This window comes from Puccinia triticina, chromosome 9A (assembly GCF_026914185.1).
Source record: "Puccinia triticina chromosome 9A, complete sequence".
Classification (NCBI taxonomy): domain Eukaryota; kingdom Fungi; phylum Basidiomycota; class Pucciniomycetes; order Pucciniales; family Pucciniaceae; genus Puccinia; species Puccinia triticina.
In genome coordinates, this window is record NC_070566.1 from 3,334,731 (window position 1) to 3,475,904 (window position 141,174).

Here is a 141,174-nt window from a genome sequence, read left to right on the forward strand (position 1 = left end):
TCAAAGATGAGATATATAAGAGGATTGTTGTCGATGTCCAAGGTTGATGGGGTTACTGATGTATGTGATAGGTGACGGTGACTTGATGTCTCGAGTGGGGCTTGAACCTAGGTCCTTTGCCTGAGGGTATATAAGTTCAGAACGTGAGGGGTGATGAGGGTGAGAGGGAGCTAAGCTCAACCAGGGGTGGAACCGGGGACTGGTTACTGGTGAAAGGTGTGTGACTGAGCGGTGATATGAATTTCAAATAAAGTGTGAAAGGTTTGTGAAACTGAGTGGTGATGTGAGCTGATAACTGTGATATGGATAGATAATATGAGTGATAAGTGAGTAGAGAATATAGACCGCCAGATGGCATGAGGATCTGAGGGGGAATGTCCCCTGATGGGATGAGGAGAAAACAACTGGCAGGCAGAGGCTTCCTTATATAGACAATGATGAGGGAATTTAGCTCCAGGGGAGCAGCTTTGAGGGAATTTGGCTGGTGGGAAAGTACAACTGAGGGAATTTAGCTAGACTATTTACAATGCGTCCCTCTGATATGCAAACAGGATCATATATATTCATACAAGGATTTTCCAAGACCATAGATATGCAAATGGGAAACAAACATATGCAAAGAGAAAATAGGAGATGAGGACTGATAAAAGGAAGGAAGAAAAGTAATTCATGTGCCGTATGCATTATGCCAAGTATGGTAGCCAAGAGTTGAGTCTGTGTGTGAACCCACTTGGACTGGTGCATGAAAGGGGTGATTTGCGTATCTTCTGATCCGGTAGAGACATGAGGGTGGTTTCAGCGGGTGACTAGGGGTTATTTTGGTCCTAAATTCCATTTCTGATGTCCATCTGGCCGTATCTTGAGGCGTTTTGTGAGTACACATAAAAGTTTGAATTTTTCCTCCTACAAACACAGGAATAATGACCACACCGTCCGTTGGTAGTGATCCTCTTTTGTGCGTACAACTTATCCAGTGTTTGGGCAAACTGGCTGAATATGGTCGATCGCCAAGGGAGAGGGACCTTGTGTAGAGTGGTGGAGGGGCCATTTTCAGTCTCGGAGGTCGCTTTGACGTTGTCAAAAAGGCTCTTGACAACAGGTAGGACTGGCAGTGTGCAAAGTGTTTCCTGTCGGTGTTGCTGAATCTGTGGTAAACATTGGCAAAGGTAAATCCACAACCCATCTTGAATTGGCACATAAGCGTACCTGCATGCGGATTTTTGACTTCTGCTCCGAGAGTTTCTTCTTCAATTTCTTCTCCGGGGCGAATCTGCCAAGCCTGAAGCTGTCTTGCTTCCCAACGAACCACCGATGGAGTAGGACACGTTGGATAGCCAGGTTACTGGCCTCAACAGGATCAATGAAAAATTGTCTGAAAGCGCCTGCCTTGTAAGCATTCCACCAGTGCTTCAGGACAAACCAAGCAAACAGCTGATTCCAGTGCGCATCCCAAGGATGATCCCAGACAAATTAAAAACCGGGAAAATCAGAGTGAGCCAGGTCTTTAAGGAAAAGTGTTCAAAAGATTGGGTGAACAGTCTGAGTCTTGCGTATAAGAGCCTCTGGTGGAATTGTATCAATCGGGTGGATAAGGACAGAGTCGGGCAAGTTAGAGCCGATGTGAAAGTTGTGGGCGGACGGACGTAGCTGCCAATCGTTTGGGGCCGCTTTTGCAGCAGAAGTCACCATGTTGAGCAAAGTTTGCACAAAAGCTGACATGCTTCGCGCGCAAGGTGAGTTGGATGTTGGGAGGATGATTGAATAAGTGGCATTGAGGCTAGAGACTCCGCGGGCGGGTTTGCCGTTGAGGAAGTTGGGCTTGGACGGGGGCATAGAGCAGGACTGATCACATCAGTTGGGTGGAGAGGGGAGGGAGAGAGGCAGGGAGGTCAAGGTTAAGAGTGTGTCTGGCAGCCCCGCAGACCTCATCGGCACAAGGGGTCGTCAGTGCAGCTCAAACTGAAAGGGGAAGATGCTGCCCTGTTTGGACATTGGGGAGGGTGCATCAATGTTTGGCTTCATGCAGCCACCAGTAAATGTTTGGTTTGCACGGCTGTGGAATGTCCACCCTGACGTTCGGCCGAACGTCAGGGTGGACGTAGGGCTGGCGGGTCACTTTAGCAGTCGTTGTATAGAAGAGCTAATTAGCCTCTAACGCCCAAACGGAGTTTTGGTACGTGCTGCTCAATAACCCAAAACCCATGTCCACCGTGATGTTCGGCCAAACATGGCGGTGGACACACCGCAAATCGATCAAAAGCCCTGGCCTCTGGATGGTGGGTTTCACTGATAGCACACACCCAAGCTCTGAGACGCTAGGATATGTGACAGTTTGGCACACAGAACCTTGCGAAGGCAATCAGAGCTTCTGTCCTGATCACCGCCAACAAGGCTCAGCCAAGCTCACTACTATAGGAAGGGCCCACTTTTGTACACACTTGACCAGCACCTAGATCCAATCAATCCTAGCCCAGGGGTGGATTTCAGTACTACAAGACAAGAGCTGCATCTGTACCGCGGCGTGGGGTTTGATTCCTGCACCCTCAGTCAGCGTGGAGCCGTAAACTTTAACCTGAATAAGCCTAAGGCTTCTGTTTAGTAAATGGTGTGTCAATGCCAGGTGCTTCTGCACCGGGGAGATGGGGCGGTGCAAGGAGGGGCGGCAGGTTGGAGCCTTAACCTCATGACACAGGGCCAGTGAAAACTAGTGATCTAGGGTTGGGGTATTACCCAGTATTGTGCTTCCAGCCTGCTAGTCAGGCCAGCATTTGTAATAAACGATGTACATGATCAGCATGGGTAGGCATGTACAAGGCGCATTGTGCTTCATAGGGGGCAGGCGGAATGGTCAATATTGGAAAAGGGAGAGGATGGTCCTTCCTCAATTGTTCTCATGGTCATCTGTGCACCCACAGGTGCACAGATGACTTTGTCTGCCACTCTGCGCACCGGAACAGCTGCAATAATATTGAAGGTGCACTGCATGGTCCTACTTTGGACATGGGTGCGGTTGTGGATCTATGTTACAAGAAAGTGTTTAGGGGGTATTTAGGAAAGGGCCACAACAAAGATTGAAGCAGAGCATTCTTGGGCAGTCCAGGAATGGCATTGCACAGGTCTGAAACGCAGCTAACTCGAGTCTCCGGGACTCGCTTGATGGTGTTTTCTGATGTACTAAATGCGGAGATAGCAATGGTGATCAAACCAGCTGATTGGCTTGTGACAGGCATATCTCAATACTGATCCTCACCCTAGTTTGCCAGGCGCGCACGGAAACCACTTTTTGCTTCTTGTGCATGAGCTGCATCAACAGGTATGGTCTCCTCAAAGTTGACAGGGCCTGCAGATGGAAGATGGAAGGTCAATGGTCCAGCCGACAAGTGAATTGAGTGTTGAAGCTGGGCATACCTCTTCCCAAACGGATTCTTATTGCGTTCCACGTTGCCTTCACATTGGGGACTGCCCATGCCGGGATCTTCATGTCTTGCGCATCAGCAGACAGCTTGCTCTGAAATTTGTAGGCAAGGTTCCATCTGGCCCAGTTGTTCTCCGGGTTGGCCAATTCGTTTTCTGCCCGCTGCATTTCTGAGTCAACAAGTTCTTGCTTCTGTTGCAGCCACTGGAGTTGAGTGGGAGTGAACTCAAAAGTGTAATGCATCTCTGAGGTGTGGTTTGTAGATGTCTACGATTGAACGATACTGGCACAGGGGTTTGCAAAGACCTTTGAATAATACCGGCACAAAGGGTGGGGGCGACACACTTTTTAAATGTGTCCGACAAGCTGAGAAAACAGAAACCACGTTGTTAGGGTGCACTCCTCTTATCTTGCAGTAGGTTTTTGGTTTATTGGTTTGATAATGCCGGAAAAATAGCAGGAGTTAGAGGGGGGATGACTGTCTTGTGTTGTTTAGCTGAATGAAGCACGAGATGGGGGTGATCTCGGATCTCAGGTGGAACAGCATTGTGATGACCTCACTGCAACCGTTAACAGATTGATCAAGATATGTCTGGCGGCCAGAAGATGCCCGATGTCCACTATAACGCAGGGCAAGGAAGGGTAGCAAGTCAATGCATGGATTGTCTTGGTTATGTGGTGCAGACAATGACATGAGGGATGAACATTGTGGCGGTGGCGAGGCCTAAATCTTGCAGCCAGCATGGGGCTGCCGACTACACAGCAGCACTGAGAATGAACTGGAAAATATCAGAGGATGATGACATGCAAGGATGTTGCACGCAAAATATATTTGTTGTTGGAGCAGAGAAGTAGCCAGCATCTCGGAGGTTATAACTTTTCACACCACCAGTCAAACTATTCTCAAATATACGTCCAGCCGACCCGCCCATGTCTGTCTGTGTGAACTGTTGGGGTGCAACTCCATGCAACACAAAGAGGAAGGAAGAGGAATAGTGCCTGGGAGGGTGGTGTCGAAGAGGGTTTTCGAGAAGCACCAGATGCAAGTGGCTATGGCAATGTCCAAGAGCAGCGGAGCTCAGTCAGTAAATGCATCAGCCGAACCCTTGAACTCCAGTTTGGTTAGTTCAAATGTGTTGTGTGAGGTTTGTTGTGGGGTGTCCGGCTGACTGCCAACCACTGTTTCTCCCCGGGCCCAGGCCTCGACATCTGCCTCAGCGGTAATCCCTCAGGCAACAACAGAGAAGATCTATCTGGAGGAACGCTTCTGTAAGCAGGTGATGGTCCAAATGGCATCATCCTTAATTTCAAACAAGCTGAGTAGATCAGGGGCAGTGGACTTCTTGAATGCTGCACGGGAAAATGTTTTACTGCTTGGGAAGATATGGAGCACAAAGTCGCGCATAATTGACACCTCCAGAATGATTCAACAAATCCCCAAAACCAAAGAAGCAGTATTCCACCGTCTTGGCTTGAACCCAGAATTGACCAGCCAAGTTTGTTGCATGCGATGCTTCAAATTGTACCCAATGAGCACCGTACATGGCCGTGGGAAACGATGTACCGAGCCCTTCCTCTCGCGTAAACAGGGCTATTGCAAGTGGGCTGTGTCACAAAATCTTGCTCCTACGTTGTGGAACTCCGTCCGTGCCAGGCGGCGGCAGTTGTTGGAGGGGAAAAGTTTGGGGGAATGCCCTCCGGGGATGGTCGCAAGAAGAGGTGAGGATCTGAGAGCAATGAGGTATGAGGGGCTTTGATTTATGAAGGCGTTGAGCGCGCGTTGGCGGGGTTGTATTTATTGAAGGGGGAGAGGAAAGAAACTGAGACGGATGAGGAAGATTCGGGAAGAGGAGATCGTCGAGGGGCGCCGGAAGGCGGGATCAGAGTGAGGGGGATCAACAGAGAACGCCACGTGCGTGATAAGAAAGTATCCCAGATCGTCGGGACAGATAAAGCTCAGAATGATTGGGAAAGTGATGAATACCAATGATCAATTGAATTCTGATGGAAAAAAAACTGGTTCAGAGTGTCTCCCCCGTCCCATTGTCTAAGTTCGAACAGAACTTAGACTCCGGGCGCAGCACGCAGCGGGACCTTCATCATACACCCACGCGCGCCACAAACTCAACAGAAAAAAAGAAAGAACAAACAAAAGAACAAGACCAAAACCAAACAAAACTCAGACAAAACCAACCCACCGCTTAACCAAAACCATCCAACACGCGCAGGGAAGAAACAAAACACAAAAAGAACAAGAAGAAAGAAAAGAGAAAGAAGAGGGAGAAAGAATAAGGAAACAGCACTACATAAGAAGAAAAGAGTCCTGCGCACCATAGCGCGCTTGAGAGTTGATCCTCCACGCGCCGCGTCATTTTGAGAACTGACTACGCCTGTACCAAATTGATCACCACATCTCCTCCCCAAATCCAGTCTGTCCCTAGACTGCTGCGCGCCTGTCGCCAAAAATTGAACTGAAATCCGCGTCTAGGAGGTCCAGAAAGCGAGGAAACAAAATAACCAAAGGCCGCCGCAGTGCTCACAAGAGTGGCATAAAGTAGGGTTTTGACAAACAAGAGCATCTAGCCCGGAGGTGCACAACTGGAGAGAACTTACTTTTGTTCTCCAGTGCCTCCACGTGGAAAGTAGCACTTCACCTGATCCGCCAAAAATTGCCGTTTGAGCTCGGTGCCATCTAACTCTGCCAGGACATAGGATCCGCCCTGGACCTGTTTCACAACGCGATAGGGACCGTTCCACCTATGCGCAAAAAGTTGACCCCACTGGACCTTGAGAGATCGATTGTACGCCAAAACTAGCTCGCCCATCTTGAGAGGTTCCCGCTGCTGACCCGCGCGCCTTTCCTCCCAGTACCGGACTGACTCGCCCCTCAATTCCATCATCTTCTGGTACGCCTCGCCACGTGTTTCCTCGCTGCGCTCCAATTGAAGGGAACGCGCCACCAGCAGATCGGTAGTATTCGTCACGGACTCCCAATCAACGCCTAGGAAAGATTCCATCTCTAAATCTAAGGGAAGAGCGGCCCGTTGGCCGAAAACCAGCTCAAATGGGGAATAGCCGGTGGTCCGTTTAGTCGAGATTCTATCCGCAAAGAGCACCAAGGGGAGAAATTTCCGGCAGTTCTTGCCGCTCTCGCCAGCTAGTTTCACAAAAGCGGCTTTGAGTGGCCCATGCCCGCGCTCAACCATACCCTGACCCTCAGGGTAGTAAGGAGTAGTCACACGATGGTGCCCGGGAAGTGCCCGCAACATGTCGGCCAACGCGCCGCCGAATTCCGATCCACCGTCAGTCGAATATGATTGTGCTAGGCCGTAGCGCATTGTCCAATGTTCTTGCAGGAATGTAGCCACGGCCTCTGCAGTCAAATTATTGAGAATTTTGGCTTCTACCCAGCCAGAGAAGTCGTCCCGTGCGACAATGGGATATTTTGCGCCACTAGCTTTCAAATGAACCGCGTCCATCGAGACGCGACCAAAGACCGTGGACTCTCCAGTCGGATAATGAACTTCTTGAGGCCTGCGGAGGTCCCTCTTTTGACATGCGTCGCAACTCTGACACCATTTCGCGACAGCCTGCTTGAGAGAAGGCCACCAAAAGCGCTCTGCCACGCGGCGATAAGTTTCTGTAGTGCCTCGGTGGCCCAGACCTTCATGAAGCTGATTGACGATCTCGTCCTGTTTTGCGGGAATGGTTACGACAATCTTTGGCAGGGGGCTTCCTCTCTTCATGAGGCGTCCAGACTGTAGAAAGAATTCCGACGATCTGCGCTTTAGAGCGCGAAACTCCTTAGCATTTAACCCAGCTGGCTTCATAAGAGTGGCTAAAAAACTTTCCATTACGCGCCAATAGCCCTCCTGAAACCCCTTGTATTCTCGCGAACCAGCCGCGTGGACATATCGTGGTCGGATAAGCGGATCCTCCTCATCGAAATCAGACTCCGGGATGGATTCATTGTCCTCCATAGGGCGCCGCGACAAGCCATCGGGCATGGTGAACGATTTACCAGGCCTATGCAAAATATCAAAAGAAAAGAGCTGGATGAACGCCACCCAACGCGTCATCGGAGCGTTGGGTAAACTTGGGGAATTGATCATCTGAATGAGTGAATGTGCGTTGACTTGAAGCTCGAAGTGCTGCCCCCAGAGGACAGTCTGCAACTTCTTGAGGATCCGCGCCACGCCGCACAACTCGAGCTTGGGCTGGGAATACCGCAACTCAACATCGGAAAAGAGAAGGGATTCGTAAAGAGCTGGCCGGTCAAGCCCATTCGCATCTTCTTGAGTCAGAACCGCGCCCGCCGCGTGAAAACTAGAGTCTACCGCCAATTTGATCTTTCCAGCCTCCGGTCCGTATTGGATTTTAACCAAGACAATATCCTGGCCAACTATGAGCTTGAGCTTCTGAAATGCAGCGTCAAATTCTGCCAACCATACCCATTCAGCATCCTTCCGTGTCAAACGTTGAAGAGGTAAACAAATTTCGGACAGAGAGGGGATGAATATCCGGACGTAGACCACCACCCCTAGAAACCCGCGAATTTCTGTCGCATTAGCTGGAGTGGGCCAAGAAATAATTTTGTTAACCTTTGTTTTCGCCATCCGCCGACCTTCTTTGCACACAACGTGCCCCACAATCTCGAGGGCAGGAACGCAAGCTGCGAGTTTTGACGCCGAAACCGTGAGTCTGCTCTCCTCAATCCGAAAAAGAATCTGTTCCAGTGTAGCCGCGTATTCCCAAACAAAGCGACAAATACCCCCGTGCCACGAAAGAACCTCATTATTGTAGTCAGAGACGGGTCCCTTGATACCGCCGTCATTGATGAAAATACCAGCGTGATCCGGAATCTCCTCCTGGAGAATCCACATCATCTGAGCTTGATACACGGCCACAGAGTTCGTGGCCCCCTGAGGGAGACACGTTAGTTGAAAGCACCCAAGCGGCGTATCGAAGGTGGTCAACGGCCTAGAGATAGGATCTAATGCGCGCTCATTGTAGCCGCCCATGATATCTCCCAAACCATAACAAGCACGCCCGGCGAAAGACTCCACAAAATCCTCTGTCGCTGGCGGCACCCCGGCGTCTTTGATGGTAACCTTGTTCAAAGGTTGGAGATCATGAACCACGCGTAGCTTTCCGTTACTTTTGAGCACGCAGAACACCGGGGACGAGTAGCTGGAAGTGGATTGCTTGTAGAGACCCGTCTTAACGCGCTCGCGAATTAATCTGATGAACTCGTCCAACTTAGCTGCGGGAATGGGAATCCTTTTCTTCTGCCACAGCTCGTGCTCCACCACAGGAATAATGTAGGGGAGGCCGTATGAATCTTTCAATAAGCCACGCTCCTCCTCGGTGAACGCTATCGCCAGGTTACGCTCGGCTAAGACATTCTTGATCAAATTCAACTCATCGGGCCATAACCAGCCTTCAGGACCGAAATTGACAACATTAAGCCTCTCTGCATTGACGCGGCCGCGCGGCTTGAAAGGGCCCGCCAGGCTCCGAGGGAGGGGTCCATAAGGATCGCGGGATAGGGGTGGTCGTCGCAGTGGGGGGTTAAGACCTTGGGGCATTGCCTGATTTACAGGCTTAACCTTCTTCGAGACCGGCTTATACTTCGTCGCAAACGTGAGAAACTTGCCACGCGTCCAAGCGTCCAACAGCGCGACTTGCTCTTGAAACTTCAAGCCGCACTCCATCAGCGTCCAGGTGCGATGTTCGGCGCGATCTTCAAAGGGTGCCTTATCTGCGAACGAAAAATGGGGCAAAAGTCCTTTGCTCACGAGTGTGGCACAAGGTAGGGTACAACAAGTTTGCGTAGCATCACGCTCTGGAGGTGCACTTTGGTTGGAACTTACTTTCAGTCCAAAGTCCCTCCACGGCGCACCGAATTCCACCCTGCCTCCATCACAATCCACCGTCCAAGTCCATAGTTTATCCTCTTTGCGGAGAAAATCCTTGAAACCGTCGTCCAGACCTGATGAGAGGGAAAAAACCGGGTCCAAATCTTTGCTCACGAGTGTGGCACGAGGTAGGGGTTTTGAAAAACTAAGAGCATCTTGCCCGGAGGTGAATAATTGGGAGGAACTTACTTCCTGTCTCCCAAGCCTCCGCGAATGCCCTAAATCCACCAATCCACCCGGCGCCATTAAATTCTTGCCCAAAAAGACCACGCGTGAAACCGGAAACGCGCCAGAAACAAAAGAAGAATTGAGAAGATTGTGAGAGATGAGACTTGAAGACTGAGAGGGAATATTTTCAAGGGTTTGATTGATTTTCATATGTTTTTCGGTTTTAACTTTTGATGAATGAGAGGAAGAAGAAATATAAGGCCATTGGGTCCCTTGATGTTGAGTCAATCCAGCGGCGTGTACGCGAGACCCTAGATTAGAACAGCTGCTATCCGAATTGACTCCATCTACAAAAAATGACGGCCCTCGAGAGGATCGTCGCGCGCCTTAATCGAGCGCGTCAGAACCGCCTTCTTCCCGTTGCCAGGGAATTCACGCTCCCACCGGCCCGAGTCCGTCGCGCAGAGAGAAACCTCGATACGCCTGCCCGTCGAATCCGGGAGCAAAATCCTCTCCCCAATGTCTGCCGAGAAACTGAGAGTCGCATCGAAATCCATGAAGGGTCGACCAAGAATCATGGGACCGGTCATTTGAGTGATCCAAAAGTGGCAGGTGCCCACGATTGTCTTCCCAATCCGAAGGGGAACATCCTCGGCGACACCAACCAACTCACAGGCCTGGTTCCCAATGCCATAAACCGCAGAACTAAAGTTAACACGTGGACTAATGTTGAATTTATTAGCCATAGCGTCTGAGATCAAGTTCAATTGAGAACCAGAGTCGACCAAAGGGGACGCGGTACTCTCCTCATCTCCTACCAAACAAGGAAGATAGCCCAACGGGCAAGAGTAAAGACGCGGCTCGAACCCATTCGCCTTAAAGTCCGCACCCTCTGCAAGAGTCCCTGACGACACCTTGAGCTCCTCGGATCCAACCTCGACGCGTCGACGCGACACCCACTTCTTCATACCCTCCGCGACGGAGGGCGAGATAGCCAACAGCTCTGAAACAGACAAATCCGGGACCATGAGACCTGAAATCTTCTTGAGCACGCCCTCCACGGCGTTAGGATGATCCTTGGCGATTCCACGCTCGAACCAGACCTTTGGTGAAGCGCTGATTGGCTTAGCCGGCTGCTCAGAAGCACCCTGATCAGCAATTGAGGGCTCCACTACAGGAGAGGAAGGAGTCCTCTCGAACAGTTCAGCTTCCATGTCTGAGTCATCCACGTCTGAGTTGGGATTACGCGCCGTAGATTTTTTTACCGGCTTCCGGGCAGCAGAAGGAGAAACTGCAGGCGCCTTGTAAGGCTTCGGTGCTTCATGCTTCTTTCGCGCCGGGTCCGCCTCGTAGGATCCAGAAAAGGATTGAGAAGTGACAGCTGGGGGGTACCAGGGATCGAGAGAACCGCATGTAGCGCGGAATTCTGGCGTGACTACACTCGCAGTCGGAGGAGGTTGAAATGAGGCGACCACGTGACGTATGGGACGCGAGGAATCGAAAGGAATGAGTGCCCCGTTTGGCAGGAAGAAATTGTTGCCTTGCTGTTCCACCAGATTGGCCTCTTTATCCTTCTTGAGCTCAAAACATCGCCCAGTACCGTGACCTTCACGATGACAGTAGTAGCAAACCAGAGGACCTCGCTCGGAAGGCGGGACTTTGCCCGACGGCTGGGAAGACTGCGTTGCAAATTTCTGCTCTAGCCGCTGCTCAAACGATTGCAACATCTTGGAGATTTCGTCGACAGTGGCTGGAGGTTTTCCCGGCAATAGGGATCCGGTAGGCCGGCGATCCTGCTCCATCTTTTGCATAATGTTGTTACCTTCTTTGAAAGATCCTGAAGGGACAGGTGCCGAGGATCGGGGGTCTTCAAAAGTCAGGGCTGTCTGTCCTTTCATGACTTCTTCAACGGCTGCCTTTAAGATTGCGAAGGCAGGAAGCTTAAACCGATTGTCCAGAGTCGTGATCATGGTCTTATCTTTGATTAACTGATCACAAATGCGCTCCTGCACGCCCAAAGAGAAAGACCTATAGTACAAAGTCCGCACTTCCTCGATAGAGTCTATATGCGCCTTTCAAATGAGATAAGCCTGAATCGGTTCCCAGACGCGTCGAAAGTCTTGATAGTTGACCACGGATGATACCCCACCCTTCGAGATCCACGACTGAACCAAAGCCTCCAAATCCGGCAGAGTAAAACGCGCCGTGTCAACCTGACCCCAGTAGGCCAGCATAGACACTTTGAGAGACGACCAGTTTGGTGGTTCGTAGCCGTCAAGTGTCTCCAGCACGTCCTTGACTTCATTCTTACGCACGAAAAATCGGATCTGTTGCGCCATATCATGTTCAGATGCGCCGTCCAGCTTCGCCGCGAGCTGATAGTCCGCCAGGAATTGCTCGACATTGAGCCCGTCAAAGCCCAGGGTCTTATCCTGCCGCTTGATCTTCACCATTCGTGCCGTGGTTGCTCCAGCCTCAGCGTCTGCCATTGAGCGTGTCGAACAGGGGATGCCCTGAAAGGAAAAGAACGTGTCGAAGGTGGATGGCTCACAGACGTGGCTAGAGTAATGCTTTGACGACGCGTAGTGAAACCCTGGAGGTGCACAATTGGGAGGACTTACTTTTAGTCTCCTGTGCCTCCGCCACTGAACCCTAAAAAAAACTAAAAAAAAAAGAGAGAAGAAAAAAAGAAGAAGACCGCCAAGCGTCTCAAAACCGTGAAAATCGGCGAGACTGTAAATCTTGAGGTCGCTGGTTCGATCCCGGCTCGGGGGACCAAATATGGAACTCCGTCCGTGCCAGGCGGCGGCAGTTGTTGGAGGGGAAAGGTTTGGGGGAATGCCCTCCGGGGATGGTCGCAAGAAGAGGTGAGGATCTGAGAGCAATGAGGTATGAGGGGTTTTGATTTATGACGGCGTTGAGCGCGCTTTGGCGGGGTTGTATTTATTGAAGGGGGAGAGGAAAGAAACTGAGACGGATGAGGAAGATTTGGGAAGAGGAGATCGTTGAGGGGCGCCGGAAGGCGGGATCAGAGTGAGGGGGATCAACAGAGAACGCCACGTGCGTGATAAGAAAGTATCCCAGATCGTCGGGACAGATAAAGCTCAGAATGCTTGGGAAAGTGATGAATACCAATGATCAATTGAATTCTGATGGAAAAAAAACTGGTTCAGAGTGTCTCCCCCCGTCCCATCGTCTAAGTTCGAACAGAACTTAGACTCCGGGCGCAGCACGCAGCGGGACCTTCATCATACACCCACGCGCGCCACAAACTCAACAGAACAAAAGAAAGAACAAACAAAAGAACAAGACCAAAACCAAACAAAACTCAGACAAAACCAACCCACCGCTTAACCAAAACCATCCAACACGCGCAGGGAAGAAACAAAACACAAAAAGAACAAGAAGAAAGAAAAGAGAAAGAAGAGGGAGAAAGAATAAGGAAACAGCACTACATAAGAAGAAAAGAGTCCTGCGCACCATAGCGCGCTTGAGAGTTGATCCTCCACGCGCCGCGTCATTTTGAGAACTGACTACGCCTGTACCAAATTGATCACCACAACGTGTGACGAGGCGCTTTACAAAGCCAATCAAAGCGGACAAGACATCCCTGTTTGAACATTCAACTACGTATCTCTCAAATCTTGGTTACGGATACGCCTCATCCGACCAGGTTTTGAGGCCTTGTTGGATTCCAATCTGGCCGCTAATAACTGGCGCGCAGATGAACCCATGGAAGACGTCTGGCATGGTTCTGTCTGGCAGGAGTTCCCGGACTCAGAGGACGGCACAGGAAGATACACGCAAACCTCCGGAAACCTGGTCTTCAGCTTATATCTCGACTGGTTTGGCCCAGAAGGAAGCTCTAATCTTCAAAAACACACCACTGTCGGAGCAATAACTTTAGTCTGCCTGAACCTGCCTGCAACACACCGATATAAGGTGGAAAATATTTTCCTGTTTGGAATTATTCCAGGACCCAAGGAACCGAGACTGGAGGAAATCAACCATGTCTTGCAACCTCTTATCAATGAGCTGAAACAATTCTGGGAAGGGGTTTTCTTCGAATCTACAAGCCTTCATGAAACCGGCAGAAAAATCCGCGCTGTGATCTTCCCCCTGATTGCGGACCTACCCGCGCTGCAAAAGACTGCCGGATTTGACAGTCATGCGGCAAATTTGTTTTGCTCTCTGTGTCTGCTGCCCAAGCAAGAGATAGAAGAGACGGATACAAGCAAGTTTCCCAGTCGGACGGATAATGTTCACCTTCAGTATGCCTTGGAATGGCAGAAGATAGGAAACTTCACGGAACGAAAGAAGTTCTCAAAAGCAAAAGGGGTGCGGTGGAGTATCCTGAACGAGTTGCCATACTGGCGGCCAATTCAACACTGTTCAATCAAGCTCATGCATGCGTTGGTCCTGGGTGATTTGAAGGACCACAGCATGCGCTTTCTCTGTCTTCTGGCTGCGGGCGCCCAACTGAAATCTATGCAAGAGCTAGACGAAGCCTGGCAGAACAATAAGTCTTACACTGAGCCGCCTTTCACTGAAAAGTTTCAATCCTCCAAGAAATCAAGAGGGAAACGGAAACTCAATGAATCAACCACACAATCCCCCATGGCCGACAGACCTAGCAAGAGATCTCGCAGCACTCCATCTCATGTGGGTGCTGGTAGGAATCTTCCTCCGATGAACCCTGAATCCACCCAAAGCATTAGTGCCCAGCCACATCAGTCAACCTCGGAATTGTCGTCTACGCATTCATATGCACTGAGGATCAGGAAGAAGAAGCTGTACCACATGAATCCAGAGGAGGATACGGGTGATTCTGATGATGATGCTGGAAGTGACTACACTGTCACAGGGCAGCGAGGCAGCAGGCACATAACAAACGCTCTGGTTGAAGATAATGATCGCATCAAGCTATTGCCAGAGGAACTCGATGTTGTGCGACGCACCATTCTGCATACCGTCCTGCCATCTTGGATTGAGAGAGTCCCTTACAACTTAGGTTCTCCCAGCCACGGCTCATTGAAGGCTGCCGAGTGGTTACTCCTGTATAAGGTCTACTACACTGTGGCACTGATTCCCCTTTGGGTAAAATCTCTTGCAGAAGCGGCAAAAAAAGAAAGCAAAAACAGAGTCATGGCGCTGTTAGAATCCACCTCCACGATGTCTCAAATTGCCCATTTCCTCACTCTTCCAAGTATAAGAGCCGGAGATTTAGCAGAACTGGACGGTTTGATTTTGAGCTACCGACATTGCCTCCACCGGGGCTGGCCCGCCGAACCGAGCAAGCCAAACTTGCATCTCACTCAGCACTTCTCTCAGGTCATCCGCAGGTTTGGCCCTCCCCGGTCAACAGCAGCGTGGGCTCAAGAACGGGTGAATGGAATGTTGCAGAGACTACCCACAAACCACCACCCTGGTTTGTGCTCCCTTTCATTCACGGCTGTCCAGACTTAGAATTTGCGCTGACTCATACTGGATGCCGTGTTTGGCCACAGACAATATACCCAAGACGCTGATGCGCAAGTGGCATATCAATTCAAATTTTGGATTAGTTCTGAACAAAACAAAGGGGCTGGACTCCTTGGAAGAGACGGGGGTGGACAAAGATGAACAAGATATAGCAACCCTCAATCAGATTCTGTTACAAAAGTGGAGACGGGCAGTCGCTGGGAAAGAAGGGACACGAGCCAGGGTGGAGGAGAATGAAGCCACGTTGAACTTGAATCCCACAGTGGTCGTTGTTTGAAGTATTCAAATCAACCGGAAGACCTTCTGCGCTGTGGAGCATCACGAAGGAAACGGAATGTTGGAATTCCATTTGGGCAAGGATCAATGATTTGGTCAGATTGAGAAATTATTCAAATCTGACCAAACACCTCGTCAATGTTGGGTGGTTGTGAAGCCTTTCAAAGAGATATTGCGGAGCAAAGACCCGTATGGCAAATATCCTGATCTCAATTGCTGGGTTGTACTGGCCAATCACGAGGCTTCTGTTGTCATTAACAGCAACAGGATAATTGGGCATGCGGCTATTACACGGAACCCGGCTGGAACATTTGGTGTTTTGGCCAAATCAATATGTGCGGTTGGATTGGGCACTTCGGTGAGTGATTTTGCATGAATGGTGTCTGTTTGGTTGGTGTACAGCATCTGATTGGGATTAATTCCTATGCTTTGTGCCTGTGTGTGTTCATCAGGGGTGGGAAAGCCTGGTTGAAGATTCTTCCTAGGGAAGCATCAAAGGGAAAAGGCATGTCTGCTTGGAGTCTTTGGACAATTCGGGGAGAGTCTGGCCTAGAGAGTCCCGATTCTCCCGCAAGAAACTTTCGTTCATACTTGTACTATCTGATCTCAAACAAAGAGGAAATTCCATTATTACTGTGTATGATGTCTGCTACAACTAAGTTGTTATCTTGAAATTTGCCAGACATTCCACTTATATGCCTCGGTTGCCACATAGTTCATCCTCTTTTGTGAACTCCGCTTGCCCCTGCGATTTTTTGATTTCATACGCCTGCACCCCCTTTCACCATTCAGTTCATCCTGGGCCGCTCATCAGTGTTCTTCTTCTCCCTTGAACAACAATCAGTTGAATCTTCCAACCTCTGCCCTGAGAAGCTTCATGAGTAACACAAATGATGCTCCACCTGAGGAGGCAGGCAGTGGTGCCGCGCCATCCGCTTGCGACAAACAATGGATTTCGGCTCTAGTGGATCGTCTGGTCCCTCAGTTTCAAGCAGGGGAAGCCAGTGCCGGCGCTCAAGCGGCTATGCAAACCAACGCTGACGGCAAGTGCATTTCGCCCCTGAGCATTAAGCTTGTGTCAGCTGATGGACATCTTCCGCATTTGCAGGTAATGGTCAACCGCAGGCCCAACAAGCCCCATTGGAGCTTGTTGAAAAATCACAATTGGACCCAAGATTCGCAGTCGACAATGCCAGGAACGCCCGGAAGCAGGCGGAAGAGAACAAGGGGCAACGCCGATCGGGTCGTTGGGCAAGGGGAATCGCGGAGAAGGGAGCGCTGAGGGAGCACTGCAACATGTATTCAAGAAGTATTCAGGGTTTTGTCAAGTTCTTCCTTGGATATCCGGACAAGCCTCACAAATATCCCACAACTCCAACCACCCAAGAGCTAGCCGACCAATATTGGGTCAAAAAGAGACGCCAAGTGATCCTTGCCCAACTCAACCGAGTCTGTGAAGCTCTATCCGGCAAGACCTCTGCAGAGATTGACCACTACGTTGGGATCGCCGAAAAAGAAATACGTCAAAACACTGTTTTACCACCTTTTACCTCAGCTGTTGTCAAGAATACTGCAAAAGGATGCAAGCCCATCAGCATTCAAACAAAATCCAAAGTCGAAAGGGCCCTAGTGTTGGCAGGGATATCAAGAATGACCTTCCAGTGGGAGAAGGGTCCAGGTGAGGGCTCTGGGTGGAATTCAGCCGTGATTGACTTGCTCGCAATCAAAGCGGTTGAGTGGATCCGCCGAACGACACCGGTCAGTGATGATCAGGCCTGTGAGGCGCCTGCCATCATCCAACAATGGCTTCAGACGAAATCACAAGAAATTTGAGAATTTGCAGACATGCCTGTGGAGCAATACGACAAGATGAAGAGTGAGAAAGCGGCGAGAGGGCAATACCAACGCTGGCGTCTAAAAGTGAGTAACACATCTCATGCACCAACCTGCTGTCTTGGTGAAACGGTTGTGATTCAGACACTGACTGGTTTCGGAATTTTTCATCAGATCAAGGCCAACAGATGCTCAATGGTTGATAAAATCTTCAAGGACAACATTGCCCTTGCGCACATTGTGGAGCAGAAGGAGTGCGGCTTGGACATTGAGGACGGCGGTCCAACCAACCTGCCCATTACCCTGGTCCCTGATTGGCGGAGCAATCACCTTACGACCATCCTCCACTCGATTGACAATATGGTCCAGGCTCAGGCGCAGCACCGCCAAACTATTGCAGCGCATGCCAAGTTGTATCCTCGCTCCAAACGCGGCTTTAAAAGGACGAAGGGAATTGTGGGAGTGCCGCGGGGTTTGCCGCTAGATTGCTATAGTCGCGCCTACTGGACACAACTCACCAAATACAAGCAGGATGCGCTGTCAAAGGTTGAACCAATAGGCCTTGACGTCATTGCCAAGAATTTGGAATCCCTCTGCTTGCGCCAAGGCGGAACCGCTGGACCAAGCTCATCCGGTCAAACTTCAACCACCAACCCTGTGGCCACTGCCGGACTCGGTGGACACCCATCTGGCGCAGATCTGGGATCGGGGGGGTCAATGCACGTAGACACTTGAAGCTTCGAGGAATTAATAAGGAGGCGACACGGTCTCACTTTATTTTGGATGTGGATGAAACTGTTAAACATTTTTCTGACATGATGAAACTGTTGCCACTGGTCGTGTTACTTTGTGAAATTATGGCGTGTCTGATCTGTATCCTACAACCCATGCACCAAGTCACAGCGCACCAGCCTTACTCGGGCAGATGTTGTGCAGACCCCAAGAACCTTCAGATGGTGCACCCACCAAGTGCTTGAATCAGGTTGATGTTGGCTGTTAGCCCGTGCATTGTCCACCCTGACGTTTGGCCGAACGTCAGGGTGGACAACCCCTGATGCAGGGTGAGCCGCAGCAATATATGTCCACCCTGACGTTCGGCCAAACGTCAGGGTGGACAACCTATGAGCTAGGCCGCATCTTGTGGTGATGACAGTCCACAGCCACATATAGGGCTATCCTCTCAGAGATACCTGAGATTGCTTTTTCAGAAGGGGCAGCCCTTAACCACTGTCAAGTAGAGTGACACTCCATGCCATCGATCCGGAGGCATGTCCACAAGGCAGTCATCCGCTATAGATTACCTGCTGCGCCATGCAGTTCAACAGCGCCTATTCCGGTGGCCCCTGGTTCAGCATCCTGCGCTATGCCAAGTGCAATGTGATTGACCAAGCCCGTTTGGGCCAAATCTCAACCCTCATGTGCAGCTTGTTGTATGGGGGCCGCCTTGAGCTGCACCAACGCAGTCCATGTCCTACATGGATGCGTCCAAAGGATTCATTGGTTTGGGTGACCTTGTACCTTCAAAACAGACGTCCACATCTCAGCTGCTGCAGGCTTTCTCGCTCTTCATACAGGCTGGCGACTGGGGGAAAGAAGGGCCTGATTTGAGTGGTTCTTGCCTCGCACCATGTGACCCGTGAGTGCCTGGCCGTGTCACATGTCCACCCTGACGTTCGGCCGAACGTCAGGGTGGACAGGGGACAGGCTGCGCCCTAGGCCGCGCCACAGTCATGTGGTCGTGCGACTCTAGAAGCCCACAGCCACCAGCCACCTTGCTCCATTGCCCCTCAGTAACCCCAGCTCTGTTAATACATCAGGCGTCATGGGTTCCTGTAACCACCTTACCACTGATTGGTGAGGTTCAGTCCCTGTGCGTTGTAAGACTCAAAAGTGGTAATGAAACCCTTTTGCTGAATGGTGAAGGGTATGATGGAGTTGCAAGCTCTGCCCTTCTGTTATCAGTCAACAAGACCCACCAAGCTCAGCTTGGCAAGTTTTATTAAGTGATAGGTCTGGTCTGTTCCAGATGAAATCTGTTTGAATGGCAACGTGTAAGTGTTTTAATTACTTTGTTATAAGGGTTGAATTGTTGTTATAAGGGATGATTTATGGTTATAAGGGTTTTAGGATTTGAGTGTGGATGAGTGTTGGGTGACTTGTGAGTTCTTGGTGAGAAACTGGGGAGCAGGCCACTGGGGGTGGAGAGAGCTCCTTTTATAGACAAAAGGGGAGCCCCAAAGGGGCTTGTGGGTTACGGTTTCAGCTAATCTAGACAACAGGGTGAGGGATTTTAGCTGGTGGGAGTAGATACAAATGATGTCATAACCCCTCAGGGGCGCATGAATGGTGTCAGAACATACAACAGAACATTCTAACGCATGCATGAGGTGACAGTAGACTGCATGAGCTGTCATACAGGGGGAATTAGTGTATACACAAAGTCTGAGGCTGCAGAAACGGTGTGAATGATGTCATACTATGTATATAGAGGAGTGTATGTAGTTAATATGTAATGAGTGTAGCCTGACAGGGAGATGTATGTTTATATCCTGTGATGTGTATATGTGTACTACTGTGAAACTTGGGTTGAGGCAGGTGACAGCTGGGTTACTGGGGCTGGCCTGGTGACTAGGGGTGAAATTGGCCGTAGAATCCATTTCTGGGGTCCATTTGATGGTATCTTGAGGCCTAGGATGAGTAATTATGTGGCATAGAAAAACTTTTTATTTTTCCACTTTTCCGTCTACCACAGCGTGACGGAATCAATGCCGTGAAGGTCACTCCCAGACTGCATACTGTGGGCACGCTGTCCCTACATATCCTGCCTCACATTTTGCCTACGCAGAATCCACACCTGATCCCTAACCTACGTGCTGTCAAACATCAGGGTTGACAGAACGGGATCATACATGATGCTCACGGGGTGGGATTGTGATGGGGTCACATTCTTCATCCCCCACATTGCTTGTTCTTCCCGGCATCCTCATTATTTTTCCCGATCCCACGCACGTCACGTCCGCAGTTGAATGAAGTCCAAGGGACTGATGGGAGCTCAACCCAATGCCGCTGACTGGTGGCCGTGCTTGATCCTGCTCTCCACTTGCAGCAGCAATAATGCTTCAGCCTCTCAGACGTGGTTCGTCAGCATTCTCAACCGCAGACAAACAATGCACATCATCCCACATAGGCGGCGGGCTGCTCGGTCAGCCACGCGTTCCAGATGGATCAGCATAGATGTTCTCAAAGGGCAAGGTTCAAAATCACCACACAAAGGCGCCCAAGTTTGGACCTTGCAGAACTGTTCTTGGACCCACGCTTGCACTCTCTGCAAGACATAAGTACTCGTCTCTCTCTGCCCTCACAACATTCTTTCCCCCACCACCCTGCTGACATTCCTCAAAAATCAACATTTGCCCACTTCCCGTTCCCAATAGACGGCCTTGCTGCCTCAAGATGACTGATTCCAATCAATCCACCGCTTCAAACCCACATGAGCCTGCTCCCCTTGATGCTGCTAGGAATTGCTTGTCTCAAACACCACCTCCCAGTAAGTAGCCTTTCAGCTGCTCATCATCTGTCCTCACCCAATGAAGCTGACCAGACAGTGGAACAGCCGACCAGGACCTGGAGCAGAATTTTCCACGATTGCCAGTCCCCGTACCTTCTTTCACTGAGTTTGCCCTTCAGGAAGCTTCCGCGGCGCCCCATGCCTGGCTCAACCCCAAAGAATCGGTTCTCGCGACCGAGGTACAAGAAATCACCGCAGACAAGTTCGACCGATCCATCAAAGCTGCACAGCGATCCGCCCAGGCAATCCTTTCCCTCAAGCTACCACGGAGCTGCAAACGCAAGGCTGAAGACCTAGTGGCATCCATCACACGCAGCAGACGCAGTGAGTCCCTCTGTCCCACCTGACTTTGCCCATGCCCAGCTTAGGACTTATGCCTCCAAATCTCACTAACAGGGTGGGAGGCAACCGGCATTGTTCCCAATGATGAAGAAATCAAAATTGCTGCCCCATGCAGCCCCTCGAAGGTCACCACTCCAGCAGCAAAGATCCTAAAGAAAAGGTCCAGGACTAAGCAAGCCACAAAACCCACTTCAGTTAAGCCGGTGGATCTCCTTGACAAGACGATAAGCACCATTCCCACAGTCTCAGTTCAGCCTCCCACTCCGATTCAAGAGGCAAGCCCTGCGATCAATAGGTTTTCTCCTTGGGAAGATGAGCCGCTAGAGCCAAACAGCCACAAAGAATCCTCCACCGCCGCTAGCATGTCGTAGCCCCTCACCGACCAAGCCAGCAATGCAACACCAAATGATCATAACAGTGAAACCAAAGGCCGCACGCTCCCACCTCCATGTGGCACTCCTGACAACGCATACGGGGCTCCTCCCGATTTGAACAAATCAACCAACACAGTATCAACCACTGCAACAGTCGATTTGGCACTCCCCTGTGCTTCGTCCCTCACCCCAGACCCGGCCGGAGCCGGTGTTACGACCTCAAGAGATGCTCACTCGCCCCCGCCAGTCAATCATGAGACTGATTCCTCGGCTCCCGGCATTCAAAACGCCACAACCACTCACACTAACGCGCCTTCAGCTGCAGGATCCGAAGCGCCTGGGAGCTCCCCACATCCGAACCCAACAATCATCAAGTCTGACGAGCTTCGAGCTGAATTAATCAGTATCAGTCAAGAGTTTACCGGATCCAAACCATCATGGTCAAAGTATGTGTCCACGTGGAAAGCCCTCTCTCCCTTGCTTCAGACCTGCGCCGCTGCTCTCCAGAACGCCCCTCCAGCTTCTGCCCTGTTTCACTTGCAACGTACCTCGTGCTCCTACGCTTTGTGGATGCAGATCATCACCTCTCTTTGCAAGTTTTCATGCTTGTTGCCTGAGGCTTCACATCCGCTGAAAATGTGTATCTCCCACAGCCAAAGATTTCCTCTCCCCTTCTCATCAGGAGCAGTGGTATTGCCCCGATCTCATTGACTTCCCACTGCTGACAAAGTTTGGTGACAAATCCAACCCCCTCCCGCCCGGCACTTTCATTCCAACTCTGACCAAAACCCCACATCCTGAGTCCGCTCTTGTCCAATGTCTGTACCGATTGCATCACCCTCCTCCATACGTCACAACGGACTGGGCCAAAATAGTCGCTGCCTCTGTAGAATTGACGGCCGAAAATCTGTTCAAACCACCACCAGTCAGCCCTGATCCCACTGCCGATCACATCACTAAAGGCGTTGCAGCTCTTTGTTATCTCAAAGCCATCAAGAATTTGTCGTCCACCTTTGACCCGCCATCAGATCAGGCGGACGCTTCTTCCCAGACAACCCCGCGTTTCCACTCGGCTGATGTTCTCCACGATTTCCGCAACGTCATTATAGATGTTATGATGGCCTACATAATCCTTCAAACACATTCCTTCAGCAATGCTCCCTTGACACCAGCTCAAAAAAAGGCCAACAACCGCGCCAACCAAGGGCCTACTAACGACTTGGATCGTCCAGCATCTGAAAACCTGCCCAATGCGTCCACTGTAGCGCTTTCCTCCGCAGACGCCGTGAAACATCTGCAAAAGTATCAGAAGAAGCAGAAATTCCAGCCATTGGTCTATTACAGCCTTGGTGGAGTTCGTGGGCTCTTCATTACGTCAAGGGACCATAGGATTGCCAGAGTTTCCACCTGTATGTTGTTTATTCAGGCAATATCAACCATCAAGCAGCACTCCACCACAGCCCACACCTTTGAAGAACCGATATGGAGGAGCGTTTCTTCATGCCTAGTCAAGATGTTCGCCCCTCTCTTCGAATCTCCAGATAGCATTTGCTCTCTTGCCTCTGTCAAAGTCCCCACTCGTTTCCAGCTTGCTGAAGCAATAACCACCAACTTCCTAAATCATTGGAAAACCTTGAAACCGACTTCCCCGTTTCTGCTGCCACACGAGCCCAATACAATTACAGGCGACTAACTGCCACTCCCCTCAAGTTTAAGTCGCACTTCAGAGCAATTACTCGGAGATACAAGTCATTCTCTCATTGTGCATTGAAAACACCATTGCTTGTAGGCGCAAAATCTTATGCCATTCCATTATCATGCCCAGTGCCTGTTATATAACAAAGCACCATGTGATCTCAGATATGTTAAGAAATGATGACTATTGTTGCAAATAACCAGTTTCTTGTCCCTCAGGAGTCTTTGTGGAATTATCCTTTTCTTGGATTCCACACTCCCACCTAGGAGGATCAACTTATAATCCTGCAAGGAGAACTTTGATGGAGCCACGTATCACAGTGTAATTTTCTTAGTGCACAAGGAGCAGTTGCATCCTGGCTGGCTTGATCTGCAAGCATGCCAAACAAGGGCAGTTGTACGCCTTTGGTCCAGTAGCATAGAAGGGCTTATGAGAGATGGATGAAACGTGGTAAATAAGAAGAGGGTTTTGGCAGGTTTAACCTCCAAAATCGCAAGGCTAGGGCTAGAGTTGAAAACGGTGGACCTTCCTCCTCTTTTTGTTCCTTGTTTTCGCTGGACCGCTCCAATCCTTCACTCGGAGGTTAAACCGCTTTTTTGGGTTGGGCCTCAATTGGTAGGTGCTCTTCTCAAATCGGTCCAACTTGGTGGCACACTTGACCTGCAGACATAACATAATGTATAAGACTTCAACTGGAAATAAGAGTCTTGCTGAAACACGTACACCAATTCTAAGTAATCTGTCTCCACTACTTGCCGATCTGGGTGCAATCCCGCCAAATCGTATAGTATCTCCTCGGCGAAGAGTTTGAAAACACTCGTGTGCTCCAGCATGTGTAGCAGCGAACTTCATATGGCCCCGCTTTTCCTGCATTAGTGCAAGTCAGTGTACTCCACTCGCAACTGTATAACCGCACACAAAAAGAGGACAACACCCGGGTGAATAGTTGAGGAGTCATAGGAAATGACTGACTGTTTGCATTTGAGTATGCACAACCTCAACTTGATGCACACAACCTATCGCGCGATGCGGATGCACTTCAACAACATACGCCGTGCCAAAGATGTGGGTATTCTCGAATTCTGCCGCCAGTGGGAAGTGGCCTTGGTGAACCTGCCATTTGAAGCGTTTGACCAGGATAGTCGGGGGCCTTGAATCGGCGTGAATGATAAGTTGGCCATTGAAGAGAATCTGGGTACAAAAGTCATATAGGATGGCAGGCACAGAAGCAGAGGTTGACTTAAGCACCACATGGTACTTTTGATAGGCCGAGATGGATTCATCCAGAGAGAGCTGGTGTGATACTATGCAACTATTTATATGAATTTCATCTCCCACCCCACTGATATCACCCGGACTAGCATTGGCCATATGGATATTTCCGGCAACTTGGATCATTATGGGGAGTCGGATGGATGAGAGCTTGACGAACGGACAAGGTGATGCAGATGAGGGAGACAAAAGAACTATAGGTCTTTTGAGTCATTTGCACATAATCATTCAGATCTATGACTGGACTTTGAGAAATTGTGCCTTTGAACGCTCAACAAGGGGAAAACAACCCCTCTGTTTGCGTATTTACGTCATTAGTAATCTGCAGATGGTTTCCCTTTCTGCCATGCAAGTTGAGTGGCTATTCCCCACCACCCCTTCACGAACTGACTCAAACCCTGCCCCAAATAACATGAGCATGGGTTTGTTGTCTGCTGTTTGCCGGCAAGGCCACAATTGGGCTTGCTGGATGACCGATTTGCCCCGCATCCCTTTCATGATTAAGACTCCGTGGGTGCAGTGACCAAGGAGCTGCGACATTGGGGTGGCAGCTTGCCTCTGTCCACCCTATCGTACAGCCGTTCATTATGGTAGACATCTCTCCGTGGCGGATCTGCCAGACTTCTGTGATCAAGAACTGTGTGATCACCCAGCTCAACTTCAATCCACCAACCCATTGCCACATATTTCCACCACCCCCCCCCCCCCCCCAAAAAACCGTAAAAATGCTTCTTGGTCCTCATTCATGCGGTGGGTGTGGGCTAACTCATTTCTGCCTATACCACAAGCGGCATCTGCTAGTTCACAATGAATCCACCATTCCCTTTGTTGTGAGTTTCACTTCCCTGAGTCAGAGGCCTCCCCACAAAAACCACCCAGACCCATGTCTCCTCTGGCCCTTCGGGGCAGGCAGTAACCTGCAAATCATTATGACTACCTCACATTCTCAGTAGGCTATAGGAGCATCCCTCCACCAGCCACAGATGGATTTCACCCCTTGGGAGGGAACTTCCTCGCATGTGGTGTGATGGGATTCTGCCCCATCTTCAACTGCTTGACAGACCCTCAACAAAAATGCTTCTGCGGCCTACCCCCTAGGCCCTGTGGTGGAAAATTTGTACAGGGGTGGGCATGGTGGTTTAATTGGTTCACTTTCACATCTTTCCCACAGTCAATCATCAAGTCCTGAATGAGTGGCGGGCAATGAGCACACACTTATCCCCTCGTCCAAAGGAGCTTAGCCTGCCTGCATCACCTCCCAAACAACAAACAAGCTCCAGCATACTATGCATGTGTCGCTGCCAGTCCAAATCTGCGATAATGTCAAAGCTCACCATGCTTTCATATTGTGGAGTATAACCTTGAGGACTCCAAATTTGATCTGAGAAATACACAGATACCCCCCCAGTCCACACCTTATTTCAGCTGAGAGAGAGTAGGATGGATTGAGGTGAATGCAGGTCTCATCACACCTCCCAAGATCTTAAGCTCCATCATACCATCCTCTCAAACCCAATCTCCCAGGAGCATAATCATTAATACATGGAATGATGTCTGAGACGCTATACATCAATGCGGCCAGGCTCAACACCAACCCTCATAAATTCCACAGCAGTTGGATTCTGGTCGCTGGGCGGCCTGACATCCCTTGATTCCCAGGTGAGAAGAGTGGTGGGTCTATTGCCCTTTCATATGGGATACGTGATAACAACAGATCACACAAACCCCAGAAATAAAAAGAAAACTTCTCCTGTGAACGCCGAGTGAGCTAGCCCCATCCAGAAGTCACACACAAGGAGGGTCTGAAGTAGGTTTTCAATGCAGTCCCCAGCAGATCAAACCCCATGTTATGTACTTGCCCAACAGATACAGCTGTAAGCTTGATCCCTTTGCATTCACCTCAACAGGCATGGCCTAAAGTGGCCATGTTTGGACAGATCTAGATGTATTCTGTGTTATAGAACGACGGTGAGATCATGCCTAAATCCTGTTCCATGTTACAATCCGACCTCACGCAGCTAAATTTATATGTAGCTGGTATGATCAGAGAATGTTGCCGCTCCCAAATTAGTTTTATGAATAGGCCCTAATTGATTTCAGATTGGCACATCAGGCAGAAGAACATCCACTGGTGGACAAAACACCACCCTTAGTTGTGCCAGCTGGAAAGTTTGCTTTGTCAACCCCTAATTTCTTTCCCCAGACAAACTGACTGAATATATTGGACATCTTTCAAGCCTCCCCTGCCAAATTCATCAAGATCATTGATGAAAGTGATGCCATTGTGACATCTCAATTTAAAATTGAAAAACAAATGTTCCTCATTGTGCCCTCATCTCCATCTACGTGAATTTGCATGCCATACATTAGGAGGGATAAGGACTCTCAGAAGATGAGCATGAAACAAAAGTAACCTTTCTCATCATTGTGCCTGTGAGGAGATCAGTGCCTTAATTATCCTATCCACAAGGGAAGAGGTGCCAGAAAGTGAGTGCTGGACAACTTGTGTGGTCTTTGATGAGGATCATGACTTCGGACATCAGATTCTGCATGATTTATTCCATCAACAGAAACAGCAATGATAAAGCCTCAAGTTCAAAAGGCAGCACAATATCTGGAATGGCAGCATTTATGTCTGTGATACAGCGTTTCAAGCCTGTGAGATTTGCTGGTTGAATCTGGTTGACCGGGTGCGTGTACAGAAAGCAAACAACCAGCTCAAAGATTTCATCCATGTGAATCTTGTTGATGCCCAGGGTCATGGGGATTTCAAACACCTGAGAAAAGTGTAGCCTGAACATCTTTTGGTGTTACCCAGTTCTTGAGGGGGACAAGTATCTTCTGGAGATGAACAACCATGGGAGTTGATTCCAAAATCTGTTTCAGCAACATATGACAACTTGGACTCTGCATATGAGTAGATGCCCAAGCAACTTCACCAAATGGGCTAATATATACTTCAAAAGGCCGCATCAAAGCATCTGTTGAAAGATGCCTTCCTATTGCTGCCCCAGTGCTGATGTAATGTGGAAGCCAATTGGTGGCCATCACTTTCCTCACAATGCCGAATGTGCAGAGGGAACAGCAAATGATATTCTGAAATATTGTTGAATCATAAGTCAGAAATGTTCATCCCATGGAGTCCCATCAACACAGTTCAATAAGCATTCAACAGGAGATACAGAGCCAATAGGTAGTAGTTGTACCAGCCATACAGACAATTCAAAACTGAGTTACACCTCATCAATGGATAAGATCTGACACAGTTACAAGAAAAAGCTATGAGCTGGCACTCTCCAGAGAGTGCCACAGATTCCCCCCTGGTGAGTATTGCGCAAATTTCAAAGGACAACCCTTGATTGCCCACTTGAATACCGTTTACTCAAATGAAAACAATTTTGAAGATGTCTTACAATGGTGACCTGTCTGTAACCCCCTCAGAAGTTCCGGAGTCCGACAATGGCATACCAATACCATCTATATCAATCACACCGGCCAATGAAGCAGGCGCCATTCAAGGTAAGCCAATGAGGCGCTCCAATACCCTTTAGTTTCCCACCAATTGACCCACATCCTCCTGTAATTTCAGATGAGGTGGCTATGGCCAAACCCGCCAGTAATGCTCAGGTTCCGTTACAATCCTTGAAGATTTGGATTCAACGTCCAGCAAATATGGCGACTGAAGTAGCCTGCACTCCCTCCCCGAATCCGGAGGTTGAGATTTCCCCATCGGCAAAGGTAAAGCATAGCCGTCCCAGTCAGACAAAAACAGAATTGGCGCCCGCCCCAGCTTCAACGCTAGATATTGCGCCAGCAAAGCGTTTCCGCCCAAACAAAGTTGTGCTAGTATCTGATCATTCCCAGTCTCCATTGGATAGTCGTTCTCTACCAAAGAGTGGCTGCTCCGGAGGCTCCAAAGAATCTGAGCTCTCATCTTCTCATTCCCAATCTCCAGCGGTTCCGGCAACTCGTGGCCGTCCCAAGAAGGTCCCAGAGCCCGATACCTCACTCAATTTCAAGAAAAAACCCCTGGCTGATGGCAATGGGGAGCGTATCCAGGCCCGAGCTGAGGCCTATTGGCAGTAAAATAGATGGAAATCATCCCAAGTTGGCGAGAAAGGTGAAGGTGGAACTCCTCTTTGCACTTGAAGAGCAGGACCTGACTATTGTTTGCTTATTTTTCTGTTCTTTTTGGCGCAACTCTAGGCCATGCTGAGCCGGCCACTTTCTTGGCAGTTCCTCTCCCCGCAGTGACTACTGCCACCGCAAGCAAGCGAGCGCGAGCGGCTAAGAAGGCGACTTCAAACCGGGCCCGGCAAAAGAAACCACCCGCAACCGCCGACATGGGGCGTCCTTCATCATCAGCAAGTAAGATTGTGGCGTTTTGGAATGAGAATGAGTCAAGAGGTGTTATTTCCGCGTCAGAGGTGATCAAACCATCGACAGGGAGCAGGAGAGACCGGAAGGCCCGGGGTGCTTCAGGGGTTTAGCCAGTTTTTTTCCTTCTTTGTTTTGTTACACAGTTAGTTTGGATTTATGGCGAGTTTGATCAAGAGGTTGAAGGAACTGAGAAGTCAATTTCTAATATTGGTTGTTTTGTTTTGTATTTTTTTCACCAATTTCTGCCTTTCTTCTGACATTTTGTTAAGCGAGTAGCCTGTAAAATTGCACTGCAAGGCATAATATGTTAATTTTACAATGTATAAATTTTACGTTGGGGGTGCCTTGTGAGGCCAAGGGTCTAATTTTGATTGATTTGCCTCAATTCTCAAATTTTACATTGTGGGACTTTACAATGTCCGGAAGTTGTAAAGCGGAGCTTGTAATTTCTGTCTTGACGTGCCCAAGCGTACAATTTTACACATCATGCTTTACATTGCACATTTAACATGGTACCTCATTTGGCCGGATAAATGTAAAATTAGTTGATTTGCTCAAAATGTGTAATTTTATGGTAGCTTACCGGGAGTGAAGCAGGAGGTGGGCCGAGTCCAAGACACGGCAGTAGAGTAGACGACGGACTGCGCTTGGGCGCGCCGGGACAAAACCCTGCGCGCCTCGCAGCCCGGGTGCGCAGCCGGAAGATGCAAACCTAGTTAGGCAGAGGCCAACCGGTATCGGCTAGAAACGGAAGCCATACCGATACCCTCAGCCTAGACGCCGTCACTCGATCCGCCGACTCTCGCAGGGATAAATTTCGCCACCCCCCACCCACCCAGTTAGGGGTCCCGCTTTGGGCTCAGACCTCAGGGCTCAAGACTCATAAAGAGAGAGAGGGTTCTACTTCCCAAGAAGGAAGAGAACATCTCCCTCCAGTCATCCTCCCACTTCCCACCCTGCTCACAGCCATCGCCGCAACAGGCGGAAAGGGTTAGGTTTAGGAGAAGAGGGAGGAAATGCCACCCTTATCCCATACTTGGATGACTTGAGGAAGCTACGGGGTAGCTCCTGGGTCACCCTAGGCGAATAGGACCTAAGTTAGAAGTCCAGAAGCTGAATAAGTAAACCAAAAGTAGGCTGGGGACAAAAGAGTCACCAGCCCGCCTCAGAGGCGGAACACGAGAGTAGATTGGACATATTTGGGGTTTTACATTGCACATGCAATGTAAAAGAAAGGATGTAAAGATCTACATCCCCTTAAAGTACGGGCCGTCTGAGATCTTAAATCGTTTAAGGTCAATGCGGCCCGGTGCGAGTTGCGGGGAAGGAGTGGATTCAATATTTGGGCCAATGTTCTCACTCCAGGCGTCCAGTGTGGCTTTCACATCGGCTCAAGCTTGGGCTTGGACCACTTTCAGTTCAGCTCGGGCCTGCGCCGCCTCCTGGGCCGCGAGAAGTTGTTTGGCGGTGTTCCGTTGGAGAACCAGGATGGCCTGGATAAGGTCGTTGTTTGACATTTCCACCGGTTCTGTTTGATCGCCGACGGAGCATTGCGGGTTGGGCGGTGGGTTCTGCATTGAGTTGGTGTTGGGAATGTTGGGTGAAGGGACGCTGATGGGAGTGGGTGCGGCTAGGGCGGCTTCTATGCGGGCACAACGTCTGATCTCCTGGGAAAGTTGTTCCGGGTCTTGGAGTGGGAGAAGTGGGTCAGTGTTTGACTGACGGGTGCTCATGCAGTCGAGTGCTTGTCGGGATGTTGGCGAGTGGTAGTGGCAGTGGTGATTCAGTGGAGGCAGTGGGAAGCTCAGTGGAGGTAGTGGGCAGTCGTAGTTTGTGGGCAGTAGCAGTCAGTGGCAGTGGGCAGTGAAAAAGCAGTCGTAAAAAATTTTTTGTCTCTTGCCAAATCGAGGAGTCGGCAAAAAGGGGTGGAACCAGAAAAAAAAAAGTGTAAGGACTCGACTATCGAGTCCTTCTGGGGCGCAGGAGGGAGGAGACGGGGTCTTGTGGGCGAGTCTGGTTCACGGGGCTAATATTGCAAAGGGGGAGAATAGCTAGCCGGGAGAGATACTAGCTTAACTAAGCCTCTTGAACGGAGGGTCTGGGGAACCCCGCCCGGAGGGCTCTCCGCAGGAGAGGCTTATGAGTTATGTCTTGATTTAAGCAGGAGCAGAAAGGATCTGCTACACTAAAAATCCCAACCAATATAGAAAAACTGAATACACAGAGCTGTAGGTTCTGTTCTTGCAAGGAATTTGAGCCACTTATCTATCTTGTAGCCAGAAAAACAACTCCTGGAGTCCCAAACAAGTGGAGCCTCATTTGGAAGACTTGTGCATTTTTGATCTTTTGAAAAGGTCAACAGATTGAGATAGAAAAAATCTGAGTAGACCAAAATGTAGAGAAAGAAAAGTAGCATAGGGTACAGATAGGGCATATTGGTGGAGAGGCTGGGGGAGGAGCTATAAAATTTTTAAAAACCTCTCAGCCAAATGAACTTTCTGCTCCCGCGTAAAATTTGGGATAATGCACAAGTCCCTCCCTGCGGGAGGGGCGGCTTCGCCGCCAGCCACAGCGCTCCCACCAGGGGGGACTTGTGTTAAGTTAGGGAGAGATACGAGTGCGGGATCTCTGCCGGCTAGGAAGTGTGGGAGGACCATAATATGTATTCAAGTGAAAGGGAGACTTGTGATATCTCTTGTGAAACCTTACGGTGCGCGGAGGCTTCACACCACCACCCTTGAAAACCCAGACCATTCAACCGTGTAGTAATAGAGGAAACCACACCAGGAGCAACACGATCTGGCAAAAACTGAATTATCTGGGCGAAGACATCAAGGAGGTAGCCCATGCCGTTGGCTCCTTGATGATCTCATCTGCCTCCTCCTCCTGCCGCCTCGCTCTCCATCTCTACTCCTAAAAAAACATTCTCCGCGCCCTCTTTGCCATCCAAACTCTCAATGACCGCCTCCCTCCGCAAGACACCTAACAGAATCAAGCCCAAGACTGCCAAAAGGAATGGTTCTCAGCTCCAGGTCCAGCTCAAAGCTCAGCTCGCCGAACTCGAGTCCCAGATCTTGCCCAAAATTGACCTCCGGAAGCTCAAAGACAAGGTCCTACTCTGGACTTGCAGTGCTCTAAAACTGCAGATCTTCGAGGTGAGTCCACCGTAAATTATGTGGCCTCGGGAACTGTATGCTCTCTCTCTCTTCTCTCTCTCCTGCCATTTGCTGAAGTACTCGTCTTCCTGCTTCCAGGGTGAGCTGATCAACCCTAGCACACCTTAAGAATTTTGTTTGATATGAGTCATAAGCAGCTTGCAGATGGCCCACAATTTCACACAGAAACCCCTATCATGTTTCAACATGTCAGCGCCAACATCTGACTGGAGGTGAAGAGATTTTTATTGCACAAACAATAAGAATCATGCACATTGTGAAACTGCAAATAAGTAAATACTCATGGGGACAGGTTAAATGCTCTTGGTTTTTAGAGTGTGTAGACTGTGTATGCTCCAAAGATTGCATGGAACCAAATTTTTTGGAGTGTGAGGTGGTTGCCTCAAAGAACCATTGGAGTGAATTGGGGGGTACGCCAACCCCAAGCACATTTTACCAGAGTGTGTGGTTGAAATGATAGATGGAGACAGCTTGACAGCACTTGAAAACTTCTCCTCTCATGGGTTTTTTGAGGTGAAAATATTTGAGATGAGGAAAGGTTTTTCCTGAATACTTTTTTATTGTTTTATTCACTCTCCTTTCCCATCAGATTTCTTGAGAAATTTTCAATGGAAAAGCAGAAGATAGTATTGAAAAAAATGCTTGGTGAAGAACAGATAATCTTTGTGCTTTCTGCACTTCATTAATTTTCAAATATCTGCTATTGAGAGCCACAATTATAAAGATTTTGTCTTTGAAAAGTGAAATTGTTTTTCTCACCATGGAATTTATCAAATGCACTATGTTTCAAGTAATATTTACTGGGAAGAATATGGAGAATACAAAATAAGAAATATTTGTGGAAAAATTGAAATGAAAAAGACTGGCAGTGGAAGCAGAGAACTGAATTTGATGGCTCTCATTTATCTAGCAGCAATCCTTAACCAGAGCATACATTACCATGACTTATGATCTGGCAAGTCATAAAATCTTTCTGCATCAGTTGAATGAGTAATAAACAGTATTAGGAGACTTTACTAACATCCAATTCAATTATACCATTGTCTGAACCCCTCTGGGCAAGATATCCAAAAAATTCAACCATGTTGCCAGGGACAAAACTGTCACCCTAATCATCCAGTAAGTGGATATGTAGTCATAGCAGTAGCTTTAACAATGATACCCTGGTAATCCAAAGTAAAATTATTGTGGGCTGAGTTTCAACCTAACTGTTTATTTCCACATGAGATGAGGATAAATGTGGAAAGTGGATTCTGCAGCGGCGCAGCCACATTGGCCTCTAGTGAAACATAAACAACAGTAACTGAAAATTCAAGTGTTCAAGCACTGTTCCGCATGATCAGAGAAGAAGGCTTTGGCAGTCTGACAAGAGGATTGGGCCATTTCACAATTAATCTTGATGAACGCAAGTCAGTTAGCAACGTGAGCCAACACCTGATATTTATAATTTGACTTATCTTTTTCTGACTCACCCAATTCCTTCTACAGATACAATAGCATCAAGGAGGGCTTACTCCATACCAAGTTCTTTCAAAAAGGTCTTTGGCTATATTTCCGTGCAAGCTTGATGGCTGTGAGTCTTCATTTATAAAATTCACAAGCCTTTCCTTTTTTCCTGACTCTCCCTTGATATTTTCTACAGTCCAGATCTCAGGTTCTACAAATCAAAGGTTGATTTCTTGTGTGCATTTTAGTCACAGCTCCAGGGTGCTGTAGCTACAAAGATATGTTCTCCAATTGATGTTGTCAAATCACAAGTCTGTTGTCCCGTGTTTTATCTCCACACCCATTGTCAGCTCTGTTTTGCAAACTCAAATACTTTGCGCTCTGCTAGCTTTGCCATTTTTATGTGTTGTCAGATCATGAATACCGTACCCGGCAGTGCCTACCACAGGTGATTTGACAGTTGTTCTGGACCAAAGGTGTGGGCTCAATATTCCGCGGGTGGGCGCTGGCTTTCATACGTTTTGGGCCCAATACAGTTGGTATTCAAAATTGATTTTCAAACTACTTTGTACATCCATTCATACCTGGACGCCGAGGAGGTCGCCGGGCTCTGTTCCAGGGTGATGGTCCAGGGGGGTTCCTTTTAGGGACCCCTTACCCTGCCATACCCAGGCAAGCACTGCGGCGGGTCAACCCGATAACTTTATGTCTAGTAGCGCTGGCACTACTTCACTGCTTACATGGTGAGAGCCCCGGAAGTCAGGAACTGACTTCCCAAGGCTCTCGTGTGTGGGACGGGGGAAGGATGGTCCCCGATCCTTTGTGCTGCGTTCTCGCGGCGCTTCTCCAGGTCTCAAGTCTCCCGGGAGGGGGGACCGGACAGGGAGAATTCCTTAAGGGAGGATAAGGCAACGGACCGGATACTTCCGGAGCAGAAAGCCCCCGGAGGGTGTGTGGGCGAAGGCGCTAGACCCCACGTGTGTACTAAGAGTGTCGACAGCCAATATTCTAGATCGGCCCGAGCGTCTTTTGGGAGGGTGCGGTCCGTTCTCCGGTGGACCCATTCATTCATCCACCAATATAAGCTGTTGAGGTAGCATCGTAACTGAGGAAGAATATAAAAGATGTGGTTTAAGCGACCGGCTAGTTGTTTGACTTGAGCATATGTGAATTCAGTGCCAGGAACGAGGAACGCCTTCACTTGTTGTACCCTCTGGTACTTTTTGTCGTCTGGGAGGCGGACAGTTTTCTTCGTAGCGTTCCAGACGAAGCCAATGTACTTCTGTTCCTCTTTAAACGGGGAGAATTTGGTTGCGTTTGTTTTGACGCCCAACTGTTCCGACCGAGCTACGATGTGGTCCATTTCGACCGTTGAATGGGTTGTCTTGACAAATAAGTTATCATTGACCCAACGGAAGATGTTGACTAGATCAAATTTGTTTTGCATTAGCTCTTTCCAAGCGTCAGCCGGTCTGCCGAACGACCCGCATCCCGCTACTCCGCCGAAGGCAATTCGTGTGTCAATAAGAATTCCCCCATTGAAATCCTTGACCATTAGGTAGCGCCATTGGTCTTCGGACGTGGGGATTTGGTGGTACGCCTTCTCCCAGTCAAAGATCGCTAGGAGTAGTGGTTGGTTCTGGCTGCGGAAGAACCTTGACGTTGCTTCAAAATCATCCCATGTGGTCATGTAGTCTAGCTTGTCCACGAACGAGTTTACCGACGGGATTTTAGGGTTGTCCTTGGGAAATGATAGGTTGTTGATCGGTCTGATTGAACCGTCGCCGTTTACCGCGGCTCCCAAGGGGTTAGTCCTAAAGAACTCATACCTCTCCATCAACTGCTTGTGGGAGAAAGGTCCGAACATTCTTCCGGCTGCAATCTCCTTTGCAATTGTTGCTTTGATTTTTTCTTGTGCCAGCAAAGCTCCTTGATGATTTGGAGGGGTATAATAGGGGATTCCGGGTCCCAGGTCGTGCTCTGGGATTCCTTGGTGGAAGCCTTCCTTGAAGCCTTTTATCACGTCCTCGTATTTCTGCGCTAGGCCCGCTCGGAGTAGAGCTTCTTCCCATTCCTGTATATTCATCTCACATGTTACCCTCATCGGCCATCTTGGGTGGGTTGAGAGGCTCTCTGCCGACTTAGGTGTATTCTCTGGCTCTTGGTTGACCGGGTACTCAGGCAATCTGTCCCTGTTGAGGTACCCAGTGGTTGATTCATGTCAGGGAAATTCTCTTGTGTAATTGCTTGGACGAGTCTGCAGTACAAGAGGTTACAAACAAAAGAAAGGAAGGGGGGGGATAGCGGGTAGGGTAGGACAAGGCGGGATTGGACTGTTGGAGATGGGACTTTGGGGTGGTAAAATTGTAGGAATGAGGGGTTTTGGAAGGTTGTTGGCGGGTTCGAGGGAGCTAAAATGGAGCCGTTCTGATCGGGGACACAGGGGCATTAGGGAGGGGTTGAGATGTGCAAGGAAACAGATGAGGGTTCACTTACTGGTTGCGGTTGCGGTTTTGCACGCTTCCTCCAGTTTGGTTGGGGTTGAAGTGATTCCCTTTGTATCCGCTTCCCGGAGGGCCTCGGCCTTGATTGGGTTTGGCGGGGAGGGCTGCGTGGCTTGGGGGAGCGGAGGAGGGATCTTCGCCGTTTGTCTTTTGCCTTTGGCGGGTTAGGCTGGTTCGGTGGGTTGGTGCGGTTAGATTTGGAAGGTCAAATCCCTTTCATTGGGTCGCCTCCAACCTTGCAGTCTCCAATGGCGTAAGGGTTGTCTTGGAGGCCGATTTCATTGAAATCTCGGCAAGTTGAGATAGCTTCGTCGGCTGTCTCCTGCTTGAATTGGGAGATGTCTGAAAAAGATTCTTCCCCGTTCTCTTCCACTCGGAAAGAAAAAGCGTTGTTGCGGATTCTGATGTCGTATCGTAGGGCAACCATGAATCCTCGTTTGCGGTGGAGCCGGTCACAATGTTCCTTATGAGCTAGAATCCATTCTGCAAGAACGGGATAATGGTACCTATCCCGCATGGTTAAGTGAAAGACTCGGTGATTAAGGGTCCAGTCTGAGAAGTTCTGCGAGAACTCGTCTGAGACTGGGAAGCCGTGGTAGCGGAGTCCCTTCTCAGAGGCCGTCTCTTCAACCTTGGGTCGATTCTTTGAGTGTTTGGCTAGGGCCTTCTCTTGCCATTCTCGGTTGAAAATGGTAAGAGGGAGGGGGCCTTTGCATTCGAGGAGGAGCTTATGGAAATACGGAGGGAACCCGCCGTCGTCGTGGGAGTTAGATCTGCCCAAGATAAACTTGACGTTGCGGACTTGGGTTGTCTCGCCTGGTGGGGTTGGTCTCTTTTGGGGGATCGTCAACAGTTTGAAAATGACTGGGTGGTCATTTCGCATTAGTGTTCTCTGGGAGGCTGACTTCTGGTCCGCTATGACGGACTTGTACATCTTCATGTAACAGTCGATCTTCTTGTCGTCCCCGGTCTTCTCTGCCTTGACTATCTGAGCCATCAGAAACGCTTGTGTCTCTCTGTCTGTCTCTTTGGCTGAGTCTTTGTTGTCCGCGACAGTTACCAGCTCGTCTCTGTTTGCGGTTGGTTCCAGAGGAACCTTGGGTAGTGATTTTGTCAGTACCATTATTTGGCATGTATCCATTGCTGGACGTACCGCTTATCGGGCCAATTATCTCAGCAATCTCTGGGTCTCTAAGCTGGGCCGCTGGGGTTCCTTCTGGGGGGGGATCAGCTCTTGGAGTTGTCGCCGTGCTTTTGGCTGCCGCTCGAGTCGTGGGTTTGGAGACCTTTGCCGACTTCGCCGCTTTGGGTGGTTTGGGGTTCAGACCTGAGGCCTGTGACGACACTGCCGGTTGGCTGGTGTCTGCATCTGGCTCTTGGGTTGTTGGGCCGTTTGGCCTCCCTCACCCGCCTCGGGGGCGGCCTTTACGGAGTTGGTTGCGTCATGGATATTCAACCCTGACATTCTGCAAACTTAAGGTTAAGGGAGGATGGATAGGCTTTAGAGGGGGAATGGAGCGTGAGTCAGCGGTGTCGGGTAGAGTGTGGTTTGGGATTGGGTTGTAGTTTTTAAGTAGATAAGTATGTCTTTCTGTGTGTGTGGATTCTTTTTATAAGGGATTTGCGAAATTTTTTTAACTATGATCCGAGCAAGGGGGGAAGAGTGAGTAGGAAGACGCTGCTGGAGACCGGGATGGGAGAGCGATACTCTTTGGTTGGGGAGGGGGGGAAAGCTCAGAGGTCTTTCTGGCCTTGACTCTTCGGTCTAGGTGCAGGCGACCTCCCTAGTCCCTGTACGCCGTTAACTCCGCCGGTGAGGCGTCGGATAAATAGAGCAGATGTCTAAGCCAAACACTAGCTCCTGCCGACGTACAGGGAGGGGCTGGACGGTCACATGGACTCTACCCACCTCCCGCTGCACTCCTGGTAACACCACATAAAATCATAAGAACTACATGTCCAAAGTTTTGATGGGGTGAAAGTTGAGGGTTCTCATCATTTCAAACACCTCTGGAAACTTTGATAAATCTTATGATTTTATGTAAAATGATATTCAAAAATCAATTTTGAACACCCTATTTATGTATCCCTTGATTCTTTGCTATATTGCAACAAGCCACAAGATTTGATCAAATCCTCAGCTTATCCATTGATGACTCCATCAATGAGTCAAGAAGAAGAAACTAGCCGCAAAAAAATCATATAGAATCTTGACCTCAAAGGGATATCTCAACCTGAGTACATGGACACTAAGACAACAGTAAACTGCAAGGGAGGGGTAGCCCCAAGCTTAACAAAGCCTTTTGAACGGGGGTCCCGAAGGGGCTCTCTGTAGCAGAGGCTTGCACCAAAAGCTGGCCACGCGGCCTGAGCACTTCAAGAAATTGGCCTGATTTTCACATTTTTTAAACTCAACCTCTATTTTTTTAAAAAAAAGCAGAATATCTCAAAGATAATTCTGATTAGACAAAGCTGTAGCCTTGCTTCTCAGGTCTATTCTCTTTTTTTTTTTTTGGAAACAATTGGCCAAAAATAGCAAGTGGCTTGTGATTTGTAGTCCATCATCCCCTGGTTTTTTGGGAATTAGATTTTGAGAGGTGCGGATCCTTTCAGATCAATGGTCCATGGACCCTCTCACAGGTTTTGGACTCAATACAGCCAGTTCACAGCATTAAATCCATAGATTCTGGAATCTATTGATAATATGTATGTACAATTGTGGCTCCTGTGCAATACTTGTTGATGCATTTAGCACTGGATATATCTATTGGGATTAAGGCTGGAACCCAAAAAGTACCACTGGGGTGGAACCACCCGGGTGCGGGTGATCGGGATGAGGCCAAAACCCCACCCAAACCCCCGGGTGGATTCAAAGTACAAAGTGGGTGGGCTTAGAGGTTTATTACAGCAAAAAAGTGGGCCTCAGTGCTCCAATGAGGAGAGCGAGATGTACCTATAAGCAAGGAAGATATATACAAGAGATTTTGGAGTGACAAGCGAGTGTATTGACTGAGTTGAATGAGGACCCTGGAAACCCCCTATAAATGGGTGGCATGTAAATTCCTGAATTTCGCCTAAATTCATACATCGGGGGGCACCGGGGAATGGGTTTTTTTGGCTGATTCATACATTTTCATGCATACGCTTGAGCTTAAATCCAACCAGGGGTCCCAAAAGCCCCGATTTCAAGCGGGGATTTGCGGGTTTTGGCCAACTTACCTGAATTTCATTGAAAATTCATACATTTATTTGGTGTTTCATGCGTACCCTTTTGGGTTTCAAAGCCAATTCATACCATTTTGCAAAAAATTGCAAAATTCATACATTTTCATGCCACTCATTTATTGGGGGTTTCCAGGGTCCTGTTGAATGAGTGTTTGAGAATTGAGATTGAGAGAAAAAAAAAACAAGGAACTAAATTGGGCAATCAACTAGCTGATACCATTCCTTAAGACATAGTAGCTGTTCAACGCTTGCAGGATTGAGTGATGCGCGCTACCTGACAACCTTTAGAGAAGACTTGCTCTGAGGATGTGCTTGTAGCCGGAATGGCCAAGTAGTGGCAAGCCATCTTTGATAAGATTGGAAATCTCAATTGTTGCCTAGCCCACACCAGGAAAAATCAATTTTCACCAGAAATCAGGTGACATCAAGCAACAATGACTTTCACTTTGTTCCAGCTCTGGTGCTACTACAACTAGGCTACAATGGCCCCTTTCTTTCCTAGAGGGGGCTGTCCATGCGGCCAACTGTGCAGCTGGTGGGTAGCTCAGTGGACTTAGGCTGATGTCACCTGTAGTCTAGTGACAGTTTATTTCTCCTGGTGCCAGTACTTCAAGATTGGAGTTCCTTTGGGTTCAAGTTCTTCTGCTAGATAAAAACGGATCTTTGCTTCAATTGTGTCTAGCTTGGTGGCAGTTTGTAAGCTCTTGTGGAAGAGCTTCACTGAGCTGATGAGGGTCTGGGCAAAGTAGGTGTGATGGAGCACAATTTACCAGGCTGAGCCTGGGAGGGAACAATTTCTAGAACCTGACTATGAATTGCAACTAGTCCAGGGGAAGTGTTAGTCCTTCCCTCTATATACAACAATGGAGAATGAGAGAGAGAAGATGGGAAAGGGGATTTGGGGTGCTCACCTAGTCCAGGGGAAGTGTTAGTCCTTCCCTCTATATACAACAATGGAGAATGAGAGAGAGAAGATGGGAAAGGGGATTTGGGGTGCTCACCTAGTCCAGGGGAAGTGTTAGTCCTTCCCTGCTGGACTAGGAGGGCGCGGGCTGGCGGGGCCTAAGGACTCGGTCTGAGGCGGGTCGGTGACACCCTTGTGACTTGTTTGGTGAGGTCGCGGGATGCGGGCTCTGGGCCAAGGGGATGGCTGTGCAGGCGGGTGTCAGGGCGGCAGTTGGGTTAGCTAGTGGTTGAGCGGGGTCAGTGTCGGGCGGCGGGGAGGCTGTGGGGGGGTCGGGTCCGGTTGTGTTGTTCTTGACAAATTTTTCCACCTTGGACACATGAAAGACTGGGTGGCGGCGATCGCCAGTCAGGAGCTCTAATTTGACGCTTTGGCCGTGATTGGAAACGTTGATTATTTGATACGGCCCTTCAAATCTGGGCTTCAGCTTGTCAGTGCCCGTCTGATGACGGTCTCGCCAGTCAGCAGAGTTCAAAATGGCTTTCTCTCCTTTGACAAGCGGAGTTTGATCCTTGTGTTTTTTGTGATGATGTGCTGCTTGTCAAATGCGACTGATCCATAAGGCGTCCCGCGCGTCCGCCCAGCTGCTTTCTTGGAGTTTCAGCCAATTTTCTAGCGCTGGTATTGGATTCTTGCCATCCGGTGCGGATGGGAATACACAAGATTTTTGCCTGAAGACAAGCTCAAACGGGCTGACTCCTGTGGCCCGGTTTGTCGCGGTGTTGATCGCAAATTCTACAGCAGGGATAGCTTCTAGCCATTCGCCGTGTTTCTTGATGTTTGTTGATTGCAAAATTTGTCCTACCGTTTTGTTGGTGCGTTCACTGCGTCCGTCGGCTTGCAGGTGGAAAGCTGACGTCATGTGAAAGTCGATTTTCATCCTGGCCATCAGTGTTTTCCAGAACTTGGATGTCCAAGATTTATTGCGGTCGCTGAGGATTGAGCGCGGTGAGCCAAAGGTTCCAATCCAGCCACCAAAAAACCGGGAGGCTACCTTCTCTGCCGAATCCGTTTGTAAACAGGGGATTATTCTTGTGAATCCTGATAGTTGGCAGGTGACAGTCAGGATCATGTCAAAGTGATTGGATTGTTTAAGAGGTCCCACGAAGTCAATTGCGAGGTCCGAGAGTGGTACTTGTGGTACCGGTAGGGTCAGCATCTTTCCGGTGGGTGCCGTGGTTGGCGCCTTTGTCCTCTGGCAAATTTCACATGAGGCTGTGAATTCCAGCACGTCTGTTGCTAGGCAGGGCCAGAAGAAGTTGTTGCGTAATTTGTCAAGCGTCTTGTGGTAACGTAGATGACCAAGGCAAAGGTGCGCCTCCTTGATCAGGGAATGGTGTATTGTCTCTACTGAAGGGATCACTAACCGGCCCTCAATGAAAAGCAGTCCGTCTATCTCAATGCAGTCGTCCCGGAGTGGTAGAACATCCCGCACCGTTGTACAGAATTTATCTACCTCATAGCCTTTGATGATTTGGCTGCGCAATTCCTCTGACAGTGCCGTTCCCATTTTGGTTACCGCTGCTACGCGTGCAATATTGGCAGTGGAGGGCTGATCACCCTCCTCGTCATGATCTTTTCTTGATAAGGCATCCGCGACAGTGTTGTCTTCACCTTTGATGTATTTGAAGTTCAAGTCGAAATCCGTAAGTAGTTTGGTCCAACGAGCTTGTTGGCGGCTGAGGTTGCGTTGTCGGAGGAGGTGCGTGAGCAAGTGATGATTGGTCATCAAATTGACTTTCATCCCCAGAAGGAGCATCCTCCATTTCTGTAACGCGTGTACCGCCGCCAGTAGCTCCTGTTCATGGACTGGATAATTCTGTTCTGCCAAGGTCATCTGTTGTGATTCATAGGCAATTGGTGAGGTGTGTTTCCACTTGCAGCCTTGGAAGAGTGCCACTCCTAGGCCCGAGCCGCTGGCGTCTGTGAATACCCAAAGAGGGTTGTCCGAGTCAAAGTCGATGTTTTTTAACGCCAGCAGGGTCGTCATGATCCGTTTGATATTTTGGAAAGCTTTTTCCTCCGCTTCTCCCCAGCGGAATGAGTGCTTGTCAACCTTTGAGCTGGTCAGTGGGGTGAGTGTGCCGACGTAATTTTGCAGGCCCCAGATGAACTTCTTCATCCATTGCACTGTCCCAAGGAACCGTTTCACGTCTTTTGTCGATTGCGGGGAGGGCCACTTTTGGATGGCTTGGATTTTTTCATCATCTGTCCGGATGCCGTCTTTCGAGATCCAGTGTCCGAGGAATTTGATTTCTTTGCAGAATAGTTGCGTTTTCTTGGGGCTGCAGTATAAGTGGGCCTGGCAAAGGCGTTTGAGAACCGCTTGTACATGATGCTTGTGTTCGTGGTGCGAATTCGAAAAGACTACAATATCATCCAAGTAAACAACACAGATCGTATTGAGTAGGTCTCCCAGAGCTTCTTCCAGTCTGGCTTGGTGCGTATCGGGTGCGTTTTTCAGTCCCATTGGCATCACTGCCCATTCCATCAGCCCCCAAGGGGTTTTCACGGCAGTCAGTGGAATGTCGTCCTCGCGCATTCGAGTTTGAAAAAAAGTGTTTGTCTGGTTGAGTATTGAGAAAATCTTTCCTCCGGCAACCATACAAACCAACTCATCTACATTGGGTAATGGTGAGCGGTCGCAAACGGTAAAGCTATTGAGTCTCCAATAGTCACAAACCCACCGTGGTAGCGCCGTTGGGTCTTTTTTCGGGATGATCAAGCTTGGTGATGCATATTGACTGGTGGAGCGGCGTATGCGTCCGGCTTTCAGATGCTGACGGATCAAGGTCTGCCATGCTGCAAGGTGCTTCCGGTGTAAGACTCAAAAGGTGTCGTGAGACCCTTTTGCTGAATGGCGAAAGGTATGGATGAGGTGCAAGCTCTGCCTTTCTGTATATCAGAAAACAAGACCACCAAGGTAAGCTTGGCAATTTATTTTGTGATAGGATATGTTTGAAGATGAGATATATAAGAGGATTGTTGTCGATGTCCGAGGTTGATGGGGTTACTGATGTATGTGATAGGTGACGGTGACTTGATGTCTCGAGTGGGGCTTGAACCTAGGTCCTTTGCCTGAGGGTATATAAGTTCAGAACGTGAGGGGTGATGAGGGTGAGAGGGAGCTAAGCTCAACCAGGAGTGGAACCGGGGACTGGTTACTGGTGAAAGGTGTGTGACTGAGCGGTGATATGAATTTCAAATAAAGTGTGAAAGGTATGTGAACTGAGTGGTGGTGTGAGCTGATAACTGTGATATGGATAGATAATATGAGTGATAAGTGAGTAGGGAATATAGACCGCCGGATGGCATGAGGATCTGAGGGGGAATGTCCCCTGATGGGATGAGGAGAAAACAACTGGCAGGCAGAGGCCTCCTTATATAGACAATGATGAGGGAATTTAGCTCCAGGGGAACAGCTTTGAGGGAATTTGGCTGGTGAGAAAGTACAACTGAGGGAATTTAGCTAGACTATTTACAATGCGTCCCTTTGATATGCAAACAGGATCATATATATTCATACAAGGATTTTCCAAGATCAAAGATATGCAAATGGGAAACAAACATATGCAAGGGGAAATAGGAGGTGAGGCCTGATAAAAGGAAGGAAGAAAAGTAATTCATGTGCCGTATGCATTATGCCAAGTATGGTAGCCAAGAGTTGAGTCTGTGTGTGAACCCACTCGGACTGGTGCGTGAAAGGGGTGATTTGCGTATCTTCTGATCCGGTAGAGATATGAGGGTGGTTTCAGTGGGTGACTAGGGGCTATTTTGGTCCTAGATTCCATTTCTGCTTTCCAGTTGGCTGTATCTTGAGGCGTTTTGTGAGTACACATAAAAGTTTGAATTTTCCTCCTACAAACACAGGAATAATGACCACACCGGGGGTACGGGTACTGTTTTTTGTTCACTACCGCATCCCGGTCCGTTAGAATGATTTTATGTCTCGTTCTTGACGCTTCGGATTGGATCTTTTTAGGGAACAAGCTGTTGGTGAATTGGCCGGCTTCTTCTGCTTCGTCCAAAACTTCCGGGATGTTGATCGGAAAGAGATCTTTGAACTCAAGGAGTACCTTGCGTTCTGAAGCTTCTTTGTTAGTTTTCTCTGTCACGGCCGCCGTGGAGGGCGTCAGGGCCGTGAGGGGGGACCTTCCGTGGATTCTGGTGCCTGAGGGTTCGTGGATGATGGATGTCTCTTGGATGGAAACCAAGAGGTCGAATCGGAAGAGGAAGGGCGTCCCCAGGATGGCGTCGTAGGAACCTATCACGGGGCCGATTCGGAGTGAGACTTTTGGGAAATCGAGTGGGCATTCCGTGACGTTGAGATTGCCAACAATGTATTCCCGGAGCATCAAAGGTTTAGTTGATGCCGTTTTCATCGCTAGATGTACCCGAGTCGGCGTCGGGAGCGGTAGGAGAGGGAGATTCAAAGCGTTTGCAGCTGCCGGTGAGATAAGGTTGATTTCTGAGCCTGTGTCAATCAGGACTCAGATGGGGTTGCCCGCCAGTTGCATGTTGAGGATTATGTGAGCTGGTGGTCGGATGCTTCTAGGGGTCGTTTGGGGTTTGAGGGGCAAGGGCGAGCTGGTGTCTGCCAGGCTCTCGAGGTGCAAGGTTGAGGCCATCGTGTGCAAGGTGCCACCAAGGACGGTTCAAGAAAAAAAAAGTGTAAGCTCTTGTGGAAGAGCTTCACTGAGCTGACAAGGGTCTGGGCGAAGTAGGTGCGGTGGAGCACGATTTACCAGGCTGAGCCTGGGAGGGAACAATTTCTAGAACCTGACTATGAATTGCAACTAGTCCAGGGGAAGTGTTAGTCCTTCCCTCTATATACAACAATGGAGAATGAGAGAGGAGAGAGAAGATGGGAAAGGGGATTTGGGGTGCTCACCTAGTCCAGGGGAAGTGTTAGTCCTTCCCTGCTGGACTAGGAGGGTGCGGGCTGGCGGGGCCTAAGGACTCGGTCTGAGGCAGGTCGGTGACACCCTTGTGACTCGTTTGGTGAGGTCGCGGGATGAGGGCTCACACAGTTTCATATAGTTCTGAGGAGAAGAAGTTGGATGTATTCTTTTTTGGAGCGGGGTTTGAATTTGTCAGCTGAGCGGGATCTAGTGTCTCATTGAAAGTCTTTGCAACCTTGTGAAATGTTCTGATGATTACGTCAACAGAAATATGATAGTGCTGTTTGATAAAGGCTTTGTTCTTTTTCCAGACGGCAGTCTTGAAGGTCGGGTCAAGGATCATCACACAAATGTAAATAGGTTTTTTGAGTGCAGAACAAAGCTAGCTTTTGATCTTGTTGACGATTTGGGTTGCAGTTTGAATCAGCTGGGCTTGGTCATATAAACCATGCTGAACTTGCTTCAAGTGCTTCATCAAGACTATGTAGATAGGGAGTGCAGTGTTCAACGTTGTAAGACTCAAAAGTGGTAATGAAACCCTTTTTCTGAATGGTGAAGGGTATGATGGAGTTGCAAGCTCTGCCCTTCTGTTATCAGTCAACAAGACCCACCAAGCTCAGCTTGGCAAGTTTTATTAAGTGATAGGTCTGGTCTGTTCCAGATGAAATCTGTTTGATTGGCAATGTGTAAGTGTTTAATTGCTTTGTTATAAGGGTTGAATTGTTGTTATAAGGGATGATTTATGGTTATAAGGGTTTTAGGATTTGAGTGTGGATGAGTGTTGGGTGACTTGTGAGTTCTGGGTGAGGAACTGGGGAGCAGGCCACTGGGGGTGGAGAGAGCTCCTTTTATAGACAAAAGTGGAGCCCCAAAGGGGCTTGTGGGTTAGGGTTTCAGCTAATCTAGACAACAGGGTGAGGGATTTTAGCTGGTGGGAGTAGATACAAATGATGTCATGACCCCCCCCAAGGGCGCATGAATGGTGTCAGAATATACCACAGAACCTTCTAAACATGCCAGGGGTGCATACATGATGTCAGAATATACAACAGAAAATTCTAAAACATGCATAAGGTGACAGTAGAATGCATGAGCTGTCATACAGGGGTAATTAGTGTATACACAAAGTCTGAGGCTGCAGAAACAGTGTAAATGATGTCATACTATGTATATAAAGGAGTGTATGTAGTTAATATGTAATGGTTGTAGCCTGACAGGGAGATTTATTTTTGTATCCTGTGATGTGTATAAGTGTACTACTGTGAAACTTGGGTTGGGGCAGGTGACAGCTGGGCTACTGGGGCTGACTGTGTGATAGGTGTCCATGAGGTGTAACTTACACACTAGAGGGGGGCCAGGGGTGCTTCCAGTGGGGACTAGGGGTGAAATTGTCTGTAGAAGCCATTTCTGGGGTCCATTTGATGGTATCTTTAGGCCTAGTATGAGTAATTATGTGGCATAGAAAAAACTTTTTATTTTTCCACTTTTCCGTCTACCACAATGTTGGGCACTTGGATTCGCATAGCATGCAAGTTGCTTTGTTGAGAGGTTCTAGAAAGCGCATCATATTTGCTGCTTGATCCCATTCGGCCATGGACAAGATGAACGATTGGGTTTTGGAACTCTCATTACAGAAACGGATGCAAGACCGGCAAAGTTGGATTGCACAATTGAACATTTTAAAGATTGAGTTCCACCAAGTGGTTACATCAATCTTCAGGAAAAAAAGCTTGGAACCTGATTCTTTGAGCCCTGGCTGGGCAAATTTGATGACTTTACGGAATTGTTCATGGCGTTGCGGAGAAAACCTAACATAAGTACACATTCCATGAATTCTCTTGAGGATGGTTTTGAGATTTATTCCAATGCCATCCGGATTGGAAGTCAGATGGGAGATGCGCATGACAGTCTGGGCAGATTGGGATGCATCTGGTTTGTTGGCATCCTGGTCATCAACTTTGTCTCCCATTGATATTTCGTTGTCGTTGTGGTCTTCTTCAATGCCGCCCAGAACCTCAAGACCAGCTTTCGCCCCTAGATTCATTAAGGCCTTCAGCATGATTGATACAAAAAACCAATGCAAAAGATCCTGGAGATTCACCTTTGGGTCCAGAATATTAGTTTTTGTCCATTTTCCAATGTCAGTTTGTGATTTATTGATCTTTTTACTGAGCTTCGGATCAAAGAGTCAATGGAGATTTTGAAGGTGTTTGTGGAAGTTTTTTGTGCTTCCACTTTGATCTTTCTTCAACTTTGCGCCACACATCCTGTTATTCTTACCCACAAATTGGCAGGTTGTGCTGCCTCCATCTTTGGTTTCTTTGAAATGGGTCCACACCCAACTACGCTTCTTTGATTGACTTTGAGGTTGGCTTGAATTCTTGTCTTTGTTTTCAATATAAATCTCAATAGCATTGGAGTGTTTGGAGGTGGAACTGATGGAATTCACAGGGCCAGCGGGGGCAGGGTGAGAGATTTTCTTGCGCTTCATACAGAGGATGCTATAGATTTTTGAGACTGAAAGTGCACGGCCACAACTCCAGCATTCTCCTCTGCTCAACTCCCTGTTCTGCCTGGGTGGTTTTGGATCTGGGGTTTGGGATGAGGCTGACCCCCCACCCAAACACCCGTTGTGGTAGACGGAAAAGTGAAAAATCAAAAGTTTTTTCTCATAAATATATTTACTCACCCTAGGCCTTAAGATACCACCAAATGGAACTCAAGAATTGATTCTACGGCCAATTTTACCCCTAGCCCCCACTGGAAGCATCACTGGAACCCCTCTGGATTGGAAGTTACACCTTTTTGGACCCCTCATGGACACGGCCAGCCCCAGTCATTAACCTGTCACACCCCTCAAGTCCCCTTTCCCAGCTATGCACATACTCAGAACAAGCCAAAAAGATACTTTTTTCTATCCCTCTTATCTCCACTGCATATGCAGGGGACCAACCCCATTTCTTCTGTATTTGACATGTCCCCGCTTCATTTATGCACCCCTTGCAGCTGCATGCAGTCTTCTGACCCCATTTCTGCACTCCTTGCATTAGTCTGACACCATTCATGCACCCCTTGCATGAGGTACCCCTGTATTTGACATTTCCTTGCTTTGTTTATGCACTCCTTGCATTAGTATGACATCATCTTTCATTTCTCATCCCACTTTTTGCCTGTATTTAGTATCTTCTGACAACACTTTTACGCAGCCCACCAGCTAATATCCCTCATCCAGGGTCCCCCTTGTAGCTAAAATCCCTCACATTTGTCTATATAAGGAGCTCTCTCCCCCAGTTGTTTTTCCCTCAGCTCAGTACTCCCCAGTTATTTACATACCACCTTCACACTTACCATCACATCTATACCTCACCACAACCCTCATATTTGCAAATAACTACTGAGCTCACTCTCAACTCTCACATACCTTTCATGAAACAACTTCATCTGGAAATAGACCAAACCTATCACTTGATTAAAACTTGCCAAGCTTAGCTTGGTGGGTCTTGTTATCTGATAGTATAGAAGGGCAGAGTTTGCGCCTCCATCATCCCCTTCTCCATTCAGCAAAATGGTTTCATGACCACTTTTGAGTCTTACACCGTGTGCCAGCCTTAATTCTGATATCCGGGCTTGAAGAGGTGGGATAGCTTACAATGTTATTTTATTTACACAGGGATTATTAGGAGAGGATAGAGATATTTTGGCTTTTCATACAGGAATCAGTTTGCTGGAAATCTTGCGCTTCTAATGATGCCAATGGCCAGAGTTTTATACAAGAGAAACTGGGGAAAAGAGGGGGGTGAGATCACCTCCACACCCTTTGGCTGCTAGCTCTCCCCCTTGTAAGCCAACTTTAGGTGCAAGTCCCTCCCTTCTGGCCCCCCCAAGCGTAGGCGTGAGGGAGTGACTTGTGTTATGTTTGGGGTAGCCCACCAAGTTGACTGGCACCCACGCTAGCACTGATCTGGCGTGTCCTGTGCATCTCACACCGTGCCCCTCCCCTTCAGCAACATCCAAGCCCGGCTCGCCCGGCAGATCTGCTTCAACAGACCAACCAATTGCTCTGAACAAGCGCACTGATCACGTGCAGATGACTGTGGACATCATAGACAACCCAGGGAGTCTGAGTGTCGCGCCAGACAACGCCCCCACCATCACCACTGTCTCTCCTAGTGCTGCTCCCATCACCTCGATGGCCAACAATATCTTTCCACAACCCGTCTCACCTTCTATGTGTCCAGCAGATTCAACTATCAACCTCCTCACCTACAACCTTCCACCACCCAAACCTTCAGACAACCCTCCCTCACCGATCTCAACTTGCCCAACTAGCAATAGCAACAAAGCCAATCTTTTGCCTCCAGTCATCCCACCTACAGTTCCTGAGGAAGCCTTGACCAGCTTGCTTGACCCTTGCCCGGAGCTCACACCTCAAAATCAATTGGCAGCCTCTCATCCCGAAGAGGTAGCAGCCAGTACTGCCTCCATCAATAGTTAGTCCCCACTATCTAATGTACCGTCTGCCCCTTCCCCGCCCCATGCGCTAGATTCTCCAACAAATAAATCTCTCAGCTTCCCCCTCTCCACTGCCCCCCAACCGCAACAACAACCCTCTCCTTTGATACAGGTGTCTACACTTTCAACTATATCATCAATTAGAGGATAATGATGCAAGAAATCGTGCTCATGAGGCATGGACAACAATAATCTAAGTATATTAAATCCACACTTTCATGAAAATTGGGATCAAGGGTTTCCCCTGCAATTTTCTGAAAAGGGGCTTAAAATTTAGCCCCCTGTAAATGGAAAATTGGCACTTGCGTCCAACCTCCAATTTTCTCAGGTATCAGCATATTACACTTAATACCACAAGAAAATTAATTTAAATTCCCCGAACATAAATGCCTTGGATGTCAGGGCGGGTCTCTAAAGTGACACAGCCGTGAATTTAAACCTAGAGATATCTAAGGTTTGAGCTGTTCTCAGCTGTCACAGCTGAAAGCTGGTGCTCGACTTGGCCGCGCAGGCGCAAGGAGAAAAGCCACGCCTTCTTCAGAAGGGGCTGGTTGAGCGAATACAACTGGAGTCCACGGACTTGTTGAGAAGGGTCCTTTCTAGGACTTAGAGAGATAAAAGGAAAAGGGTCGACTTACCGAGACAAAGCGCGGAAAGTTGAGGGATAAGTTGGAAAAAGAGAAAAGGTGGATCAATGGGCCCCAATTGTTGTAAGTCGGCGTTGGTAGTCAAATACAACAATATTGGTGGGCTTGGTAACTGATCTGGGCCCTCCTTCCTGGTAGGAAGGTTCCCCAGTACTTATACCCCAGTTGTGCTGGGCTGACCTGTGGTCCAATGCCTACCGGACCATCTATCCTTCTGGGAATCTCTAAGGAGGTCCCAGGCGGTGTTCACTCGCTCACTTGAGGTCAATACCCGAGTCCTTCAACATCAATGTGCTCACTCGAGGGCTCCAGGCCCTCTCTTACTTGGTTGCGGGCCGCCCGCGCTTGTGGCGGCCCGAGGGTTGTCGTCGTCTGCGCTGTCTGGACTAGTAGGCGGCTGACATTGGACTTGCCCCCCAATTCCTGAACCAGGAATGAAAAGGGGCAGGATTCAACCCCCTCGTGCCAGTTGCAATTGCAAGGGCAGGAGGGGGGCAAAAAAAATTCTCAGCGCACAATTGCGGAAAATGTCCGCCTCAGGTCAAAAACAATTGTAATTGACGGAGGGGGGGTTAAAAACCTGTGCAAATGCAACAGGGCAGTAAAAAAAAATTTGTTCCCCTCGGGCCTATTGCAAGTGCAAAGGTGGAGGAGGACAGGACGGGGTCTGCTCAAACTGCGCAAATGCAACAGTGGAGCTGGAGCCGCCACCGGGGAAAAAGGAAGTCAGGGAGCCTGATATATAAGTTCTTCCCCAGGCGCCTGCACCAAGGGATTGGTTTCAGGCGTGAAGTCAATTTGGAATACAAGTAACCTCGAACTGGTTCCTGTACGCGGTGTCGAGCGGCTTGCGTTTTGGACCTTCAACCAACAGGGTATGCCACCGCGCCCCATTTGATTTGGCAGGAGGATCAATGACCTGCTCAAGTCGTCTACAAAACGCTTTGGAGGCGTGTTTGAGGCTGGACCCTCATTGGGAGCGGTGCCTTCCAAACCGTTGCCCTGCCAGCTCGCCGGGAGGAACTTCCCCCTTGGCGAGCTGGTATACACCATACCAGCTCGCCGGGAGGAGAGTCCCTCTCGGCTAGCTGGTATACACCATACCAGCTCGCCGGGAGGAGAGTCCCTCTCGGCGAGCTGGTATCCACATACCAGCTCGCCGGGAGTAGAGTCTCTCTTGGCGAGCTGGTATAAACATATACCAGCTTGCCCAGAGGAGAGTCCCTCGAGAGGGAAGTTCCTCCCGGCGAGCTGGTATGGGTATACCAGCTCGCCGGGAGGATCTTCCCTCTCGCCGACCTGGTATACACATACCCGCTGTTCGATTGCGAAGAGGTTGGCTTATATAAACAGGTCAGTCTGTTCGCCTGATGCTACATAGATTAACAGCATTTCTGATCTCGTTTTTATTTATTTTTCTCTGCAGCATATGTAGCCAACAGATGACTTCTCTGACAACTCCCGACTCAGCCGAAGGCAGCCCCCGGCCAGCAGCAAGCATTGGCCTACCGCGGACGGTGAGCCGATTGCTGGAGATGATTGTGAATCTGTTTGCACTGCTGGTGGCCGAGCTCAGCCAGCTGAGGCAGAACAATATCCGGGCACTCGTCGGCTCGGACCACCAACAGCTCAACTCAATCGCGAGCTGCTTCCTCCCCTCGCCTCAGCAGGGCAAGCATCTCCGGCCTCTCATCGCCCAGGGGTCCGCACCCTCCGCCGCCGCCAGTCAACTCCAAACGGCCCATTTCGCCCAGCCACATCCTCAACGACACCAGCCCTAGCCAGCCACAACTCATCATCTTCATCCCTGTCCAGAGCCGGCCTTAATCCTACCCACCCAAGGCCGGGTCGCCGAGATTGCTGAGCTCATCCACGTCTCCTCCCTGCTCCACGACGACGTCATCAACAAGGCCGAGAGCTGCAGGGGCGAGCCGTCCGTCCCGCTTGAGTTGGGTAGCCAACTCTCTGTCCTCGCCGGCAACTTACTGCTCACAAGATCATTCCTCTCCCTCTCCAGACCGGCTAAGTTCTAATTCATCGTGCTCATCTGTGGTATTATCTCCAACGTTGTCTGGAGCAAGCTCCTCCAATCCACTCCATCCTCAACCTCCCACACCCTCCCCCAACATCATCACTTCAGCATATCTCTACCACTCATTATATTTCTCCATAAACTTAGCTTTCCTCAAGCATGTCATCCAGTATATATTTCCATCAATAGACAGTGTGGAATCTACACTTGCTAAAGCAGCATGATGAATAGATTTGCAAGACTCAATTGTGGTCTCAGATCAATGTATCCCAATCAAGGCATGTATATAAAATGCTTAGTCACTAAAAATTTAATTATGTTTTATTGTTAACCTGATCATAGAAAATTTCAGGAGTTTTTTTAATTTAATTTTTAATAACTGGCCAGGCCACCTGTTATGTTGCTGACAATGATTTCAGGGACTAATTTGTGAAATCACACTCCCTAAAAACAAAGCAAAATTAATGGATTCATAATTCAAATTGGGAAACTGTTGATCACATTTCAATTCATAGATCAGTCTTCCCTACCCAAAGAGTTGACAATTGCTGGTCCTGACTACATTCCTGTAAAACCTCCTCCTCCTTTGGGGTTCACAAGGAGTCACACATGTACACTAGCATTTCACAAGCTGGTAGCTAGCCTGGTTTTCTTTCCTCCCTGGCTCAGCAGAGAACTGACCTCCTTTTCTCTGAGCCAGGTAAGCTCTTCTCCCTCTTTCTTTATTTCTTTCTCTTGTCTTTCCCTCTCTCTCTCTTCCTCTGGAGAGAACTGACCTCCTTCTCTCTGAGCCAGCCAGTCAGCCCGTACTCAAACACCACTGTGTTAGGTTGTAGACTTTCATTAGGCTCTACAGCCCGCTCCCAGTATACTTACATAATCCCACTGAAAATTTTCTGATTGTCAATTGTAGATAATTAAAGTTTATCTATTGTCAATTTTTTTGCACCACATATGAATCAACCTGGAATATGAATATCTCAAAGCCTTATGTACAGTCAGAATTCAAAAAGATGAACACATATCACTGTAAGAAAAATTCAAGAAACTGCTGCCAGTTGACATGCAATATTACAAAGGTGCCTTTGTAATATTGCATGTCAACTGACAGCAGTTTCTTGAGTTTTTTTCACAGTGTGCATGTGATGAAATACTGCCACATAGTACAAAAGTTGAGCTGGGAACCTGTGCTCTGCAGCGGTGCAGCCGCCTTGTCCTCTAGTAATAGATTATATTTTGATTTTTGTGAATTTTCAAGTAAAACATTTGTTGCACCATGTTGTTATTGGTGTTTGAGCAGTGGTTCAATGTGAAAAACAGTGTTTAATACAAAATGAAAATGCATTGTGATACTAATGAAGTGAGGTGAGTTGAGAGTGGTGATGAATATTGGGGCATATTACTTACTGGGGGAGGGACAAGCATTGTGAGTCAGATCAGTTCAGATCATCTAACAGTTGGATAGTGTGAGTGACTGATGTTTGTTCAAATACACAAATCTTGATCAACTCCTCCTTTCATCCAATTAGTTGGTTTTGCCATTTTCATTTTTCTGCTGCAGGGATGGCTCAGCTTGTCTCAAAGCTTCCTTGAATTAATTTATAAAAGTTCTCCCAGGAAATGAGAGAAATTTGTGTAGCTCATCTTCACCATTAGCTGCTATGAACCACAAGTATTGGATTATCACATATAATTTGTTCACTTATGGTGGATGAAGTTTGAGTAATAAATAAATTCAGCACACAATCATACTTTAATTGAAGGTATTTCCACAAGAAAAACCCCTTCACTTTCTAAGAAAGATAAAAACCAAATATTTGGATACCAAAGGCAGGGAGCCATCTGAGTTGGGGGCTATGCTTGCGGCGGTGAAACCGCCTTGGCCTCTAGTTACACAATATTGCTAAAAATTTTGTCAGCCTCCGTGATGCCAAGGACTACTCCTTCTAGCTACACGTGGTGCAAAACTAGTATAAAAGAGTGTAAAACTCTGGAACAAAAGTCCAAGGGATAATTCCAATAATATATTGGTAATTATGGCGCAAAAATGTGGGCAAAAATAGAGTAATTATATTAATAAAATTATGGACTTACTTTGCGCACTGCAAAAAACTCTTCGCGCACTGTGGGGGTCGTCATTTTGATGTCCAGACCCCAGTGCGCGCTTCTGCCATGGCTCTTTGCGCACTGCAAATTAAAAAGTGTGATTTTCAGATTTTGTTGCTACCAGCCAACAGAGGGGATTTTTCTTGCCCCTCCATTGAATTCTTTGAGATTTTGGAGCCCTCCAAATGACTCAAAATAAAGGTGAAAAATAAATACTAAAGATAATCTGAGCACCTTCTCTTGACCACCCGGGAACACTCCCTCAGGGATTCCTGACCCTCCAAAACTCAATCGCTCACCTGATTGAGTAGAAGGAAAGGCTCCCCTGATTGAGTGCCGCTGTTCCGGTGGAAAAAGAGCAGGGGCGACCAGCCGGCAATTCCACCTGGTTGACCAGGCACAACCTGGCTGCCCAAAGAGGAAATTGCTTCCCGGTCAATCAGGCTATAAACCCTGATCAACCGGGAGGAAATCCTCACCTCATTGACAGGGAGGAAAACCTCGTGTGATTGAACGCAAGGAAAGGCTCTCATTAGCCTCCTGATCGATTGGGAGGATTTTTTTTTTGGCAAAAACCTGATTAACCAGCAGGAAAGCCTCTTGCCGGCCACCTGATCATTTGCTGTGGGTGATGGGCCAGCCAGGTCAATGGGTTCAGTGGCAAGCAAGCTTAGAGCACTTGCCGCGCGGGCATGTTCCTCGGACTTGCTGATCCCCCCACCTGCGCCGGCGCTTTTGCTGAGGGCCAAGCAACTCATCGTAGGCTGCGATCAGGATGACAAATTTGCTGATTTTGTGCTTGCAGACCTGCTTGAGGGTCCTCCCGGTGGTTCAGGTGAGGCTTTCCTCTCGGTCAATCAGGTGAGGCTTTTCTCCCGGTCAGTCAGGTTGTATAGCCTGATCAACTGGGGAGCAATATACTTGTTGAGCAGCCAGGTTGTGCCTGATCAACCGGGTTGAATTGCCGGCCGGTTGCCCCTGTTCTTTCTCCACCGGCACGGCAGCCGGGTGTACCAGGGTTTACCGCCGCCGGCATGTATTTACATACATGTATGGATTATGCCCCTCAAACTTTGCTTTTGAGGGGTTGGGTACCCGGCTGATTGAGTTTTGATGAGTCAGAAAGCCCCGGGTGAGCGTTCCCTGGAGACGCTCAGATTATTTTGTAGTATTTATTTTTCCCCTTTCTTTTGTGTCATTTGGAGGGCTCCAAAATCTTGAAGAATTCAATGGAGGGGCAAGAAAAATCCCCTCTGTCGGCTGGTGGCAACAAAATCTGAAAATCACACTTTTTAATTTGCAGTGCGCGAAGAGCCGTGGCAGAAGAGCGCATTGGGGTCTGGAAGTCAAAATGACAACCCCCACAGTGCGCAAATAGCTTTTTGCAGTGCGCAAAGTAAGTCCGTAAAATTAATATAATTAAATTTAAGAGGGGCCTGATAAATCAGGGGTGTTTAATCACTCAAAGGCATCGTGCAAAAGCAGAGGGTTTAGGTACCTGAAACACACTGGGGCCTGTGAACAGGGGTGGTTTAAATCCCAGCAATGAATGGCGGAGAATCTCAAGAGAAGGGGCTTAAACTTACTAGTAAAAAGCCCTTAGGGTCTTGAGGTTCTACAGGATAGAAACTGGGCAGTTGGAAGCGCTTGAAGAAGGTGATTATGAAGGCTGGATGGACACTGGGCAGTGTTTGGCGAAAAAATGAGGCTAAAAATAACTACTCAAGGTCTTACCAGGCTGGAAACAGGCTATTGAGCACATGTTGAAGGCAGGTAAAATATAATAGTGTAAATAAGCATGGAGAATATCCTTTTTGGCGGAGAAAGGACCCTTTTTATAGCCCAGGCAGGCCTCCAGGGGCGCCCAGGGGACATGGGGACACTTGTGGGCGCCTTCTGAGGCAAATTGGCTGCGCAGGAGGGCGCTGATGGTCGTGGAACCTTGTGACTTGGATACAAGGGTTGCCAAGGACCAATTAAAGAGGCTCTGCGTGATTTTATACCATCTTTACCACGTCATAGAGGCTGGTTGGGGGGTTGTGTGATGCTTATTTCCGTGGAAATGTGCCACAGAATGTACTAGAACTGGATTCTGTGGAGTTGTACACGTGTAAGCAGTGATGAATACATGTTCTGGAGGCGCTCAATGAATGCTCCAGTTCATTTGACCCCTTCTACATATTTACTACATGTGTAGGTCATGTGTTCTGAGCAGTAGGAGGAAGCTAGGGCGCCTTCTATGCTCTCCTGCACATGCTACAAGGGGTATTCTGGTCTGGTAAGACATGTAATTTGTTCATATTTGATGACGTGGTTATTATACCTTATCTAGCTGTAAATTACATGTGTGTGGTACGTGTAACACATGTAATATTCCTATTGGGACGCATTCTGGCCCATTCTTGGGTACTGGTACACCACCGCTTGAATTCAAGCTTGGGTTGACATGGGCCCAATGGCGCGGTCAGCAAAAGGTTGGCCCGGGTGGGTGCCAACCTGCCCGCCCAGACTTTGACCGCGGGATTGGATTGTGTCAAAGATTGGTTGGGCCCCCCTTAACCCAACCTATCCAGCACCGCAGGCGGTCAGATGGGTCGGCCTTGTCTAACCCAGCCAACCCATTCCGGCTCTGATCAGCGTGCCCACGGGGGAAGCTGGTTGGGCATGACAAGAGCCCAACCAGCTTTACTCAGCGGGTGGGCCAACACAATCATGGCTGGCGCTGAGCAGTGCGCCAACCTTGTACTCTGGTTGAGTCCGCATTAGGCCAACCAAGAAATGATTTTTTTTTTAAAAAAAAAAACATATTTTCTGAGCCTCTTTTCATGTTTGGAAACAGGCTACATAAGTGAGGAATTACTCCAAAAAAAAAAAAAAAAAAAAGAGTCTTGTCCAAATCCACAGACTTTGTCTAACAAAATTTGGAGAAATGGGGTTGACATCACACAATAAACCGCAAGGTGAGCTTAGAAATGTGTGATGTCTTAGACAGCAAGGCTGGTGCTTCTCCTTTGGGTGCAGCGAGCTGTAGTTTGTTGGTCCGCGAAGCAAAGTGATGTGCTGGATTCGACTCTGGTAGCAAGCCATATTTTTGCTACCCGCTCACTGGACCCCGACCGCGGCGCCCGGAATCACGTGGGAGGTTGCGCCAACTGCGGGTGGCAATCACTCCCGCTCCGGGTGACACCAAAACTTCAGGGTGGGGTCGCGGGGGTCGTCTCCACATCGTGTCCGACGTCAAACCGCGGTTGGGGGCGCTCCGTGGTGTAACCCAGGCGCTTTGGTTGCGGGCTGGTTTATGCATTATGCATATGTATACACCACGCGTGGGGGCTTGAGCTCCAGGCAACAGGGCTCTACTGCTGTCAGGTGCGCCTGGCTACAGAGCACGCAGGCTTGGATGTGCCACACAACAATATTACTATCTTCTAAGCCATACACAACACCTCAGTTTTGTCACTGAAACTGGGTTAAAAGCATATGTGCTTATGTATATAAGCATACAGGTGCATTCACACGGGACGTGGTGCACCTGTTAAACCTTGAAGTCAATTTACACAAGGAAGGAATAACAATGAAGAGTACCTTGAAGTGAGGTGCCCTAGGTTAAATGAGGCTTAGATTCAGAATATGGAATAATATTCCAAGTTTTACATGTCTAACTATAAGTAATAGCAGTACTAGTGTATCTTTCTTATGTAATAATATTTCATGTTTGCTTTTGATATTATGTCATGGTGGCTCTGACATAGTAGCCAGCTGACAAATTTCAGCAAGCTCAATTTATGCATGATTCTCTGTGCTCTCAAATTTTTATGCATATATGACATGGGGGAAAAAAAGTTATTAATTTTTTTGTTAATACAAAAAATGCTGAAAATTGGTGTTGACAACTCCCAAAATCCAAACAAAAAAAAACATTTTAGGAAAACAACTCCCAAAAAGGGGCACAGTTCAACGTTAGGAGCTGGTCAAAAAATGGTCCCGGCAATGTAAGTTTGGATTTGGGAGTTGTTTTCCCAATCTTTGGGAGTTGTTTTCCCAATCTTTGGGAGTTGTTTTCCCAATGAGTATGAAACAAATGTGATGCTTCTTATTTGTATGGGCTGGTTCTGATAATATAAGATTTTACCAATACAATTTTTCTGGACATATGTCAAAAATAATCATTAACCTGTTTCTGTTGAAACCATAAAGAACTAGGTAGATAATCTTTGGTATTGGTGTATTCATAGGACAGGTTCATCTGCAGCAACATCTTTGAATTCAGGAAAAATCAAACTTGTGTGCACATAGTTGGTAGTGGTACTGCAAAGTTGTAGTCTCAGACTCTCACATGCATTTTGTGACTAACTTAACTAAGTCCCTCTGTAATTAGAGGGTAGACACTATCCTGGGGCCCTCCAAAGGAGGATCTGGATACATACAACCCCATGGCCTGAGAGCATCCTTACCGGTCAAGCTAAGATCACCCAAGTTGTGAATCAACACTATTGTTAGCTAAAGTAGCAGGAGTGAAAACAAACATACTGGTGGCTAGCAAGGCATTGAGTTCATTTTTGTGTACAGGTCAATGTTGGCAGTTAGATTGCAAGCTAACCATTGCTAAATGTAGCAACAGTCAGCTGGATTCAGAGCTTCCAGCTAATTTAGCTTGGGCTTAGCTCATCCCGGTGCAGTTGAATCTGGTAGCCAAACTATTTAGCTGTAAGTAAAACTAGCCCCTGGTAAGGCTGCTCTGAGAAGATTAGGAAATTGAACTTCTTCAATCCTTTGTAGCATTGTATTGCGTGCTTATTTTGGGGGAAGACAAGGTGGAAAAGATCATGGAGAATATTTGCATGTTTTCATTCTTGAGTGCCCCTTCAATTGCTTTTTTGTGACTGTCAATTTTTCTGCTTCATCCTGTATTACACATCTTGCCTTGTACAAAATCATTAGGGATGTAAAAGGCTCAGGTTTGGGTCGGAAAATGGTGCCCAAACCCAACCCAACATGAGCACCGGGTTGTATTGTGTCAGGAAAAAACTTCAAATTTACTGCCCAAACCCAAACCCATTAATGAGGAGTTGGGTCCGGGTTGGGTCTTGGGCTAACCCAAGACAACATAAGTTGTGCTAAACGCACACCAAATTTTTAGTACGTGTGCGCCATCCTTGAAAACCCATAGTGACTAGAACCAATAATAATGCAATGAACAAAAGTAAAAAAAGCTCTGCAGCTTGTTTCCCCGGGTATAAAACTTGTCTTAAGGGCTAGCAAGTGTCAATATCTGTAACCTAACTAGTTAGGTTACAACAAAACCTGTGTATGCCATCCTTTTTTGGTGTGCAGGGAGATGTACACCAAGACACACAGGAATATGTAGTCCTCTCGGCGAGCTGGTACAAATCCATCTCGCCGAGATGTATTTATTCCTCTCAGCGAGCTGCTCATAAGTCTAACTCTCCAGGAGGTACAGCAATTCCAAAAAAGGATGGTGAAGGGGTCACAGATCTTCCATCCAGGGATTCTCCTCACCCAGCCAAACCTTGCTGTCAAAGTTGATGCAGGTTGATGCTACTCTCAAACTTTGACTGTGCAGCAGCAACCCATTATCAATAAAAAATGCTCTTCTGCCCCTCCCATTTTCACCTTGGTCCTCATATCAATGTCAATTGGTGTGGATGATGAGGGCAACCTGGCCTGAAATCATTGGTTTGATATGATTTCCGGGTCCCCTTTTCCACCAAACCCGGATCCCTAGGAACTAGTGGTGTCTATTTGGTTATGGGTGGGTAGTTCAGATAATGGACTGCTGGGATTTTTGGCATTAGGTTTGTGAAAATACAACTTAGATATCATCAGACCCGAATGTAAGAGCCCAAGATAGAGGGCTCTTCACTGGCTGGGAAAAACGGGACAGACGGACGGGGCAGTGGTACGGGACAAGGCTCTGCCTTGGAGGGAGTTCTAGAACCACAGTTGCTTGAATTTCTAGCTCAGAGGGAGTGGTCAGTACATCCCTACTCTATACAATTGATGATAATGTGAAGGACAACGAGAGAAGAAGGAGAGTGCTCACCTAGCTCAGAGGGAGTGGTCAGTACATCCCTACTGAGCTAGGAGGGCGCGGCCGGTCGAGGTCTAAGAATCCTGCTGCAGGTGGATCCGTGATTTCTCTGTGACTGTTCTTGTGAGCTCGCGGGAGGCGGGCTCACACCGAACTTAAGCAGCAGGGTTTGGCTGGGTGAGGAAAATCCCTGGATGGAAGATCTGTGACCCCTTTGCCATCCTTTTTTGGAATTGCTGTATGTATTCCTCTTGCCGAGCTGCTGAGAAAGTCCGTCTCACCAAGAGGTATTTATTCCTCTCGGCGAGCTGATTGAAGTCCAGCTCGCCAGGAGGTATGTATTCCTCCTGGCGAGCTGGTACAAATTTGTCTCGCTATATCCCTCTTGGCGAGTGATTGAGCATGATGTAAGTTTGTGGTCGGACTGAAGCGTGGAAAGCCTCATTTTGTGTTGCAGGTCGGTTCATGGGCCTACCCAAATGGGGAAAACCCTGCCCAAACCCAACCCAATTACACCTCCACTCAAATTCAAGCTTGGGTTGACGTGGGCCCAACGGCGCTGTTGGCAAAAAGTTGCCCGGGTGGGCACCAACCTGCCCGCCCAGAGTTTGACTGCGGTATTGGGTTGTGTTAAAGGTTGGTTGGGCCCCCCTTGACCCAACCCATCCAGAACCGCGGGCAGGGCAACTCAGCCACCACTGGGTCGGATGGGTTGGCCCTGGCTAACCCAGCCAACCCATCCCGGCTCTGATCAGCGTGCCCACGAGGGAAGCTGGTTGGGCATGACAAGAGCCCAAACAGCTTCACTCAGCGGGTGGGCCAAGCTGGTCATGGCTGGCGCTGAGTAGCGCACCAACGTTGCACTCTGGTTGAGCCGGCATTAGGCCAACAAAGATTTTTTTTTTTCAAAAAAAAAAGATATTTCATGAGCCTCTTTACCTGTTTGGAAAAAGGCTACATAAGTGATAAAATACAAAAAAAAAAGGATGAGTCTTTGTCCAAATCTGCAGACTTTGTCTGACAAAATTTACAGAAATGGTTGTTATGCTACAATAAACTGCGGGCCCAACATAGAAATGTGGGGTGCCCCAGTGAGCAAGGCTGGTAGTTCCTCCCTCCTTGAAGTGCAGTTATGTGCTGGGTTCAATCTTGGTATCAAGTCAATTTCTGCTGGGCCATTCTTGAACCACTCACCTGACCCCAACTGTGGCGCCCACGGCAGGCCAACGTGAGGAATTTGCCGACCGCAGGCCCCTCACGTGGGAATCACGGGGGAGGTCACGCCAACCGCGGGTGGCAATAACTCCCGCTCCAGGTGACACCAAAACTTCAGCGTGGGGTTGCAGGGGTCGTCTCCACATCTCGTCCCACATCAAACTGCGGCTGGGGGTGCTCCTGGGTGTATCTATTTGGGTCTCAATGGGTTGGGTCAGTTTTTTAAAGAGAGGCCTGAGGGCTGCCCAAACCCAACCCAGAACCCATTGGGTCTTGGGTCTTTCTGGGACAGCCCAACCCATTTACATCCCTAAAAGAATCCAAAACTAACCATGTTACAAGGGAAATTGCAGATAAAGGAGGCTGGGGATAGATGGAAATACAACAGTTTCAGAAAAGCATGGCAAAGGGGCCACAGATTTCCCATGTAATCTCCACCCAGCCAAACCTTGACTTGAAAGTTGGTATCCAATGATACTTAAGTTAGGTCTGCACAAACCTAATGCTGAAATTCTCAGAAGTCTGATATGGAAACTGCACATCCATAGCCAAATCACCAATGTTTATTCCTAGGTGGTCAAGGCCATTCATAGTGGGGGTCATATGTCAGGCTATTTCTCTAAGGTGATGTTACTCTGAGTGTAATTGATACTGGGTATCAATGAGGACAGCGCTGGCGAAGCTGGAAAATGACTAAAACACTTATACCGTAGTCTATCTCTACTCAACTGTCAATGCAGGAGGAGGAGACACACCTCTTGGATAAGAGGGGCCTAGTGGAGAAAGATGCTCGCTGGGATCTAGAGGATCCAAACGCCAGACAAAGGAGAGAATTGAGAAGAGGAGAGCCTCTTGAACTTACCTGGTTGGAGACTTACTAGTATCCGGGAGGTGGAGTCAAGGGCCAAGGGGAGTCGCACATGAAGGTTGGTGGAGAGGGAGGGAAGGTCGAAGGGTTTGAATCAAGGAAGCTGAATAAATGAAGAGATGGGAGTTTTAATAGGTAAAGGCCCCAATTGTTGATGTCTCAACAATGTAAGCGGGCTTGGTACCAAAAAACTCTGGGGGGACAAACTCTCTAACTTGACCAAGTCCCTCTCTATGTGGAGGGGGGACGCCGTCCCGCAGGGACCCTCCTTTGCTTCCCCGAGGAGGGAAATTAGCTAAGTTAGACAAACTCTCCTCAAGAGGTCCCCCGACTATATGGGAGGAGGGAGGTCCGCTTCGCAGATCTCTTCTTCCTCCATCTTCTGATGCGTGTTTTAGGCGGCCTCAACCTTTAAACTGTTGCTGGCTGACTGGACGCGTCAGTACATTTGTCCTGGTTACTGACCCGCCTGTCACTCGCGGTCCTCCGCGCTTCGAGCCGGAGAGGCTCCTTGTTGGCTCTCTGCGCTGCTTGGGCTAGCAGAGGGCTGACATCATAGCAGATTGCTGGCCGGCAGAGGAGTTTGCAGTGGATAACCCAATTTGGGGATGGTTTCCATGGTAATTTACGTGGCCGAATTGAATTGGCTGCGAGCTGAAATGATGATGGGAAGACATGTCGTACTTCATCTGCATGAGCTTGAGCTTGGACTTGAGTGGTTGATTTTTGAATTTGAGCTCGGTGATCTTCTCTTTGAGCTCATTACATTTGGCCTGATCACCAATAAGCAAGCGGCTGATTTTCTCACAAAGAGTTTTGATTGTCTGGTTGGCGTCTTCCAGTTGCATAGCATACAACGTGGTCATGCTGCCATCCCTGTCACGCTTCTCCCGAGCTGCTGGATCGAAGAAAGCAGTGCGGTGCTGCTCTAAGCCAGCTGCAGTTTGGGTCGCAGAAGACCGGCCGGCGACTCCTGATCAAGTGGTGGGCTTGAAAGGGCTGCTTTGCCTTGCAATACCAACTCGGTGGGGCTCACTTTGAGGAGCAGAAGAAGCCAAGACTTCATCGGTGATCGAAGGTTGAGAGCCGATCGGAGCATTAACCCAGTACTAAAAAGTCGCATTCGGGGGTCTTTTTTTTTGGTGTCATTAGCTGGAGACAAGGGTTGTAGCGGAGGAGGGAGCTCTCCGGACGGCTCCTCCTCACCGATTAGGTATCGGCCGGGCCAGGAGCAATGATGGTGCGCTGTTGAGTGGAGTTGATCTCGATCGACATGGGCATAGGTGCTCCTACACCATTCCTATACATACAAACTTCAAATCAGCTAACTCGGTACATGTAGAGGAAAAAGAAAGAATGGACTTACTCTCCATTTTCACTTTTATCATCATTATAAACAAGACGATGGGCTCGATCGTCTGTGGCTTTCTGAGTCAGTTTGGCCTCTCGGACGTGCGGAGGACAATCGGGATCGCCAGACGGTATTGGGTGCTTCACCAAGGCTTGGAACACGACTTTTATTCCATCTTGTTCTCGAATCGCACGTTTGTTATTGGTTGCATAAGTGTTGTACCGTTCAAGAACATACCCCCACTCCTGAGATCTCAGGGGAAGGAACGCTTTGACCGCCTCGACTAGAGCTTTCATGTCATCAACATTAAATCCCTGCGAGCCTCTAGCGCGACGGAGGCGCCGTTGCGAATTTTCATTAGGAGCAGAGGCCTGATTTTGTTGAGCTGAAGCGGTCGCGGGTTGCGTGGTGGATTGGTTTGGTGGCATTTTTCTGATGGCTTGATGAGGAAGTTGAGGTGAGATCGATCGGGGTCTGCTTTGATGGATGAAAAACTGTTTTGCGAAAGTCCGATGAGCTAAGTTGGGCCTTTTTGAGACTCAGCGGACATTCGAAGGCGGAGACATCGGCCGATAATCCTGAAAACAGCCCACACACCAAACCTCAAGCAAAGTCAACCGGATCCATCCCGCATATCAATCAAGTGGGCGCAGAAGATGCCAAAAGCTAGCAAGTCAAGCGGGACCGAGAAGTTCAAGAAAAATGGAAACAAGCACGACAATAGACGAACGGTGGAAGAAGATTACGAGCAAGTGTTCCAGTTGGCAGTCAACCAAGAAGAACAAGGAGAGCGATATCAATTCGGAGCGAAGGCCAAAAGAAACTACGAACAGTCGATACAGAGCTATCGCCTGTCAATCGACCTATTATCAAAGAACCCTTCCGACCGACCGCCCTCAGACGGGTTTAACAGTCATTTCAACCTGGCGAGAGCCCTGGTCAACTTTGGCACCACTTTTTCTAGTGCTCCATCGGAATGTCTCAAGCTTGTTCAGCATGGAATCCAGGAATATCAGCATGCTGTCGAATATGCGATCAAGGATTCAAACCAATCAGATGAAATCGATGCTCGTTATAACCTTGGGTTAGGCCTGTCGACCGCGGCAGAGATGCTGTCGGCTGGGGCAATGCTGGAAGACGATGGCAATGGCTCGGTTGACTACCATTCAATGGCGATTCAAGGCTGGAAGCAAGCCAAAGAAGAGCTTTCGCGAGCGTATCAACTTCAAGAACGTCTCTTATCCGATTCGCAGAATCTTGGCCCCGCAGTCCTCGGCGATAAAGATATGACGAGTCAAACGATGGACGAGCCTATGCAAGAAGAAAACCAAGTTGCTTCTCCGGCAAACGGACAAACAACTCTAGTCGAAGAAGTTTTTATCATTACACCCTCTGTCCTGATCGACACCTTGATGGATATATGCGAGGTCTTGTTGTCTATCTACACCTCTGAACCCGAGCTAGTGTCGACAGAATTACGCCAGTACATTCAACAACTCCAATCAGTCAACCAAACGATTGTAAACTCGAATTGTCCAAACTTCAGTCGCCAATTTGAGATCGATAGCTTGATTTGCAACATCGAACTCACGATCATTGAGCATGCGTTTTCAGAAAGTCTTGAAGATGCTACCAGCAGTCCAAATTCGATCGTTGAAATGGGACAAAAATTATCGGCGGTTAATCAAAAATTAGAAGAGTTATCGGCGGACTCGAACGCTTTAGATCAAGATTTCTTGAACTTACTAGGACTGGCAACTAACTTTTCAAGCTTATGTACAGCCACTTGTTCTTTGATCACTATCCGATCAGACATGCTCAAGTCTCCTATCCCTGATGTCCAACTCGATGAACTGGAGTGTTTGATCAAAAAAACCATTGGCATGTATACGATAATCCTCGAAAAATTGAAGCAGTCGAAACTTCGTCCAATCAAACAAATCAAATCACACGAGGTGTCTTCTTACATTAGTTCGAGTCTTGTTGGTCAATCGGAACTCGCTTTGATTTTGGAATTGTTACATCATCAACGAGGGATCTATTCAACCAGTCAACCAAAATCATTCGATCTGGCCATCGAAGCTTACAATCAAAGCTTGGGACCTTACAAAATCAGCCACCCCTCGACCCTCAACTCTCTGAAGCTAGAATTCACTTCAGCTCGTCAACCCCGTTCGACAAATGCAGATGAAGTGAGGGATGAATGGTCGAACTTTTCTGTTAGATTGGAGTCCATCAAGCTACTCTTGAGGTCCAAATTCCATCATCTTCGGCTCAGGTCTAACGACAAAGCTCTCCCCGGTCTTGAGCAGACTCTGATCGATGAAATCGCGCCCTTGATCACCAAATTCGAACTCTCTCGCACCGACCTGATCAGGTTTTACGACGACTTCCTTAACGATCCGGTTTTCATCTTGTCTCGTTCGATCGAAAAGCCGATGTTTGATTTCCTTCTTCGTTCTCACAATCATAATGTTTAGATCTCCGTTCCGTAGAATCAGCCTCTTGTATACGTATTTGTAAAGACTTCAAAAGAAATAGTCCGCAGACAATGATAAGCGTTTAATCCGTTGATTCGAATCGCAGAATTCAGCCCTCTTGGACACAGTAGAATCACTCATCCTGTGGATGGGGCTGGTAACATATTAAGGCCTGTTGGTTGCGTTTGAGTGGATAAGATTGTTATATGCTGGACTTTGACAACACCTTAATTGCTAGGGGCAGCTGCATACTCATACGACTTTGTGGTGAACTGCAGCAACAGGAGTCCAACTTAACCAAGTCCCTCTTATATCTTTGGAGAGGGAAGCTCTCCTGCAGGGACTAGCCCTTTCGGCACAGATATCCACCCAACATTTGGTGGTGAAAAGATGGACCTGCAGCATAACCTGCAGTGTTGTACCACTCCATGGTTAGGAAGTTGGGACTTGGGCAAGTTAAATAGTGACTAAGTGTCATCCCTCCCTGGCGCATTGCCTCATGGGCAATATGCCGGGATCGTCGTCCAAACCTCGAGCTGACGTGTACTACTAGGGAAAAAAAACTGCTTTCCAACACATCAAGCGTTCCAAGAAGGCCTGATGAGAACGTGCCCGTTTGTGAGATTCAGTCCTCTGATGTTTGCCTCATCGACAACGAGCAGCGCCAAGCAGCGCCGCAGGGTGCCGCTGCGCTTTCGAAAGCTTAGGTGATGTTGTGCTCGTCGACGGCGACTACTACTATTCAATAGGTTGCGATCTCATAAAGATCCTTGCATCACATCGGTAGTTTCTCGAGGCCTCTGGAAGCCCGTGGGAAGGAAAAGAGAAAAAAAATCAACATGGACAGTACCCCACTTCGGAGCGCCCTGGTACAGCCTGGGCCGGCCCGAAGCGCCCTCGCGCGAAGCGTGACCTCCGAAGGGGGGACTGGGGACTAATGCTGACTAATGTCCACATTTTGGCCTGAGATTTCGACCTTCCAAATGTTTTTGCAGGCAATTTTCTGCCTTTCAACTTTTGACCCTGTTCCCAAAAGGCCCCAGGCAACAGAACTGCAACATTTCTAAGTAGCTTTTCTGTAGTACGAAATAGAAAAGGACAAACAAAGATACGAAAGTCAAATTGGTTCTGTCAATTCAGTGTTTGCTGGTCCTTGACTGTTCAGGTGCCAAACTTCCATCGGGTCGCAGACCCTTTTAAAGAGCTTCTGCTTCTAATCGAAGTCTCCCCAACAAGAGTTTCTCATGTGTGCATTACATAAAGAGCTTGATCAAGCCACTCGATCGGGCCGCTGGAGTTGCGCCACGGTACCGACTCCCCGTGATCACAACTGAGGGGCATGTTTCGCAGTTCCGCCACATGAATTTTCTGCTATTTTCTGCTTAGACATGCTGTCCGACGGGTGGTCGGACCCACATGGCGGATATCCCTGTCCGAGTAGAAGTCGACTTATCTGTTTTGACAGGTCGATAGCTATCGGACTACTCAGACCAGGGGCTAAAAAAATGTTCCTTTCCGAGTTAAAAGTTGAAAGGAGGCTAGTGTATCTCTCATGGGTGTACATTTATAAAAATGATTGAATTATTTCGAAGAGAAGAATGAGAGGAGGGAGAGGCGATAATAAATATTAAGTGAGTCTGATGATGATGAACATGAGGATCCAGGAAATAGCGACGACACAGACGGCGGCGATCGTGAACCAAGTCATGCTACGGCTCTTGAGACTAACTTGAGTCAATCTGCCGCCTTCTTTATTCATGCTGTCCGAGTTGAGCTCCAGTTTGGTTTGGTTAGCGAGCAGGATGGCCTGGTCGTCAGCCAAGAGTTTGTTGAAATGGTGGACGTTCTTCTTCAGTTGAGAAGCCATCTGCGAGAGCTCATCGGTCAATTCTTCTTGGTTCGAGTTCAGGTTCGATGCCGGATGGGATCCGAGACTTGGTCTAAATGTTGTCTCAGCTCTTGTTTCTTCGCGATCAGATTCACTCTCTTTTTTCACTTCTTCCTTTTCTATCTCCTTTGATTGATTCTCCTGTTCGTCTAATGATCGGGATCTTTTATTCGGCATTGATGGCAATTCCGGTGCCTTGATCTCGTAAATCACTGTCGATGGACGCGACGGCGTCAGTTTCGTGACCGTAGGCGCTGGACAAGTCTAAAATTTGATCGCTTTCCTAATCAGCATGGGTAATGTTTCCAAAGCGCACGATTTTGATCGATTGATTCACCCGGGGCGGTGTTCAAAAAAGCTCACTTTTAAGGCAACGTCGATACGATCTTGAATTCGTTCAAGCTTACTCCTCAATTCGATTGGATCTTGGATTTGGCTGACTGTTTTAAAGGTGTTTGGATTGGAATTGATCGTATCCAGAATGGATCTCGCATGTCGAATAGTCTAATGGGAGAGTAGGATCGGGCAGCCTCAGTGCTTGTCAGCAACACACATAAAAATATTTATTCATCGAATGGGGTAGGTAGCAGCTGCTCACAGTCTCTAAGCCTTTGAGTTCCCAATAACGATGTTGATCGAATTCCTCGTGCCCCGCTTGGTCTTCCTTGGCCTCGTTGAGCTCATGGCTGTCGTCCATCCTGGGTTTCTTGATTTGCAAGCTCGGGTTTCTCTCTAGTCTGTTGATCAGTCGAACCAAGTTGAGGTTTTCCTTTGAGAGCTGATTCATCGATGTAGATTGTGTATTCTCGACTTTCAATCTGCTATGCTGGACGTAGTTTTCACCTCGTTGATGTGTCTGCCGGTGTTGATGGGAAGATGTCTGTCGGCTGAGAGTCGAATTCGGCCCCCCGGGGGGTAGGCTGAACTCGAATTTAACGCAAGGCCCTCCTCGGGGGAGCGGCGACCTGGAGGAGACTCGTGCTCCGAGCTTGACAAAGCCTCTCTGGAGGAGGGCCGCGCAGGGTCTCTGTCTCACAGAGAGGCTTGCCCCCAAGCGTCAAGCTTTGGCGTGAATCCTGACGCACCTGAGGCTTGGCCAACCCCCGATTTTCAAAGGATCCCTTATTACACATCAACCACTACCCGGGCAGGCTCATGAGTGGCACGGCCTTGAAGCCTAGCTTCTTGTGCAGACAGCCAGCCATCCACCATCCATCAAGCCCCTTGTAGAGCTGCTGGACATGCTTTGAAAAACCATGCCAAGCTTGTCCCAGCAAGCAGAGCGTGTGTTTTTCAACTCCTGTACACATTTTATGTGTGGCATGCATACCGAATGTAGTTAATTGTTCAATTCAAACAATAAACATAGTACTTATTAGAATTAATTGAAACTTTCATGTACTTATCCAATAGTATGGTGTAAGATCAATCCTGGAATCATGATTCCATGACTTTACATCCTTGTAGCTTTAAGGCCATTCAAGGCATCAGCATGTGGCCTATGTAGTCTTGAAGGCCAGATTCAGACCTTCAATTTGGCACCTGGGCAGCCCATTTGGCCACCAGGATGCTATAGAAAAGTGGTGCCAAACTTTCACACCAGCCAAATGGGTGAAAGCCGTACTCAGGACTCACGCCAAATTTTGCCGCTTAGTCCCAAGTCCCTCCTTTGGAGGCTTGCGCTTTGCGCAAGGGGCCCCTTCCCGCCCCTCAGAAGAGGGACTGACTGAGTTCGCTCGTGCTTGATGTCCCAGATTTGGCTTGAGGCTGCCCAGCCAATTGTCCAAATTTCCTTTTGAACCCATGTATGGTGCACCTGGTACACCTTTGATTTCCTCACAGCCTCTGGCACATCTAGAATCAGAATTTACTTCTACATATTATCATGTTTTGAAAATAACAGCTACCCCCATAGCTCCCCCCATCCCTTCAAAAGAAATTGCATGTAAAAAAATCCACCTGGGAGCCTATATCCGGCCCAATGTTCCCAAGATAGCCTGCCCGGCCTTGAAAATAAGATTTGACATCATATGTATTCCCAATTTTTTCTGCCGCAATAAACACCGCAAGAGCTATGCTGAATGAAGCGCACAGCACAGCAAAAGCGTAGCAAATGAGCAGCCACTTTGCTAAGCTCTTCAAAGCGGTCTTAACACTTTGCTTTCCGCTGAATGGTCTGGGGAGGTTTTTTTCTAAATTTTAGCGCACTTTTCTCAGCGGCAAAAATCAATGTTCCGCTGCGCTGACTGCTTTAATAGTGGTAAGCACGCTATTGTAGCCAGTATATTCCGCTAAAAAAGCAAAGCAAAATAGCCATTAGAGCAATTTCTTTTCCGCTAAAATAGCAAAAACAGCAAGAGGTGGAGGAGAAACATTCAGTTGCATTTCAGTATGTTTCATGTATCTATGTGATTGTGTTTATATTTAATCTGTATTAATTATTGTAGGGTCAGCCTAAATGCACTCCAAACTTTTACTTCATGCACTCCAAATTTTTGGCTTTGGGGGGCCAGCACTCCAAAAAAGTTGGAGTGCCTTGATTTTGTACTCCCAAAACATGGAGTCCCCAGATGGGCACTCCATGTTTATTGGAGTACACAACTGGGTACTCCAAAATTGACCAAAATAGGGGAGTGCAGCTAGATGCACTCCAAAAAAAATGGAGTGCAAGCCCAAGCACTTCACCTTTTCAGTGGAGGATTTTGGCTTTGCACTCCAGCTAGCAAATACAAAATGGAGTGCATTGGGGTGCACTCCAATGTCTCCTTTTTTTTGGAGTGCCCACAATCACACCTCTCGATGACTGGTCTGGACCAGTAATCAAGGGGCACACAACCGGTCATCCAGAGGACTCATACCTCTCGATGACCAGTGCGGACCGGTCATCAGTCACACCTCTTGATGACCGGTGTGTACCGGTCATCAAGGGGAGGTGCTACTCTCGATGACCGGTTGGTCTGACCGGTCATCGAGAGGAGATGTTACTCCTCTCGATGAACGGCACAGACCGGTCATCAAGAGGAGATGTTACTCCTCTCGATGAACGGCACAGACCGGTCATTGAGAGGAGATGTTACTCCTCTCGATGAACGGCACAGACCGGTCATCGAGAGATGTGACTCACCTCGATGACCGGTCATCACCGGTTATCGAGAGGTGTGAGATGGTGTGAGTCCTCTTGATGACCGGTCTGTGCCGGTCATCGAGAGGTGTGAGCCCTCTTCATGACCGGTGATGACCGGTCATCGAGAGGAGGTGCTACTCTTGATGAACGGCTGGTCTGACCAGTCATCGAGAGGTGTGAGTCCCCTCAATGACCGGTCTGACTGGTAATCGAGGAATGTGACTCACCTCGATGACCGGTCATCATCGGTCATTGAGAGGTGTTATTACCCTTGATGACCGGTCTGAACGGTCATCAAGAGATGGGACTCACCTCAATGGCCGGTGATGACTGGTCATCAAGAGGTGTTGTTACCCTTGATGACCGGACTGACCGATCATCGAGAGGTGTGAGCCCTCTCCATGACCGGTGATGACCGGTCATCAAGAGGAGGTGTTATTAGCCTCGATGACCGGTGGTGACCAATCATCGAGGTGTGAGTCCCCTCAATGACAGGTCTGTGCCGGTCATCGGGAGGTGTGACCGGTCTGCGCCGGTCATTGAGAGGTGTGAGTCCCCTCGGTGACCGGCACAGACCGGTCATTGAGAGGAGATGTTACTCCCCTGGATGACCAGCACAGACCGGTCATCAAGAGGAGATGTTACTCCCCTTGATGACCGGCACAGACCGGTCATCGAGAGGTGTGATTTCCCTCAATGACCGGCGGTCCGGTACAGACCGGTCATTGAGAGGAGATGTTAATCCGCTCAATGCCGGTCTGTACCGGTCATGGATATCAGGAGGATCAAGTGGGGTGTGTTTGTACATAGCCCAGTTGAAGTTGTAGGCACTCCAGCTCTGGCTGGAGTGCACAGTACTGCACTCCCCTTTTGAGGAGGAGAAATATCAGGAATGGAATGCTAGGGGAATGCACTCCAATCTGATGGAGTGAGACTCATGGGCACTCATTACATTTCCTGGCCACTGGAGTTCTTTGTGGTGCACTCCAAAGATTCTTGAGTCCCCGGTTCTGCACTCCAATTGAGTTGGAGTACTCTAGTCTGTACTCCAACAATCATTGGAGTGCACACTCCATACACTCACTTTTGGAGTGCTTTTGGGATTTTTTTGGAGTGCATTTAGGCTGACCCTTATTGTATCCATGCAGCTGGTTGTTTATCTAGTTCTTAGAAATACATGTAAAATTCAATTGGAAAGGAAAACCAAACAAGAAACTGTTTGAAGTAAAATGAAGGGAAGATGACTTGGATTCTGAGGAGGGGGAAGATGATAGATCAGACTGTTATTAAACCTTGCTGTTGAACTTTGGATTTTTTTTGGCTGAATCAATAAAAGCATGAAAATCATCAAATTTCCCTTTAGCTCTGGCGCCTCCACTGCAAAGCCAAAGATGACTACTGATGCATCTTTCAATCGTTCAAGGTGCAAGGGAACTAAAAACTGTGGTACATATGCGGGAAGCTGTGGAAAAGGTTTGCTCAACACATGCCAAGCTGCTTGCACATGCTAAGTAGTCTCTAGCAAGGGATGCCAGGACTGGGAACAAGGGTTCTTGAGTCTGAAGCACAATTTTGAAAGGGGATGAAATATTCGGGGTGTTGCAATACACATAAAGAAATTTATGTAAAGAACACCAGGAAAAAAAAATAGTCACTTGATGGCAAGTGACATGATGCAGCTTTGGTTTCTGCTCCAGAGCTACTCCAGCGCTGCTCCAAGTCTGCTCCACCAGCACTTGTAGAGCTTGCAGGACTGCACCAGAGCACTCAATGTGGCACAGTCAGCTGATCCTAATTTTTTCCCAGGAACAGCTGATGCTCATCATAAGCTGAGCAGTAGGCATTGACTGAGCCTGGGCCAAAGCTGAGCATTGGCTGAGCCTGGGCCACAGCTGAGCATTGGATATTCCAAGCCTGAAACAAATCCAAGTGTCAGCTGGACCAAGAATATTCCAAATCTGAGCATCAGCTTAGCCAACAATGGTCCAAAGCTGAGCATCATCTTGGAGAAGGCTTGTGCAGAGCTTAGGATCAGCTGGGACAATACTGTTCCAAAGATTAACACCAGCTGGGCCAAAAATTTTCAAAAGCTGAGAATTGGCTGAGCCAATGCTGGTACAAACCTGAGCATTGGCTGAGCCAAGGCTGTTCCAAAGCTGAGTATCAGATTTTTTGAGACTATTAAAAAGATCAATATCCCCTGAGCCAAGGCTGTTCCACAGCTGAGCATCAGCTGAGCCAAGGCTGGTCCACAGCTGAGCATCAGCTGAGCCAAGGCTGGTCCATAGCTGAGCATCAGCTGAGCCAAGGCTGGTCCACAGCTGAGCATCAGCTGAGCCAAGGCTGGTCCACAGCTGAGCTTTATCTTAGCCAAGGTTGTTCCACAGCTGAGCATAAGCTGAGCCAAGGCTGGTCCACAGATGAGCATAAGCTGTTACAGGAGTGGTCAGACTCAGAATCTGAGCATTGGCTGGGCCAAGATTTATCCAAAGCTGAAAATCAGCTGAGCCAATACTGGTCCAAAGCTGAGCATTGGGTGGGCCAATGATAGTCCTAATCTGAGTCTAAGCTGAGCCATGACTGAAATAAAGCTGAAAATAAGCTGGGCCAGGACTGGTTCTGATCTGGGCAACAAAGCTGAGCATGAGCTGGGCACCAAAGCTGAGCATAAGCTGGGAGCTAAAGCTGAGTATCAGCTGGCCAGAAATGGGGACCAGTGGTGCCCAGCAAAAACTGAGGATCTCCTGTGGAAATTCTTAAACTGGTTAGATGGTGGGTAGATGGTAGATGATGGGTAGATGGTGGGTAGATGGTGGGTAGATGGTGGGTAGCCCGCTGGAGCTGGCATGATGTCACTTGTCATCAAGTGCCATTTTTTTTTTCCTGGTGAAGTAATGAAAAATTCTGGAACTAATCCACCAATGATCTGAAACTGATCCTGGATTCATGCATAAATCATCCAGAAGTCATGCAGGAGTCAACTGGAACACAACTGGATGCAGTTTAAACCACTAAGACACAATGGCCACAATCAAATCATAATTCAATTTGAGCTGTTTGTTGATTGTGATGAATTCTTGGGGTTCAATTCATATTATTTACTTGCACATGAAGGTTGACATTTATGGTGTTCAAAAAATTTTCAAATGATGATTTTATATGTACCATTTTAGAAGTGGTGCTCTATTTTGAGTGTTTGGGTGGTACATAGTTTTGTTGGCTTAGATTTTATGATTTTATGCAAGTCAACTTTGAACACCCTAATTGTTTTCAATTTTCTAATGTAACCCTCATGTGCGTGCGTAAAAGGTTGTCACAAATCACAGGTTGGGCCTCCCGCAGATCAACAACATGTACACCCCTGTTAAAATGATGTGAAAGGCCCATCTGAAGTGGCATATTTCCCTAAAGAAGGCCAGTATCATCTAGAATTGAGCCAAAAAAGGATGAAAGTAGGGTGAAAACATGAGTCAAGTCAAGCTTGGAGGTTTGTAATCCCAGATCTCAGCTAGACATCCTGGCTTCTTAACATATATGAGCTTGTGAGTTGTTTTTGTGTTTTTTTGTTTTCCAATGTCTCCATGCACATGCATGTGAGTTTTTTCCACTTTGCCAATGTCACCTTTGTGTACGCGTGTACATTAGGGTGACAGATCACTGGAGGGGTCTTTCACAGCTCCATTACAAGTAAAACCCGGTCAGAAAGCCATGAAAGCCCCCGCAAGTCACATTTACGTTGTGTGAAACCCCTTTGACATAGAGAAATTGATCAACAGAAATTCATCATAAATGATTAATAATTGGACATTGATTAACTATGATTTCTTTACAGGTTGTAATTTAGAGATGGCACTTTTGCACCCGGGTACCCACTGGTCTGTTTGGCCAATTCATGACATCCGCATCCGTATCCGCACTTGTTGGGGGGTACCTGCCTGCCTGGACGGGTACCCGCGCGGATATCCGCGGGAACCCGCCCCTGCCTTGGCGACCGGAAGCGATCCCTTCCGGTCAAAGAGGCCATATGGCCAATTTGGCGACCAGAAGGAAACCCTTCTGGTTGCAATATGACCTCTGCAACCAGGAGAATTTCCTTCTGGTTGCAGAGGTTGTGTAACTTCTGCAATCAGGATATTGACACCTGGTTGCAGAGGTTGTGTAGCCTCTGCAACCAGGAGTTTAATTCTGGTCACTGAGGTTGTATAGCCTCTGCGACCAGGAGAAATCCCTCTTGGTCGCCAAGGTTGTATAAACTCTTGTACCATCAAAGGATTTCCTTATGGTTGCTGAGGTTGTATAACCTCTCGGATCAGAAGGACTTCCTTCTGGTCGCTGAGGTTGTATAACCTCTCGGACCAGAAGGACTTCCTTCTGGTTGCCAAGGTTGTATAATCTCTCAGACCAGGAGGATTTTCTCTTGCTCGCCAAGGCTGTATAACCTTTGCGACCAGGAGGATTTCCTTCTGGTCGCCGAGATACAGCCCCGGCCACCGGAAGGAATCCCCCCTGGTCAAAGAGGTTGTATGACCTTGGCAACTGGGAGGAGCTTTCTGGCTGCCAAGGTTGTACAACCTCGGCAACCGGAAGGGATCCGGCGGGTGTCTGCGGGTGTGCATTTAATTACCCGGGTACCCGCCTGCTTTTTCCTGGAATCTCAGACACCCGCATCCGTTGGCGGGTAACCGCCAGCGGATAGCAGGTACCCGCGACAGGTGCAAAGCTGACATCTCTATTGTAATTAAGTTATCATTAGAAAATTAAATGGCTCTATACAACATTGCACAAGGTCCTGTGACAATTTGGCATCACTTCTGACACACTTCCCATTGGCTTCTGAAGAATTTATCAATCATTTCCTAATCCACATCTGACTCACATTAGAGATCGCCCAGTGGACCCGGGTACCCGTGGCAGGTGCGGGTACCTGTGGTCATTTTGGGCATATTTAGATACCTGGACTCGGATCCGACACCTGTAGGGCAGGTACCGGCGGTACCCGTGGCAGGTATCACGGGTACTGCCTACAATCCAACCCTCTAGCCGGTCTATGCCAGCTTTGAGGGTGGTGTAACCTCTTGATGACTGACACAGACCGGTGTGGTGTTCCATATGCGTGACAATGCCAAAAGCACATTGCAGAGGTATTATAGTAGAGGGAGTGTGTAATACGGTTCAGGGGAAGAAAGGAAGAAGGAGCAAGATGGGAGGAGAGGCCTTGACCCCCAACATTGGGGAGGGAACAGGTTAGACAGTGGATGCAGAGTGTGTGGAAGAGGATGGAAGGTGGCTTGGTTGCATAGCAACACATGACATCATGCAGTGCAGTACATGCATGAAAGTGCTGTGTAGCTCAAGTGCCTCATGCAGCATATATCCCTCATTGTTTGTACGTATAGTACAGCATATGCAGGTAGATAAGCTTTACATAAAGTGTCTCCCGCAGCATAAATCCCTCATTGTTTGTACATGTAGCACAGCATATGCAGGCAGATAAGCTGTACAGGCAGTGTCTCCTGCAGCATAGATCCCTCATTTTTTGTACATGTAGCACATCATATGCAGGTAGATAAGATGTACAGGAGGTGTCTCCTGCAGCATAAATCCCTCATTGTTTTTAAGGCAGTGCAGCACACGCATGCAGATGCTGTGTAGCTGAGTGTCTTCTGCAGCATAAACCCCTTGTTGTTTGTACATGCAGCGCAGTACATGCATGAGAGGCTGTGTAGTTGAAATACCCTGCAGCAATAATACCTCATGAGGAGCTTCCCTGGAGCAAAAATCCCTCACCCTTCAATATATAACGAGGCCCTTTCCCCCCCTCATCAGACTTTTCCCCATCAGCCTAGGAAGGTTCGGTCACAAATGGTAGTTTAGTCAGCACTGCGGTTATTAGAGGTATTAGTGATTAGTACAAGTAGCGTAGAATTTTAGTAGCAGTATTAGTGTTTTTTTTTGGCAGTAGTAGAACCAAGCATAACACAACAACAAGTTTGAGTTAAACAGCAGATTAGTAACTTGTAGTACGAGTATAACAAAGTAAGTATATTGCCTGCGAGCAAAGAAGTTATAACCGATTTTGCTAGCCTGTTGAATCAAGTGATCTAGGTCTGATAGAGATTACTATATAAAGTAAGATCTATCTTGGAATCAGCCACATCTTTATAAATATTTATTACAAGACTCTTATATATTTGCATAGTATTATCAGAGGGGCAGGTCTTTCAAACCACCCGTAAGTTGTAATAGCCTTTCAACCTATTAAGCAATTTATTTCCCCCTCAGCGGATATTTCACCAAATTATATTTAGTGTCCCACACAAGTCCTACACCGGTCATCAAGGGTGAATATACCCTCTCAATGCCTGACCTGGGCCGGGTATCAAGAGGGTGTATGTATACCCTCTTGATGTCCGGTCTGTGCTGGACACCAAGAGGGCATACAGTCTTGATGACCGGCACAGACCAGAAATCAAGAGGGTGTGTGTATACCCTCCCAATTTCCGGTCTGTGCCGGTCATCAAGAGTTTACACCACCCTCAAAGCGGGCATAGACCATTATCAAGGGTGTATATACCCTCTTGGTGCCCGGTCTGGGCCGGATATCAAGAGGGTATGTCTGCGTGTGAATTCTTGATGTCCGGTCTGGGCTGGACATCAAGAATGTATGCCCTCTTGGTTTCCATCACATACCGGACATTGAGAGGGCATACATACACCCTCACGATGTCCGCTCTGTGCCGGACATCAAGAGTGTATGCCCGCTTGGCGTCCAGCATGTGCTGGACACCGAGAGGGTTAGGTTAGCGGTGTGGAACTCCTACCGTGCCAGGCGGTAGGCAGAGCGTCGAGGGGATGTGTGCTGTTGAGGCTGCCCTCGTGGGTGGTCCGGAAAAGTGATGAGGATCGTGTGAGCGAAGAGGTAAAAGGGTATTTTACGACGGTGTTGAGCGCGCGTCGGCGGTTGAGGTGTTTGAGAAGAGGGCCGGGGATACTGCCGGCAAAGTGATCAGGAAAAGGGATCAAGGGAAGCTCAGGGAAGATGAGGAAGGATCAGGATCAATAAGGTTTGATGAATTTCTGACTTGGATCAGTACCGAGTTCATGCCGCCCCATCCTCTGAGTTTGGGCTGAACTCAGAGTCTGGGGTTTGTGACATCTAGCAGACCTGTCATGATGCCCGCAAAGACAAAACAAAACAAAACCAACCCTCCACTTTGAAACCTACCAACGCGCGCAAGAGGACAAATAAACAAACAAACAGGGGAGGACAGGAGAAAATAAAACTGAGAAAGGAAACAAATAACAACAACCAGGAAAAAGAAGAAAGAAGGGGGGGGAGGAAAGGATCTTGAAGAGAGAGGAGTTTGAGGATGAGAGGCAATGAGGGAAACCTTGAGATTGAGATGTCTTGAGGAGTGAATTCTTGAAGCCTTGAGGATGAAATCTTGAGGGTCTTGAAGTCTTGAGGATGAAATCTTGAGGGTCTTGAAGTCTTGAGGATGGATGAGACTCTTGAGGGGTGATTTTAGGTCTTGCTACTTGCTGGGGATCTTGCTGATCAAGGCTGGCGGTGGCAGGAATGCTTCTGACTAGCGGAAAACCAAATGGGCCACCACAGCGGGGGCCATGATTGCGCTGCAAAAGGTTGTCCGCAACTGCTCGTCTCCAGACCTTTTGCAGCGGGTACCTGGATGGGTACTCACCATCCAAAATTTACATACCCGGACCCGCACACAGCACCCGCGGGTGGGTACCCGCCAAGGGCTGGCGGGTACCTGCCCACGGATACCGGGTACCCATGGGTGATCTCTAACTCACATCAGAACCAGAACAACATAAAATTAGACTCTGGCACTCTCTGGAGAGTGTGTCAAAGTCTCCCCTTGTGAAAAGACCCAGAGCTTGTTGAAACCAGGTATTTTTTGGAGTGCACATCCCTGCACTCCATGCTGGTTTGGAGTGAAGATCTGGAAACTCCTGTGCCCTTGTCCAGGGCCGGCAGAGGCCAGCCTGTCAGCCTTAGAGTCAACACAGCTGACCTAAAAGCTGCCTTTTCTACCTTTTTACATATGAATTAATTCATATCTTTTTCATCTTAAGAGTTAACTTTTTTTTGACTTCATATTATGTCTCCCCATGCAATTTTAACCCTAGTTACAACTTACCACTTCTTTGTAACTCTACTCCTTCCCTGAGTTCTTGAGTTATGGCGCGCATGCGCAGTTGTGACGTGGCAGCGCTACCAAGCGCGCCAACCACTTGTACATATGTAATTATGTAAGAAAACTCTGAAAATTTTCGAAGTCAGGATCCCCCACTGCCTGAGGAGGATCTACAGACTTCAGCACACCAGAACCATACCCCAGAGACACCCAGGATCACTAACCAGAGGCCACTTCACTCCCAGTATCACTACAGGATATTGACAGTAAGTACCCTCTTCTACTGACCTTGTTTATCTCAGAGGAAACTCTGTTGCTCTTGACTGCTCTCTCCCTGCTTCTGTTTCTCTCTTCTGCTTCAAAAGATCTATAGGTTATCTCTTGTTAAGACCTTTAAAACCAGAGCAGAGTAGTCATCCTACTTCTGAATCCCACCACCGTTTCCTTGGTGTGAGTGGAGAATGTTGCATCTCTAGCACAGTTGGCAGCCTACTTTTCTAAGTAGAGCTTGGCCCATATTAAATCAAATTCAAAAGATCAAGTTTCTCTCTTCTCAGTTTCTCTCTTCTATTTCTCTTCTCCTCACTGCTTGTATTTCTTTATCCCCAGAAATTCAACCAGTGTCCCCCTTTTCTTTGTGTCCTGTTGTCACATAAGAGACTCAGGCTCACACAGCCATTGAGCAAAAGCACTCCCCTTGATGGCTGGTCTCCACTGGCCATTGAGGAGAGTACATACACATACAAGCCTCTCAATGACAGGTCAGACCAGTCATTGAGAGGACTCTGTCAGAGAAGAAATGGCTCCACCAGGACTCAAACACGGTTTGGGCTAACTCTAGGTGCCGGCTTTACCACTAAGCTACAAAGCCTGAGTTACCAGATTCATAACCTAACATCCTCCCTGAATCTGGATGCTCTAAGGCTCTCCTAGACCCGCTGGTGTGCTCACTCCTCTGCAGGTACGCTTGGCTCTTTGAGCTCAAGACTGTAAATCTGTCAGAACCTGCCCAACATTATTATCCACTGGGTGGTTGTGTATATTTTATATTATTTTTACAAAAAAAGGCCCTCAGAAGCCCAACCTTGACACGCGAGCATGCGGGTTTTAGTCACAAGCCTCTCCCGCACTTTGTGCATTTGACAGAAAGGCTGTACAAGCTTGTTATCACATATCATGGGTGTGTCATGGCGGCATGTTGTTGCCACATCAATTGCAACCACATCATCCTAGCGTGCCATCTGTTGGTAGAAATCTCTGTTGAATGGTGCGGAAACCCCTTGAGCAATGCATCAACAGATGAAACTGGTTGAACTTAGCCAAGTCCCTCCTGGGTGCGAAGCGCCCGCCTCTGAAGGAGGGACTTAGGAATGAGTGAAGTTTTTTGGCCTGACAAGTTTTTCGAATTTGGCAGGGAAAAATTGAAAACTTGAATAACTTTTTAACTAAACTAGGTAGAGTGGCATGGAAAAGATGAGAGCAAAGGTCTTCATCTTGCCTTTCTCCTCACCCATTTTCAGGACCATCCTTCTTCATCTTCCTCCAAAATGGGCATCTCAGGTCCACCATTCAGCAGTTTTGTCTGGCCGCGCGGGGCCGCAAAACGCATGCCTCTGCGTGGGAAAAAACTGAGACTCCAATCCCTTCGGTTGTTTGGTGGCAACAAGTTGCTTAAAAAATAAAATAAAAATTGCAGAATGTAGCTGAGCTTCTTGGCTACTCATTACAAGTTCTACGAATTTTTTTGGATGAGTTTTGGGAAAGATATGGCCAAACAAAGAAGGTGTACTTCTGCAAACCTCTCACACCAAAAAATTCCATTGCTTCATAAGTGCTTCGCGCCCAGGAGGGACTGAGTTAAGTTCGGACACTGGTAGACGTGGTGAAGACAAGTGTTTGTCATACGTATTTATGTATATGTGTAATTCCTGTGATAACGGTCCATCGGACTGCACGGCGGAGATCGCTTCAACGGATTACAATTACATGTATCACGAGAATTCGAAGGCCTTTTGAGAGCTGGCCGCGAACAGTGGACGAGACCCGGCCGCCGTCACCTGAGTAGTTGGCATATTCCCTCCTTGAAGGATCGTTCCCGCGCGCGCGGGGGACATCCTTCAAGGGTGTGTTACACCCAACAGCGGCATGCCAAACTTGCCAAACATGGCAGTTTGGCTGCCATACCTCGCGCGACTTGAAGTTCGGATTTCGACAAAGTCGGAATCCGACAACATCCCACCTCTCAACCACCCCAACCAGCCCTTAGGTTAGGTCCTGGGTTAGGTTAGGTCCTGGGTTAGGTCCTGGGGGGGATATGAAAAAATGTTGACAAGAGGAACAAAGTTGATCGACTTTTGCAAAGTCGATCGACTGTAAATGGCAGCCAAACTGCCATGTTTGGCAAGTTTGGCATGCCGCTGTTGGGTGTAACACACCCTTGAAGGATGTCCCCCGCGCGCGCGGGAACGATCCTTCAAGGAGAATATGCGCACCGGTCGGGTGGCCGCCGTTGGGTCACCCAGTCTCGGGTCATCATGACTCGTCGGATTCTCGGCGAGTTGTCCACTGTTGTCCATCGCTTAAACTCTACATGAATGGCTTGATCTCCTTTCATGCAAGAGTGCAGGGTAGCTTCTAATATGCGCGGAAAGGAGCACAACAATTTTTGCTTGCCATCGATCCTTACTCTGTACCCTCCTAGAATTCTAGCCACCCTTTGTTTAGCACATGCACATACCTAGTCTAAGGCGTCTCTTTTGAAATCCATTTTTGTGACCTGTCCTGTGAGTACGACAACCCCTCCGTTAGTGCTGCAGGCAAACATACCGGTATGTGGAACATCTGTTGCGCGTCTTGGAAGTTGGTGGTCGGCAGTGGCCATCCCATGGAACATAGGAAATATAGCCGTGCATTCTTTACTCTGCTCCTATGCTTAGCCGGCCCCAATGCAAGAGTCTCATCAACTTGTACCTGGCCAAGGTAATAGCTGATACTCCTGGGTTTCCAACACACCTTCTTTCTACTGCACGATCAATCCTTTGTTTTATAGTACCATACATATCACTACATTTATATAAACCTCAATCGCCACTCAAGTACGCAGCTGCCTTCCCGACGACGTCACTTTACAGCTCTCCTTACCTCTGGATACGATCCCAAAAAATCACCTCAAATTCCGGAAATCCAAGATGTTATTTCGATCGTTGATTTTTTGGCTAGCCGTATGCTATAGCGAGGCGTTTAGGATCTTTCCTAAGCAGGTCTCGCATGGACAGAAACAAGTCCAAGGGTCTTATCGATTTATGGTTGATAGCAGAGTTTGCGAGACAACACCCGGAGTGAAGAGTTATTCTGGGTATATTGACACCGGAAATAATCAGTCGATGTTCTTCTGGTTTTTTGAGGCACGAAATAACCCGAAAAGCGCCCCGTTGGGCTTGTGGTTAAATGTAAGCACATCGATTTCCATCAGCTGATTGAATCTCATCACAATTGTTGCAGGGAGGTCCTGGTTGCAGTAGCTTATTTGGGGCATTGCAAGAAAACGGTCCTTGTCGTATCAATTCTGATTCCACGGCGTCCAGTCTGAATCCGTATTCCTGGAACACATACGCTGTGAGCCTCATCATCTGCTCCTCCCCTTCTATGTTCTTGCGCACTAGACCGCCTTTACACGCGGATTCTTATATCCTTTGAGATTTCTGCAACTAGAATATGCTGTACATCGACCAGGTAAGCAGCTTTTTCAATGATCAAGCGGCGCGCCCTCAGAGCGAGTATTTTTGTTAAAGTCAAACTCTGTTACAGCCCATCAGCACTGGGTTTTCGTATGGCAGTCGGAACGTATTTAGTTCAGATCAAGCAGCAGCCCGAGTCTGGCAGTTTTTCCAGACTTTCTTTTCCATACCTACGTTCTCCCAATACGCGACTCGTGATATGACTTTTTGGTCCGAAAGCTTTGGGGGACATTACGGTTCGCTCTTGACCAGCACTTTTTTGTTCTCAAACCTTAAAATATTCAAATCCATCGCTGACCTCTCCTTAAAACCTACAGGTCCAAAGTTCACCGAAGTCAGTATTTTCAGGGATTTCCACTAAGGCCAGCCGCTCATCAAAACAAAAAATCCTAATGTTTCGTGGCGGGACTAGTATTTTCGGGCGCAAAACGCGTTGATTAAAGCCAAGAAACTGAAGGCTTATCCTATCCAAGTAACCTCCCTAGGAATTGTAAGAACCCTTCCAACCTGGTCAATCGGTCAATACGCCCTGCTGATCAGGATACGACGCCTTTTCCCTAGAACAACGGCTGGTTTGATCCCTATGTTCAGGTAACTTTTCACGATAATTTCTCATGCAGCTGGTAATGATCATGGTTTTAACAATTTATTTTGCGAATTCTATGCACTAGTACCAATCCTATTACGATTATGCACAAAAAAAGTTCAACCACGTGCTTGATCTGGCAAAACCAGCGACCCTAGCCGTTGTTAACACTGCCCTTAATCACAAGAATGGTTGTCTCGCTCAGCTAAAGAGTTGCGCCAATAACGGCAGCAACGACGTTTGTCAAGAAGCCGATAATTTTTGTGCCCAATACGTCTCCGCTCCATTACTTGGGAACAGAAGTACTTACTACTGTGAGTTCTGATTTTGTTGCGGGTATCGGGAGTGAATAATGCCTAAATTGACACGCCCGTGTACCAGTTCCTAACAACAAAAACGTCACCTTCCCTTCCCTATCGGTAAGTTTGGATCACAACGTCCCTGAACACCCTAGAACTAGATCCAAAAGTATATGCTCAGTCTACGCCGTGTACCTGTTTCGTAGTTCCTAAAATATTTGGATCGCAGCGACGTCCGGCGTGCGATTGGGGCTGAATCCAAGTTTATGGCTTGCCAAGACGAGTCTGTTCTCTACGTTTATTTATGGCATTCAATTGCTGCTATCTAAGACTCCGTGTACTTCGTTTTTTCCTTCTTCAGCGTCGGTGACGATTTCTGGACAACTGCCGACGCTGTCAGGCCTACCATAGCTTCCCTGGGCAGGTTACTTGATTCAGGCCTTCGTACGGTCATTTGGGCTGGAGTAAGTGTAGTTTCGATAAGTATCACCTCAAATATGACGGTGGCTAATAGATCCCCTTTTTTCCCCTGTAGGACAAAGACTTCATTTGCAACTCGTTCGTAGAAATGTTTGACAGCATGGGCGTATCTCACTTTGATATCGCCAGCATTTTACTAAAGGATTTTCATCTTTTCTGCGGCGTAGTTTGGGAGTCTATCGTTCTCTCTTAGCTACGAAATGGAAATACTCTAAACAGTTTGCTAAGGCTCCATGGAAGAACCTTTCTGTCCACGGGAAAGTGGGAGCGGTCTACAAAACTGCAGGTGATTTCTTGACTCAATCTTTATTCTTTGACTTCAAACGGAGAGTCACGGAAAACTCAAAAGAAACTGCCCCCTTTCAGGTCCCTTGACGTACATCAAGGTGTACAATGCAGGACATGAAGTGCCAGCCTTTCAGTCAGTGCCCTGCTCTCTCAGTATCTTCAACTTTTCATAAGCTTATAAATTTGTGATTGCTCCTCCTATCCTCTAGACCGGATATATCCTTAGAGATATTCAAACAAACAATTTTCCATCAGAATATTCACAACAATAATTGAGTAATTACAACCGCCCCGGGCCTCCACGAGTCTGCGAAGTCATATTTTGCTTTTAAAATCAGTTTATAATACTACGGTTGAGTCTGGCTAACAAAAATGATGATGTGTATCTCTTTTGTGGGATTAATCATAGCCCTCCTCAATTTTCTGCTTATCATCCAAAATTCAAAGACTTGGTCAAAACAGAGATGTTAAGAATTTCTAAATACCTGAATCTATAAATCATCCTTGTCAACGTATCCAGGATCCCAAGACCCATATCTGTAATCTCCTGCACATAGTAATGCCTTGTAATGTTCAAATAACACAAAAATGAATATTTGATGAAGTGATTTGTGAATCTTTGATCTGGCATGCTGTTTGGTATGTACATTGGAGCTGCCTCTTCCAAGCACAAACTGCGGCGTTTATTCCTGTTCTGTTATGCTAATTTTGAAATTTTCTTCCCATGAAGACATTTTTAACAAAGTGTTGCTTTCTCAAGCTTGTGCCTTGTGGAAAAATATTTTATGACATATCCCTGTGAAAAATCTTGATGAGCTGAGGAACCCAGTTAGAGTTATACAAGCATCTCCAATGGTCTGGAGTTGGATTGGCTTGCCTTTAGTAGCCTGCAAGTGGATTTCCCAAGCTTTCACTGATGTGTCAAAGCAGTCAATATTGTGGATGGTTGATGTGGGTGGTGTGGTGACTTAATCTGGCCCAGGGGCAATGGTGAAACATTACAATACAGGACTGGTATTGGCCAATACTACGTATAGTATTGTTTTTTTGATAAATCAGAATTCAATACCATGTATTGTATTGAAAAAAAGATACAATATGGTGGTATTGTATCTAAAAAAACAACAACTTTTTTGGGCAATTGGCACTCAATACAATGGCCCCTCCCAGCAATACACTTTTATTGTATTGTATCAGAATGTATTGGCAATACAATACCATGGATTTTATTGGTTTGCTGACTTGATCCAATACCAATACAGTGTATTGGACTCAAAAAATACCAATACATGTACCTTACCATTTCATCATTGCCGGGGGACAGAGTGTCTGGGAATGGGTCTTGGGGGTCCATTGCGGTGGAACACTAGGGCTTGCACATGTGATCAGGGGCCGGGGATTGGAGACTTTGGAAGCAGAGCGGAGCAGAGAGCACATATTATGGCAGCAATTTTGCGGCACATGGAACTCAAAGTTGGGGTTAGACTTGAACCAGGCAGGCCGGCTGTAAGCGGTCACTAGGGAGCGCTTCACTAGACCGGGATAGGCGGCGGGAGCTGGGAGTGTGGGGCAAGGGGCAGCTTTCTAGAACCTCTGATTCTAATATTGCAAAGGAGACAAGGGGGGGGGGGGGGGGGGGGGGGGCTAGCTCAGGAGAGATGGCATACCAATCTCTGTCAGTATTTACAGATGTGAGAGGCAGAGGAAGATGGGGAAAGGGGAAAAATGGGAAAGGACTCACCTAGCTCAGTAGAGATGGCATACCAATCTCTGCTGAGCTAGGAGGGGCGGGGGAGTGGCTGGAATAAGTACGGGGTTGTTTGGGAACCTGTGAACCTTCTTGTGACACCCTCAAGGAGGGGGGGTTACACCGGCACAGAATGTTTAGTAGCAGGAACAGAGCTTGGGCAGAGGTGGTGTGTGGTATCCCATCCCTGGGCACTAGACAGGGGCACATACGTTGGGTAGAGAGAGGTTTGACGGTGGGTGATGATGAGCAGCCGGAGGCAAAATATGTTTGCCGTGATAGCAGAGCTTGGTGGATGGTTTGTGTGTGTGTGAGGGATGACAAGTGTGTGCATGTGACCTGAGTTGACGGATGGTGTGTGTGGGAGGCTGGTGGCTCTTTTCTCCTTATTTCTACAGTGGGGGAGGAAGGATTCCTTCTCATACTCCCTGTAAGAATACATGCCTAGGTGACCAGTGCCCTGCTCATAAAGTGAAAATAGTATTGCAATCCCAATCAGCTTTGGAGACAGGTAAGAAAAGCAAACCAGATCCACAGTCCAAAGTGTTCCGTAAGACCAAAAAAACCAAGAATATCTTACTGATGAATGCAGGTATGGCTCTTGGGAACAGCAAGACCAGACCAGCGGTGAAACCCTTTCAACAGTCGTTATTATAACAAATCTTGAACAACACCAAAGGTAAGTAAGAGATTCTGGACCAACTAACCAATAAGCCAAAGCTAAAACTTGGTCTTGTCCAAACAGAATCATATCTTGTGGACAAGGAAAAAAACACTATACTCTCCCACCTGAAAGGCTTGGAAAAGGGTAAGTGGACAATTCCTAAGCTAGGCAAAAGCACCGTCTAATACAAGTACCTTCAACTCTGCTCTGACAGATATTGTCAACAGAACCACTTTGTTTTTGCACCTAAGCAATCCGGTTGAAAAAGGAAATTATTCCTTTACTGAATAAGAGATTTTTGCATTAATAACTCAGAGTGACAGAGCTGGTTACAGTTGATTGCCATTTCTTGCACACATCAGATCCAACTGCGGGTATTTACGTTACGGATAAAGGCAATGTAATGTTTTCTTTTGCCATTACAGTTACCGTTACTTTTAACGGCGCTGTGTTACGTTATCAAGTGACTGTAAAGGCTTATTTCTTGGCTAGTTAAGTTATTGGAGGATGCAGATGGCCAGATAAAAAGTAAAACTTGGGCCAAAAACTGTTGATTTGTCTGTTAGTCTGCTACCATGAGTATCACCACAGTATGGAGGGCTGTTAGATCATCCCATGAGCACTACCAACCAACCACCCAGCTGGCACCCACAAGAGTCTGTAGCCTAGTTGGTAAAGGCATCACTCTAGTATGTGTCTCAGCATAACTGAGGTTGTGAGTTTGACTCTCACCAGACACATCTTCATTTTACAGTCTCCACAAAGACAGCCTTTATTGCTTGTTATGGCGTTGGCCGCAGCGTGTAACAAGGATAGTTATTTTAAGCATATTATGTGGATAATGTAGCGTAATTTAACTACCCTGCGCTGGATAACACCAGTGATATCAGCAAACACTCAGAAATATCAGCAGCTCACGCTCCTACAGTTGCAAGATATAGCTTGCGGCCAGTCATCTTCTTCTAGGTAATAATAAGCTTCATTAATTATAGCATCTAGAAAATTGGTTGTAGTTGTTGAGGTATTCATCTAGGTTTTGTTGTAGCCCAGAGGGCTACGCACTCTGTCACTCGCCGCAGTCGCAGTATCTCTCTCCTGAATGAACATCCAGGGGAGAGGATCAGAATCATCATCCTCAGTTTCACCAGTTCCCCTGTGCCACTACAGGTTTAGTCTCTTTGTTTTTCTAATTTAGCTACTGTTTGCTTTACACATGTCACAGTCTGTTTCACTCATTTCACAAGCCACATTGTATACCTGAGGCAGCGGGTGTGGAAGGACTTTTCCTCATCCTTCCACATCTCTCACTTGCCTGGCATTGTGCCCGCTGTCCTCAGGTACCTGCCTGTCTTGTTGAGATAGTTTATTGGCATTTCCCTATGTAGTATGCTTCTAACCTATACACCCACAACTTAGCCCATATTATACATGTATATAGTCTAATTTTTCTTCTTACTGTTATCTTTCTACACTGAATGATATGGAGGCCCTGAACTGCCATTCTGGACAAAAATTCTAAAATTATGGTGAGATCACGCCAAAAATGACAGCTCACCCGCCAAACTAGCCATGGTTGCACCAAATGGCCACCCATACTGGCCAATGCTTTTTCCACGCCACCCATCAGCAAAATGGACACCTGGATTGCATCAGAAGAACTGGGCAAGAATTCATGTAATCTGTATAAGCCCAGCTCTCTTGTATTTATCAAAGCAGTTTCAATGGGGTCTGGTATATGTATACAATGAATTGCAACATACATATGTGTGAGGAGAATTATGTACTCGAGAGTCGAGGCTATGTAACCTGTCTCAATGAAAGGTACACACCAGTGATTGAGAGGTATCAACCCTTGTGATGAACGGTTTGTACCAGTCATTGAGTGGACTTAACCTCCACTTGATGACCGGTACAAAACTTTCATTTCACCGGTTTGTACCGGTCATCAAGAGGACATAAAACCTATTGATGGCGGTCAGACCATTCATTGAGAGGACATATTACAACCTCTTCATGACCGGTCAGACTGTTCATTGAGAGGACATACAACCTCTCTATGAATGGTCTGACTGGTCATTGAGAGGACTCAACACTACTTAAGCCTCTCAATTACCGGTACATGCCAGTCATCAAGAGGAATTGGGACTGCTCAAGCCTCTCAATAACCAGTACAAACTGGGAATTGAGAAGGATTAACCCTTGCAATGTGTTTTCTACCGGTAATTGAAAATATGCATCAGAAGTTCATCTGAGGCATTCTTTGGCACACATACAGTAGTTGTCACATAATTGAAGTATGGCTTGTATGGTGTAGGAACAATCTCAATCCGCTGGGTACTTCCACGACTCCTCTTGTCTCTTGAAAAACACTTGGAAATCTCAATGTTTGCTTGGAGCTTGTTGGGATTGTCACAAATCACCTGACCCATCAGAAAACATTGTGGAACTCTCACGCAAGCGTAAGCAGAGCTTGGAGGGGAAATGTAAAATTTCACGGGAAAAGACAGATTACATGGGTGCTTGAAGGGCTGCCCTCCTGTAAATAAGCTCTAGGAGATTCACTATTAGTTTAGTGTGGCACAATCTTCTTGAATTTAGCTTTTAAATCTTTGCTACTCTAAACCTTGTAAAGTTTTATGTATGTGATATTTGATGTACTGAGTCAATTTCAGATGAGTTTGGTGTGATGTGAGATTCCTGTTCTTAGATTAATGAGACAGATTTTTGAGTCAAAGTCAGAAGTGAGGCAATTTTTGATAAGGGACATTTTCTGATGAGACAATGTTTGATGGGGGCAAATTTTGAAGTGATGTCTGCTGAATAATATCAATTATCATTCACTAGTGCAGAATGAGGGGAAAAGAAAACAGGAAGGGGCAAGAGTGGCCTCCTTTTATAGGAAAAATTATGTCTGCAAGTGATTTAAAATGTAGTGAAATAAATGTACTAATGGAGAAAGCTGTACAATGTATTGTGAAGTAAATGTACTATTTGGGAAAGATGCACATGTGTAATGAAACAACTTACCCCTTTGGGTTATGATCACTTAGCTTATTCTAAATGGGGAAGGAAAATTACGTCTGAGAAGTGATTTAATATGTGTGATTGAAGATCAGAGTGGGGAATTTTCCTAAATGAAGTAAATATGGCCCAAAATAGGTGATTGCCAAGATATGAGTGGTTTCTACGTGTATCTGTGATGAAAAAAAAAAAAAAAACACTCTGTGAAAACAAAAATGTATACATGTGAATTTAAGGGTGTTCAGCCCATTTGAGCGCTTTAAGATAAACAGTTCTTGTGTAATTAATTCAAGATGTCACTTGATACCCGGGTACCCGCCACAGGTGCGGGTACCTCCCCATAAAATTCACGCATTCTCAACACCCGCACCCGCACCCGCAGGGGTGGCAGAAAGCGGGTACCTGGGTACCTGTGGCAGGTACCCGCGGGTGTAGCATGTTTTTTGCGGCATAACAACTGGCTACTACATATTCATTTCACAATTTCAGGATAAAAAAAAACTAGTCTTGATGGCATCTTGTTGACCTTCCCTTGCCCTTGGACTTTGCGTCGGCAATCTTCTTGAGCTTCCATTTACGTAAGACCCCGCTCTTTATAAACCCGTTCTTTGCATAAAACAAAACGGCCATCCCTCTGGTAACCAAGGAAGAACTAAGTCAATGCCTTCGGAGAGAGACATAGTCCCTTGCAAAGCTGAAAGATTGCTCCACATCAACAGTTGTTTCTATTTTACATAGAAGTACATCAATGACTGGTTCAAATAACAATAAAAGATGAAACACTGTACCTGGGCAGCTAAGAACATCCAGGGCCATCTGGAGCAGACCCCCATGAGTGTTACCTGCTCGTTGTTGCTTTATCCACCAATTGAGGGGGTTCACCGGCCCTCCATCTTCATTTAAACTCAATCCTCCAGCAAGCCACAAGGACAGTGGATTGGTAGGACTGCTCCCTCCACGCGCTTCGGAGGCGCCCATCAACCCTGCAAGTACACCTCCCTGTGGCTGCTTTCAATTTCCAATTGATTGTTAGCTTCAATCAATTCAAACCGGAGATAACTGTGTGTCTTACTTGCCTTTGGACGAGGATTTGGTGGTGGCTGGGAGTTATTTGCCTGAGGTGAAGGCTTGTAGTGCTTTTCCCACATCTCGCGGGTGAGCCTTATGGATTCTTGAATCCATTCCGGTTGCCATTTTTCTAGCTTAAAGTACTTGTCTTTGAACAAGGGATGAAGAACTGATGAAATCTTATCAGTTGAAAGGATAGATTAAATTGAATGAGAGGATGAATGAAAAACATACCCATGGCAACTCAGTATAAAGGTGAGCAGTCGGTCAAAGTGTAATATTTGTTGGTGAGCTGGAGGCCAGCGCGGAACGCATTCCTCAAAGCCGGCGGGTACTGGTCTTTCTTGTCAGATATGGCGGTGGATAGATGACCGGTGATTTGGTCAATGAAGACAATAATATCCGCTATTTGAGCCGCCCCACGGATTGATACTTGCTGTGTGATTTCATAAAACGGTTGAAGAACCTCTACCAGGTTGCGAGCTAAGTTAATATCATCCTTGTTTATGTAGTATTCTTGAGATAGAGCATGTTTTCAATCTTTCTGACACTCAAGGCGTGAAAGAAAAGCTTACAAAATCTTGGGATGGAACTATGAGCAGGAAAATAAAAACTCACATTGCGTCCAAGCATCTCACAATGCTGCACAATTGTGTCAGAGTTGAATGTCACCTTGTACAAACGTCACGCCTGATGGTATGTGGCCTTGAGCACTCCAGATCTCTGCATATATGCACAAAGAGTGCCTTGGTATTGGGCAACTTGTTCAGCTTCCTAGATATTGATCAAAACTATTTTTACATATTTTACATATAAGTAATCAGCGGTTTGAAAGAAAACATGAGAAGAAAGGGCTTACCTTGGTTAGAGTTTTCTTGCACAAGTTTCATGTGTATTGATCATCATCCTCTTCATCACTTAAATCTTTGACATCATCATCCTCAAGTTCCACCTCCTCATCATCAATGAGCTCGGCCACCAGTACAGAATCATTGATGATTGAACCATCATCATTGTTGTCTTCACCTTCATCTTCTGCAGAGTCACCGGTTATCCTGTAAAACCGGTGTAAAATCATTTCAGTCTGTAAATAAATGAGTGGTTCACAATTATAAGAATCACTTTCAGTCGGATATGATCATCTCAGTCCTCAGGTTCTTCTTCTTCTTCTGATTCATCACTATCAGAGTTGAAGGCTGGATCAACAGTCAATGGGGAGTTGTTTTTTCTCTTGTGACTTCCAAAAGGTCTCAAGATGACCTGAGCAATTAAGTTGAGGATATGAGCAAAACAAAAGACCCAATGCATTTCACCTTTGAAGCAAGGCCACCGGTAAGTCTTGATCTCCTCAATCATAGTCTTGTTGTTTGATGCGTTGTCTGTTACAATGCCATGGATCTAAACAAGTATAAGATTTCATTAATCAGCCAAATGAATAAGTGGGAGATTAGAAGTGTGAGAGCCTACCTTTTCCTTCAGGCCAAATTTTTCAACAATAAGCTGGACGGTCTCGGCCAAGTAAACACCGGTGTGGCTCTTCTGTAGGTTGACAAAGTCAAGCGGTGTGGCCTCCAAGTGATATCCCCCTTTGTCTTCTTCAACTAACCAATAAAGCACCGTTCCTAAGACGTCGAAACCATTTGGAGACTGCCAAGCATCAAGCCCAAGGTACATGGCGCCCTTATGATGCTGACAAGCAAGAGTAAAAGGGTCAGTTTGGTCAGTTTGATTGTATCAAAGACAAAGCATGATATGATTGATTGAACCTACCTTAAGTGATTCAATGAGTGATTCTTGCGCTGCCGTATAAAGTTTGGCAATGTCATTGGAGACGGTTCTCTGTTTTGTAAGATTCTTCACAACAGTTGGATGGATGATTGCAAGATGAGAGGTTTCTCCAAGGGAAGCAAATGGCCGGGCTGCTTGTGCACACCAAATGGCGTAAAGCTGGGGGACCTACCACATAATCAGAATGAATTGACAAAATCCAGAGAGAAAAAGAATTAAAATTATATATTCACCTCTTGCGGATCAATATCTCTGGTTCCCGATACCCCCATGGCGGCGAGTTTCTGACTTCCTTGCGACTCACGTAGTTTCTTGGTGCAGCTGGCCACATGCTTGGCAAGGTTTGTTGGTGAAGTCTAGTAAGTTGGTCAGTGGATCTTGGTACCACATCTAAAAAAACAATGGACATACAAAAGAGTGAGATACACAAAAAAATTGAAGAAAAAACCTACTCACGTCTTACACAGATAAGCAATCATCCGTCAACCATTTTTGTCCTTTAGGTCAGAAAGTGCAGGGGTATTTTAAGATGCATAGCATGCACTTAATTGATTCTTGTGAACACATTGCGCTTTTTCTGGAGCATAGACAAAAAGATTTAGCAAAGTAATCAGGTGCTGAGCTTCATGAGAAAAATAGATGCTTACTGAGATCTTGGTTGTCCGTGAGCATAGAATTGGAATTTTGAGTGCTTCCAGGAGTTGTGGAATTGACACTGGCAGGCACATCCTTGAAATCTGAATTGTTATCGAGATCAATTATTCCCTTATTTTGCTTTTTTCAAGAATTTTCTTTAGCTTCGGCTGGGGAGCTGGGTACAGAGGATGGGGATGCTTCATTATTGTGGTGGTGCTTTCTTCTGTTTCCCATGGCGAAGGTGGTTGTGATTGGCTGGTCTCAGAGTGAGAGATATGGTGACAAGGGCGAAGGCCAGTGCTGTGGATATCTATTGCCCCGACCCAACCCCAATGGAAGGTCCCCCGGCCACCGGTGCATACATATGTATGCAATTCAATATATGCATATATATATATTTATCTGGCTCTTTTACCATGGCGGGTGCCGGGAGGTACCTGTTGCACCAGAGGCCAGACACCCGCACCCGCACCCGCACCTGCCGGGGGGGTACCTGTTGGACGCTGGCAGTTACCTGCCCACAGACACAAGGTACCTGATGACATCTCTATGTAATTTGTATGTAATAGCCTCATAAATTTGAAACCAGATTCATCCACGCTTTATGATGATGTGTACATGTATCTAATGTATGTAAAATTTATTGTTATCTAATTTTTAATGGTTTTGGATTTGATTGGTCTTACCACAATGTAGAGACTAGTCATAGGTTGTCAGAAGTCATCATAGCTTGCTCGGAGTTGTTTGCAAACAATGGAACATTTTTTTGGTTGCACTCATTTGGAACAATCAACCAATCACAGTTTTCTTCTTTTGAAAAGTATCTCCAGTCACTCACTCTGGTCAAACTTGATCCCGTTCAACCTTCCCGGTCTGGAACCACCCGCTCTCCTCAAGATGTCATCTACTCGTTGTTAGGACTTGTTGTCTGTAGTTTTGAATGCCAGGTCTCACTGATGCTTGCTGGGATGCTTTGGCCATACTTCTACAGAGTTTTTGACGTCAGACAGCCCATTTTGGCGGGATGGCACCTTTTTCTTTGTCTAGCGTGATGTGATCAAACCAACGGCATGACCGCAAGTAGGCTGACGTTGGAGCCTTGCCAGTTTTTGATGGCGGGCACCTAAATCTGGCAGGATTGCACAGATCAAGTTATGCCCTAACTTAACAAAAGTCCCCCCTGGTGGGAGGCTCTCTGTGGCTGGCTGCGAAGCCATCCCTTCTGCAGGGAGGGACTTGCGCATTATCCCAAATTTTACACAGGAGCAGAAAGTTCATTTGGCTGAGAGGTTTTTAAAATTTTTATAGCTCCTCCCCCAGCCTCTCCACCAACATGCCCTATCTGTACCCTATGCTACTTTTCTTTCTCTAAAATTTGGTCTACTCAGATTTTTTCTATCACAATCTGTTGACCTTTTCAAAAGATCAAAAATGCACAAGTCTTCCAAATGAGGCTCCACTTGTTTGGGACTCCAGGAGTCGTTTTTCTGGCTACAAGATAGATGAGTGGCTCAAATTCCTCGCAAGAGCAGAACCTACAACTCTGTGTATTCAGTTTTTTTATATTAGTTGGGATTTGTAGTGCAGTAGGTCCTTTCTTCTCCTGCTTAAACCAATACATAACTCATAAGCCTCTCCTGTGGAGAGCCCTCTGGTTGGGGTCCCCCGGACCCTCCGCCCAAGAGGCTTTGTTAAGCTAGGGTTATGCCTGACCAGTGCTTGACTGTGGCATAGCATGGGGTCAAGCCAACAAGCGGCCACCCAAAATTTTCAACCCGTGGTGTAGCCCCCTCTGAGGTTTTGCAAAGAGTGTCACAGTGTGGGATCACATAAGCAGTTGGTGTTGAAACTCCACATCTCTCTCTCCTGTTTTCTCTTCCTTTTGCCCATATTTCACTCCCTTCTCTCCCTTCATATGAATATGCAGTTCCACCTTCTGCCCACAACCTGGCCCCTAGTTGTAATATTCATTGTGCACATCCTGACAATGAAACATCATCAGTATTGGCACCTTTTCCCTGAGACCATCGAGTCTCTTGTAGTGAGTGAATTTTCCCCTCTCACAAACTAGCAGCTTAGCCCTCTTTGAGGGCTTCCTTGTTTTTTTCTCTGCCTTGAGCTTTTTTCCTTGGGCTTGTTTTTCACTCTTCCCTCCGGCTCTGAGTCCAAAATTCATCATTTGGCAAGCTCTTAGTCCAGGTTCCCCCGCACCCCTCCTAGCTCAGCAGAGAGAAGCTGAACTCTCTCCTGGGCTAGTGGAGGACTTCCCGTCGCCTAAAAGGCTTGATTTCAAGGAGGCTGCTAAACCTTGTTTGCTGGTGAAAACTCGATATCAATCAAATTTCACCAGCCAGTAAGGTTTAGCCTGTCCCTCTAGAATAAGCAATTTAGCCGATGGGAAGTCCTCCAGTTTGCCAGGTGGGCACCAATTTCCTTTCTGCTCTTTTTTCTTATCATTACAGTCGTAATAGATAGAGAAGCTGAAATCTCTCCTGGGCTAGTAATGCAAACATGTGTGGTTTCTAGAATTTGAGCCTCTGTGACTGTGCCAGCTTCCCAGGTCCTCAGTGAAGAGTCCAACAGGAATCTTACACACTGGTCATAAAAAATGGGGTTTCCCTTTGAGAAAATACATGTTATGTTACATAGGTACCCTTAATTGCACCATTTAGGCTTATAATAAATTAAATCACTTTGAAGATTACATTCCCCTTTTGCATTTCACAACATGATTTGTACAACCCTGTGAATTTCACACCCCCTCGAACCCCAAAATTGGGGGCTATGCCCTTGTAAAAAATAACAAAATGAGATGATTGGGGAATATGCGGCATTGCAATTGGGAAAACGACACCCAAAAATGCCACAACCACAGAGTTGGTCAAGGCAGCTGTCAGAGCGGAGCCGTTTAACAAGTCCCAAAAATAAAGAGTGCTGGTGGACCCCCGAGCCGGGTAGGGTTTTCCCCGGCGTGGCTTAACCAGGTTTTGCTGGCGGCTCTGTACAGCAGTGCAGCTGAAGTGATTGATGATATTCTGGAACAGGAGCCGGGGGGGATCATGGGATGGATGGGTTGAGGTGGTTTGGCACTGCAGAGGTGTTGGATCCCGAGAGTGTTTTTTTGTGAATCCAAGCCCCGAATTACTCCCTCAACAGTATCTTCCAGTGTCGACACCCTACCACGCTCAGCAAGAACCATCAACTGAGAACAGCACGAGTATGAGTTCGCGCCACGACAGGGCTTACGACCGAGGCCGAGCCGACCGTGAGCCTGGCCCGAGCAGGCGGCCCCAAGCCCGGAGCAGCAACCGGGAGTCCGAAGACGCGGCGGATCCGCCTCTAATGTATGTAAAATTTATTTTTATCTAATTTTTAATGGTTTTGGATTTGATTGGTCTTACCACAATGTAGAGACTAGTCATAGGTTGTCAGAAGTCATCATAGCTTGCTCGGAGTTGTTTGCAAACAATGGAACATTTTTTTGGTTGCACTCATTTGGAACAATCAACCAATCACAGTTTTCTTCTTTTGAAAAGTATCTCCAGTCACTCACTCTGGTCAAACTTGATCCCGTTCAACCTTCCCGGTCTGGAACCACCCGCTCTCCTCAAGATGTCATCTACTCGTTGTTAGGACTCGTTGTCTGTAGTTTTGAATGCCAGGTCTCACTGATGCTTGCTGGGATGCTTTGGCCATACTTCTACAGAGTTTTTGACGTCAGACAGCCCATTTTGGCGGGATGGCACCTTTTTCTTTGTCTAGAGTGATGCGATCAAACCAACGGCATGACCGCGAGTAGGCTGACATTGGAGCCTTGCCAGTTTTTGATGGCGGGCAGCCCAATCTGGCAGGATTGCGCAGATCAGGTTATGCCCTAACTTAACAAAAGTCCCCCCTGGTGAGAGGCTCTCTGTGGCTGGCTGCGAAGCCGTCCCTCCTGCAGGGAGGGAATTGCGCATTATCCCAAATTTTACGCGGGAGCAGAAAGTTCATTTGGCTGAGAGGTTTTTAAAATTTTTATAGCTCCTCCCCCAGCCTTTCCACCAACACGCCTTATCTGTACCCTATGCTACTTTTCTTTCTCTACAATTTGGTCTACTCAGATTTTTTCTATCACAATCTGTTGACCTTTTCAAAAGATCAAAAATGCACAAGTCTTCCAAATGAGGCTCCACTTGTTTGGGACTCCAGGAGTTGTTTTTCTGGCTACAAGATAGATAAGTGGCTCAAATTCCTCGCAAGAACAGAACCTACAACTCTGTGTATTCAGTTTTTTTATATTAGTTGGGATTTGTAGTGTAGTAGATCCTTTCTGCTCCTGCTTAAACCAAGACATAACTCATAAGCCTCCCCTGTGGAGAGCCCTCCGGTTGGGGTCCCCCAGACCCTCCGCCCAAGAGGCTTTTTTAAGCTAGGGTTATGCCTGACCAGTGCTTGACTGCGGCATAGCATGGGGTCAAGCCAACAAGCGGCCACCCAAAATTTTCAACCCGTGGTGTAGCCCCCTCTGAGGTTTTGCAAAGAGTGTCACAGTGTGGGATCACATAAGCAGTTGGTGTTGAAACTCCATATCTCTCTCTCCTGTTTTCTCTCCCTTTTGCCCATATGTCACTCCCTTCTCTCCCTTCATATGAATATGCAGTTCCACCTTCTGCCCACAACCTAGCCCCTAGTTGTAATATTCATTGTGCACATCCTGACAATGAAACATCATCAGTTTTGGCACCTTTTCCCTGAGACCATTGAGTCTCTTGTAGTGAGAGCATTTTTCCCTCTCACAAACCAGCAGCTTAGCCCTCTATGAGGGCTTCCTTGTTTTCTTCTCTGCCTCAACCTTTTTTCCTCAGGCTTGTTTTTCACTCTTCCCTCTGGCTCCGAGTCCAAAATTCATCAGTTGGCAAGCTCTTAGTCCAGGTTAGAGAGAAGCTGAACTCTCTCCTGGGCTAGTGGAGGACTTCCCGTCGCCTAAAAGGCTTGATTTCAAGGAGGCTGCTAAACCTTGTTTGCTGGTGAAAACTCGATATCAATCAAATTTCACCAGCCAGTAAGGTTTAGCCTGTCCCTCTAGAATAAGCAATTTAGCCGATGGGAAGTCCTCCAGTTTGCCAGGTGGGCACCAATTTCCTTTCTGCTCTTTTTTCTTATCATTACAGTCGTAATAGATAGAGAAGCTGAAATCTCTCCTGGGCTAGTAATGCAAACATGTGTGGTTTCTAGAATTTGAGCCTCTGTGACTGTGCCAGCTTCCCAGGTCCTCAGTGAAGAGTCCAACAGGAATCTTACACCCTGGTCATAAAAAATGGGGTTTCCCTTTGAGAAAATGCATGTTAAGTTACATAGGTACCCTTAATTGCACCATGTAGGCTTATAATAAATTAAATCACGTTGACGATTACATTCCACTCTTGCATTTCACAACCTGATTTGTACAACCCTGTGAATTTCACACCCCCTCAAACCCCAAAATTGGGGGCCATGCCCTCGTAAAAAATAACAAAATGAGACGATTGGGGAATATCTCGACGACTAGCCAGTCGCGGCATTGCAATTGGGAAAACGACAGCCAAAAATGCCACAACCACAGAGTTGGTCAAGGCAGCTGTTAGAGCGGAGCCGTTTAACAAGTCCCAAAAATAAAGAGTGCTGGTGGACCCCCGAGCCGGGTAGGGTTTTCCCCGGCGTGGCTTAACCAGGTTTTGCTGGCGGCTCTGTACAGCAGCGCAGCTGAAGTGATTGATGACATTCTGGAACAGGAGCCGGGGGGGATCATGGGATGGATGGGTTGAGGTGGTTTGGCACTGCAGAGGTGTTGGATCCCGAGAGTGCTTTGTTGTGAATCCAAGCCCCGAACTCCCTCGACAGTATCCTCCAGCGTCGACACCCTACCACGCTCAGCAAGAACCATCAACTGAGAACAGCACGAGTATGAGTTCGCGCCACGAGAGGGCTTACGACCGAGGCCGAGCCGACCGTGAGCCTGGCCCGAGCAGGCGGCCACAAGCCCGGAGCAGCAACCGGGAGTCCGAAGACGCGGCGGATCCGCCACGCAGACGCAGATCGGTTTCGAGAGACAACGGCCTGGCTGGAAGCCGGGAACCACGACGCTATCGCTCCCGGTCTCCCAACCATCCACCCCGACGCAGCTCTCGCTCTCCAGCCAACCATGCAGCGTCGCAAGATAGGCCGCGACCTCATCGACAGCGCTCGCGATCCCGCTCCCCCCCAAGAACAAGCTCGATCCACAAAGACCGTCGTGAACTGGTGTCGCAAGATCGGCAATCGACGAACTCGCCAGCTCTCGTAACGTCTCGCCATAAAAGACCCGAAAGTCAGCAGCTCGATCGGAAGCAAGAAGAAGAAGAAGAGGAAAAAGCGGAGGAGGAGGAGTTTGCGGGGGCGAAGGATGAGCCGAACTTTAACCCGTCGGGCAAGCTAGCGGCGGAGACGAAGACGTTCAAGGGGGTGGTGTTGAAGTACCACGAGCCGCCGGAGGCGCGCAAGCCGACGAGCAAGAACTGGCGGCTGTACGTGTTCAAGGGCAAGGAGCAGCTCGACCTGTTCCACATCCATCGCCAGTCCGCGTATCTCTTCGGCAGAGACAGGGTCGTCGTCGATATCCCGATCGACCATCCCTCGAGCTCTAAACAACACGCCGTGATCCAGTTCCGGCAGATCTGCTCGACCAACGAGTTCGGCGACTCCAAGACCCTCGTCAAGTTCAGTCCGCTCTCCTATACTCTGTCTCGTTCGGAAAAAACTCCACTGACCTTCATCCGCCCTCCACTCCTCTCAGGCCATTCATCATCGACCTCGAATCGGCCAACGGAACCTTTGTCAACGGAACCAAGATCCCAGACTCACGATACTACGAACTCCAATCCGGCGACGGTCAGTCTCTTCTTTCCCCCCTCCACACGCAAGATTCCGTGCACCCACTCTGTCGCGTCCAAGGCTTATCAAATCTATTTCCCTCTCTCCCTCTCCCCCTCGTAGTTATCAAATTCGGATGCAGCACGCGAGAGTTTGTGCTCATTCCAGAGACCTAGAATACACTTCTCCATTTTTTATTCCACAAAGTTTTGTTCCAGTACCCAGGAAAAACTTACATTTCCGAATGGATGAAAGTGGGTGGGTTCACGTGGAAAGGGTTGCAGCCTATATACCAGGCAGAGAAAATACCCCAGGTGTATATACAAAGATAGGGGGTCTTGCCTTGACCCAAAATGCCAGTCACAGTGGAGGACTTCCTGTCAAGTCTGGGAGCCTCCCAGATCTCAATTTACACACCCATACTCTTAATTTTTGGAAGAAGGGAAAATGTTTTCCTAACCCTACAGCTCATGACTTTCATGTGCACTGATTGTTGGAGGTCTTGATTTAGGAGTTTCTAGAGCTCTCTAAATGCCAACGGGAAGTCCTCCAGTACTTGTTAAGTGAGCAGCAAAGATAGAAACTATTATCAAACTGCGGAGCAGTGAAGACAGCTTGAATTCCCCAAGGGGAGGAAGAAAGCAGCTGTGCCAAGTTGAGCTGATGGCTTTCTCTTAGATGAGAGTGTTCCAGCAGTAGGCAGGGCGGCCAGAAGAGAGGCTCTACTAGACACTGGGCTAACTTAACTAAGTCCCTCTATTGAAGGGGGGACACTGTCCCGCAGGGACCCTCCCAAGGAGGCACTTAGACCCTATGTCCAAGTTCAGGCTGACAGAATCAGAACTATGCCATTTTTCAAACCTTTATACGTTGCTATATGTCGCAAGGGTTAGCTCAAATCTTAGCTTCTTGCTACTTTGGCTGAGGCTTAGCTCAGCCCAGTGTGGTTGAGTTTGAAGCCTAAGCTAGCTAGCTGCGAGCTACACTAGCCACCGGTAAACATGCTCTAAATGTTATAAGTTAATAGTTGCATTGTCGTATAATCCACTGCTGCTCTCTACTTTAATGTTCATTTTAATCACCGATCCCCATGGCTATTACATTTTCTTTTTTGATAGTTGGTTGCGTTTGTTGTTGTACATAATTTTTTTGTCACACTTTTCGCAGATCGTGCAGCAACCATACTCCTTTATGCTTGTTTAGGCTACTGTCAGGTTTGCGTTTGGCGGGATGTGTGGGAACGGGGGTTTTTGTAGGGTTTTTCTACGATTTTTCTACGGTTTTTCTACGATTTTTCTAAAGGGTCAAGTTCCCCTCTCTTGTGAGCGTGAAGATGTGGTCGCCGATGACTCGCGCCTGGAAGCCGGTCGCGCAGTACTCGAAGTAATCTAGGAAGAAGACGAAAAGCAGGGTAAATCGTTACCCCCCGTTATATCCCTCTCTCTCTTTCTCTGCCCGCTGTTGGTTTTTTGCTGGGAGAACTAGGATGGATGAGGGGGAGGGGGGACGTACAGATCCATTTGCGTTTGAAGATCTGGATCCGGTGCGGGTTGTCAGCGAGTTCAGGGTACGTGTGCAGCAAGCAGGGTGCGACCAAGCGGTCGAAGTTGTCGGTGAACCGGCGCTCCCATTCGCGCAAGGTGCGTGCATAATCTGTGCAGCCCCGTGCAAGTCTCTCAGTGTCCAGTGGTTCTGTGTGTCAATCTAAGGGGGAGAGGTAGGGCACTGACGGGGGCCGATGTTCTGGACCGAGTCGATCAGCAGCCGCTGGCTAGAGCCCTTCGCGATCGCGTTGGTCATGAATGTGACTGAGGGCAGGATCCCGCCGGGGAAGATCCACTTACGGATGAAGTCGACTTCTCTAAGAAAGAAAAAAAAAAGAAAAAAAACCCCGGCAGCTCAGTGTAAGACGTCATCATCCTTCAGCCCGGATTGTAGGGAAAGACACAGACTTGACGTAGCGGTCGAAGCGGGATTCGGGGATGGTGATGACCTGGAAGACGGCGATGCCGGAGAGCGGGTGCAAGCACTGATGGACGACTGCGAAGTAGCTCTCGAGGAACTCGATGCCGATGCTCTCGATCATCTCGATCGAGACGAGGCGATCGAATTTTGTGTGCTTGAACCTGGCGGGCAAGTCGCGGTAGTCGAGCAGATGGACGACGATGGAGTGTTCGAGGCCGGCCTGGCGGATGCGGGCCTCGGCGAGCGCCTTCTGCTCGACCGACAGGGTCACCGTGTCCACCCTGCACCCCGTCCGCTCGACGGCCCGGATCGCGAAGCTGCCCCAGCCCGAGCCGATCTCGAGCACCCGGTCGCCCCTCCTGATCTTGGCCTGATCGATGATCAGGTCGAGCTTGGCGTACTGGGCCGTCTCGAGCGGGTCCTTCGTGCCCTTGCCAGCCGCCCGATCGTCTGCTCCCTGGTCTGCGCCCGGGCCCACAAGATCGCCGTCCGGGCCCCCGAGGGAGGGGGGGAAGTAGGCACACGAGTAGGTCATGTCCTTGGACAGGAAGGCCTCGAAGATCCCGTTGGACAGGTCGTAGTGGGCAGAGATGTTGGAGATGGTGTTGGAGATGGTGTTGACGAAGCGCGAGTTCATGAGGGTGTTGAGGGAGCTGAAGAGGGACGCGCTGAGCATGGACATCTCGGACAAGTGGGCCCGATTGAGGATGAAGATCTGGGGGGAGCAGGCATACAAGGATCAGTCAAGCAAGGTAGACGAGAGAGTTGGGCAGGAGGGGCGGACCTTGAAGAGCGAGTCCAGACGGTGGACGTGGATGTCGCCGACCATGTATGCCTCGGCGAATCCGATGTCGCTGAGCAGGAACATGCGGAGCCAGAAGGCGTCGTTGCGGACATCGATGACTGCCACGAGCTCGTCGTTGGTGACTGGGTGGACCTTGGAGCGGCCGAAGACGAAGCTCTCGGCCGGGGTGGTCAGCTTGATCTGGCCATGCTCGATCCTGCTCATCAGCGAGACGATCGTCTTCTTGGCTGCGCTCCTCCAGGAAGATGCCCGGTCAGCCAGCTAGTCAGTCAGTCGGCAGCTTGAGAGAGACGTACCCAGTGCGACGAGCGGGTAGAAGGTGGTGGTGCTGACGATGGCTTCCTTGAGCCGGAGGAGCGAGCGGCTGGTGAGGGCGAGGATGGATGAGGAGTGGGCATAGTTGGTTGTCTGGAGATAGTCGTCGTCCATCGTGGCTGTTGCTGGCTGGAGTTGGCCTCGATCATGTGTCTCCCTGCATGCAAATCTCCAGAACTATAAATCCTCCCATCTTCTGCAGAACTCGGACAGCTCCAGCTCGCACAACAGCCACTGAGCTAGGAATTCACCACATCAACAATTGTTTTACAACAGCAGGAAGAAATGCGCGTCACCCCAAACCAGTCTTACTTATTTATCTTCAAGAGGAACAACCTGTGTTCTCTACCTGTTTTTTCTCTTTTATACTTTCATCAAGCAGTTATGTGGATTTGAAATATGGATCAAGTCTTCATATCTTTACAATTTTTTATCACTGCTGGTTGAGGTTCAAGGTAACCATTTGAAGGCGTTTATATTTACCACACCTTTCTTTTTTGAAAGATGACCAAGATTTCTCTTTATTGTCTTTTTCAAGAAGCTTGGACAAATATTTTTTTATTTGTTCTCGCAAATCCATCCAAAGTACATACAAACCTGCTTTCTGAAAAGCCCAAGTGCAGAAAATCCCAGGCGGGTTTGGCCCCACTTGAGACTGCGTGCTGAAGCATGCCACATGACCTGCCCAACCACCCCTGAACCCAGAATTCCAAAGGCCTGCTCAAGATCACGCAACCCCAATCGCTGAGGTTTCCGACGAAGTGGTTCGGACGAAGTGGGTCGCTCACTGGGGTTCACGGAGCTCTACTGGTGCAGGCATCGTTCTCCCCCCCCTCTCTCTCGTTTCCCTCCCCATTGTCTCAATTGCGGCACCTATCAGCTGACCACTATCATTCGCTCCTATTTGCAGCTGAACGATGCGCTACCGCCCTTACCAAAAACCATGTCCGCAGGCATCAGCACCATCGTTAGCACAAATTCATCCGGAGGTCTGCGAGCATCTCCATCCGGATCTCATGGGTCCGCAAACCTATGCCTACCACAATCAGATTCACCCAAATGGCTCCGGCTCGGCATCACTTTCCGGCATGCCCCCTCAAGCTTCGACCCCTGTTTACCCGGATTTGGTCCACCCAAAGTTCCACGAACGCTCTCTGGTGCCCACGGGATGGAATGTGGAAGATTCTCAAACCTCCCGATCGGATTTCGAAGAATTACCTACTGATGTCGTCCCACTCCCACCTCCGCCACCAGCGCAGGCCGCCGTGGTTGACGTCCCATCTTGTTCTGTCCTGCCAATGACTCCACGTATGTTTGACTGCCACATCACTGTTGTGGTTTACTGCTCGAAGAAGAATAAGCAAAAGCAAGACGTTTGGAAGTCGATAAGAACACCCAAAGATTGTTGGATCACGTTTGACTGCAGATCAATTGACTACGAATCCTTCCATCAATTGGTCGCTGACGAGTGCTCAAAGACTTACACCAAAATGCCGAAGTTGGTCTACAAGGGGACAATCGCCTGCCCACCGACTATATCTTGGACCGCCCACATTTGTCGGAACAAACAATGGCTGATGTCTTCTCCAAAACCAATGACCAAACAAGGCCGAATTTGCTGCGTGGATCCAAGCAATCACGGTTTTCAGCGTCAAAAACGGTGGGATTGTTGCCAAGATGAGCAACCCCGGCGACAAGATCGTTCAGGCAGCAAATGAGGATTTGCTTTCAGAGACGGTCCGGCGGAGTGAGGCTCGGGAAGCCACTTTGGCGGCGCAATTGCAGGGAAGTTCCTCGGGTTTGGCTCCTTTGGGGTTGATGGGCGCGGACGATTCTGATGTGAGTATGAGACCGACCAGTTTTTGTATGATACCAACCAGTTTTTCAGTCAGTGGGCCAACAAGACTTACAGTGCAAATTTTGTCTCTCAACTGGCATTTATACTTAGGGAGATTCATGCGATGAAGAATTTCAGGCACGGGCAATTATCAAAGAAGATATATTCAACAGATACAAAAGGAACACCAGTGTTGACGCCGTCCACCCAATCTACCCCGATCCGACCGACTTTAACAGATACATCATTCTCACTCCGGGGAACGTGGCTTTATGGGCCAAAGCCATCGTAAGTGGCAGAATCACTTACTTTACGTTTGTCTTGCAGAACCTGACAGACCAAATGTGTTTTATGCAGCATCAAAAGCATCCAGGTGTTAGTGTTGTATCTCCACCGACCACGCTCAAGTTTTACAATTGCAAGACCAAGAAATCTGCGCCGCTGGGCGGCTCCCCGAGTGTGCCCGCCCCGCAGATAAATACATCCGAGATTGTGGCAACGGTGATTGCGGCCTACCAAGCGACCATGGCAAGCCAAGGAACGACAGGAACGACTCGCGGGCCGTCCCCGCCATCTGACGTGGCGGACCCACCCGCGGCTGAAAACCCGGGGGTGTTGGCGGATTACTTGAGGTTTGCGGGGGTCACCAATACCGAAGAGACATTGCGAATCTTGGAGCGCAAAGATATTGACAGCTACAAGATGTTTGCCAATGGCTACATGCCCGAGGCCGATTTGAAGGACCTGGGATTAACCAAGGGGACACTGGCAAAGCTCCGCAACAATGTTCGACAACATCAACGCAGCCTTGTGCGAGAGACGGAATAGTTCTTGTCTTACACCCATCATCTCTCCTAGTCATCGATCTAAGTGTTTCTCTCCCTCAGGCGTTCTCCCTGTCTTTGAATCCTGCGAAAGAAGGTGTTTGGCTTATCCAAAAATATAAAAACCAAAATGTCTGGACACGCGCGAAGAAATTTCATTCCTTGCGCGTGTAGTCACTGTCTTGTCTCTGTTTTCTTTCCCGGGACCTCTGAAAAAATATAAATACTGACTTCTGGTTGAAAGCGATGAATATCTTGTTTGGATCTGAGCGTACATTGTCTGCTGTGTCTTATTGCTTTTTTTGTGCCCATGGCCTCTGAGTCTGTCTGCACATTCCAAAACGCAAAAACATTTCTTTTGAAGCAATAAATATCCTGGATTTGAATGTGGAAATTATCTTGCTTGCTTGCTTGCTTGCTCTCCGCGCACTCTCATCACCAGCCAAAAGTGGCGACTTGCTTGCTCTCCTCACCAGCCAAAAGTGGCGACTTGCTTGCTCTCCTCACCGTGTCCTCTCCACTCCATCAAAGTGAATATGACTTTGAAGATGTTTGCATGCACTTCATCCAAATCCAAAGAAATGAAAGATGAACTTCTTGCATACTCACCGCTCACGCTCAGTGAAGTGATCACAGGGAAAAAGCATGGGACTTATTCCAAAGCTGATAGCAAAACCGAGTATTTGGGTGTGTGGCGCAAGGCTTGGTTTTTTGGACACTCACTCACAACATTGCATTCATTGAAAATCTTTGAAAACATAATAGAGAGGAAAACATTTGGTTCTGTATACGTGCGGAAAGCTTTTGGTTTTCAGGTCAGAGAGAGAGATAGATAAAACAAAGTTAGCTACTTCGCTACTGACATTTAGTTTTCAGGTCAGAGGGATGAAACTTTGCTACTGTGGACTTCGGTGGCAATGAGAAGCGGGCAAAAGTATGATGGAATAGTGGAATCTATCTATTTCTTAGATTTTACATCGGCTTCCAACAGCGCAACCCCCTCACAAAGGAGCCGGGCGGTCCCAATAGGGAAGCCCAAATCAAGCAACTCGTCTTCGCTAGTACTTCGAAAGAAGGTCCATTGGATGATCCCATGATAGCACAATAGCCGACGGGTCCCAGAATCATCGTTATGAATTCTGGCCACATCGAGGAACCTTTCCAAACTGACGGCTCCGGCCTGCAAGTGGGCAGGTTTGGGCCCAAGCGGGATCCTTCGTTGAGTGAGGTTGACGTGTGAAGCCGGACGACGCAATGAAGTAACATTGGACCCAGGGAGAGAGACCACACGGCGCGCTCGGGCTGGGAGAGGTCCAGCAATGATCTCAATCTCGTCGGCAATGGCAGTGGGGCGGTCTTGAGCCCGGGTGGGCGGAGCCAAGGGGGTGGTGTGGGGGGCGGAAGGACCGTTGGTGTGGTTCGCGTTAGTCCCCGCAGCGTGAGTCTTTGGTGCAGAAGTACCATTGGTCGTGGGATTTGCATTCCCTTGATGGGCCGAACCGCTGGCTCCCGTCCATTTTTGCTACCAAGCACCGAGGAGATACCAATAAATAATGATTCCGAACGTGTCTTCCAAATAAATCATCACTTACTTTTTTATTACCTGAGTCCAAAAGCGTGGTGGGGGTTGTGGGGGCCCGATGGCCCAACCCGCCGGGGGCTGTTGACTTCTGTATGATTTAAGGCGTGCAAACAAACAACAGGAAGATTGGTATCTTCTCGGTGCTTGGGTGAACGGAGAAGGACTGACCTTGAACTTCATTGCGCCTGGGGTGGTCAACGCCATTGCGGGCTGACGAACCTCATCGGCGTCCATCGGATGGCCTCGTTTTTGGGTGTTTGTCTGCCCGGGGGTTGACTGATTTAAGGAAGACAATGCATCAGCGACCGCAGATCATCTTATCTATTGTTAGCATCAGGGAAATCAGAAAAAGAGCTCACATTGCCGTGAGCTTCCTTTGGTTGACGCATAATCAACTTAAAAACCACAGGATTGGGAAATAAGTCATATGCAGCCTCCGCAAATTTGGTGAACGATGCCGGGCCGCCAATCAAAATCCTATTTTTAATCGTGTAGTCCGCATGTCCAGATAGTGTTACCTGCCAGGCAATGGCTCCACTTTTGTTTCCATCTCGCAAAAGCTGAAAGAGCAATCCTTATGACCCCGGGGAATAAATTCCAAGACCTTTGTTTGAAAATTGTCCCAAGTTATCGAAAGAAGATCAACTTGCAGTGACCCTATGTCTTGGATGGGGGATATGATGGTCCAAGGCGGCGGCGCTGGGGAAAAACTACAATCTGGGAAGTTTGGCTTTTGATGATTCTCGATAAAAGCCAAGTAGTCCACACATATGGACGCAACACGGGGTGATCTGACAATGTTCTCCCCCGCCTGGGTCTCGGGGCATAGAATTCGGCTTGATTCTTCGGACATATCTAAGGCCTTGCAAAGAAATCATCAAGAAGAAATAGTCGTTAACAAAGGCAGACCAAAATAAGTGGATGACACCCACTTGGACAGTTAAAGAGCAGGCTGAGGTCGGGCTTGGTCAGGATCCGATACTAATATTTGGGTGTGCATCTGTGCCCCTTATATACACGCCTGCCGGCCTTTGATTCAACCAGGCAGCCAGCCTACCATCCCCCAAGGGAGCCACCTCATGATGGCGATGACAGACTGCGGGCCGGCATGTTGTGGGTGGGTATCATTGCCTCATGAGGTCTGGGCATGACATACTGCGGGCTGCCAAATCTGTGAGTCCAATTGCGTCAAATTGCACGCATTGCTGGTGGATCACGAGGGTCACCTGAGGCTGTGGGAAGCACCGACCGTGGCTGAGCTGATCCGCCGTATGTGATAGAGATCTGGCCCCCCCAACGTTTATTGAACTGGTCTCTCCACGTCTCCACGTTCACGGGTGGGAAGCAAGCTGGGCCCTGGCTGATGTGATAGGGGTCTGGTCCGCCCGACATTTATCTCTCCACGCACTACAGCCATTGGAATGGATTTCCAGCCCTATTTAGCCCTCTGTAGCAGCAAACAGGTCAAGTGAGTGAGATGTGGAGGACAGACATGTTTGTATTGTTTGCGAAGGGCATTTTGGCTAGCAGGCACAAAAATATATTTGGAGGAGACAACCACTATGCTATTCAATGACCAAGCCGCTATGAGCAAAATTGAGAAAGCCGGTGGAGAAGACGGAAAACCAACAACCGGGCCATAGCAAAAAAAACAATGCGGATGAATGATGAATCATTCACAAAAATGGTATTCCTGAAGGTCTGGCTCATCCAACGTGTCGGGGCAAAGGTATCCAGCGTGCCTGAAGAGTTTCTGACAGAGACGGGCCAAAATAACTTGATATGCGGTCCGTTCAATCTCCCACTTGGGGTCTGCGGCCTGGACAAGGGCTTGAGAGCGTCGCAGATCTGACTTGACCTGTGAAAAACACAGCTCGATGGGATTGAGCTCTGGGGTATAGGTTGGCAGAAAAACCAACTTCACCCCTGCACATTGACACAATTCCTTGATTCGGTCGCCAATGTGTATTTTCGCATTATCGAGCACGAGGATCGAGTTGTTATCAGGGTAACGGTTCATGCGAGGAAGCTATGTACAGAGGTTGAATGCAAGTACCACCTCAATAGAAATACCCCAAATGAGACGTCAAGTGAGAGTTGACTCACCAGTGAATACTTCAAGAAGTGCGCAAAATTGCGACCCTTGACATTCTCATCGGTCACAGTCACCTCAAGTAGTCCGTTGAAACCAATTGCCGGTATCAGTGTGAAGCGCGTTGCATGTGGGTCGCTGATTGTCCTATTGGCCTCATTCCCCTTTGTAGAACAAGAGTATGTTCGCAGCAGGTCCTTTGAGAAAATCGAAGATTCATCTAGAGATAGACAGGAGTGGTGACCACATTATCAGCAGAGAAACTGATATGCAAATCAAATGAGGAGTACATGCCACATAAAACTGACCGCTAAAGACCAGATACTCGGCAGGCACGGTTGCCATCCTTTCAATGAACTCGTGCTTGGCCACCAGAGATTTCTTGATGTTGACCGTGTTTGCCTTCTTCAACGTGACCTCCATGTCTTCAATGAGGTTGCGGTGGAGCGTAGTGAGACTCAAAAGGGTGTCAGTTTCGTCGTAAAGCCGTTCCTGTAACTCATCCAAAAACAACCCCGGCTCAGAACAAAGGAGCTCTTTGATAAAAACCTGGTCTTCAGTAGTGAGCAAACGAGTCGGCCCCTTCTGCTCGTATTGGGAAGGATCTCGAATGACTCTTTGAGTGACACGGTAGAGCTCAATCCAACAATTGAAAGATTGTCGGGAGATCAAAAACCCTAGCGCTTCACAGATGGCCAACCTGGAGTATGATTGTGCAATCATCCGGACGGTTGCAATTTTGGTGCCAGGGTCGTATTTCCGATATCCCATTTTGGTCAGTGGTTCGGCCGCCAAGAGATTGGAATGGGCTTGGAGGCTGGCTTCGCTGGCGCCGGGCTATGGGCTGGGGGGGGGGGGACGAATAGGGGTGGTGCTGGGATATTGCTTGCTGGAGGGGCTGGCTGCCGAATAAGCTCAAATGGGCTGTGGGGATTGCTGGTGGGGTTTGGTGCTCTTTGGCCATGCCACCGTCATGTGATGGATGAAGCCGTGCTGTGCATTCCAGGCCAACCTTATTGCTGAAGTGTGGGATCTGCAACACCCTGCAGATCCGCAGCCCAGCTGACCAAAGCTGGCCAAGTTGGTAAAATTTGGAAAATCCGGATTTTCACCCTACTATTTCCATAACGAAGTAAAATATTTTTGATTTGTGTCCAAGCTTCTTGAAAAAGACAATACATCAAGTCTTGATCGAACTTAACACAAGTACCTCGCTGCTGCGGGCATCTGGTCTTGCGAAGCAAGCCTCCAATAGCCCTCGGCAGGAGGGACTTGCGCGCTATCCCTTTCGCAGAGCCTAGAATTTGAGTTTGGCTGGGTGGTTTTTTCAAACCATCACAGTTCCCACCCCTCACAACATTAAACCTTAAAGATTTGCTTGGCACAAAGCCTTGCTTCTTGTGCTTCATCCCACACAATCTGAGTTATGTTATTGTCTTTTTCAAGAAGCTTGGACAGGCTTGGACCCTTTCAATATTTTTTGTTTGGGTGGATCCTTGCAGATCCCATATTTTTCTTATATAATTCTTGACAGGTGTCAGATGCGGCCCAAGGCTAACTCTCACCCCAGAGCCATCATCCTCCAGAAGAAAGTCAAGGAGTTGACTTCAGTAAAAAGCAAGTTCAAATTTGGAACCAGGGCTTAAAGAACACCCCTCCTGCCCCCCTCATGTTGCTGGACCCTGAACGGAGGGGCCAACGAAGCCCGGGATCGTTATGCCAACTACAAGGACAAGAGAGATGTGGGATAATTGAATCCAAAGTTAATCTTGAATATGAAAATAAAGCCATACAATGAAACAAAAAAAATCAAAAATTGTCCAAGCTTCTTGAAAAACATAATACACCATTTCTTCAAGGTTAAATAAATGATCAAAGTGTTATAAAATCTTGGAGCTTACTGAAGTCAAGTAACAGAAGAGATGTGTGCTCAATGAAATATGAATATTTTTCTTTTGACTTACAGTTCATTTTCACGGCCGCATAAACCAGTGTATACACACTCAAAAAGCTCATCCACCCAATCACTCTCAACAATCAGCAACACCAATCACTCTCATAAACCGGCAACACTAATCCCAGCCAAGAATCCAGTCTACCCTTGCCCACCATGACTCAACCAGCACCAAATCCCAACCCAATTCCTCCAGACCTCCATTTTGAACATCAGAAAATTTTCTTGCTGTAGCGCTCTTTTGCACAGCGCTCAATCAACGCACGCAAGTCAATGTCACTAAGCTTGGTGATCCACTTAGGCAAGGTGAGTGCGGTCTTCTTTCCATTTGAAGGATCCGGCCACAGATTCAGTTTGTCCCTTGTTTTGGCAACATCTGATCTTGATTCTCTGTCAGACATGACCGGCCATGGCTGCAGGCAATGATTAGTTATGTTGATGGTGTAGTTGTATGAGCCAATCTCCCTCAATCTCACTATTGATGATCTACATATGCACATGTTCACTACTGAGCACGGTCCTCAAACTAGCTTCATGTGAAACAAGCTATGTATTACTTTGAGGGTCCGTGCTCTTGTGCTGTAATGAATCTCTGCAATTCAGGCTTACAGAGTCAGTAGCACTCTTGAACATATTTTGTATTGTATAATTTTTCAGGATTTCCATGAGTCCGTAATTAATAGAGAAAAAAATACAAGCCTCAGCGCTTGCATGTTGGGCTCATCTGGAGCAAAAAAATAATAATACAAGTTCTTGTAGAATGACAGAGATACACAAGGAAAAGTGAAAAGAGGGGTGAAAATCCCATTCTCCGTGCGCCAGGATGGGGAGGTGCGGTATAAGTCCCTCCTGCCGAGGGCTGTTGGAGGCTTGCTTTGCGAGTCGCAGCAGCGAGGGACTTTGTCGAGTTCGAGTCTTGATCTGAAAGTTGGATGGGTGCATATAATGTCAAAAAATATTTTGTTGAGATGGTGAAGCCTGTTTAGTAGTCCTTGTATGCTTGTATGTAGATATGCTTCTACCAAGTAGCCCATCACTACTGCCTACCGGCTCCTCACTCAGTTTCTTCTTCCTCACTGAATCTATTCCATATCTTCACTGCCAAGCCCCCTTTGTGAGTATTGGTAGCCCTCTCAGTTTCAGTCCCTGGTGTCCCTCAACAGGTTATGAGACCCTCTTAGTCTTGCTTGGTACTTCACATCAAATCTTCTTCCACATCCTCTTGGAATCAGAATTGCACTCGCCGCTGGCCACACGACCAAGATTCTAATCACCTGATTACACTCTCAATTGTTTCAACCAGCATGTCGAACTACCGAATGGTTCATAACGTTTCATCTATACTGTCATCAATTGCAACTTTGGACGGCACTGAGGCTGTTTTTCCTTGTTGGTGGGATTGACTAGATGGCGTTCTGGGAATGCAGAACACCCTGGACATAGTGAAAGGTTCTCTTACTCGCCCTAAAGACAATAATAAAGCGGACACCTCTGAAATTTGATCGGCCAACTTCTCAAAAGGATACAACCCAAAGGAAATCGCTGCTGACTGGGATGCACTCTTGGATCTAGCTTGTCACACAATCTGGCTAACTCTCTCCGATCCTTTGTCCCAGCAATACCAAAAAGTCAAACCAGCATCTTGTTTATACTCGACTATCGTGAATGCTTATGATAAGAACACTCGAGCTTGTTGCATGCGTCTCCACAAAGCATTTTGGAATGCTTGTCACGATCCAAACAAACCCATTGCTCTATGGATCAGTCACATACGAGTAGCTGCCGACAATCTCTTGACGGTCAAAGAACTCCCGACTGATTGTCAAATCGCCAATCATTTAGTTGGAGGACTCGATGCCTCATGGTCAAATGTCAGAGATGCCATTGTCTACACTGCAACGGAAATGTCCCTCGACGACGTTGTTGGAGCTATGGAAGCCCATGAAGTCAGTCTCAACGGAAACAAAACAAACGATCTCCCCTCGATCTCTGCTGCCTACACCAAAAGAGTAGCCTGTTTGAACTGCGGCAAACGCGGACATTGATTGAACGAATGCCCTAAACCCAAGAACTTTGGTAAAACCAAAGCTGGTGCCGCCGCCGTTGTCAAGCTAGGCGGTTACAACTCAGGTTCTGAAGACGACAACGAAGAAGTTCATGTTGTATACGAGTAACTGATCCTTGTGAAGCTATCATTTTTTTTATACTTTCTTAGTACACTATACATAAATACTTAGCCTACCCCATGGTGATTCCACTACTATTAGTATACTTTTACTTATGTTAGTACAATCACCATTTTATGATATATTTAGTAGTGCTGAAATATGCCTTGGTTATCAGTAAGGGGGGATGTTGAGATGGTGAAGCCTGTTTAGTAGTCCTTGTATGCTTGTATGTAGATATGCTTCTACCAAGTAGCCCATCACTACTGCCTACCGGTTCCTCACTCAATTTCTTCTTCCTCACTGAATCTAATCCATATCTTCACTGCCAAGCCCCCTTCGTGAGTATTGGTAGCCCTCTCAGTTTCAGTCCCTGGTGTCCCTCAACATATTTATCAGTGGAGGACTTCCCGTTGAGTCTGGGAGCCTCCCAGATCTCAATTTACACACCCAAATTCTTAATTTTTGACAAAAAGGGAAATGTTTTCCTAGCCCTACAGTTCATTACTTTCACGTGCACTGGTTGAGTTTTTGATAGGTGTCTTAATTTAGGATTTAGAGAGGCATCTAGAGCTCTCTAAATGATGACGGGAAGTCATCCAGTAGAGGATGATGAGATTGCAGCTTGATAAGTTTCAGTGTGATTTTTGATGACAAAAGCTAATTTCCAGTTTTGCCCCGGTTTTGGTTTTGCCCTGGTTTTAGGTTTGCCCCGGTTTTTTCACCTGGGTTTCGGTCTTCGCGAGGATTTAGTTTTCATGCCAAGCCCAACCAGGTCTTCTCCCTCTCGACCATCCACCACCACGACTGAAGCACCCAGCAACTCACACCGAACCCATCCAACAAACGAACTCCCAACCCTCCAAGACCCCCAAACCAACACCCATGACGCTCTTCAACCGCAAATCAAACCAAAACTCCGACCCAAACAATAACACCACCGCCGAGGACAAACAGAAATGGTCGAGAAGGCCGGCCAGTTGAGTTCCTGTCCTGCATATTGCGATTCCTTCACCGCCTCTGTTGATTTTCTCAGTTTCTCAGAACAGCCGTCAGGATCCAATCTACTCTCATCAGAGACCATTTGATCTTTATCCATTGACATTTTACCATTCATAACTCCAAACACCACAGATACCGCATTCAAGCAACAACGTCTCAAGGCTTGGCAACCAATCCTCACACCCAAAACTGTCTTGCCGATCTTCTTCTTGATTGGAATCACGTTTGCTCCCATCGGCGGTCTTCTATTGTGGGGTAGCTCTAAAGTCAGTCTATCCTCTCTCGAATCATCAGCCCACCACACTACCCTCACCTCAAACGAGCACTCTTCTCAACCACTCTTCGCACCTCATACTCACTCACTACACGTGCGCTCTTCTCTTCTGCGATCAGGTTAACGAATTCACGATTGACTACACCAATTGTGATATCGATGCGCCTCAAGTTCCAGCTGGTGGCGACACGAACAACGGATTCCAAAATCTTCCATCTGATAAATATGGTTACCATTTCTCCAATTCCGATGCCCCAGTTCCCTCACCACCATCATGGCTTTTCATCAACAACCAGTGAGGCATCTTTCTCCTTTGCTAGAAAAGAACAAGAAGATTCAAATTGCTGATCATGTCACGATTATGAAACAAACAAAAAAAACAGGGCGAATCAAAACGTCTCTCTGCGTTCACTGTGTCGACTGACTTTCCAACTGCCAACTCCTCTAGACCCGCCCGTGTTCATGTACTACAAGCTCACTAACTACTACCAAAACCATCGTCGATACGTCAAATCCCTATCAATCGACCAATTCAAGGGCAAGAAAGTTCCGATTGAGAAACTGGACCGAGACGACCAATGCAAACCGGTCGCACGATCGCCATCCAACCCCAATATCCCCATTTACCCCTGTGGCTTGATAGCCAACAGTTACTTCAACGATACTTTCCTCTCGCCCATCCTCCTCAACCCCCCGAACTCCAACTCAAATAGCATGATTTACCAAATGTCTGAAAAAGGAATCGCTTGGGAAGGAGAATCAGAAAAATATAAACCGACCCAGTACACTAACTCCCAAGTCGCCCCTCCCCCCTTCTGGGCCAACCGCTATCCCAACGGCTATACTGATCAAAACCCGATACCCAACTTGGCGGCAGATGAACATTTTATGGTTTGGATGCGCACCGCTGGTCTGCCTACTTTCCGAAAGCTGTATTTCAGGTTGGTCTTACAGTCGAGTACGAGTGGCGTCGAAAAGAGCTGACCACATTGAATCATTGGTTTTTTTTTTTTAGACAAGACACTGATCGCATGTTAGCGGGAACCTACATCATGGACATCTACATGAGTCAGTTTCGCATTTTCTTCTCCTTTTTTGTTTCTGGATCTATTGGAATCCTGGCTTACAATCTTGTCGGCAAGCAGATTACCCAGTCCGACCGTTTGGAGGCACGAAATCGATCGTCTTTTCCACAGTCAGCTTCATTGGAGGAAGGAATCCATTCTTGGGGGTTGCGTACTTGGTGGTCGGCTCCTTCTGCTTCCTCATTGGGATCATCTTGAGCGTCCGTCATTTGGTGAAGCCCAGGCGATTGGGAGACATGAAATATCTTTCGTGAGTCATCCTTTCTCGGTCCTTTTTCCGTTCGATTACCAGCGATCCAGTCACGAACACCCATCGCTGATTTTTTCTTTGTCCGGTCTTGGTTTTAGATGGAATAAACCTAAATCGAAGTGACCTTTTTAAACTACCTGCATCCCCGAAGATTTCCTTCCTTCCTTTCACATGTGCCACCTTGAATCATTATCATTCTTCATAAACTCACCCAAATTTGACTATTTCATGGAGGGACCGGATTTGTACACCGTTTGTTCATTAGTGCCTTTATTTCTCCCTTCCCTTTGCTATGAGCTCGACCTTTAAACAAAGCGTTCCACTGTGAATACTTACTGGACTCTAGATCCCATGTGGCATGAATCAACAGCACATTCACATAACTGCTTTTTTTGTTTTATTTTTGATGTTCATCTCTTTTTATGTTATTCATACGCATCTGTGTTTCATCTTTGTAAAATTTGTCTGCTGTTGAAAAGTTTGGTCTGCGTTCTGAGGAGCGAGTTGTCTGCGGCGAATCATGTAGTTGGTAGATCTGGCAATAGAGTAACCTGCGCTGGACTCGAGCGGATACAGCGGATGTCAGTGCTGATCCCTCGTCCGTTTCACGGATCATGCGCGACCCGTCGGATCCACCTGAGGTCGCGGCAGTAAGTACCCCCGCCGTGTAGTACCCAGTTTCATACCAAAATGATTCCGACCGAGGAGACTCGAATTTTACTCCCAGATCCTCAGCTAACATCTCAAAGACATCCACTGAAAGATGTTGCCTACGGATCCGTAAGCACCCTTTTTCTCCCAATCTATAATCGTGAGGTTTCTAGCAGAAAGTCAGCTTCAACCAAAAATGAATCTGTCCTTGAAGCAACTGACGAGGAATAACCGTTTGATTTCAGCTTGCGGGTATCTGCTCAAAGCTTTTTGAACATCCGTTTGACCTTGTTAAAGTTCGGCTTCAAAGCCAGCCGCTTCATCTACCGAGTCGATACCATGGGCCCTTGGATTGTTTTCGACAGACGGTAGCACAAGAAGGGTTTAGAGGTTTGTATCGCGTTGGTCACCCCTTCAAAAACAGCTTACTTTCTCACTACTTAAACAGCCCAGTTCCAGAGTAATCTTTCTGTCGGTCTGAAGCTGACCGATCGCGTTGGTTTAGGGAGTTAGCATGCCAGTTGTTGGCGCAATGGCTGAGAATGCTACGCTCTTTCTAGTGTACGGCCAAGTCCAACAGCTCATCCGACGACTCGCGTTTCCGGAGCAGGCACACAAAAGAAGACCACCCCCGTTACCATTACCATACGTAGCACTATCGGCAGCATGTGGAGGAGCTATGGCCAGTTTCATCTTGACCCCGATCGAATTAGTCAAGTGTAAGATGCAAGTACAACAGATCGGAGCGACGAAAGAGAATCCTAAGCGATTAGCTGGCCCGGTGGCAATCGTCCGATCGGTAATCAAGAAGGAAGGAATCAGCGGACTTTGGCTGGGACAGACCGGAACTCTACTCAGAGAGACCGGCGGCTCGGCGATTTGGTTCTGTACCTTCGAATCCGTTGCAGCTCTCTTTGTCGCTCGTCGTCAAGAATCAGTACTTGAGCCCTCGAAACTACTCTCCAAAGACGATCTCTCCTCGCCCGAACTGATGATCTCAGGCGCGACCGCCGGGATCTTCTACAACTTTGTCTTTTTTCCCGCCGATTCGATCAAAAGCACTATGCAGACTGCCTCAGAGCTCGCCCAACCGGATCATCTGCCCAAATCCCTCGCCTCCAACCAACAATCCCCTCGTATCAGCTTCCTAGATGTAGGCCGTCAGATTATTAAAACCAGAGGCTGGAAGGGCCTCTATGCCGGTTGCGGAATCACTTGTCTACGTAGTGCTCCTAGTTCTGCTTTGATTTTTTGGATAGTCAGTCGACTCGAAAGTCGATTTGGTTGACTACTTGATTATCGCTCTCTTGTTGTTGTTCTTGGAAAAATATATACATGTTTATAAATACCAAGATCTGTTTTTACTCTACGCACAATCCAACGAAGACACCTCCCGGCAGGATAATGTGTCTAGAAAGCTTACCCCGTCTCCCACATATGGACTATAAGCTGATTTTCATCGGCAAGATATTGCACTCTTACAACCTGGACCTGAAAATGCTTCTCCAAGCTTATCTTCCGCACGAAGACCCAAAAATAAAATCTAATCAACGGTGTTGGGGGGCGCTGGTTGGATAGCCGACAGTAAAAGATATTTTTGATGCCATCAAGCAACTTGTTCATCACACTACTGAAGGCAAGACTCGTTTGCCATCATCCCTGTTGGTGGTTTCCGTGGCCGTGCAGTTGTCCAAAAAAGATGAAATCCTCCTCTGAGATTACTTTACTCTTCTTATCGACCAAGATCTAATGTTGTTTTTTTGGGTCTCATTATGTTCCCTCTGTTTTTGATGCCTCAGCGCTGAGATCACAGATCATGTAGGCTTGATAAAGCTTGGTAGTTTCGGTTGGCATCCAACAGGGTTGGGTCAGTGCGCTATGCAGATACAAGATGAATCCTGAATGAAAAGCAGTGATCATGTGCTCAACTTCACCATTAATCTGCTTTTTATTCTGATTTTCAAAATATTTTTTGAAAGATAGTTCAACCAGATACCTGAAAAGTAAAATATCTGATAATTTTGGTCAGAGGAATGTCCTTCAGGAAAAGTGGTTCTTCTCAGTAAGGGTTGAGAAGTGACTCCGTAATGAGGAATATAACAATCAGCATGGTCAATTGTCCGGTTCTCTCACGCAAAAAAACCTGATAAGTCATGAGTCCCTCCGGCAAAGCCTCAGGCAAGGGGGGCTTGAGTTAAGTTTGCTTGAGGCGCCGAATTACTTGGCTTTAATCAGAAACATGTTGTTGGTAGATATATACTTTGAGATTCAAATGGCTCAGTGCAGGTTGTAACCAAACATCTGTCTGACGGAGATGTACATATTGATGCAGAACACCACTCACGTTCTGCAACAACAGGAGCAAGCTAAGTGCTCAAATACACATACACCTTCCTTTTTTGTTCTTGAAAGATTCACCGAAGGGGCACCACTTCATCCACTACCAACACTGGGTCAATACAATTCAATAAGATATTAGGCCAAATTTTGTATTGAATTGATCCCCGTTACCTATTTGGACCGTTACCGTTAGCAGTAACGAGATTTTTTGCGTGCTGCGCGTATCAAAACACTATCTGCGTTACCACACTGTTACCGTTATGGTAACACAGATAACGTGGTAACAGCAGTATTAGAGCCAAAAAAAGGCTAAAAGAGCCAAAAAAATCTTGATGCCGCGGCAATATTGACTTCATATCAGCGGCAATATTGTAACGGCTTGAAAAAAAATCCAAAATTCAAACTGAATATCGGTAACGCACTGCCGTTACTGGTAACGGTAACAATAACGCACCAAAAATTGATACAATATTGATACGTTACCGTTACTGGTATCTTATTGACCCAGTGTTGCCACTACCAGATATCCTGAGTGGGATATCCAGTAAGAAATCCAGGATACCCTGTATCCCAAAGTGCTTTGGCACACTCCTATTACAGAGTGTGCTTTGGCACACTCCTATTACAGAGTGTGCTTTGGCACACTCCTATTACAGAGTGTTCTTTGGCACACTCCTATTACAGAGTGTGCTTTGGCACACTCCTACTCCGGAGTGTGCTTGGGTTATCCTTGATTTTCAGGGACCACAGGGCGCCAAAAAAGGCTTTGCACGGAATCACCTTGAGATCCTTGGATGGTGCTCCTTCAGGAGGAAAACCAATTAATCTTGAAGGAAAGTTTAAAATCAGCAAAAAAAAAGCTGGGTGATTGGAAGTGATTGTCAAGAAGCTTGAGGACAACTTTGCTGCGTTGGGATATATCAAACCCAACATGGAGCAAGTCCAGAAAGACCTGTGCAGAATCCAAGACAAGCTGACTAAAATTACATCCAACAAGCATTTCAATCAACACCCTAGAGCAACAACTCTTGTGCGGAAATACCCGTCTACCTAAACCTGTGCTGGAACTCAGTTCACAAAACCCCACCCTACTAGAAGTCCTGGATTCTATTAACCATTGAACAATCCTTCCTAAAAAATTCTTAGGCTTTGGCACACCAGTCAATACCTTTTTTTTAATCATACCTGTTGTGGTCAGAAACCTTGATCCTACATTGCTCCTCCACTCCCACCTCTTGAGTCTTGCGCACTCCAAAAGTGGAGATTGTACACCCCACACTCTAACAATACCTTTCCTCTTATTCAAACTGTGATGCCAACCTGCCATCCACTTTATTGAAAAAATCCAAGCCAAAACTTTGGCCAAGCAAATATTGGATGAAGGTAAATCTTTGCTTTAGTCTCCATTTATTATTTCAACATTTGTCTGACCTTGATCATTTTCCAGGTCCAAGTATCCTCAATTTGGATTTCAATACCCACTTACTCCATCCAGCAATGGGCTCCTTGTTTTTCTAGCACTTTGCAATGACCAGGATCTCCCCGTTTCACATGCCCAATTGAACCACACCCTTCAGTATGTGGCCAAGGGGTCATCTGACTCACCCAGCCACTTCAACCAACAATGACTGCAAATCAGTAGAAATTCAATCATCCATTTCAATGCTTTCATCACCTGCAAGGATCCAGCCAACCTCTCAAAAACCAAATTTCTGAATTCCTCTACAAAGTCAAGAAAATTTCAAGATTCTTGCAGATCTGGAATCAACTGACACAGGAAACATCATCACACAACTCAGGAAGCGGCAAGTACACTATTTGATTGTATTCCTGACCAGTGGGGTCAGTGGACTCATCTGGGTTCCCAGAGGCAAGACAATCAGTACACCTTCCAATCTGTTGCACACTTCTAAAATTCTGTTTCATTGCAAAATGCCACACATTTTTGAAGTCCAAATTATTACCAACCCCCCTATCCATCATATTGATCATGTGAAGCAGCATCCCTACAGATCCCATGACTGAGAGTAGTCCTTCCAATGGATATTCTTCCCCCCTCTCTTCCATAGTATCTCAGAAATCCTAGCATACTTTATCTGTATTTTTTCTCACCTACTGCCAACCTCTTTGTTTTCAAAAACTTTTCACTTTCTCTTTGTATTTTTTTTTCTTTCCTCCTCCCTTCCTTTTGCTACCCCCCATTCCTCCTGATATTGGTGCTCTTTTGGCTCTCTGCATGATCTATCTGTCTTCAACCCATCATTCCAGCGCGTAAAAACACATGTCCTCTGCCTTGCTTCTGAATCCCGGCAACGGTGGGCCAGCTACGCTAACCGTAGCGTTAGCGTGGCGTAGCGTAGCGGAATTGCGCTAAATTTTAGCGTAGCGTTAGCCGAATTGCGCCTTCTCTGCGCTAACGCTACGCGCAAAGGGTGCGCAGCTAATTTAGCTGTTAGCGTAGCATTAGCGCAGATGCGCGCAATTGCGCTAACACTACACACGTAGGGCGCAAAAGAGCGCGCGCTACGGTGCGCCACAGTGCTTTTAGCTGAAAAAAGGGCCTTTTTTCGCTAAAAGCGCTGTAGCGCAGCGTAGCGTAGCGTAGCGTAGCGTAGTGACTGTAGCGGCGCGCTAACACTAACAAACAATTGGCGCGCTGTTAGCGCCGCTGAAAAGTAGCGCAGCGTAGCGGCGCTAACAGCGCGCTAAAACTACTCAAATTGGGCAGGCGCTTTTTGCCGCTACGCTAACGCTAAGTGGCCCTGTAGCGTAGTGTAGCGTAGCAGCCCACCGTTGATCCCGGCTATGTATTCTGTCAGTCTCACCCACGCTCGTCTCCCTCTTGCCCACTCTTGTTAAGTCTCCAACCGCCTGAACTTGTCTTCTGCCCTGCTATCTGTGATCATTGGCTCTCTTCTCAGCCTAGACCACCCCTAAGTCTTGCTTGTCCGCCAATTCTAGCACCCAACACTAGGACAGCAGCTACTTTGAGAGCTTTAAGACTTTAGTCAGGAAGAGCAGTCTGGCCAACCACAAGGAGCTTCCCTCTACAAACTGGAGCCCAAGCAGGACCAAGGTTGGAGTTTGACCGTGGGGTTGGAACCAGAGGCAAAGATAATGGGGTCCACTGCCCGATCTTCCAGCTCCCAAAGCTGCAAGCCCATCCCAGGCCAAAGTACCCCAAACCAGCCCTGTCTGGTGGCCCCAGCCAGTATAGTCTCCAAGTTCCTGGGCCCACACCCGCCTAACTTGACACAAGTCCCCCCTGGTAGGTATGGAGAGTCCTCCGGGCAGGTTCCCTCAGACCCTCCTTTTGAGAGGCTAAGTTAAGCTAGACGCCCGCCAATGCCAAAGGGTCCCGTCTGCGCCAGCAACCATCTCCTGTGCCCGCCAAGTGCTGCTGCTGGCCATCTACCCACTCCTCCAGACACCATCCTCTCTCCAAACTCCTCCTCCACCCAGCTCTCGCGCAGACTGGCCGGCGAGCACGCCGGGGAACTCACTCTAGACATGCTGTCAGGCTTGGTGATGCCAAGACGCAAAGTCTTCTAGCTACACGAGTGACTGCGGCATATAGCGCGTCTTTTAGACGCGGTAGAAGGATGTCAGCCTTAGAGTCAACACAGCTGACCTAAAGCCTGCCTTTTTCTACTTTTTACATATGAATTACTTCATATCTTTTTTATCTTAAGAGATATCCTTGTTTTGACTTCATATTCTGTTTCCTCATGCAATTTTAACCCTAGTTACAACTCACCAATTCTCTGTAACTCTACTCCTTCCCTGAGTTCTTGAGTTGTGGCGCGCATGCGCAGTTGTGACGTGTCAGCGCTACCAGGCGCGCCAAACCACATGTACATATGTAATTACATAAGCAAACTGTGAAAATTTTTGCAGTCAGGATCCCCCTTGCCTGAGGAGGATCTACAGACTTCAGCAGACCAGAACCACACCTCCAGACAACCCAGGATCACCAGAACAAGGCCACTACACTCCCAGTATCACCAACAGGAATATTGACAGTTAGTACCCTTTTCATTGAACCTTGATTATCTCAGAGGAGTTCCTCTCTGTCTCTTTGACTGCTTTCTCTCCTCTCTTGTTTGTTTCTCTCCTCTTTGATCACAGGTACATATACCTCTAGACATCTACTCTCAAGGATCAAATCACTTCATATCCTTCTTTTTCTGTGGTTTTTGTCAGTAACAAACCACATAGGTTTCCCTTTAAAGAACCTTGACTATCCACAGAGAAGTCTAAAAAATTGTGGCTGATTAGACTTGTCTAATTCAGATACCTTCCACGTTTCCATTGTGAGAAGAGGCTGTTGCAATCTCTGGCACAGCTTGGCAGCACTCCCTTAAGGAGTAGCATTGCTAGTGGATGTTAGTTCCCACCTACAGGTCAACAGAACCTTGAATATCATCTCTCAGATCATCTATTTCTCTCTCTCTCTTTTTCTCTTACTGTTTGTTATTTCTTTATCCCAAGAAATCCAAGCAGTGCCCACCCATTTTTCTTGTGTCCTGCTGTCACATAAGAGACACAGGCTCACAAAGGATAACTTTTAAGGATGTAACTCCTTATTGGAATATATTTTTGAGTGTTTAAATCCTTAATAGAATTTAACAGAGGGGCCACGAGAGCAGCGGAATGGTTTAGGTGCCCTCCGGAGCAGTTCTTACAGGGCCTGACAAGCAGGGGTAGTATGTCCTGTGTTGTCTGGGGTCCAACAAGCGGGGGTAGTTTGACAAAGTCCCAATAAGATAGGCAGGGAATAATTCCCTAGGTGATAAAGAGAAAAGGGGCAAGACTTACTGGTAAACATTAGTCTGGCGCAAAGACAGCAAATCAGCAGTAATCTAACACAAGCTATAGGCACACAGGTCGGCAAATGAGTTTGGCGAAACGGTGTGCTGAGGGGAGGTTTAGATGGTTGACAATTCTGGGGATTGCTAGTCCCTCAGAGGCCTGCCTTTTAAGCCTTTCGGAGACTGCAGCTTTGGCTCTCTAGTCTCCGGGCTGGCCTTCCAATACTTCTTATTAGAGGGCACAGCCCTGGTACAGAGAAAGAAGCTCTTCTGACCCGTAGCTCTTGGCTACAGGTCGCGTGGACACGAAACACCTGTAGGAGGCAGTCCAGCCTTCTTACAGGAAGTATTACTTTTGTGATCCTCTGCTCTTGAGTGGAGGGTTGCAAAGTAACCATCTCATAGGAAGGTTCTAGAACTTAGAACCTTGGTGCTCTTGGCGCTTGGATGACCGCCTGTAGGTGGCAATACCAACAAGCTGATGCTTTATCCCTTGAAATCCTATGCTTCTTGATAAGAATCGTGAGGGCTACAGTTTCATACCTACATTTTGGTAGGAACTTCAGGAGTCTAGCTCCTTGGTGGTCTAGACTCCCTGTTGATATAGCTCCAGAGGCGGCACGGTTATTCTTCTGCGGCTGTCTCTGTTGCAACCGGTTGTGGGTTGCAAGAAGAACATTATTTTAATACAATTTTTAGTTGATACACTTTCCCTAGTGGAAAGCGTACACTTATTTTTCAGTGTTAGAGCCTCTGTCTTTGGGGAGGGCTCTTTAACACATTTTTATGGTATTTTTATATTTTTCTATATATTTTTACATGTATATTATTTACTATCTGCACTTTTGTTGCGGGTAGTTTTTGTTGTAACATTTTTAGCTCCTAGCTGCGCTTCCGCAGCTAAGTCATTTTTACATATTAATTAAGGCCCTGTTTGGCAGCGGTATATGACGCGCGTAATAATCTATGCAAAGTGTATGCAAATGCTCAATTATTACACTGCGAAAATTATTGCACCTTCATTACGCTGGTGTTTGTCTACCAGCGTAATGATCTAACCCACCATTCACAAGCAACAGTCTACGATGGACGACGACAATGAGCACGACATGATTGAAGACTCAGAAGAAGCAATCCTCATCACAATCCTTGTGATTATCCTGGCCAAGATGAATCGATTATGTCGAAAGGCCTTACCGTACAACGATCTTCCGTTTTCCGGCGCCAATTATACAGCTGCAATTTGGGGAGGGAATCCACGTCGATGTGTCTCAGTCTTTCGAATCCCTGCGTCGACTTTCCTATTCATAAGCAAACGGTTATTGGAGCTTGAGGTCGAGCCAATCTCAAACCGGTTGATGATTGAGGAGCAACTAGCCATATTTTTATACATCGTTGGGCATAATAATACCAATTGGCAAGCACAGGACCGCTTTCAACACTCTGGTGAAACAATTTCTAGGTAAGTGACATTTCCCCTGAGTTTCTTATTTTCATAATCATTGGTTGAGCTTCTTTGGATGGTAGGGTTTTTAGGCATATCTTGAGTTGTTCGTGATGCTTTCCAAAAATTTCGTTACCAGTCCTCCGGTGAAACGGACTCACGGTCACATCAAATCAAATCCGAAGTTCTCGCCTTTTTTTGATCAATGCTTGGGCGCTCTCGATGGAGTGCACATTCCAGCTGATAAGTTTAGACTAGAATAAAACTTGATTTCAGTAAGAATAAAAATAGAAATAAGTACAAAGTGGAAATGGTTTTTTACCTAGAATAAAACAGGAACTAGGAATGGGATGAGAGAGAAATGCTAAAACCAGATCCAACACACACACTAGGACTTGAGCTAAGAAGATAACAATGATCAGGCTTTTGATGATACAACAATGGTCAACAAAGAAAGAGAAAGGAATGGAATAAGAACCTAGATAAAGCCTGCCTAGACCAAGGAACTCAACGAGTGTTCCGCAGAGACAACGATGATTGATGATGATGATGATGCGCCGCAGAGATAGGAGTTTGTCGAGATGAGGAAAAGGGAATTGAGTAGCGGTCAACGGAGGTCAAGAGGGGACGGTCAACAGCTTCAGAAATGAAGTATGAGCACTTGAGACTCGTGACGTCACAGTAGGCGAGCCACAAATCGTGTACCGCGTCCTATCAGAAACCTCTGATTCCAACACACCCCCGTGCACCAAGCCCGTCAGGGAGGGAGCATACCAGCGCGAAGCACCCGCAAGACCTTAAAGATAGAGGCTTGGCCAATGGATTTTGTGAGAAAATCGGCTAGCATAAGATGAGTTCTCTTGAAGACTAAAGTGATAGTTTCTGCTATAATCTCGGCGCGGACAAAATGAAATTGCAGGTTCATGTGTTTAGTCTTGAAGGCCGAATGATTTGCTTTGTTATTCGCAAGCATAATGGCTCCTTGATTATCTTCGAAAATTTTGAAGGGAAGGCTGATTTGAATCTTTAGCGCAGAGTCTGAAACCATCTTAAGCCAAAGAAGTTCTTTGGTTACTTCTGTGATGGCTATGTACTCCGCTTCGGTAGATGAGAGCGACGTGGTGGATTGTTTCTTGGATCGCCAGGAGATTAAATTGTCGTTCCACAGAATTAGATAGCCAGTCATTGATTTACTAGTTATTGGACAGCCAGCCCAACTAGCATCTACGTACGATACGAAATCTGATTGATTAGCCGGGGTTTTTCGAAGGGTAATGCCAAAATCCTTGGATCCTTTCAAGTAACGCAAGCAATGAATCGCGGCGTTCCAATGATGAATGCCTGGAGTTTTGAGAAATTGCAAGAGACAACCGACAGTAAAAGTGATGTTGGGTCGAGTTGTGACACTTAAATAGTTTAGGGCACCGACTAGTCCGCGATATCGAACATTAAGCTTATTTAATTCTTCGATTTCAGCTTGAGAAGCCTTGACTAAATGCGAGTTAGGCTTCATGGGAGTTGCTAGAGGAATGTAAGAGTTACAACCGTATTTAGTGATTGTCTCTTCAATGTAGTGAGTTTGCCTCAGGTGAACAGAATCTGGAGTCTGATTGACTCTCATTCCCAATAGGTGCATTGCGCTTCCGAGATCTTTGATCTTGAACCGTTTACGAATCAAATTCTTGAAAACATCAGGTTCTGAGCTAAAAATCGCAATATCATCGACATGGACGTAGAGCCAAGTGTTCGACGACCAGAAAACACACGGTTCGGCGTAACTACGATTGAATCCGACAGATAAAAGCCAGGAAGACAAGGTTAAATGCCACTCTTTAGGCGCTTGTTTCAAGCCATAAAGAGCTTTCTTCAAGAGCAAGACTTTCGCCGATGGTACGTCGAATCCCTGAGGAGGATTAAGAGTTATGCGTTCTCTTATTGGAGCGTTCAGAAAAGCGCATTTCACATCGATTTGATGAAATTGGAGATTATTTTGGAGAGCAAATGTGATGAGGAGGTGAAGGGATACTAATTTTCCCGTTGGAGCGAAAGTAAAGCGGTAGTCTTTACCAAAGATCTCTTTGAAACCTTGGACACAAAGCCTAGCCTTGTATTCCTTGGCTTGATTGGCGGACTTGGGTTTAATTTTGAAGACCCAGGTACAATTCAAAGGTTTATTGTCGCGAGTTTCATCGATTATATCCCAGACATCATAGCTTTCCATGTTATTTTTCTCTTTGTAAAGCGCTAATGTCCATTTCTCCTTATCAGCACGTTCCATTACTTGATCATACGAGAGAGTGTCATTGTCGGACAAAGTTTTGGCGTTGAAATTCTCTGGTACCCCCCTCCGACAATGAGACAGTACATTGTCAAGGGAAACGTCTCCAATGATTTCATTTGGGGCACGGGACGCATCAGCGTCTTCTTCAATAAGGTGTTCTTGATTCGGAAATGACTGAAAGTTTGGATTTTCATCTTCCTCTTGCTCCGGAATAACTTCGAACGGATTGAAATAAAAGCTGGATTCATCCAGAGTTTCATTTGACAAAGAAGGAAAGACAGATTCATCGAATGTCACATTTCGACTAGTGCACAGAGATTTTGATTCAACTCTGATGAATCGATAGGTAGAGAAATCGTTTGCGTAGCCTAAAAATATCGCCTTTTCCGATCTTGGAAGAAGCTTATTCGTACGCATGGCATTAGGGATCAACAGGTAGGCCATACAGCCAAAAGGACAGAGTTTTAAAATGTCGAATTTCTTCTTGAAGAAGACTTCGTACGGTACAGAGAAATTCCGTGTACTTGAGGGTAGCAGGTTGCAAAGATCGGTAGCCGTAACAACAGCCTCTGCCCAATAACGAGGTGACAAATTTGCCTGGGCAAATAGGCATCGAGCTTTGTCCAGAATGGCACGGTTTGAACGCTTGGCCATCCCGTTATTCTCAGGTGTGTACGCAGGAGCAAACTGCTGAGTTATGCCACAATTCCGGCAAAAGTCTTCGAAGAAGATATTTCTAAACTCTCCGCCGTTATCTGAGATTATCCTTTTGATAGAATGACCTGTTTGGTTTTCCGCCCAAGTGACGAATTCTTCAAACTTTGTTAAAGTCTCGGATTTATGCTTAAGAAGCTTTATGCACTTAAATCCCGAATGTTGGTCAACAATTGTTAGGAAATACTGGGCTCCTCCGACTGAGCGAGTCTGGAAGGGTCCGACTAGATCCAAATGAATGGCTTCCAGGACTTCATTAGTCGAGGCAAACTTTCCTTTGAAAGGCCTTTTTACCCCCTTGCACATCTTACATGTTTTGCAATCGATCTCCTCACAATTGGGTACAATTTGTTTAAGATAAGGAAAGCTGGGATGGCCGAATCTCGCGTGCCAATCAACAGACTTAGACGCTGAGTTAGGCGCTGAGTGATAGGAGGAAATAGGATTCTTAATTTCAAAGGTGTTTGAGAGTTCTAAGATATTGTTGTTGATCTTGCCAGACAAACTAAACTTCTCGTCGAAGTTGACTTTAAAGTTGTTGGAATTTTTAGAGAGAGAAGTGATCTTACTAAATAGACGATTCATCGATATTAAAGGTCAATGAAGACTTGGAGCATACAGTACTTTGTTGAGTCTAACACGAGCTCCGGAGTCATCGAAGATGATAACTTCGCCAACCGCCACCGCAGTAACTCGCTGGTTTTGATTTCCAGTATAGATGTTGATCTTGACATCCTTGGTTTTATTGAACATGGATAAGTTGTTGACCATGTGATGTGATGCCCCGGAATCAAGAACTGGTGTGGTGCCACCGTTTGAAGAACTGATCACGAAGGCGACTGCTTCAACAATGTCGAAGTCGTCCTCAGTAGAAATTTCCTCGTTGACAATTTTGTCTTCAGCTGAGGCTACATGTGCTTTGGGATCGGCAGTTCGCAACGCATCACGTTCGGTAGCACTGAGTTTAAAACATCGCCAGGCCGGATGAAAAGCAAGTGGATTATGTTTACCAGCAGAGCAGGGATGAGCTGGTTTCGGCCTTTTAGACTTATCGCCGGCTTCAAATTTATAAGCTGAAGCAGTGTCTTTTTCGGCTTTGTCTTCAGTCTTTGAGGTAGATGCGACGGCACGAGTTTCCTTCATGTAAACGAGTTCTTGAAGTTTTTGAAGGGTGCGGCTAGGAAAGAATATGATTGATTCGTTCATTATGAGGTTATTGACCACGTTCCAATATTCTCTGGTTAATTTCGCAAGGACTGAAATCGAGATGATATCGTCAGGGATTCCGAGCTGAACAACAGCAAATTCGCGTATCATCTTTTGACAGTCAAGAAGATAGTCCTTCAGATTACCGCCATATTCGTATTGCATGAGCTTCAACCAGATGCGAGCTTTATTGTTGATTGAAGAAGAAGCATAGTGATTGATAATGGCATTCCAAATTTCTTCAGGTTTGTCTTCATTATCAATTGTCACAACGGCCTGAAGAGCGATTTCAGTAAGATGACTGATTAAAATATTCGCCGTTGTTTTAATCTTCTTCTTGCTCGGGGCAGTGGTACCTTCTCCCGTAACGACCTCCCAGAGATCCTTGCTCTTGAGGTAGGTTCTCATCCTTATTGACCACGTCGGAAAGTTGAGGTCATTGAGTTTTCCGATCGAAGAACGGCTCAATTTGTCCTCGACGTCAACGTCCGACATTATGTGGTTCGTTCCTGTTCTTTAGAGCACACCGTACTGATAATGTGATAAGTTTAGACTAGAATAAAACTTGATTTCAGTAAGAATAAAAATAGAAATAAGTACAAAGTGGAAATGGTTTTTTACCTAGAATAAAACAGGAACTAGGAATGGGATGAGAGAGAAATGCTAAAACCAGATCCAACACACACACTAGGACTTGAGCTAAGAAGACAACAATGATCAGGCTTTTGATGATACAACAATGGTCAACAAAGAAAGAGAAAGGAATGGAATAAGAACCTAGATAAAGCCTGCCTAGACCAAGGACCTCGATGAGTGTTCCGCGGAGACAACGATGATTGATGATGATGATGCGCCGCGGAGATAGGAGTTTGTTGAGATGAGGAAAAGGGAATCGAGTAGCGGTCAACGGAGGTCAAGAGGGGACGGTCAACAGCTTCAGAAATGAAGTATGAGCACTTGAGACTCGTGACGTCACAGTAGGCGAGCCGCAAATTGTGTACCGCGTCCTATCAGAAACCTCTGATTCCAACACCAGCTTCTGTAGCAGCATTGCGAGCTGCTGCTCATTGAAACTGAAAGGGATTTCTTTCCCAGAATGTACTAGGAGTATGCGACTTCAGCATGAAGATCACATATTTGCGAGTGGGATGGGAAGGAACCGCTCATGACTCACGTGTACTGGACAATGCTCGATCAAACGACTTCACAATACCATCTGGTAGTTTCTACCTTGCTGATGCGGGGTATGGCCTGGATTGGGGAGTTTTGGTACCATACCGAGGGACACGATACCATCTACAAGAGCAAGGAATGGCAAATCAAAGGTATGTATGCCAATATGTCCTCCTTTATATGTGCCTTGACACATAGCTGATGATTGTGTGTGTAGGCCGGCAAACCGTGAAGAGCTGTTTAATCTACGCCATTCAAGCCTTCAAAACATCATTGAGCAATGTTTTGGGGTCTTGAAGCAGCGATTCAAGATCCTCACCACCGCCAGCGAGTATTGACTGGAGCAGCAATACAACATTGTGATGGCATGTGCTTGCATACATAACATCAACATCCTCCAAAATGGCGAGCTGGATGAGGTCTTTGAGGTATCAGATTTGGCAATGAGGAATCAACGATCTGAAACTCCGATTCCTGATGAGGAACTTAGTGCAATCCGAGACCAAGAAGAGTGTGAAAATTGGAGGGATTCCATAGCTCAAGCGCTCTGGGAACAATATGTAGCTACACTTGAGACACGATTTGGCTGATGGGGGCCACCATTCCTTTTTCCCTGTTTGATAACAAGCAAATTGTATCCACTGTTTTCTTATCGCTCCCCTTGCTACTTTCCTTGAGTCTTCCAACTGCTGGTTTGCCCGATTGGCCTATACTCAATTGTGATTGATTTGCCACAGTACCAGAGGCAAATCTTTCCGGTTGAACTATGGTGTCATGAAGGCTTCTAAGCATTTCAGGGCTCAAAGGAAACAACTGGGGTGGCAGATAAAAGAGAAAGCTGAAAGGTAACACAATAAAGCTAGCAAATAAAAATAATAAAGTTTCAGAGTGCTTCAATCATGTCGTTGAGCCATTTTGAGCGGAGCTCCTTTGATCAAATACTGATGAAAATCTGGGCGCTTTGTTCGTCCCAAAATATTTTGAATGCTCGTAACGACTCTTCCTGGCTGGCCTCCTGTTCATGCTCCTCCTGATACAGATTGATTGCCCATTGAAGATTGGTCTTGGTCGGTGCCTGGTGTGCTTGAGAGTTAGAGGCTCTTCGCTCTTCAAGACAATCGGCTCGTTGTTGGGATGATTCCATATAGGAAACAAGACCCTCAATTGCCACAGCTACTGGGTCTTTCTTTCTATGAGAGCGAGTAAGGTATGCCGACGGACTTGCTAAGTGTTGATTGGTGGGTTTGCCAAGATTTGGTTGATTGGTGGGTTCACCGAGATTTGGTGAGGGATTAGGCGAGTCATTGGTGGTCAGGGTTGTATTGGCGGTCAGAGATGGATCGGGGGAAGGAAGGATGCCTGCTGCTCGGGCCTGCAGTTGAGCAACACAATCACCGATTGAGCAAGAAGCGTCTCCCGTCACCGCCGAAGAGCCAAAGATGATTTCCAGCTTGCGATATTCAGGAAAGGGGGTGCCTTGAAACTTCCGTGCGTGTGGGTGCGACTTTTAAAAATGGTCAACCTCATTGCTCGGTCATTGGGACCAGCAAAAAAAAAAATACAGACACACCTCCAAAAACCTCTCCCAGACATCATCTGAGGCTATCACTTCACAGTTTGTTTCATCCCAACCGAAGCCGCTTGCATCTTTACACGCCAAGAATGCGTCATAGTCCTTTTTGAAGGACTGGCTGAGCTTGGATTTTACCTTGTTGTAATCCAGCAAGTTTCCAATCTCGGGGAAATTCTTCCTCAGCTCTTGTGCAACAAACCGATGAGATGTACTTTGAAAACCAGAGTCCGATCGCTTCCCTTTGTGGACCTCCTCGACATAAAGATCGAGCATCATGAGCTCCATTGGACCCGTCCAGAGGAGCTTCTTGCGGGTCACGCCAGCAGCAGTCGTGGTCGCATATGTATCGTTGTCTGGATCCACGGATTCGGTCGCACGTGATCGGATGGGTCCGGTTGATCGTTGTCCTTGACCTCTTCCTTGGGACTTTGCTCGCCCACGGGTATTGGTTCCTGGCTGACTGGACGTCCTTGAAGTTTGGGGTAGTGTTTGTTGAGTGAGAAGATTTGGGTCGAGAAAGGATTCTTCCTCCATCGTTGAAGTGCAGCGTATCGAAGGCAGCGTATAGTGAGGGCAGCGTGTATTGAGGGCAGCGTAATGATTGGCTGGGTGATTCACATATATATCGATATATTACGATTGTGCCAAACACCAAGCGTCGTAATGGCATATGTCACAATTATTTATTGCGTAATAATTACACTGCCAAACAGGGCCTAAGTCTGCTGGCTTCTGTAATGATAGCCCGGCTGACACATGCACAGGATCGGAACGCCTAGTAAATACCTCCTGCTTGTTTCTCTCCCTGAACTGCTGGCAATTTAAGGGAGTATGTAGCCCGTGTGATCCCAAGAAAGGAGACTCTGAAACGCGGACTGGGTGGACCAGTCAGGTCATAGGGAGTGAGCTCATGTCAAGCTCGGCTTTCATTGGAGTGATCCGGATGGCTTCAACAGTTTTCCGTCCGGCCACATTGGCAACTAAAGAATGAAAACAGAGTGGCTTGGAAAACTGGAAGGGTGCATTACGTTTCCCTCAAAGTGTGCTGATAAACACCGGAGAGTTTTAGATGGGCTTGTTTGATGAAGAGATATGTAGAGAGAGCGAGACTATATACAGAGTGTTTTTGGTGTTATATTGTCACTCGCCCGGCCGGCTTGCCCCTGAGTCGCTTTCCGTGTTGGACACGCGGACCCCATCTGTGGTATGTGAGGAGAGCACGATCAGTAATGGGCGGGTGTGTGTGTGCGTGTTACTGTGACTGACCCTCTGAATTTCTTCGGTTTCCTGACGCCGACAGCGAATTCCTTAGGATCCAATCCATGTCTATTGAAGAGCGATGTAAGTGGGAGGCAGTCCGGGGTGTTTTTTATTATTATTACTTGCCTGAATAGTTCCATGCACCTCAGAAGATATCGTCGTTCCTTAGGGACTGAGAGTGTGCCATCCTTGACCAGCTGGGTCTTGGGCTCGAGGGAGAAGAGCTGGTCCCACTCTGTGAACTTGTTCGCGAGTGCCAGCAGGGATGGTCTTCGGAGGGATTCGAGGAATGCCTCGACGGTCTCTATTCCATCTGGAACCAGAAAGGGTGACGTTAGTCTGTCTGAGTTATGGGTGAGTGGGCTGAGTGACTTGCGATGTGGTTTGGGTATTCTTGGCGGGGGCGGCTTGCGGATGAATCGTGCGAATTTGGCTGGCTGGGCTGGAGAGGGTGTCTGGGTGGGTGCGGTTGAGTAGTGGGACTGGCGGGGGGGTGCTGGTCGGCTGAGGCTAAGGAGTTGCCTGAGTGATCGAGTGAGGCTCATTTTGGCTGGCGGAGTTGCTGGCGGGGCTGGGGGGGGAGTTCAGCATGTGGGCCTCCCGATCGGAGGGAGGCGGGGGACCCGAATGGACGGGGGAAGGGGGATATTGTACTCCCACTGCAAAGTGGCCAGCCATCCAGTTGACCACGAACAATCGACACGATGGACCTACTCAAGTCGATCCAGCACTACATCAACAGACTCATCACCCAGCCACCAGGAATCAAGGTACTCCTACTCGACCCAGACACCGTAAGAGACCCAACACAACACCAAACCAAACCAAACCATCAGCTGACCAAGCTACACCCCCCCACAGACGGCCATCATCTCACTAGCCTCAACCCAGTCAAACCTACTCGAACACGAGATCTACCTCACTGACTCCATCTCAAACACCAACCGGGACCCCATGCACCATCTCAAGGTATGCCCGGTCTATCTGCTCATCCCACCAGCATGAGAGGACCAACAGCTCGGCACAGTGTATATGCTTCCTAAGACCGACCGCAGAGAGCTTGAAGGCAATGGAAGACGAACTCAGGAACCCGCGCTACAAGGAGTACTGGCTCTGTGAGTCAAACAAACTATCTATCTATCTATCTTCGTCTTCCATTTCTGCATGCTTATACCCAAACATACTGCCCCCAGATTTCAGTAACATCCTCAAAAAATCAGAGATCGAAATGCTGGCCGAGGCCGACGAACGTGAGCTCGTCCGGGAGGTCCAGGTCAGTTCTCTCCTGCTTTCAAACTAAACCCCACCCGATCCAGCCATGGTAGGTCGTTCGATCATCTCTCCCCATCCACTTGTCTCGCGTTTTTTATTTTATTTTTGATCTCATCTGTGTTTCCATCTCATCCGCACAAAGGTTCCTTGTCCTCACCCATCTAATCTAAGAATCCTTGATTTGTTTTCCCGAAACCTCCATCCATAAATCCCACAGGAATACTTCGCCGATTACGCACCGATCACCTCCTCCCACTTCTCACTCAACTTGCAACCCTACAACCCCCAACCGCATTCCCACCAACCAACCACCATCTCACTATCCTCGCTAGTCGCCCAGCCCGCCACCCCAGCCACCAAAAAACCTTCCCAGCGCTCACTGCCCCTCTTTGGAGACTCCACCTCCACCTGGAATATCTCTACCGGCGCCCTCGAACGTCACGTCCAATGTCTCAGTGCCTTGTGCCTCAGCTTGAAGAAAAAACCGCTGATCCGGTATGCCAAGATGAGCAAGATGGCCAAAAAACTGGGCCAAGAACTGCTTGTGAGAATCTTCTTCTCTGGACCTCCTATTAACATTCAGTTTTGGCTAATTATTATGTGCGGATTAGTATCAGATCCAGAGTGAACAACAGCTGTTTGATTTCAGGCTCACTCATCCCTCGCCGGTCCTACTCATACTTGATCGTAAACACGACCCCGTCAGTCCGCTCTTGACGCAATGGACCTACCAAGCCATGGTGCATGAGATCCTAGGGATCGACAATGGGCGAGTCGATCTCTCCGGCGCCCCAGAGATCCGACCCGAGCTGAAGGAGATCGTCCTGAGCACCGAGCAAGACCCGTTCTTTGCCAAGAACTTGTACGCCAACTTCGGCGACCTAGGCGCGTCTGTGAAGGCGTACGTCTCCGAATACCAGACCAAGACGGTCTCCTCGAAGCTGGTCGCAGGCAAGATCGATACCGTCCAGGATATGAAGCGCTTCCTCGAGGAGTATCCCGAACATCGCAAGCTTAGCGGTAACGTCAGCAAACATGTCTCGTTGGTCGGCGAGCTGAGTCGCTTGGTCGGCGAGCTGAAGTTGCTCGAGGTCAGCGAACTGGAGCAGAGTCTGGCGGCCAACGAGAGCCATGGCTCAGACCTCAAAGTAAGCTTCTCATCATCATCTCCCTACAAACTACTGATCGATCGTGGTTTGTCTCCTAGAATGTCCGCGAAATGATCGCGTCACCCCAGATCAACTCGGATGCTAAACTTCGGCTCGCATTGCTGTATGCACTGCGCTACCAAAAATTCAACGGGAACAGCATAGTAGGGATCGTGGAGTTGCTGAAGCAATACGGCGTCCCGGAGCAGGATGCGCGACTGGTGTATGTGATGCTGAACTTTGCGGGGCAGGAGGAGCGACAAGACGATCTGTTTTCGAATGCGAATTTCTTCAGTCGAGGCAAGTCGGCCTTGAAAGGATTGAAAGGGGTGGAAAACGTGTACACGCAGCACACGCCGCCGTTAGTGGAGACGGTGGAACAGCTGCTGAAGGGCCGGCTCAAGGAGACCGGGTACCCTCTCCTGGACTCCCCAGTGGACTCGAGGAATTCGGTGCCCCAGGCTGCCCAGACCGCGCCGATTAGGCCCATCGAGCTCATCGTCTTCGTGGTCGGTGGGACTACGTACGAGGAGGCCCGCTCCATCGCCCTTCTTAACGAACGACTCGCCTCCGGCGTCGGCTTCTCGGGCCCCGGACCCCAGCCACAAATCGGCGCACGGGTGGTCTTGGGCGGGACGTGTGTGCACAACTCGCGAACGTACATCGCCACCCTGATTGTCTCTCTTTGGTCGATATATACTGATGATGTTTATTTGGGCAGGTTCCTGGACTGGCTGCGCGAGCTGGGCGCCAAGTTCCCCGGCTCCACGGAGGCGAAGCCCGGGCTGATCACGGCCAGTGGCGGGCCGACGGGCCCGCCGGGGGAGACGAGCTTTGGCGAGGGCGGCGGCGGGTTCAACCTCCAGCTCGGCGCGCTATCCGTCAACGTCGGCGGCGCCGGCGCCGGCGCCAGTGCCGCCGGCAATCAGGTCGCCGCCGGGCTCGAGGAGTTCGGAGACGCGGCCGTCGACGGCGTCCGCAACTTGTTTGGCAGGGTCCGCAAGGGCGTCGTCGGCGGGTTCTGATCCCCCCCCCCCCCCCCCCCCCCCCCCCCCCCCCTTTCAACTGCATGCTTATCTCTTGCTGGGTCCTTGCTTCCTTTGGAGTCTCTCCTCTCGCCCTCTCATCTTTATACAATTCGATCAAAAATGGGCTGTAAGATAATATAATTGTGCCTGCATATGCATCGAGATGCCGATATGTTGGATGTTGGCTTGGTCGGAGCGACGGGCATCACATCCCAGCGCAGTGGAATCGGATGGGCACATACATATATGGTATTCAAAATTGCATAAGATTTTTTTACATAAAATCATAAACTGCAATTTTGGCTGGGAGATGTCACTTTAAGTTTTATGCACGCTGACATCTCCCAGCCAAAATTGGTTTATGACTTTATGTAAATAGTGACATATGCAATTTTGAACACCATAATAGTGTTTTGCAGAATGCTTGGATCTTGCAAAAAACTTCTGGCTTTGTTATGCACTAGCATTAAACCTCTTGCCAAACTTTAGGCAGGTCTTGCTTTCAAGGTTCTTTGTGCACACACACACACCTAATTCACCAAACTTTGAGAATTACTTTGGCCTGGTATGTACTTGGCACTTGGTTGGCCCCTCCCTGCCAGAGGGATAGAGAGCACTCTTCTGGTGGGAGGCTTGCTGTGGCTGGCGACAAAGCTGCCCCTCTTGCAGGCAGGGACTTGCATATAACTGCTCCCTAGGTGACCCTTTCCAGGTTTCTTGTTGTACCGGCAGTCTGGACTTCTTCACCGCCAGGCTGACTCAAATGGAGGAGTGGGCGTTTCAGGGGGGGATGAATCCAGCCTAAACAATTCTCCTCTGGGTACATCCCCATGGTTATTGCATTGATAAAAAAAGAAGATGTACGTACATACTAGATTAACTACGTATATGTGCAGCTTCCGGCAGCCGGCACCTGCTTGCCAAGATCCAGGAATTGTTCTGGGCGGGCGAGCAGGTTACACGCACTTGCTGGGAAGAGCGGGTGCGCCTTTGTACTCGGCGGAGATGAATGTTCTTCAGCTCCTCCAGGCTGACCTACAACCTGCTTGAAGAGGAAGATTTCTCAGCAAGCAGGTGCAAGGTGTTTGCACCGGAGGAATCCTCTGGATGAGTGCAGACCTTGGAGCTTCTTTGCTTGCCGGGGATGATTCCGGAATCCAAGCAAGGGTCAATACTCAAAAGCCTCCTCCTTGGCGGTATCATTTTCCCGGTGAGGATATCATCTCTTTGGCTTGCCTGGAAAGATTCCTCCGGGACAAGTATGTACCTTCACCTTGTACCTGCTTGCTGATGTCCTCAGCAAGCAGTCTTACCTTTTACCTTCTTGCTAAGAACCTTGGCAAGCAGGTACAACATCAAGGTACTTGCCAGGGAGGAATCATCTCCGTGTGGGTGCATGTACCTATGTATTCATCCTTGGAGCTTCTTCTGCTTGCTGGGCGGTGATTCCTGCCAAGACTCCTGCAAGAAGTTGAAGCGTGTGCCTGCTTCCCGGGAGCCAGAGGCCATGGCTTGCCAGCATGCCAGTGAGAAATCCCGGCATGTGCTTGCTTGGCTATGAAAGGGTATATGGTTATGTAATTGCTCATCCATGGTTGCGTTTTTTTAGTTGTACATAATTCTTGACAACCATTTTCATTTATGATTGTTTAGGCTACATTCAGGTACACGCCGGTGAACTCTTTTTTGCTTCCTATTCACCAGCATCCCAGGTAAGCTCTGTGATGTTTTCTTTTCTTCTCTTTCTCTTTCCATTCTTGTGTTTCTCTTCTAGCTCCGTGATCATCAGAAAGTTTATACTCTTTTTTGCTTCCTATTCACCGGCATCCCAGAGCATAAGAATTCCTACGTCATGTCCAGTGCAGCATCTGATGGTAGATGTCAGTGGATGGCGGAATGAGCGCGGCCATGTTCTGGATGCTTTAAAAGAAGATAGTCTGGTTTGGGTATCCAAGGTGTCTTGGTTCGTTTGATTGCAGCCTGCCTGTCTGTCATGATGACCAGGTGTAATTCTGCTGCCGCCAGATACCCACCAGTTCACACTCAAAGTTAGACACCTCTCAGCTAGGTGGTCCCAAAAAGGCCCGCGTGGACCTCAGTCCATCCGCGGTGCCAGCAAAGCTGTCTCTGGGTGGGCAGAACCGTCAGAAAAAGCAACCAATTGTGTCAGACGGGCTGACAGACTCAAGAAAAGACAACACCGCAGCTTTCGATAGTCTCTCCACCACCGTCCTCATTGGGCGGAGCGGACGCCATGGGGGCCGGTCCTCCAGGACATAGTTGATGATCTCGGTTGGTCTCAATGGCCGATTCCCCTCCCCTCCCACCGACTCGCATCCTCTCACATTCTACCAACACAGTTAACTGCTTGACTTGCTACATTTTGCCTCGCGACTCCATTATCAAGCTTCGACTCAGTAAGTGGTCCTTGAGTGGATTGTCACTCTGGCCCACAGCTTTCTCCCGGATTATCAAGTACTGACCTCTTTGATTATAACTCAAACAGCCCCCAGAATGCTCTCATTCACGCGATTCCTATTGGTGACTCTGGTTTTGGCCTCGATCTGCTTGAGTACCGTAAGTTGATCCCCTTCCAGGGGACTGCTGAGAGTGCTCTGATGACCTCAAGAGTATCTCTGAGCTTTTTCTTGGCCACTTATATTGATAACCCCATATACCTACCTGCTGCAGATGGTCAATGGAAAAACCCAAACCAACATTGGAAAGTTGGCTGCCAGAACAACTGGGTCCGCGGGGATTCCTCACAATGGTTCTTGTACACCCGACTCTAGCTGTCAAACTAAGACTGGGTGCACAGGAGATCATCGACCGACTTGATACAGTTTAAGCCTGGGACTGACATGTTGAACTCAACAAAGTCCCTGCCTGAGGCTTTGGCGCACATGAATACACATTGTCTTTTGTACACCACAGGAGCAGCCCAACTTTAGATCATTGGAGGACCTGGAGGTTACTCAAACGTTGCGCTCTTGCTTGCAGGGCAACATTGTCACACAGTTGGGGCATTCTTAACCAACCATTGGTTTTGGTGGGGAGGACCTGCCACTCTGGCCAGGCAACATTGATCAAATGTTGCCCAGTAAGTCGGCCAAAAGAATACTGCACGACTGGAGAGGCAAACCTGCCACCCTGTCCCTAAGGGCATAGGCTGATCACTAATTGATCCTTAACCCAATACACAAGCAAGCCTTCTTGGTAGATGGTGTGGGTTTTTCAACATATGTAGCATCTCCCTATGAGATTCCACTATGAACCTCAAAATTATCAATTTGAGTTTTTGTTGAAGTATTTTTTTAACAAAAAAAGAACTTATCAGAGACTTTATGGGGCATCATGAAAAGCCCAAAAACAAAGAGAAAAAGGTGCTTTCATGCCCTTAACCTAATTTTCTAGCATAACATTTACTGGACGCAAGGGTCCCCCCTTCATGCTCTTCCAAAACATTTCGTAACCACGGGCCGCTAGAGCTGTCCCAATGCGCGCGATCACGTCCTTCTTCATTAGGTGCTGTTGCGCCTCTCCCATCCCGTAGCCAAACAGAG

General features: G+C 47.7%; 18 protein-coding genes across 18 annotated transcripts; 12 read left to right on the forward strand and 6 right to left on the reverse strand.

Annotated features, from left to right (window-relative positions):
- Positions 1-16,135: 16,135 nt before the first annotated feature.
- Positions 16,136-16,370, forward strand: PtA15_9A334 (uncharacterized protein; the record flags this gene model as incomplete). The annotated part of the gene is made up of 2 exons (XM_053172531.1): positions 16,136-16,305; positions 16,367-16,370. The coding sequence occupies 2 exons, from the start codon at positions 16,136-16,138 to the stop codon at positions 16,368-16,370; spliced, it is 174 nt and encodes a 57-aa protein (XP_053023762.1).
- A 4,740-nt stretch (positions 16,371-21,110) lies between these two features.
- Positions 21,111-21,372, forward strand: PtA15_9A335 (uncharacterized protein; the record flags this gene model as incomplete). Its single annotated transcript, XM_053172532.1, has 2 exons — positions 21,111-21,161; positions 21,223-21,372. The coding sequence occupies 2 exons, from the start codon at positions 21,111-21,113 to the stop codon at positions 21,370-21,372; spliced, it is 201 nt and encodes a 66-aa protein (XP_053023763.1).
- A 6,375-nt stretch (positions 21,373-27,747) lies between these two features.
- Positions 27,748-28,833, forward strand: PtA15_9A336 (uncharacterized protein; the record flags this gene model as incomplete). Its single annotated transcript, XM_053172533.1, has 3 exons — positions 27,748-27,862; positions 27,933-28,394; positions 28,550-28,833. 3 exons carry the CDS (start codon positions 27,748-27,750, stop codon positions 28,831-28,833), a joined length of 861 nt encoding a protein of 286 aa, XP_053023764.1.
- A 2,847-nt stretch (positions 28,834-31,680) lies between these two features.
- PtA15_9A337 (uncharacterized protein) lies at positions 31,681-32,007 on the forward strand (the record flags this gene model as incomplete). The annotated part of the gene is made up of 2 exons (XM_053172534.1): positions 31,681-31,878; positions 31,978-32,007. The coding sequence occupies 2 exons, from the start codon at positions 31,681-31,683 to the stop codon at positions 32,005-32,007; spliced, it is 228 nt and encodes a 75-aa protein (XP_053023765.1).
- A 17,019-nt stretch (positions 32,008-49,026) lies between these two features.
- Positions 49,027-49,434, forward strand: PtA15_9A338 (uncharacterized protein; the record flags this gene model as incomplete). Its single annotated transcript, XM_053172535.1, has 1 exon — positions 49,027-49,434. The coding sequence occupies one exon, from the start codon at positions 49,027-49,029 to the stop codon at positions 49,432-49,434; it is 408 nt and encodes a 135-aa protein (XP_053023766.1).
- A 5,089-nt stretch (positions 49,435-54,523) lies between these two features.
- Positions 54,524-54,994, reverse strand: PtA15_9A339 (uncharacterized protein; the record flags this gene model as incomplete). The annotated part of the gene is made up of 2 exons (XM_053172536.1): positions 54,524-54,640; positions 54,848-54,994. The coding sequence occupies 2 exons, from the start codon at positions 54,992-54,994 to the stop codon at positions 54,524-54,526; spliced, it is 264 nt and encodes an 87-aa protein (XP_053023767.1).
- Positions 54,995-62,765: 7,771 nt separating this feature from the next.
- PtA15_9A340 (uncharacterized protein) lies at positions 62,766-64,288 on the reverse strand (the record flags this gene model as incomplete). The annotated part of the gene is made up of 5 exons (XM_053172538.1): positions 62,766-62,801; positions 63,001-63,344; positions 63,408-63,480; positions 64,028-64,216; positions 64,271-64,288. 5 exons carry the CDS (start codon positions 64,286-64,288, stop codon positions 62,766-62,768), a joined length of 660 nt encoding a protein of 219 aa, XP_053023768.1.
- Positions 64,289-64,378: 90 nt separating this feature from the next.
- On the forward strand, positions 64,379-66,202 carry PtA15_9A341 (uncharacterized protein; the record flags this gene model as incomplete). Its single annotated transcript, XM_053172539.1, has 1 exon — positions 64,379-66,202. The coding sequence occupies one exon, from the start codon at positions 64,379-64,381 to the stop codon at positions 66,200-66,202; it is 1,824 nt and encodes a 607-aa protein (XP_053023769.1).
- A 1,627-nt stretch (positions 66,203-67,829) lies between these two features.
- Positions 67,830-68,877, reverse strand: PtA15_9A342 (uncharacterized protein; the record flags this gene model as incomplete). Its single annotated transcript, XM_053172540.1, has 3 exons — positions 67,830-68,354; positions 68,454-68,594; positions 68,689-68,877. 3 exons carry the CDS (start codon positions 68,875-68,877, stop codon positions 67,830-67,832), a joined length of 855 nt encoding a protein of 284 aa, XP_053023770.1.
- Positions 68,878-82,564: 13,687 nt separating this feature from the next.
- PtA15_9A343 (uncharacterized protein) lies at positions 82,565-85,042 on the forward strand (the record flags this gene model as incomplete). Its single annotated transcript, XM_053172541.1, has 15 exons — positions 82,565-82,825; positions 82,878-82,991; positions 83,088-83,108; positions 83,184-83,349; positions 83,431-83,447; positions 83,526-83,603; positions 83,675-83,704; positions 83,785-84,013; positions 84,081-84,118; positions 84,205-84,281; positions 84,360-84,462; positions 84,534-84,556; positions 84,646-84,764; positions 84,845-84,899; positions 84,976-85,042. The coding sequence occupies 15 exons, from the start codon at positions 82,565-82,567 to the stop codon at positions 85,040-85,042; spliced, it is 1,398 nt and encodes a 465-aa protein (XP_053023771.1).
- Positions 85,043-96,909: 11,867 nt separating this feature from the next.
- Positions 96,910-100,736, forward strand: PtA15_9A344 (uncharacterized protein; the record flags this gene model as incomplete). Its single annotated transcript, XM_053172542.1, has 5 exons — positions 96,910-97,004; positions 99,534-100,018; positions 100,127-100,406; positions 100,484-100,578; positions 100,684-100,736. The coding sequence occupies 5 exons, from the start codon at positions 96,910-96,912 to the stop codon at positions 100,734-100,736; spliced, it is 1,008 nt and encodes a 335-aa protein (XP_053023772.1).
- Positions 100,737-101,856: 1,120 nt separating this feature from the next.
- Positions 101,857-103,759, reverse strand: PtA15_9A345 (uncharacterized protein; the record flags this gene model as incomplete). Its single annotated transcript, XM_053172543.1, has 6 exons — positions 101,857-101,948; positions 102,073-102,213; positions 102,291-102,421; positions 102,513-103,240; positions 103,310-103,557; positions 103,627-103,759. 6 exons carry the CDS (start codon positions 103,757-103,759, stop codon positions 101,857-101,859), a joined length of 1,473 nt encoding a protein of 490 aa, XP_053023773.1.
- Positions 103,760-104,562: 803 nt separating this feature from the next.
- On the forward strand, positions 104,563-106,310 carry PtA15_9A346 (uncharacterized protein; the record flags this gene model as incomplete). Its single annotated transcript, XM_053172544.1, has 4 exons — positions 104,563-105,147; positions 105,254-105,484; positions 105,594-105,770; positions 105,840-106,310. The coding sequence occupies 4 exons, from the start codon at positions 104,563-104,565 to the stop codon at positions 106,308-106,310; spliced, it is 1,464 nt and encodes a 487-aa protein (XP_053023774.1).
- A 954-nt stretch (positions 106,311-107,264) lies between these two features.
- On the reverse strand, positions 107,265-108,277 carry PtA15_9A347 (uncharacterized protein; the record flags this gene model as incomplete). Its single annotated transcript, XM_053172545.1, has 4 exons — positions 107,265-107,828; positions 107,899-107,976; positions 108,057-108,164; positions 108,248-108,277. The coding sequence occupies 4 exons, from the start codon at positions 108,275-108,277 to the stop codon at positions 107,265-107,267; spliced, it is 780 nt and encodes a 259-aa protein (XP_053023775.1).
- A 6,707-nt stretch (positions 108,278-114,984) lies between these two features.
- Positions 114,985-116,833, forward strand: PtA15_9A348 (uncharacterized protein; the record flags this gene model as incomplete). The annotated part of the gene is made up of 7 exons (XM_053172546.1): positions 114,985-115,078; positions 115,234-115,367; positions 115,495-115,670; positions 115,759-116,316; positions 116,391-116,443; positions 116,521-116,710; positions 116,809-116,833. The coding sequence occupies 7 exons, from the start codon at positions 114,985-114,987 to the stop codon at positions 116,831-116,833; spliced, it is 1,230 nt and encodes a 409-aa protein (XP_053023776.1).
- A 567-nt stretch (positions 116,834-117,400) lies between these two features.
- PtA15_9A349 (uncharacterized protein) lies at positions 117,401-118,649 on the forward strand (the record flags this gene model as incomplete). Its single annotated transcript, XM_053172547.1, has 3 exons — positions 117,401-117,490; positions 117,607-117,762; positions 117,867-118,649. 3 exons carry the CDS (start codon positions 117,401-117,403, stop codon positions 118,647-118,649), a joined length of 1,029 nt encoding a protein of 342 aa, XP_053023777.1.
- Positions 118,650-134,035: 15,386 nt separating this feature from the next.
- On the reverse strand, positions 134,036-134,708 carry PtA15_9A350 (uncharacterized protein; the record flags this gene model as incomplete). The annotated part of the gene is made up of 4 exons (XM_053172549.1): positions 134,036-134,102; positions 134,170-134,229; positions 134,290-134,476; positions 134,540-134,708. 4 exons carry the CDS (start codon positions 134,706-134,708, stop codon positions 134,036-134,038), a joined length of 483 nt encoding a protein of 160 aa, XP_053023778.1.
- A 159-nt stretch (positions 134,709-134,867) lies between these two features.
- PtA15_9A351 (uncharacterized protein) lies at positions 134,868-137,608 on the forward strand (the record flags this gene model as incomplete). Its single annotated transcript, XM_053172550.1, has 9 exons — positions 134,868-134,957; positions 135,025-135,132; positions 135,191-135,278; positions 135,357-135,436; positions 135,653-135,979; positions 136,047-136,583; positions 136,643-137,241; positions 137,305-137,464; positions 137,513-137,608. The coding sequence occupies 9 exons, from the start codon at positions 134,868-134,870 to the stop codon at positions 137,606-137,608; spliced, it is 2,085 nt and encodes a 694-aa protein (XP_053023779.1).
- Positions 137,609-141,174: the final 3,566 nt, after the last annotated feature.